This window comes from Pecten maximus, chromosome 8 (genome assembly GCF_902652985.1).
Source record: "Pecten maximus chromosome 8, xPecMax1.1, whole genome shotgun sequence".
Taxonomy (NCBI): Eukaryota; Metazoa; Mollusca; class Bivalvia; order Pectinida; family Pectinidae; genus Pecten; species Pecten maximus.
Genome location: NC_047022.1, coordinates 23040390 through 23162285, shown reverse-complemented (window position 1 = coordinate 23162285; position 121896 = coordinate 23040390). Strand labels below are relative to the sequence as shown.

The following is a 121896-nucleotide window of genomic DNA, read 5'->3' as shown; positions in this document are numbered from 1 at the left end:
TATATGAGTTTTGCAATATAATTGCCCACCCTCAATCAAGATACACAAGACACATTAAATCTCAGAGGAATATTTTCATATAAAAATTTAACACATACACTGTATTTGAAATAATAATATTTTAATATACCAGGCAATATAAGGATACAGTTAGGTAGATAAAGATGAAATATTTGACATGCATCACATTTATCTGTGTCTAATGTATTAACATTACCACATGTGTGACCTGCCTCCTTACACTGCAGGGAAGGATTCAGCTGACCTTTTCTGGGGGAAGATGACCTGAGGTAATTGACACCTAAAGGCTATGGCGTGAAACATCTCCAATAGCTACATCAACAAAAAAATTGCTTCGCAAATTTTTCACTCACTTTCTCCCTCATTTCTGGTGTAGAAAAATGAGGGAGATCTCCCTCATTGAATGTTTCAGAGGTTGACATGTCTGTATCAGTACTAGTTAGCTTAAGGCTTTAGAATACATAAGGAAGGGTTTTCCTTTCTAGGTTGCCTGTTGTATAAAATGTATAAAAAATAGTTCATCAATAAAAATGAACGTGTAATAACATCATTATTAGTTGTAAATTTGTATTGTACATAAGCCATTTGTAAATATTTGTTTACGGTTACAGTTAATTAATCACCAAGCGTTTGATTAAGAATGTCCATCACTGAACTTGCAATCCTTTGATCAAATATGTACTCTGACAATAGGTCCTCTATACTACCTATATATTGAACATTGTTCGTAATGGAGTCAATCAATGAAACACTGAGTCCAGTTGAAATATCTGTGTTCAATAGAGATGGAACACTGTTCTCCTCTACCAGCATTTGTCTATATTCGTGTAGGTTGACGGAAATTTCTTTTTGTTGAGATTCCGACACAACATGACACACCACTGTTGAAGCTGCTGCACACAAATCATTATCTTCTTCTAAGTCTGAAAGAAGGGCAGTATGTAAATCTGGACAATTTGAGCACTTACAGTTTCTGTAGCAATTATCACAACATAAATGTTGTGGATGAATTTGCATATTAATGCTGACATCTGGAGTAAAGTGTTCTTGTAACAAAACACGCCGACAGGTATCTGCAGTTGCATATGACCTCATCTTGTCATCTGTTGAAGTTTTGCTAATGTCCATTCCATGATAATACAAAACAGACATAGCACTTCCTCCATCCCGACCACTCCTTCCGAATTCCTGCATAAACCCTTCAATAGACATTGAAGCCCCCCAGTGAATAACCATATTGATGTTGGGCACATTGACTCCTAAGCCGAAAGCTGAGGTGCAAATTACAATCCTACAAGTACTGTCAGGATTTGGAAAGTTATCCATGGTGATCTTCTTACATTTTGTTGAGGTTGAATGGTGATACATGGCAAATAACCGGTTTTTTGCACATTTAGTTCCACAATATGCAAGGTCTCCCATAATATCTGTAAACAGTTTAAATAAAAGTGAACATGATTTTATGCTGCGACAATATATGACAGTCTTTGGATACTGCTGCTTTTCTGTCCTAAGGCGTTCAACTAACCACAGGAATGCTGCTTTAGGATCATATGGTGCTTTAACACAATTTAGGGTAATGTTTTGTCTGTTACAGTTTCCGACAATCACACTTGCTTGTTCCATACAGAGCTTTTTCTTTATTAACATTCGGGAATTTGGTGAAGCCGTGGCTGTCAAAGCCAGCATACCAGCTTTTGGTAAAATGCTTCTCAGCTCTGCTAATCTTCCATAATCCGTTCGGAATTCATCTCCCCTGAAAATAATCAAGATAAAGCTCAACAGTGTTATCATTACAACAGCATTTATACCACAATTTGGAAGAATTATATAGAACAGGAGTTCATTTCACTTAGAAATTTAGAGAATTCTTAGAATAACAAGCATTGTGTGAGTATTGCTAAACCAATACATGTCCCCTACCGGCACACATATATATATATATATATATATATACCTTTAGCCAAATTTCAGTAAAAATGTTTACAAAACTGAAGCATGATCATTTTATGGAAATAAGTTCACTCCAAACAATGTGCAAATTCAACTTAATGTTTCCTGCCCCTAAAAGATACTCAGGTATTAAGTCTACTGTATAAAGAGTAAAAGAATCTAAAGTGAATTATTTCAATTTAAATTGAAATGTGTAATAACAGCCTTAGATTGAAATATAAACATGATTATGCATAGCACAGCATAGTAGTACACTGATTTTATTCCAAAAGAATCTCATATCAGTGAAGCATTCATTACAGAGCAAATTTAAGTTCATAATATGCCAAAATTTAAAAAAAATGAACATATTTTTTTTCAGTTTTAACTGTACAATGAATCAGCATCCTTATACCATTATTAAGTGAATGGTGTGCCATTATAAAACTTTAACCTAAAAAATACAGAGAAAAAAGTTTTAACCATACAAAAGTAATGCCACACACCGAAAGAATCTCTATGCAAATTAAAGAATCAGCATCCTTATACCATCATTATACCATCATTAAGTGAATGGTGTACATGTGCCATATAAAACTTTAACCAAGACTTTAACCGGACGGACGGACGCAGGCAAAACATATATAGTCCCCCAGGTTTCACCCGTAGGGGACTATAAAAATAAATGTTCTTTTTATTGGGCATGCTACTAGCAATGTTATGTAGAATTTCATATCACTTACCATTGTTCTACACAGTGTGCTTCATCAACAACAATGGCTGCAACTCTAGTCTGATATGTTTCGGAAGAAAACAGCTGTCTCCATTCCCCGTGGAAAAGGGCTTCTGGGCTCATCATCAAAATCGGGACTGTTCCATTTTTCAGCTCTGTATCAGTTTCTGAAGCAGAATGGGTAAATTTACTAAATGTGGTTTTATAAAATTTATTTAAAAGTAGATCTATTACTGTATAGTTTGACGTTCTATCAACAATAACAATGCATTAATCATACTGTATCTACTATAACAGGCATAACTTTTGAAATATCGGAAACTCATTCGAGCACAAGCACATGTAATGTAACTCACCTCTTGTTTGCTGTTTACTTGCGTATACACAGCGGATCCCACTAGCTTCAATATTGACAACCTGGTCTTCCATCAGAGCAACCAGTGGGGAAACAACGATAACAATACTGTCAGTTTTGCTTTCATATGCATCCACCAGAGTTGGTATAAGCGAATAGATGATAGTTTTCCCATATCCTGTCGGTAACACTGCTAAAACGTCTTTCTTACTCATAACGACATCCTTCAGAATAGCGAGCTGCAAATCTTTCAGTTGGAAATCGATGTTTCTTTGCACAAGCGTGAACTCCAGAGCTTCTTGAAACTTTCTCTCAATCGCCATTTTGTTTGTTTTCTTTATTTTGTGGGTGTGTAGCTGTCAGCCAATGAAAAACTTTACCGATTTTTCGGTAAGCCTCGTTTTGGTATCACAAAATTCAAATAGCAATCTGACCAGACTCTCGTTTGAGGCAGTCTCGAGCGAGGACGAGAGTCTGGGGAATGCGAGACTACCTGTCAAGTCGTTTTAACCGCATAAATTAAGGTGGGGTGAGGACAAAACCCGGAATGCACTCAGGCGTGAAGAGATTTTTCATAATATTTTGTATTTATTAGGACATAATTCCGTTATTACTGAATAGATTTTTGTTCGGACACCAGCAGTAAAAGGATTGATTTATCCCCTTTAAAATGGTATAAGTAATATTTAACAGTATCAAAAATTAGAAGTGAAAGTGGTGGCCGGAATGAACCCATATGGAATAAAAATGTCAATATTTACAACTGTTTTCGTTAAAATAAATACCCATATCTCAAATATTACTGAACAGATTTTTGTTCGGGAACCACACAAAAACGGAGAATTTAGTACTCTTTCATATGATATAAACTGTTTGAATACATGTTCGATATTACTTTCAAAAGTGGTGGCCGGAATGAATTGATGTGGTGTGAAAAAATAGCAAAATCGTCAAAGTTACATGTAAATTTCCATCTTTATTGGTCCATAACTCTTTTATTACTTAACCGATTTCTGTTCGGAACACACTCTGGACAAGATAATTTTATAGGCTTTAAGCTGATATAACTTTTACTAATATTCATTACAAATTCGGTGCAAAAGTGGTGGCCGGAATGAACCTAGTTGAAATTCACGGACGCCATTTTGAACAAAAGTTGAATGTAAAAACAACACAAGCTACATGCTAGTTCTTTAGTACAAGGGAAGTAACTCGAGCAAGGAAAAATTACCTGTAGAACTTTTAGCCATTCTGTTAGAATGTTACCAGGCTCTGCGACGTGGACGCAGTTCTACTTAAGAGCCCATTTTTTTTTTTTTTTTTTAATTTTTTTTTTATTCTTTTATTTTCATAGAGTCAGTTTATTTTTGCTTTATTGTTTTATTTAAATGAATTTAATTTTTTTATTGTAATCTTTTTATTCTATTTTTGTTTCATTGTTCTTCAGACTCTGTAAGATTTGCACACTCTTTATGTTTCCACGTTTTGCAATGTACCCTACCTGTTCTCCAGTCACAGCCAATCATTTCATCCATCCAATCTGGAAACCCACAAGAACAACTACAATTTATTGTGATACTGTTATTACTTGCCTTTTTTAGTTGTGATGCTATTTTAACGAACTGTGGAAACGGCATGAAATAACCTTTATCTAAACACCAAATTAAGTGATCCCGCATTTGATTTTCAATGAAATTAGTTTTTTGTTTGAATGAATTACCTTTAAAACAAAATTCTACCATATTAGCTATTGCAAAAAGCCCACAATCGTAGCCATTATTTTGATCCTGTACATCTAAAATTTTGACTGGGATACTACTTTTATTATTACCGTAAATACTACAAAGCTGAAGTTCGATTGACGGAGTATTAACTGTATGATTTTCTTTTGATGCTAAACTGTCTAGAATGGATATATCCCCATTACTTTTTTGAAAACTTGTAACCCAGTGGTCTCTTCCATTATGGTGAATTTGAACAGAAGGTGAAACTACAGATTGAAAAGCTATTTGGTTTTTCCATTTGCATTTATTTGAATCATATACTGGAGCTAAGTTTGTCAACTGAAAACCATTCAAACCAGGAAATTGTTTAGACATTATTGATTGTACTTCATTTATAATATCAGAACAAATCCATTCTTTATTGGAAATTTTAGGTTGATGGCTTTCATTTAAGTTATTTACCCATGGGTTTTGTGGCGACTCTGTGCTATCAGCGACTTTACGTTTTTTAACAAGTTGTACATTATCTTCGCTAATATTACATGTATCAGAATCTTCTAACTGAAATCTTAATTTCTTTTTGGAACACGTGGTTTCCTTTTTTACAGGACTTAAAGTTTCCTTTTTAATAGATTGATTTGTAGGAGTCTTTATTTGTTGAATAGGAGTTTTTGATGGACCTAGATTTTTCGTAGATTTTGGCGTTTTAGGTGGCGTACTATCTACCATTATTGTATCATTATCTTGATTAAGAGTAACCGAATCAGGTGCCGCAATTACATCCCTATCATAATCGTTACATCTTGGTTTTTTTCTGCCTGATTTTTTATCGTTTCTTTTTAAACTGTTTTTAGATAACTGTTTTAAACTAACGGTTCTTTTACTGTCTACAATTTCATCCCCCATTTTCATTCTAGCAGCCATGATATGGTAACAAGTTCCAGTAGACGGACATTGACAAGTTTCCTTTGGATATAATGTAACTGCATATTTAGAATTGTTGTTCCCACATACAACGAACGCTTTTTGATTTTCAACAAAAGTGACACCATTATTTTCTAAAACTAATCTAGCTAAACATACCTGAGACAGATTTTTATTTGATGGTTGACTTTTATTTTCTAAACCTTCTTGAATATTATCAGTTATTTGTTGTTTGTCGGTTTTGAGATCGTTTGATATGTCTACTTCTTTAGATTCACTAACTTTACTAACATTAGGTTCTTGAACTGATTCACTGTCTTGGACTGGATTATCTTATAAGTAGTATATAATTGGCTTCCTAGTTAACAGTCATCGGCCAGCGTAAGCTCATCTAAAGATTATTTTATATTCATCAAGGTGTGAACGAGCCGCCCGTTACCTGGTCATGGTGACCGGTGTAACGTATAGGCCTATATATAGTATGTTGTTTTAGTATAGACGTAGTGTGGTATCGGCTTGGACATACTCGTAAAATGGCGTCCGTGAATTTCAACTAGGTTCATTCCGGCCACCACTTTTGCACCGAATTTGTAATGAATATTAATAAAAGTTATATCAGCTTAAAGCCTATAAAATTATCTTGTCCAGAGTGTGTTCCGAACAGAAATCGGTTAAGTAATAAAAGAGTTATTGACCAATAAAGATGGAAATTTACATGTAACTTTGACGATTTTGCTATTTTTTCACACCACATCAATTCATTCCGGCCACCACTTTTGAAAGTAATATCGAACACGTATTCAAACAGTTTATAACATGTGAAAGAGTACTAAATTCTCCGTTTTTGTGTGGTTCCCGAACAAAAATCTGTTCAGTAATATTTGAGATATGGGTATTTATTATAACGAAAACAGTTGTAAATATTGACATTTTTATTCCATATGGGTTCATTCCGGCCACCACTTTCACTTCTAATTTTTGATACTGTTAAATATAACTTATACCATTTTAAAGGGGATAAATCAACCCTTTTACTGCTGGTATCCGAACAAAACTCCATTCAGTAATAACGGAATTATGACCTAATAAACACAATAAATCAACAAAAATCTCTTCACGCCTGAGTGCATTCCGGGTTTTGTACTCGCCCATTAAGGTGCGCCTCCGTAAAGAGCGAAATCGAAACTGAAAGGGGTGTTGTTACGTCTAGGCCTATATAAGATGGCGAGTGATAAAGTGCTTGTTCCTGTGAGACAACCTGGTCAAACTTCATGTGTCCATCACCCGGAGAGGACTGTGACTCTGTTTTGTGAATTATGTGAAGATCTGGCTTGTTTGACATGCTTGTCAACTGTACATAAGGGCCACGAGATGTGTGCATTGAGCGAGCTGACTGCCGCCACACGAACGCAGATGGAGAAGTATATCAACAATACCGAGAAACAGCGATGTGTGCAACTTCAACTGTTGATAAACTGGGCTGAGAACGATCTCTTGCAGACGTCTGTCAAATATAATCAGCTGACAGAAAACATTGAGCGTCAAGGAAAACTATTAAAACTGCAGATTGACGTTTTCACTTGCATGTTCAAAGGTTTGTACAAACAATTGGAGGAGGAAAACAAAAGAAATATGGAGTCTTACATCACGGAATTGCGGAGTCGCCTAGATGCACTGAATGACAATTTACAGAATTGTAAACATATTCTTGCGAATGGAACTGATATTCAGATGTATGATACTGGACATAAACTAATAACCGAACCAGAAGAGACTCATCCAGCACAGCCAAAATGTCACTGCTACTCTTTTATTCCCAATAAATCCCCAAGAAATTATCTGGAACAGGCATTTGGTAAATTGACAACATCGGCTGAACAGAAGCCCAAGATTCACACGAAAAAACTGTCCGAGTTCAACTCCTCAGATTTCATCAGTTCAATATGCCCTAATGGTGATGGTTGAGCGTGGGTTTGTAACCATGGTAACACAGTGACGCTGCTGGATAAACGAGGAAAAAAGGAAATAGTGTTGAGCTACAAATTCCCAATCAGAGTGGTACAAATATCGCCTACAACTCGTAACCTCTGGATGTGTGCCGACAACAGCTTTAAGATCATGGAATGTGACGCAACATCAAAAGAAACATCCGTCAGGTTCCTCTTGGATTCTGAGTGCTACAGCCTGTGTGTTACAGCAGATGAAAACATCCTTGTTGGGATGTCGAAAAAGATGACAAAATTCACCACATGTGGCACTGCTCTGCTCACTTCTGGCATCGCGGAAAAGACCAGCTTCTTCCAGCGTAGTGTGCCGTTAGTCCGATCACCATACAGGATTACTGAGTGTCGTGTCACAAGGCATGTCGCAGTGATTGACATGAATAGGGAAGAGGATGGTGGTCATTACGAAAAACAAGTGTTGGTCACGGATAAGGATTTCAGACAGATCCTTTTGTACAGAGGCACTCTCCCCCAATCAGAAGTGGGCTGTAAGCTGGAGAATCCGTTCAGTCCTTGTGATGTCAAGTTTGATACTCTTGGTCACCTCCTCATCAGTGACAAGTCAAATGGCTGTATCCGCCTCCTCACAGGTGAAGGACAGTTTATACGATTAATCTATGTAAGCATTAATGATGCAGGAGTCATTGGTATGGATCACCAAAATGTTTTGTGGGCAGTGTTTGATCGCTCCAAAGTGAAGATTCTCAAGTACATTGAGTAATCCAACAGTTTCAGCCTGTACTGTTGGTTTTTCACCCACATGCCATCGAGGACACCAAACCTAGATAACGTATATACTAGTCTCAACTGGCATTAGATTAAGGACTTTTTGGAATAAACTTAAGGCTTGAACACACCTAAAATTACAGTCTGGGCATTTTTAAGGTTCAGTCTATTGTGACCCTGGTATCTAATGGACAGCCTGGGCATTTTTAAGGTTCGGTCTATTGTGACCCTGATATCTAATGGACAGCCTGGGCATTATAATGGTCAGTCTATTGTGACCCTGGTATCTAATGGACAGCCTGGGCATTTTTAAGATTCGGTCTATTGTGACCCTGGTATCTAATGGACAGCCTGGACATTTTTAAGGTTCAGTCTATTGTGACCCTGGTATCTAATGGACAGTCTGGGCATTTGTAAGATTCGGTCTATTGTGACCCTGGTATCTAATGGACAGCCTGGACATTTTTAAGGTTCAGTCTATTGTGACCCTGGTATCTAATGGACAGTCTGGGCATTTTTAAGGTTCAGTCTATTGTGACCCTGATATCTAATGGACAGCCTGGGCATTATAATGGTCAGTCTATTGTGACCCTGGTATCTAATGGACAGCCTGGGCATTATAATGGTCAGTCTATTGTGACCCTGGTATCTAATGGACAGCCTGGATATTTTTAATGCTCAGTCTATTGTGACCCTGGTATCTAATGGACAGACTGGGCATTTTTAATTGTCAGTCTATTGTGACCCTGGTATCTAATGGACAGCCTGGGCATTTTAAAGATTCGGTCTATTGTGACCCTGGTATCTAATGGACAGCCTGGGCATTATAATGGTCAGTCTATTGTGACCTTGGTATCTAATGGACAGCCTGGGCATTATAATGGTCAGTCTATTGTGACCCTGATATCTAATGGACAGCCTGGGCATTATAATGGTCAGTCTATTGTGACCTTAGTATCTAATGGACAGCCTGGACATTTTTAATGTTCAGTCTATTGTGACCCTGGTATCTAATGGACAGACTGGGCATTTTTAATGCTCAGTCTATTGTGACCCTGGTATCTAATGGACAGCCTGGACATTTTTAATGTTCAGTCTATTGTGACCCTGGTATCTAATGGACAGCCTGGACATTTTTAATGGTCGGTCTATTGTGACCCTGGTATCAAATGGTCAGCCTGGACATTATAATGGTCAGTCTATTGTGAACCTGGTATCTAATGGACAGCCTGGACATTTTTAATGGTCGGTCTATTGTGACCCTGGTATCTAATGGACAGACTGGACATTTTTATTGGTCGGTCTATTGTGACCCTGGTATCTAATGGACAGACTGGGCATTTTTAATGTTCAATCTATTGTGACCCTGATATCTAATGGACAGCCTGGACATTATAATGGTCAGTCTATTGTGACCCTGGTATATAATGGACAGCCTGGACATTTTAAATGTTCAGTCTATTGTGACCCTGGTATCTAATGGACAGCCTGGACATTTTAAATGTTCAGTCTATTGTGACTCTGATATCTAATAGACAGACTGGGCATTAATTTTTAATGGTCGGTCTATTTTGTATCTGTTAGCCCTGGGATGAATCTGGCTAAGAGAAGTTGTATGATAGTTATATTTAGACTTTGATCAACTTTTGACATCAATTATTAGAAGGAGATATTACAATATATACATAAACTTCACGAAGGGTAGATTACATACATGTATCTTTAAATTGTGTTTTAGGTGTATGAAGAGTCAGACTCTCATGATTGACCCTTTGAGAGGGTCTGTGTTAGAATGTTTAGCTAACAATATGTGTTCCTATTTGCATATTATGTTTTTTGTGTTTTTTTAATATTTTGACCACAGGTAGAAGTTTTGATGAGTAACAATAGCATGTTTTTTCCTCAGTAGGGAGAAAATAGCTTCAGTGATTTTAGTGCATATTATGTACATGTGTCATGTACTATCTATACACTAGACAAACAGTCAATACTTTTAAATCTTGTCCATAAGGTCCATCAAGAGAACAGACATTGAACAGTGTTTTCTATAGACAGGGTGGCATTAATAGACAAATGATGTTTATAGACAGATGACCTATAAAAAGACAGGTGACCTTTAGAAAGGGGACCCTAAGGCAGATGACCTTTATTTATAGACAGATAGATGACTTTAATAGGCAGATGGTCTTTATAGACAGGTAAACTTTATGGCCCAACATGGTGTCAGGGCCAGAGGGAAACTTGGGCTAACAGGTGAACTGTATAGACAAATGACCTTTATAGACAGATAACATTTAAAGACAGGTGACCTTTATGGACAATTGGCCTTAATAGAAAAGTTACCTTCATAGACAGACAGGTGACCTTTATGGACAAGTGGCCTTTATAGAAAAGTTACCTTCATAGACAGACAGGTGACCTTTATACTCAGATGACCTTTATATACAGGTGTTCTTTTTAGTCAGATAGCCTTTATAGAAAGGTGGCCTTTATAAAAAGATTATCTTAAGACACAGTTAACCTATATAGATGGACACTTTACCTTTATAGACAGACAGTTGACCTATATAGACAGACAGATGGCCTTAGTAGACAGACAGTTGACCTATATAGACAGAGAGACGACCTTCGTAGTCAGACAGTTGACCTATATAGACAGACAGATGGCCTAAGTATACAGACAGTTGACCTATATAGACAGACAGATGACCTTTGTAGAGAAAATTGACCTATATAGACAGACAGATGACCTTTGTAGACAGACAGTTGACCTATATAGACAGACAGATGACCTTTGTAGACAGACAGTTAACCTATATAGACAGACAGATGACCTTTGTAGAGACAGTTGACCTATATAGACAGAGAGATAACCTTTGTAGAGAGACAGTTGACCTATATAGACAGACAGATGACCTTTGTAGAGAAAGTTGACCTATATAGACAGACAGATGACCTTTGTAGACAGACAGTTGACCTTTATAGTCAGACAGATAATCTTTGTAGACAGAGATTTGATCTATATAAACAGACAGATGACCTCTGTATACAGACAGGTGACCTTTATAGATAGAGGTTCAATAACTTGATATTAACTTCAGAACAAAGAGAGGTAGCCTTATAGGTATTTGTTATCAGAGTTTGTTGTTACTGTTATATTGATAATTAGTTGATTCCTCTACCTGATTTGGCCGTACATGGTTAATTGTACCCCAAACCTTGGCTTGTACAATTGCTATGTAGTAAACATCATCTTTCCCTGCTTTGTGTGGTTATACAACTGATACATTCATAACATACCAATGATACACAATGACATGTCATCAGACTTCAGATTTCAAAAATATATTTAAATAAAGCTAGCCCATATCTCTATCATTATCATTAGCACATATTCCCACCCCTGTATAATGCTAGGATGTGTAAAATTATCTGTTAAAGCCCATCAGTAGCTTGTCATACACTACAGAGCTTTCAAATCCAAGTACATGTATGAAGCTGCAGCCCTCTGGTACATATTTGCCCTTGCTTTTGTTTGCCATTAGGATTTTTTTTCTTTCTTTTTTTCACAGAAATGAAATGAAATCATTGGCATGCAGTATAATATTAAAAAGTCAAAGTGATTGTCTGGTGAATAGCTTTGAACTCACTGAAGGTAATTCGTTTAAGAAGACAAAGCAGTGTCCAGTACTCCATTTCATTGGTTAGTACGTCAAGGTCACCATCGGGTCAAAGTTCAACTTCTTTAGGTGTCCAGACAGTAAATTTCACCAGCTAAAGGAATTTCAATAATAATATGTCAAGGTTGTGTATCGCATATACCGGTACTGCCGAGGTAAATGTTATATTGAGTTTAAAGGTCGAATTCTGGACCTAAACTGCTTTTTTATTTTAGAGTGTCACATCCATTGTATGGTCTGGTCATCTACAGCGAAGGTCTCATTGAGATAAAAAGTTAAATTGTTAATTCTGATTTTGTCTAGCTACTATAGACTTACATGGTCATAGAAGTTCAATGATAGATTATTTAGGATAACAAAGCTGATTATATATCACTGTGAATAAGATATTTGCGCTTTTAACTGACCACCTTAAGTATAGACCCGCATTCGTGTGATAATTTTAACAATCACTTTACAACCTTGTTAATGCAGTTTTGAATGTATAATTCACTTTAGCTTGTGTGGTGTCTGTTGCTCTTGCTGTGTAAACTTCATAATGACATTTATTTTTGGCACCTGCCTCAGTATTCATAATCCACTGCATAATCAATCAAGCTGTACATGTATACAAATACTTCTAGTCATTAGTTTTAGGCTTTTATCAGTAAAGCATCATATTTTTGTTTGCATGAAAATGTTGTTTTCGTTTTTTAAGAAAAGGTCATAATGTGTTAAACATGCAAAGTTTTTCATGATGTTAATATGTTTTTGTTTCTTTTTCTATTTAGTTGTCACATTGATATACAACGATTTAGTTGGTTAAATTCAAAGAGAAGTTTCTATTAGAGTTTATAATTACCTGGTATGCTTTAATTCTTAATCATTTTTTTTTTATTATTTTGACTGTGATTTGGAAAATCTGGATACACTATTGAAATACATGAACAGCAAGTTATGTCCATGTTCAATTAAAGCGAATTCGACTAATTGATATAAACGTTCACTATGTTTTATTATGGAAAAAGAAGTAAAATTTCTGAAAGCTGAACGATAAAAATTAGCAAGGGACACAACTCCTACATGCCCCAAACCATTTAGACTCTGTCGAGGTTATCGTTCTTAGCACTGGTCAGATTGTTAGAATCAAATTCTGATAAGAAAGTCGTTTTTGTTTGTTACATAATACAGTTGAAGCAGAGACGTATGTGATATAGATATGTTTTATATCTTGATATTTCTTAATGAAAACATTAATAACAAAACAATGAAGGTCTGTGATTTTAATCATGCATGCACGCTTAATATACGTTTCTCTTTTATACGCTTGTATTATGATTTCTTATTAGAAAAATAAAGCATTTTCTTTGATTCATTTATCTTTATGATTATTTCTATTATTTAGTCGCTTTTAATTTCAAAGACAATGTATTTGTACGGACGCCTGTAAGGACAGTGTATGTAAGGGCAGTGTATGTAAGGGCAGTGTATGTACGGACAGTGTATGTAAGGACAGTGTATGTAAGGACAGTGTATGTACGGACGCCTGTAAGGACAGTGTATGTACGGACGCCTGTAAGGACAGTGTATGTAAGGGCAGTGTATGTACGGACGCCTGTAAGGACAGTGTATGTAAGGACAGTGTATGTAAGGACAGTGTATGTAAGGGCAGTGTATGTAAGGGCAGTGTATGTCATGACGTCTGTAAGGAAAGTGTATGTAATAACAGTGTATATAAGGGCAGTGTATGTACGGACGTCTGTAAGGACAGTGTATGTACGAACGCCTGTAAGGACAGTGTATGTAATGACGTCTGTAAGGAAAGTGTATGTAAGGACAGTGTATGTAAGGGCAGTGTATGTACGGACGCCTGTAAGGACAGTGTATGTACGGACGCCTGTAAGGACAGTGTATGTACGGACGCCTGTAAGGACAGTGTATGTACGGACGCCTGTAAGGACAGTGTATGTACGGACGTCTATAAGGACAGTGTATGTACGGACGCCTGTAAGGACAGTGTATGTAAGGATAGTGTATGTACGGACGTCTGTAAGGACAGTGTATGTACGGACGCCTGTAAGGACAGTGTATGTACGGACGCCTGTAAGGACAGTGTATGTACGGACGCCTGTAAGGACGGTGTATGTACGGACGCCTGTAAGGACGGTGTATGTACGGACGCCTGTAAGGACGGTGTATGTACGGACGCCTGTAAGGACAGTGTATGTACGGACGCCTGTAAGGACAGTGTATGTACGGACGCCTTTAAGGACAGTGTATGTACGGACGCCTGTAAGGACAGTGTATGTACGGACGGCCTGTAGGACGGTAGGACGGTGTATGTACGGACGCCTGTAAGGACGGTGTATGTACGGACGCCTGTAAGGACAGTGTATGTACGGACGCCTGTAAGGACAGTGTATGTACGGACGCCTTTAAGGACAGTGTATGTACGCAAGCCTGTAAGGACAGTGTATGTACGGACGCCTGTAAGGATACAGTGTTATGTCAGACGCCTGTAATGACAGAGTATGTACGGAACGCCCTATAAGGACAGTGTATGTACGGACGTCTGTAAGGACAGTGTATGTACGGACGCCTGTAAGGATAGTGTATGTCAGACGCCTGTAATGACAGTGTATGTACGGACTCCTGTAAGGACAGTGTATGTACGGACGCCTGTAAGGACAGGGTATGTACGGACGCCTGTAAGGACAGTGTATGTACAGACTCCTGTAAGGACAGTGTATGTACGGACGCCTGTAAGGACAGTGTATGTAAGGATAGTGTATGTACGGACGTCTGTAAGGACAGTGTATGTACGGACGCCTGTAAGGACAGTGTATGTACGGACGCCTGTAAGGACAGTGTATGTACGGACGTCTATAAGGACAGTGTATATACGGACGCCTATAAGGACAGTGTACATGTATGTACGGACGCCTGTAAGGACAGTGTATGTATGGACGCCTGTAAGGACAGTGTATGTACGGACGCCTGTAAGGACGGTGTATGTGCGGACGCCTGTAAGGACGGTGTATGTACGGACGCCTGTAAGGACGGTGTATGTACGGACGCCTGTAAGGACAGTGTATGTACGGACGCCTGTAAGGACAGGGTATGTACGGACGCCTGTAAGGGCAGTGTATGTACGGACGCCTTTAAGGACAGTGTATGTACGGAAGCCTGTAAGGACAGTGTATGTACGGACGCCTGTAAGGACAGTGTATGTCAGACGCCTGTAATGACAGAGTAAGTACGGACGCCTATAAGGACAGTGTATGTACGGACGTCTGTAAGGACAGTGTATGTACGGACGCCTGTAATGACAGTGTATGTACGGACTCCTGTAAGGACAGTGTATGTACGGACGTCTATAAGGACAGTGTATGTACGGACGCCTGTAAGGACAGTGTATGTATGGACGCCTGTAAGGACAGTGTATGTACGGACTCCTGTAAGGACAGTGTATGTACGGACGCCTGTAAGGACAGCGTATGTACGGACTCCTGTAAGGACATTTTAGGTGCGGACGCCTGAAGGACAGTGTATTTACGGACGCTTGTAAGGATAGTGTATGTCAGACGCCTGTAATGACAGTGTATGTACGGACGTCTGTAAGGACAGTGTATGTACGGACGCCTATAAGGACAGTATATGTACGGACGTTTGTAAGGACAGTGTATGTCAGACGCCTGTAATGACAGTGTATGTACGGACGCTTGTAAGGACAGTGTATGTCAGACGCCTGTAATGACAGTGTATGTACGGACGTCTGTAAGGACAGTGTATGTAAGGACGGTGTATGTACGGACGCCTGTAAGGACAGTGTATGTACGGACGCCTATAAGGACAGTGTATGTACGGACGCCTGTAAGGACAGTGTATGTACGGACGCCTTTAAGGACAGTGTATGTACGGAAGCCTGTAAGGACAGTGTATGTACGGACGCCTGTAAGGACAGTGTATGTCAGACGCCTGTAATGACAGAGTATGTACGGACGCCTATAAGGACAGTGTATGTACGGACGTCTGTAAGGACAGTGTATGTACGGACGCCTGTAAGGACAGTGTATGTCAGACGCCTGTAATGACAGTGTATGTACGGACTCCTGTAAGGACAGTGTATGTACGGATGCCTGTAAGGACAGTGTATGTACGGACGCCTGTAAGGACAGTGTATGTAAAGACAGTGTATGTACGGACGCTTGTAAGGACAGTGTATGTACGGACGACTGTAAGGACAGTGTATGTACGGACGTCTGTAAGGACAGTGTATGTACGGACGCCTAAGAACATTCTATGTACAGATGTGTGTGTGTGTGTGTCAACTTCCAAGTGAACTCATCTTTTTGCAAAGTAAGTAAGTCACAATCTATTTGAAATTGTGCAAACGTTAACATTTTAGATATTTATTGGTGTTTGGTTAAATCCTGCTAAATTAAATCCCTCGATTATGATTGGTTTGATGTTTGATCACAAGTATCGGATGTGATGAATTGCTATTCAGTTTTCATTCCAAGAAAAAAAAACGTCCGGTTAATGAGCCACAAACATCCGGGTGAGTAGTGTTCATTGCAATTTCCTATGTATTGTATGGAGTTTTAGTCATTCAAGGAAGTTAAAACGTGCTGATCTTTTGGTATTGAATTGAGCGTTTTTAAAGGCGTTAAGTTCTCACAAATATGGAAACATGTTTTCTCAGATGTCGTATATTTTATTAAGGAATGTCATCAAAACGTTCAGTTTAGTTTTCACCTGAAAAACTAGCCCGAGTTTTCTCTGGCCCTGTCACCATGTAGCCCGAGTTTTCTCTGGCCCTGTCACCATGTCTGGTGTAGGGCCCCTACACCAGACATGGTGAGAGGGCCAGAGAAAACTCGGGCTACTGAAAAACCAAATCTTTTTTACCCTGCTTCTTCTGCCCCTATTACAACCACAGGGACCTGAGAATTTGTGACAGTCTACACAGAGCCTGGTTATAATGAACGCCGGGATGTCATTTCTAGCCCCCAAAACCGCCTGAAAATGAACCTACAAAAAATGTATACGCCCGCAGGGATCCGAGAATTTTTTTTGACCTTCTCCAATCGGAACACCTCGCCTCCGTCTGCGAACGTAGGCTAGTTTCGAAGAAAATGACGAGGGGTTCCGATTGGAGAAGGTCCAAACATTCTCGGATCCCTGTGATTACGACACCTTGGACCGCCATCTGTCCTGTTCTCTCGGACCTCTTTCTGTACGGCGGCGTCAGCATTGTCATCTAACTACAAGTATGACATTAGCTGAAGAAGGGACTTTTGAGGATTTTATTTGTTTGAATGGGGGTTTGGGGGTTGGAAGGGATAGATGCGGGGGTCTAGTACCAATTAGTTGCCTCTTACAACTCTTACAAAATGCAATAGGATACCTCCTCAGGCTTATTCGTTCCTCGTATGTACATAGGGATTATCAAAAGTAAAACATGTCTATATATATATATATATATATATATTAAAACAAAGAAGCACATAATTATTAATTGTAAAGAAAAAAAAATCATTATTTTTCTTTGATCTACATTGTAACACGTCTCTCGAACATGAAATATCTTCTCAACAAACTGCACAGAAGAAAATGATTCCCCGATCAAGTTCTGATGACATAACATCAATGAATACATAAGGACTGTTCCGTGAGAATAAGTCACCGGGAAAACTTTATCTGTTAATACAAACAATATTTTGATTCGGAGAAAAATACTCAAGATATATGAACATTAAGTGGTGAGATCCGTCCCATTCATTCAGTTGACGCCTCGGATTAGTTCATGAGGACAGCTTAAAGACACATGATTTACTTATTGATACACCTAATGTAAGGGGACGCAAGTCCGACGCCCTCCAATTCCGTTAAGCTTCTTTTAAAGAAACCGTATTCGATTTTTATCTTCTTTTATGTATGCATGGTTAAAAAGAATACTATTTAAAGCGATTATGCCAGAAATGAGCCCGGCTTAGCTGCCATTTCCTAAACACTGCACGTGATCAAATAACGGAAGCGGATACGAACATCCGGACATCCGGACATCCGGGTACTTTGAACATGAAATACTGAGATTATTCGAAACCGATATACACACTTCATTACTTTGGAACAGGCAGAAATGGTTTTAGGGATTCACGTGAGACCGAAAACATTCATGGCATCTATTGATGCCATTGGGCTGGGGGTTTTTTCGGGTTTTTTTTTCTTTAATGCATGTATTCGATGATTTTGTAATATCTTTTTGGCTAATTGAGAGATACGCCATTTTTAATAGTTTGACTTGGTAAACGTATTGAAATATTTAGTATTTTTAGTTCAGCAAATATTTTCAGTCATTTCGAACATATGGTCTATGACCTCGAGGGTGGGCAAAACCCTGTCCGTACTCGCTCAACATTCAGCGATTTTGTTTTCTACCCATAATTCATCATTAAATCTCACTGCTCATGTCTTTTTTAGCGATGAATTGGACGGAAACTAGAACTGATTTTGAAATTCAGATCGACTTGTGAGTTGCACCCCACAAGTTCACAGACACCTACACCCTGCAAGCTGATCTCGTCTGTTCATCCGTCCGTCCGTCCGTCTGCCTGTCTGACAGTACAACACTTCAACTGCTTACATATGGTCAAAGTGATCTATTGGGATATACTCAGTACCCCCCCCCCCCCCCCCCCCCCCCCCCCCCCCCCCCCCCCCTTGTTTTAGGTAAAATTGTAATATTTTCAAACCCGACTTTTCACCGTCAAAAACGTTCTCGTGACTTTGGAATAAATCAAACGTGCATGGTTATTTGACTGAGAAATTCGGACACTTCATTGTACAGTTGTGAAATAATTATTACCATCATGACTGTATTTGTATGTTTGGTTTGATTATACGGGCAACACGGCTGCTATTGCCATACGTGTATACCATCAATCGGATTGTCCCAGATCGGCGATTATCAAAACGAGGGACATTAATTCAGAGTTTATTATGACCAGACAAATCTAATTACATGTTGTGATGATATCGATCGATACAAGATTGATTAGTTCAGAGTATCGGTCATGTAGTGATGATCTGGAGATTTCCTTCTTGGTACTAACTATGTAATTACAAAATGACCTCATGCATGTAGAATGTACATATTACTGCGTGGATTCATCTCCTCATTTACAAAATATTTATCTGATACTTGTACACTGTATGTACCTATCACTAGCGGATCCAGGGTGTGGAGGGTGGGGGGTCCTGGGGGTCAGGACCCCACCCCCCTCCTTTTTCGGATGAGGACAATTTTTTTAAAGCCTTAAAAAACGCTTATGCCAACCCCCACCCCCCGCCCCCCCATCCAAAATCTTATCCCCGAAAGATTGCAAATTTTGCTATATTCATTTCATTTTCCGAAATTTTGGCCCCCAGACCCCTCGCCAAAAAAACCCCACTAATTAACCGGACCCCCCGCCCCCTTTTCAAATTCCTGGGTCCGCGCCTGCCTATGGCCTTTGAACTATCGAGCCTTCGGATACAAGACTATGAAACTCCTCTTGTCTCATATAGCGTTATTGTGGTTAGAATGACGTCACACTTCTTTGGAGTTCACAATGCAGAAACATCGCAAATAGCTACTATATTTGAAGAGAATGATTGGATTCGGATACCTGATAACTATATTACTTTAAGTGTAAATACATGTATTTACAATATGGATACATTTGAAGACTCATGTCAGTCGATCCCAGTTTAGAAGTAACGGGAACAAAGGCACCACGGACAATCCTATAATTGTGAGTGTTTCCCGACAGCTGGTAGTAGTGGTGTATTACTGTGTGGTCGGTTATCATCAACCAAACCTATCATATGTTATATATATATATGATATATACAGATACCGCCTGCTGCTTCCTAAGCAGGTGTGGAACAATACATGTTGAGCACCTCTGGATACCATGCACGTGCTTTTCCTGAACATGTTCTTCTGTTGTACATTTCCTGTGTTAATTACAGTTTGTTTCATTAGGTAGATACGTGTACCAGATATTTCTTATAGTGTTTGTGTTAAAGTAGGCCAAGCACTATTTTATTGTCTACAATAATATAAACCCGGGCATTCAACTAGTAACGATTTGACACCCAAGTGCACTTTGTACTCTGAGATAACGAGATATGTATTCCGGCTCAGTTCCTCCATTGACCGGCTGGATGTTGACCTAACTGGTACACACAATCAGGCTCTCATCGATCTCGGAGTCGATCGAGGCAAAACTGGTTTCGTGTTTCAATGTTTTGGCCCAGGGGTTTTTGATCATAACGGTTTGTTTGACAACCCACATCCTGATGCTCAGACGACATCTTTCCTTCCAATCGGAAATGTAATATTTTATGAATCTTTTTTTTTTTTTATCTCGGACATAGTTATCATAAAATCTTTCAGACAAAACCTTCTGCTACAGTATGACACACAGGGGCTTGGCACGTATACCCAGTGCATATATTTGTTCATGTATATTGTTGTAGTGTAATTTCCTTGTTATTCTGTATTTTCTCTACAGTATACCACTCGGATTTTACACTGTATAGGATGCACGTTACATTACAGTGTTCTGTTTGCTGGGTTTATCGCCACGTGAACAGCCAGGGTCATTTTGAGGCGGGGTCTTCTTGTAGTAGTTGGTGACTACCTCACTGGGAAACGAGGGAGGTCCGTCGCATGCCATCCAGAAAAGATACAATCACGACAACATACATCGGTCCGTTTACCGGCGTTCTCACCAACTCATCTATCACAGTACTATCTATCACCATTTGCAGCCGTTTACCAATTACATCATAAGTTTGTTTTATTTTGGCGGGAAAAACCACAACAAAGATAATATTTATCAAATTAAGTTTATTTAGTTTCCAAGTGACAAAAACATTAAATAAATACAATTGTGTGAAGGAAAATATAGAACATTTCGTTCTCTTCATAGAAATGTACAGACGTATATTGGATATCATTTTTGTATAAAGAATCTCCATGGTAACGATCACATGGTGTTGTATTTTCACTCCGAAAGTCTTATGTCATCAAAAGAAAATTATACAAAGTATCATTGTTCAGTTGGGTTTAAAAATAAAACACGATTTTTTGTTTAAATCCCAAACATATCTCAATATTCGTAATTACATCATGCATTCATCTCTTCCAAAATTAATAAATACACATAAAGGATATTTATTCTTTAAAACCTTTTCATAAAGACTTTCCAAAGATATTTTGCCCCTTCATAAAAGCTTTTAATTCAAACCGTTTAAAGCAAATGCGTAAAAAAAAATGTTGATTTAAAAAATCTAAACACCAAATGTAAACATATGCGTTTTGATAATGAGAAAGAGCTGTCCCTTAGTAGTCGATTAGCACTGTTGAATCCTACTCTTAAAGGAAATAATCAAAACTAGCTATTAATTACTTTTTATTTCTAAATTTTGTTTTAATTTGATCTGTACCATTCAACATTCATCCAAATCACCAATTAAATGATAATAATAATAAAAAATAGCTATGCCATGAAGTTCAAGCTTAAAGTATTACACATATGGAACAAGGCCAGCTTGAAAACAAATAGACTCGTTATAAATGATGAATATAGAGTTTCGAGATCTAAATAAAATATATGTAAATACATGTATCACCAATTTTAATTAAGTAGCTATGTTATTTAGTAAGTGGGTTTTCCCAATGAGCATTCCTAATCTGAAAAAAAAAATCCAAATCATTTTCTGTTTTGCGACATTTTTATCGAATCACCGGTTGATTAATAATTAATATCTGTGTATTTTGTACAAGTTAAGTGTCTAACGAAAGTATCATTATCTTCTTCATCTAAATATAAACAAGTCGAACTTGCAACTAAATAGGAGTTGCAGAGTATTGGATCACATTTACTGAGTATTAAAATGGGTTCTTTTAAAATATAACATATATTTATCATAAGCAAATGTATATATACGCAAAACAAAACAGATTCCTCATCAGGTTATAAATTATGCAAATGACAAAATATGCAAATGACAAAATATGCAAATGACAAAATATACACGACGACAGTCTCCTGAGACACCACTTTGTCAAACAACGGTATTGTAGATTTAAAAAAGAGCTTTTAATCATAAACTTCTGGAATATTTTGTTAAATACCCGAAATGATAATACCGTTTGGCTAGTATAGAGATTTTGTCTTTATAAACAATACCAAAATGATTTTAAGTTTTTAAACGCGATCGAAAATTTGCAACAAATTTTCATTTTTACCGAAAATGTAATTCTATTTAAAATATATTTTTTTATAGAGATTATAATCAAAATGACAGCAAAAATATGTACACACGTTCGGAGAATAATTTTAGCATCAATCAAAGATTATCAACATCTAAAGATTAAATATTGCACTATACATGTATATCACCAGCACACACCATAACACTTTACACTCGCCAGACTTTCGCTGAATTACACGGATTTACAATGGCGAAGTGTAAACTGTTTTCCGTTTACGTACACACACAGAACTCTCACTGAATTACACGATTTACACTGGCGAAGTGTAAACTGTTTTCCGTTTAAGTACACACACAGAACTCTCGCTGAATTACACGGATTTACACTAGCGCAATGTAAACTGTTTTTCGTTTACGTACACACACAGAACTCTCGCTGAATTACACGCATTTACACTAGCGAAGTGTAAACTGTTTTTCGTTTACGTACACACACACAACTCTCACTGAATTTCGTGTAAGTATAAACACACAGAGATTTTTACACTGGCGCAATGCAAACTGTTTCTGTAGAAGTACATAGGCGCAGTGTAAATGTTTCTCTTGCGAATACGTACATCGGCCTCTTGCACGCGATGCAAATCGTCCTCTCACACACACACACACACACAATATTCACACACTCCCTCACACACACACACACACACATGCAACTGACGTGAATGAGCATGCACTATGATTTGACTCAAACAAAATATAATTGAAAAGCATTTAACGGGATTCTCAAGAAGAAGCAAACGCTACCGTTTTGCAGCAGAAATAAATGTTCATATATATTTGTAAATTTGTTTTATTTTTTTGGATGATCAATAAAATTTAAATATAAAGGATGCACTTCATCATTACATATAGTTGCCTTGATAACGTTTAAAAACCGATCAAGTAGGTCCTACTCCCTCTACTTATGATACCAAAAGTCAAAAACTCACTTCCGTTTTATTACCGGAAGAGGAATTGATTTCCATAAGAAAATGAACGTTAAACAGCATATCATAGCTTTTCATTAGTGAAATATTTTTTAAACTATTGAAATCAAAGTTCAGTAGTCAATGACCTCATACATGCGCTTACATCCAACGACAATATCACAGTTACAAATAACATAAACCAGAGTTGTCTTTCCTTGGTTTCCCCGTATGTGTGCTCACAAATGGCACAAATGTGATTTGTGTCATACGACAACATCTCAAACACCGACTGAAAAGCTAATTGGCACCAAACGAAATCAACATCATCAATAAATATAATAATGTATAATGCAAAAAAAAAATATATGAGTATTGAAATTGGGTAACAATGCTACTAATATTTGCGAGTAAGGCAACCGAAAACATGGCGTCGGTAGCAATATTAAACGCTACTTCTCCGTCTTCTATGAACTTTTCTGATCAGATACTAAACACTGAGACATGTAATTACTCGTTTATGATGTGATTTTATCGAAGGCTTCTTACATAGTATGAAATACTTTTAAAATCCGAATCGGAGTTTGCTTTATTTGAGCCTAGTTTCAAAATAGAGAGTAAAGGCTTGAAAATAATGCGAAATAGTTTTGCAATGACAATTAATGTAAATTAAATAATAATTTGCGATTTATATCTTTTAAAAGCGAATTAATCTACATAAGCTACATATTGTTACAGATGCATGAACTTCTATCCTACAGGAGTGACATGAAACTTGTACAAGGAAAAGCATGCAGACAAAGTAAATACAACATAGAAATCACAACCGTCTTCGTGTTTATGAAAATAATGATTATCATGACAATGGCACTCAGTTAAGGGATTTTATTTCAACAAAATGGCAAGAGAGAAAGGTAGGGCGTGTATCAAATATAGAGTACACTCAGGTGGGGCTATATTAGGGCAATCGGAACATCTCGGGAATTTTCTGAAGACGAGAGAGTTCGAGGTTTGACGGATAGACCCGATGGATGTCCGATTTTTTAATAGGGATGGGACTAAGAAGGAGGGGACTGTGTTAGAAGGCATGGTTTGGGACTTGTGTGTATGTACAGAGCGTTAAAAAGCTGACTGTATGATAGTGGTGTGGATTGTGACGTGAAAGGTGAAAAGGTCACCCTTGTAGATTTCGGGAGGTGACTGGAATGAAAGACACGTGTACACGCAAGTGACGTCGAGACGTGTATGAAACGATATCAGGAAATGCTGAGTCACGTGTTATCGATATCAGTAGTCGTAAGGATATAAATCCGCGCGTGCAATAATAGTGGAGGTGTAACCCTGCATGTGTATGGAAGGTGGTGCTTAGACTGTCAGTATCAGGTACTCTTGACAACATTGCATAGTGCCATAAGCATGGTGTAATATTGCTTAGCATATCTCCAGGATGAATAACGGTACCTACTAAGTGGGAAATATTTTGTCAGCATGACAAAGATTCGTATTACTAGACTAGATTTTGCTTAAAGAACACCAGCGACTGTCCAAAATGGTGGACAAACTGACATCTGTCCAAACTGGTGGACAAACTTCTGTCCAAACTGCTGGACAAACTGACATCTGTCCAAACTGGTGGACAAGCTGACATCTGTCCAAAATGGTGGACAAACTGACATCTGTCCAAACTGGTGGACAAACTTCTGTCCAAACTGCTGGACAAACTGACATCTGTCCAAACTGGTGGACAAGCTGACATCTGTCCAAAATGATGGTCAATCTTACACCTGTCCAAAATGGTGGACGGGGACAAACTGACATTTGTCCAAACTGGCGGAGAAAGTGGCACCTGTCCAAACTGGTGGACAAACTGACATCTGTCCAAAATGGACGCATCGACATTTGTCCATTCTAAACTGATACCTGTCTACCGCACACCAACACCTTTCTATAGCGGACATACAGACACGTGTTCATAAACTGGATACCCAGTGCACATGAGCGTAAATCAGAAAGTTGGTCGTCACATGTATTGTTAAGATAGAAATAATTTGTTATGATAATGTTTTTTCACGGAGTTCAGTCAAAGGTGATTACCTAAATTGGTTGTCTGTTTGATGGACACATTTTATATAATAGAGCACTGTTACATTTACATGTATTTGCTTATACAATCGACCTAAATATAAACATATATGAAAGATTTTCATTGAAAACAATTGAATTTATTACGAAAGGTAAAATAATCTGAAGATGAAACACCATATTTGACGGTTAATTCTCCTTTATTCTATGGAATCACCTTTGACTGACCATCTCTGTGACGTCACTTGACACCGTCATACGATAATTATTTAAGCTCTTAATCAAAGAATGACGTAACGCGTTCACTATACAGACATTTCAAACTTGGAACCAGAAATCCAGCCCCCTGCTGTAGGCCTACACAACCAGTGTTCATAGCAAATATGAATCAATCTCATACAAAAATATTTGTATACAAACAATTTGATACTACGTATCGATATACTTAAACCCTGGATGTCCACTTACATCTAATGTAAGGTCGAATCTTAATCAAACCAGTTTCCTGGAGTCAAATGAATGCTAAACAGAGTTGTTTATCGCCCAATGAATGTTAAACAGAGTTGTCTATCGACCAATGAATGCTAAACATACACATATCACAGTGGTTAGTAGTCCGGTGGTGGCGCTGCTGGCTTTATTTCCGGTGTATTCCTCAGGATTTCCGTATTTGGAGATTTCCGCCACGCGCCTTTTGCATCCCCACCAGTCTTCGTTTACTTTCTTTGGGTAGCCTTTTTTCACGCGCATCTTGTCGTCATAGAATAAATAAAATTGATCGTCCTTGAAGAAATAGGTTCTGCCCTTGTCTTTTGGACCTACAAAGGAAAAGTGTTCAAAGTTTTGTTGTGAAAAAAACCCAACTGAATTTTGATAAAGTTATCAGATAATGGAATAAAAGAAAGGAAATCCCAAATGAAATATCGGATACAGGCAGTTAAAAGGAAAGAAATTATCGAGATACTAATCCTTTAATATATTTTATAAATCTTTAAAAAAAACTACACAACAAGATTAACAAAACAAACTTAAACATCCACTGTAAGAAACATGAATCGACTACTAAAACACTATTACAAATATTTCAATCCAATAAAATACAGATCATCGTCATACACTACGTTATGGGGATCTACTGGTGTCCGGTAAGAGGTCATATTCAGATGACCTTAACTTCTAAGCAACCAATCAAAATACAAATGGCAAAATCTTGCCGAGTCTGGATCCCTCGGCTCCAGCCATGGTTAGACTTTAATGAATTTTAAATATCCGAAGTGTTCCAAATTTTAACCAAACTAAGATGGCCGCGTCGATCACAAACCCCTTCATGTCCAAAAACGGTGTAATTATCGGACAAAGTAGGCAGTTTTTGGATTTTCCTGTGTTATGGACGCTACCCCGTACGGAGATGAAGTAAAAAACGGACAGATCACAGGCCATGTCCTTCAAATTGTACAAACTGTCAAACAGACATATAAAACGCGTTTTGATTTAATGAAAAAAAATCACTTCGTATGATTATCATTGAGGTCATCTGGACATGACCCCTTAACGTCATAACGGTGTGTATAATGATGATAAGTATTCTAAATAGAGTTGGGGATACTGACGTACCGGTTTTGTACTGGAAAGCGGTACTGACAGGAACCTGGACGTTCCGCCATATACTCATGTCCCTGGGGTAGTCCATCTCGATGTGGTTATTCTCGGTGTTGAGCTTCCAGTACATATCGCCGCTAATAAGGTAGGTTCTGGAGTTGTAGCTCCATACGAAAGCCGCATCAATTTTCTTCACATCCGAAGGAATTCCAAACTCCGTGATCGGGCGTCCTTCCGGTGGGAAACGGGACACCGGGGAGTTACTGTTGTACACCCAGTAACGGTCACCTAGGATAGAAGGTGGGTCACGTGGTCAGTAAAAGTTATTTAATAACGGAAAATATCATTTACACGTAAGGGACAAGTTATGGGACTTTTTGAATCCAAAACTAACAATCTATTTACGACACATGCTTGATTTCACTATGCCCATTGTATATATAGGCATCGCACGAAATACTAGTAAGTCTTTGAGAAATTTATACAAACGATCTCACATAGCTTGTTTATCTCAAGACAGATGTTTGAAAAAAAGGTTGGAAACAATCAACAGTCACACCCAATGATAGTGGAAGTAAAACCCGGATGTTGTAATCTCCACTCACCGATAAAGAAGATGATTTTCTGATCGTTAAGTCGCTCAAACACAGCATCTATGTGGTCCACCTCGTGCGGTAGACCCATCCAGAATGAGTGAAGACTGATTTTCTCTTGGCTGATAAGTCCTTGGTCGGTCTGTCGCCAGAAGAACTGTAACAAATCAAGCAATCCCTAGAAAGATTGTCGAATTTTGTTCCATGGAATATATATATGTCCCAGGTATTGTAACACTGTTGTCATAGAGACCCAGTCAAAAGCAAGGTCAATATGGCCGGTTAGGCAACAATATGAACTCAGTGTCCACAAAAAAATGAACGAGTTGTTGCTGTGTGTTGCCAATGAAAGCAAACTATTGAACAGTATGGTTAGATCGGCTTAAGGTACATACATTATGTGTTTACGTGATATTTCGCTGTTTTGATCATTACAATGTGATTAAACGGTGCGAACGTGTTTATAAACCTCAAGGTCTGATGATAAATTCTATAAGATTTTACTGATGGCAGAACGTTGCCGTTTTGCATTGTCAATCTACAAGAAACGAAGTGGAATAATTATCTTGCTAAGAGTCATCCGGAACTCCGATCGTTTTTTTTTCTTCAAAAATACATTTTTTTTTATATTTTTGAAGAAAAAAACCCGCGAAGTTCCGGATGGCCGTGGTGGTCGACTGGTTAAGATGTCCCGACACTTTATCACTAGCCCTCCACCTCTGGGTTGCGAGTTCGAAACCTACGTGGGGCAGTTGCCAGGTACTGACCGTAGGCCGGTGTTTTTTCTCTGGGTACTCCGGCTTTCCTCCACCCCCTAAACCTGGCACGTCCTTAAATGACCTTGGCTGTTAATAGGACGTTAAACAAACAAACCAAACATCCGGATGGCTAAGGGTTCTTTTAGATTTTAACTTACCTCCCCGATAAACAGAAAGAGCTCTCCACGTAGGACGGCGATAGCGTCAAATGGAGTGGTGCAAGGATCAATCTCCTCTCCCTTGTAAGGAGGACGTGGGGTCATGGGGTCACGCGGAGGCGGTCTGGTTCGAGGGCGAGGCATACGAGGAGTCACTCGTCCCGGGGGCCGGGGTGTTGGATTTCGATCTTTGGTGGGAGGAAGACGACGTCGCGCACCTTTGTAACAAAATACAAAACGAACTAGTACAACCTCAATCTAAATCCGGAATACAGTCATCATGTGTAGGAACGATGCTTTCCCTCCAAATCCGATTAGTCAGTGTGAAAATTTATGAAAATACTAACCTAGACCCATTATCAAAAAAAAAATGTCTGAAGTTGGTTCCTAGATCCTAGTTCCCAGTTCCGTTTGGTTCCCAGTTGAAAAACGGAACTTGGAACCAGGAACTGGAAACCAACTTCAGACTCCCTAATAAATAATATAAAGACAACATATGTTTTAAATTATTTTCGATATTATTGTCGAAAAAAAAAACAAAGAAAAAATGCCACATATTCTCGCTGTTCTCAGTTTAATCTCGTGTTTTGTTGAGACTTACCATAAAGTGTCTGAATTCCGATGACGTCATCAGGAGGTAGTCGAAAGTTGGCCTGATAGCCTTGGTACCAAGGATACATAAGCGCCCCCGGCTCGTTACTGTGGCCCAGACCAAGGGCGTGGCCGAATTCATGAGCCGCTACCATAAACAGATCTACTCCTACAAACACAATCACACATCAAACATATCATTTTTATTTGCAAAACAATATGTAAAACATTAAAGATGTCTATATAAAGAATATTGAGATGCAGCGAATGAAACGGCGCACGAGCTAAACTTTTAGTACAGATTTTATTTACGTTCAGACGCGTTACCATGTAAACATGCGTGAACAAACGTCTAAATATTTTAGGAAAATGCGATATTATTCTTTACGAGACAGCATGACATAATGCGCAATTTATTACAATTCTTTATTAAAACATATTCTGTAAATGTCGATCATGTAAAGCATATCGCCGGCTGTTTATTGTTAGGATGATCTAGTAAGGATTTAAAGGCAGACTGTTAGTCAAAACGTCTGCACCATGTTACGTCATATGGATTACAAAGGAATATATTTAGATATTGGGCGAGACAAGGCCTGGCTCGTTATAACTGTTGTATATATTTCACTCTGACGAATATTGAATGGTATTCCCTAAAATAAATACATTTTATAGTATTTGATTTAAGTACTCTGTCCAATCGTGAGAGGAGAAATTCAATTTTATCATTAATTAGATATTTGAGAATGACGCTGTTTGTGCCACAATACCCCTATACATTTGTCAAGCACCATTTAAATGTCACAATACCATCATAGAGCGTCCTACCAACCCAGATCCTTCATCTCATATATTATCCTACTGCCAACTATTACTCACTTACCCTATCACCACCAACCCATAATGTCACCATTACTAGTAACCGCTATTTCAACCACTATCCAACCCACCAGTAACGTCATCGACACCCCTACCCAATACCCCACCAGTAACCACTAGGCTCCCATCGACACCGCTACCCAATAGCCCACCAGTAACCACTAGGTTCCCATCGACACCGCTACCCAATACCCCACCAGTAACCACTAGGTTCCCATCGACACCGCTACCCAATACCCCACCAGTAACCACTAATTCCTATCGACACCCCTACCCAATAGCCCACCAGTAACCACTAGGTTCCCATCGACACCGCTACCCAATACCCCACCAGTAACCACTAACTCCCATCGACACCCCTACCCAATACCCCACCAGTAACCACTAACTCCCATCGACACCCCTACCCAATAGCCCACCAGTAACCACTAGACTCCTAGCGACATCGCTACCTTATAACCCATTTCGCAAACGCTTCCTACTCACCGATAAACAATACAACACCCTGTTATTCCTGTCATTTCTAATATACTAACGTACAACACCGTGTAGAAGTTAGTAACAACCATCAATGTATACACTCCTTACCCCCTCCCCCACCGTGTAGTAGTTAGTAACAACCATCAATGTATACACTCCTTACCCCCTCCCCCACCGTGTAGTAGTTAGTAACAACCATCAATGTATACACTCCTTACCCCCTCCCCCACCGTGTAGTAGTTAGTAACAACCATCAATGTATACACTCCTTACCCACCCACCCCCACCCCCACTGTGTAGTAGTTAGTAACAACCATCAATATATACACTCCTTACCCCCTCCCCCACCGTGTAGTAGTTAGTAACAACCATCAATATATACATTCCTTACCCTCCTCCTCTGAGTTATACGTCCAATACTCGTCATCATCAAAATGGGTGTCACCTCCTTTGTCGGCCCCTGGGTAGAACGCATGAGCCAGTATCAACCCTACAAAAGACCGTACTTTTTATTTACAAAGTGATGATGAAGCAATTGTTAGTGGTTTGGGATTTATTTGCCCACAAATGTACAAGAACCATTTGTTTCCAGTATGAATAAAATGGAACACACTGACAATGCTAATAAGTTTTGTTGTTTTTTTGTTTTGTTTTTAATGTTCACGTTAAACGGGATCCGTGCCGATAATATAACATTTATTTCTTCATTTGATCGATAACAATCAGATGAAATAGGACGTATATTGTTTTACTCGTCTTGTGCTTCAATAATAAAACTGTGATCTTTAGGAGCATGATAAAGTGGATATAGCCTGTTAGAAAGACGCCAAAACGAGGATGGCGGCACGCCAGCTGCTGACTCTGAATTACACTGAGGTCAAGGTCGTCTCCCCCGTGTCGCTTAGATTCTTATGAAACTGTTGTCCCCAACTACGGTAGCACGTGTCACAGAAGATAAAACATTTTATTAAATTTGATTATATATTTTTTGTAAAGATTTTACGGATGGCGTTTGCACACATGATGCCTTATAAACAGCTGTGGATACAAAGACGATTATAAATTGAAAAAGAAAACGGATTATATCCATGTAATAACGTTCGTAAACATTTGGCAGAGTAAAATGCACGCGAGCGTTCTGTATAGCGAAAAATATATAGAGTGATATATAAAGGATTTGGGATCTCCCGAGCTGCTGCCATTCAATCAACGCCCGATCTGTACTAGTGTAATACTCGTCCAAGTCTCCCTCCCCCAAATGCTGTATCGGGCGCCTCCCTGGCACAAATCCAAGTCCCTGTCATGTTAATTCCCAATAAAACCTTATAGTACTATTTCCTCTTGCATGCTCGTTTCAATCCTTACATCCGAAGCCGACACTTTCTTTAGCGTTTTTAAATCAAACATCAAAAGAAATGCTTCTTACAGATACTTTTCAGACATGGATTACATTCCGAGTTCAGATCGAATATTTTCAGAAACAGACGCAAGAAAAAAAGAAGAAAGTTAATGAAGTTTGAATAAAACGTTACAAATGTGTATCGGTTGGTTTCCGGTGTTGCTTCGTTACCCATTACTGCGAGTATTATCTTAGACAATGTCTCTAGACCGTCGAGGTTCTGCACTTTTAAAAAATTATCACGTTACCATGGCGATGCATGATGTCTGGACATGCACATCGTATAAAGAGTGGGAGGTAGGTAAGGAAATCCATGACCCCAAGTCATTTATCAGGCTATGAATGTCAGTAAGTCGTGTACACACAATATGTTCTCTTACTAAAAAAGAAACACCGCCTACTTTTGGAAAAAATGTTAAACAGGAAGTCAGTGATTCGGCTGTACTAATGTACGACCACAGGAAGTCAGTGATTCGGCTGTACTAATGTACGGTCACAGGAAGTCAGTGATTCGGCTGTACTAATGTACGGTCACAGGAAGTCAGTGATTCGGCTGTACTAATGTACGACCACAGGAAGTCAGTGATTCGGCTGTACTAATGTACGGTCACAGGAAGTCAGTGATTCGGCTGTACTAATGTACGGTAACAGGAAGTCAGTGATTCGGCTGTACTAATGTACGGCCATTAGAGTCCAGCGTGATTGTCTTGTAGTATACTGAGTTATGATCTATAAGCCTCTAAAAACGCATTGGCCCCAAGAATATTTTCTATCAGCATGTAAATATGTTTGGAAGGGGATGGTTTCGAACACTTATCAAACACAAACAAGTACCTTTTCCATCAAAAGGGTAGCCATCTTTATGGTACCCGTTCGCGAACTTAATCATGATGTCTGCGTTGCCGCTCGGAACCTCGCTGAACGTTAGGTCTGTGACGTCACTCCATACTTGGAACCCCTCGAAGATCGCTTGTCGGACATCTTTCATGGCCATGTCAGGTGTATAATTAAGTATTCTGCAAAATAAGTAAAGAATTTAACAAAATATAATAACAAAATATAATAACAAAACACAAAAACCCCGGAAAGTACGACCCGGAACGTCCAGGAAGTCATTTAAAATACCGATGTTTTCAGACACAAAACTAAATAAAAACACAAAACAAAAGAAAATAAATTGGTATATTGAGTATGACCTCAAAAAACTATTGGTGACGTCAATAATATATGGGTAGGTCAACTTGGTAAAAAAAAATAAAACCTATATCAGGCCCAATGATGTTTTAAATAATATATAAAAATAGAAGATCGATTGAAGCATCGACTTCACTTTTTCGGTAAGAAAATATGTTCTGGTCCACATTTATTTATTTATAACGAGAGTAGCATCCTTTATCCCAGCACATCAATGTTTTACACGTGTACTGGTCTCGGGAGCCCTTGTTTGACAGAACACACTAGACAACGCTCGTTAAATCTTCTTGGCATAGTTTCAAACGTTATGAAATATATGTCACTCGGATCCGTAAAACATTACTCTGTAGCCGTTCCGTTTCCGCATTAAAACATCAAATCGAGTGTTCCACTCGGCTGGGCTATGCAATGTGCTGATTTGACAGAAAATAATGTGGCGATATTTCAATTAACATTTTAAAACTGACATCTGTTTATTACAGAGGAATGCTCAGCTCACTGTGTCAATGGGACCAACTTAGTGAAGTTGTAGAGTACGGTAAGGCACACTATATAATGACTGATCTGAAAATATGGCTCGTAAAAATAGCAAAAATTTTTTATAAATCTCTTCTTCTGTTGCTGAGCACGCCATTGACATAAACTTCGACATGGAAACTGACGTTAAATCGACATAATTTTGTTTTAGTATGACCACAAATAGCATGTTCAACAACTGGATGAGTGACGAACTCGTCAAAGGTTAATTTTTACCAAAGAACAATCCGAACAATAGGCTACCAAAAGTCCTAGAAATAGGCTAACTAACTGTCCGAGAAATAGGCTAACTAACTGTCCAAGTTAGGCTAACTAACTGCCCGAACAATAGGCTAATTAACTGTCCAAGAAATAGGCTAACTAACTGTCCGAACAATAGGCTAACTAACTGTCCGAACAATAGGCTAATTAACTGTCCGAGAAATAGGCTAACTAACTGTCCAAACAATAGGCTAATTAACTGTCCGAGAAATAGGTTAACCAACTGTACGAGAAATAGGCTAACTAACTGTCCGAGAAAAAGGCTAACTAACTGTCCGAACAATAGGCTAACTAACTGTCCGAGAAATAGGCTGACTAACTGTCCGAGAAAAAGGCTGACTAACTGTCCGAGAAATAGGCTAACTAACTGTCCGAGAAATAGGCTGACTAACTGTCCGAGAAATAGGCTGACTAACTGTCCGAGAAAAAGGCTAACTAACTGTCCGAGAAACAGGCTAACTAACTGTCCGAGAAAAAGTCTAACTAACTGTCCGAACAATAGGCTAACTAACTGTCCGAGAAATAGGCTAACTAACTGTCCGAGAAATAGGCTGACTAACTGTCCGAACAATAGGCTAACTAACTGTCCGAGAAAAAGGTTGACTTACTGTCCGGGAAATAGTTAAATTTTAACGACATATTTAACCGTTTTGGAGATTGACTAAATAAATATATAGTATTAAATTATAGTTCAGAAAATTGATCCAATGTTAAATTAATTAACAATCCGGAAAAATAGACTTTAAAACTTTACAATAGCAGTTTAGGAAAGCTAAATCTAATATGATGATACTGATAGGCTAATTTAAAGACGGATGACGACCCGGATTTAAGTAAATCGCAAGGGAAACAACTCTCGTAATTAACGACAGACTAATCACATCGACGTATTTATGTCACGTGTGGCTCTATGGATTGTCCTTGACCCCAGTCTCACAAAACTTGCCTTTAGACATCATTAGATGTACTTCTTCCAAACTACGTGTTTTATATACCTTCTCCAAATCAACTGAATTTGGAGCTAGGTTTCTTTTAAGTGACGACACGGGTACCATGATATTACACATTGCTAACTCAAATTTCTTGTCGTATATAATACTGAGGCGGGGTTGATTTATAATCATTTATATAAATTGCTTATCTGGACAGGCCTCCCCCCTCCCTTACCATGGAAAAACCCAGCCCCTCCCTTACTGAAGAATATAGTTATGTCTAATTTGTCCTCATTCAAATGACATTTTTTTGTCAGGGCTCTTATGGTGATAAGCTGTTCTTGATTCGCAAACACGTGCGACAATTTCACCATAACATATAAGTGGTTCCAAATTATTCAGTTAAGTACTCACTAAAAATGCCTGCATTCCTCAGTATTCACACTTTTTACATAAATTGGTGGAAGAAGAGCGAAGGCAAAAACCTCCAGAAAATATGTAAAGAGTTAAGCATACAGTATAAACACAATCCCAACCCTACATATCGGTTCACATGCAACGCACATGAGTCATGAACAGTAAAAAGTACGTATGACTAAACCCCGCCACGTCGATAGTATAATGTCCGCTACCTCCAGCTTCATCAGCCGTCGTCAGGGTAATCACAGAGTTGTCCAATCACATTTGAGGAAAACTACGTCACCGCCACCTGGTCATAAAAGGCTTACAAAAAAGACGTGAAATTCAAACACATGTCACCACTATCCTAATAACTGATCATGCTGCGATATTCATACCACCGTGCCTCTATTAGTGGCGGTCGTAGTCAATGAGTGATTGAATTAATTTGATTATAAAGATTTCGGGTGTGTACGTGAAAAAATTGTGAAAAGAGGATTGACACCATTGCGGGACCGGAATCTTAACACTTGATAGAGAGAAGGTGACAGAGTGCGAAATTGTTCAGTGTTGAATAAAAAAAATGGTTAAACCACAAATATTTCCAAACGTCTGTGGTTTGTCTCGCGCAACGTAACCTACATGTTTTGGTTATACCGCCTAGTTTCTTATATATTTTACATAAAATGTCCATTATGTCTCTCCTCAAATACCGGAAATAGTGTCCAGAATGTTGGTGACAACGCCCTCTAGTGGCAAAACCAATAGCTGACCCTCACTCTATTAGATTAATGTCCCTCTACTGTCTATTGTTACAGACAATAAGTATATATTCAACAAACAATTCTTTAATTAATCAAACAAAAGGTATATTCAACAAACAAGTAGTATATAAAAAAAACTTTTAGCCTTGAAGATCAATTCGCATTACATTAAGATTCCTGGAAAGATAAATCTAACAAATGAACATTAATGTTCGTTTAAAAACCGAAATTATTTTGTTCCAGATTGTATCGTCATAAAACTGTCATTGTGGTACGTGTAACGTGCTAGGGAGTGCCTAACGCGAAATCCGAAGTGTATACATTGTGTATCTGATTACTCAAAGAAAAAGAGCACAGGACAATGAGTCGGCTTATTTCCATAAAGACCACCAAGTCTCGTCAGAGACATTTTAACCGAAGACATGTGATTGAATAAAGACGAATATTAAATTATCTTCTAAATGTGATACATTGAATCGGTACCACTGAATACAACGACAGCCCCGTTGTAGGATATTTAAGGAAACCCTAGAACTCGAAAATTAACCTGAAAACTGGACGATAGAGACCGGATTAGTCTTAATAACTTTAGAACAACTAACCATAAATTTATAAACAGGAAGGTGGAATAAGGTTGCACGAGAAGATAAAATTTACACATATTGCAATAACAGAAAGGTTTGAGACGAATTTCACAATTTGTTAGAATAACGAGATTAACCAGTAAAAGAAAGATTTATTTCGGATATTACATAATGTATTTCTGTTCGAGAAGATATGTCATTTAATTCCAATCCTGAATGAATACTAATGATACTGACTTGCTAAAAATTATGTAAATTTATCCGATTTATATTTTCACTGTTTGTCCTCCATAGCAGATTATAAATGTATGTAGTTCATCAACTGTGAACACCATAATTATATATATATAAGAATGTAAATTTCTTTGATCCTTGATAGTCGCCATCAATCTTGAGCTCTCTGAAGACCTCGACTAGTTAACAGACACTTACTTTTGGTGAAGAATATTTTCAGGCTAAATGTTTAATCTAAAATCACATATATCCAAAAGACCAAAATTATAAAGCTCGATCTTATTTACTTATAATTTGAATATTCTAGAGACTGTGACTAATCATGTGTAAACCGATAAAATAAACATGGTTTAGGTGTCATCAGGATAAACATACGGATTACCCCGGATAGGTCCGGAACCTACATGTAGTTGATAACCCCAGCTGTCTTTTGTAGCAACGAGCCATTATACTGTTTGTAGACGATTAACTTCGACTTATCTCGTCCGCAGATTTACACGTAGCCGAGGAGATCGATAAAGATCTAACATTTTCTGGCTCCGAATCACCGAGATGACGACTTAGGAAAAACCAAACAAACAAAAAAAAAATCAGCAAACGTCTGTTTGAGATAAAACGTTTGGCAAAATCTGAGTGTGTCTGTGATTCAGTGATCAAAAGTGGGATAAACTGACCTCGATAGTGTGATTCTAATTGGTGAGATCCCGCTTGACTGAAGACACCACAATTATATGGGTCACGTGCTCAAGCATGTATCACCTTACAAAAACTTACGTATTATATGTATTGGGCTGGGATTTGTGTATAAATGTACACCTTTCCTTTTTGTGCATTCAGACTCATAGTCCGAAGGCAATAAACATCATCAATATTGGATGAAACGCTATAATTTTGAAATCAATTAGTTGAATTGGCTTGAAACAATAGTGTCTTGAACACACACGGCCATTCTTTCCAATCAAGCCCGGGTAAAGATAATCTTTAGCTGATTCAACGGGTGAGTCAGAGGCTGGGTGCTCTGTCTCTGGGGTACCAGGGGAGGGGGTAAGGGGCGAGGAGGATGGTGACTGATGAGGCACACAGGGCGATTAGCAGACAAAGGCGATGTCAGTAACCGCTGATGATCCATCTCGTTCTGGCTGAAGACCGATGATGTATGGTTCTGACGGTAGAGGTCCAACACTATTTATTTACAAAACTGAAACACGGACGTATATCACTTGCAGGCCTTGGCACTTATTAATTATCTCCTTATTATATAATTTGTTGCTACGGTGTATCCATATGAGAAGGTCCCGAGAGATGTCCCTAAATCTGTGATACTGCTTTCGTTAATGACTCATACCGGTGCCCCAGATTTTACCAGAAATATATTATATAGGTCCCTGATTCATATAAAGGGGCCCCAAGGCCTGTCTCGTTGTAAATGTAGGTCCCTGGTCTCGCCATGGAATGGCTGGGTCCCTTATTTTGTCGGACCATATAAAAAGACCCCTGGTCAGGTCAGGACCGTATTGATGCTAGAGGGAAAATTTAACGGCGCACTAGGCAAATAGTTTATATAAATAAATGAATAGATAAATAATGTGTTTTGTGGCATCCATCTTATTTCCTCCCACTGAGTAGAAAGTGATTATCTTACTATATATTTGCTAATATCTCTGTAATAAGCTTTTCTGAGTCTGAAAACTAAATCTTTCATTTCAATGACCTGCGCTGCCGGGTCCGGGTTTATAACCGGAGTTGGTTCCTATACTCTGTTATTACCATATTATCATATTATCCAGACAAAAATAGCATTTACATGTAATAAATTGTTCGTGATCTGGTCCCTTTGTGATGTATCGTAAACGGAGAGTCAGCCAATTTTCTCTCGTGCGTATTGTTAAACAATCTGACACAAAACATCTGGTCTAATGCTAGGCCTTTAGCTCATACATACGCTATTTGTATATTATGTATATATTTTACTTATAACGTATTTTAGATCTTGCCATAAAACAGGCAATTCGTATATATTGAGTTTTGAAATTGGATGGCGCCATCGATTCCCCTGAAGCGTCTGAAGGTCAAATGCTTGACCTGGAACTAGAGTTTATTACACCTACCGGCGGAAGGCCACGTGTGTGGGTGTGCTCTGTGATATGTCACAGACGATGATGACATAGTGTGTGTTCCTCCGCCAATTGTGATTTTTAGTCCAACCTGCATAGACATTTGGCAAGACCTAATACGACAGAAAGTCAAACTTGTACAACGATGACAGGACAGCGGTTGATATCTAAATGTTTCATCGACCGGAAGTGCCAGGTGCTGTTGACCTCTATCGGCTGTTTTTTATGACAACGCCGTACATCAGACCGAGGCTGACAGCTCAATTAAACTTACGTTGTCTGTAATTTGCCATGTTAATTGTGACGACAGCTCTAGATAAGTACAACTTACGACCGTTGACTAACTTGAGTATTTGAGCTATAAATAACATACTCAGGTTAATTCCTTAGACGAATATAAATGATTTTTCTAGACGAAATAAAACCTCAAGGACACGTTTAGTACTGACGCACGTGCTTTGTTTCTCATCACATAAAATGGCGGCGTGATTCTTTTGTTCTGTCAATAGCGACGTACTTTATCGGTAACATCAGATACGGCGCGATAGTTATCAGGGATATTGTCACGTAGCGTACAATATATCTCGTGGAAAATATAGCACCGGTGCCTTATACATGTCTAGTTGGGAATCGTTTATTCTCCTCATGGCTAACGTCTTGTGAAGTTCATGGTATCATGGACAACACTGGCTCGGTTCTCTGTTCATTGCTACCAGCTAAAATTAGACGACTAAAAGCAACAGCCTTCTAGACGATTCATAAAACTGTTGGTAAGTACACATTAGTAAACCTGATCTCAATGAGCCTCTCGCCCTCTTGAACGCACTTGGCGGGTCATGGGAAAGTGCAGGGGCGAATATAGCATGGATTAATAAACAGCAGCCGATGCCTAACTTTTTAGAACAAAAATTACGTATCCATCGTTGGCGAGCATAGCTAAACTCAATATGACAACGGCATTTTCATATTCAAATTAAAGTATGTTTAGGAAATGTCAAAACAGTAATACTCGACATATACACCATTGAACATGTTATTTATGGACGAACCTTGTTTAACCTGACGTAGTCCAAAATCGTTTGTTGTATCTATCTCATAGACATGGAATGTTATTGTAGAACGTAAAGCATCAGGATATTCTCAACATGTAGCACGTGTCACTGTTCCAGGGCGCATGCATGTATTCTTATTCTAAGCCAATCAAAGTGACAGTACAGAGTGGTATTCATTTTCATCTCAACTTCAAGACTAATGTTATAAATCTTCAAAGCTCATTCGTACATGTTGATATCTGAAGAATTCTGAGAAAATCACGGAGTAAGAAAGCAGTCGTAAGCAAATTTATATATAGAAGAAATTTCGTGGGTAAATTTTGTACTTTTTTCGGCTGCACAGAAACACCAGCAAGTAGACCGGAAGTGTGGTGATGCACTAGTAGGATTTCAACGGAAGTCACGCCTCCATTGAAACAGGATCGAGAAACTCTACAGAGGCGTTTGAACGGAAGTAACGCAGACACGTATCGATTTTCGATTAATCTGTTTTCCTTTTAAACCGCTCCATATAACAACCGTACTTTATCATCACAAAGTAAACCAGAAACAGAGATTAATCAATGGCACATGTCCTCGCCGGGATATCCGTCATCCCCAGAGATGTCCTACCCGGGATACCCGTCATCCTCAGAGATGGCCTAGCCGGGATACCCGTCATCCCCATAGATAGTTAGTCGCGCCACCTATCAGAGCGAATCCCAACTACCTGTTGTACATAGTTCGGCAGGTAGAGTTAGTTTCCCGACTTCCCTATCGTTCAAATCCAATTGAAGAATGACCTTATATTGTATAGTATGTTCCATACCAATGTACCTTTTGAATTGTTTCCCTTATACATGTACGTTTCTCCATTTAAATACATTTTCTGTTTTGAATTTAATGAATTTTAATTTCATGAATTTTAGTGTCACATATGGATGGGTATATTTTATGTAAATGACTGTTTCATGTAAAATATGTGTGACAGTCCAATAAAATGTTTTATTAATATCATTTTTATCATTTTTTTTATAATTATCATCATATTATCGTGTTCCGCAGTCATACATGCGAACAAGGTCGTATAGTACGCCAAAAGTCCTGTTATATATGCACGTATAAAAGTTCGTACAGTATTCAGATGTGATATTCAGACTCTCTGACGTCTGAGAATTGATAAAATACTTAGATGTTATGTTGTTTTAGTTAGCAATACTCTGTAATAGGCTTTCGAAAACACACACAAAACCCAAGTTGCCTTTCGTTATGTACAACCATTGCCTGTGATGAAACATGTATGGAAACTATGAAATACTGTAGGCCTTTGTTGTTTGGCTGTGGTACTATTGGACGAGAAGTTAACTGGTTCACGAGCCTTTAACAACACCCTAACAGCTTTATCAGAGTGGTTGTTACAACTAATGATAAGGAATAGAAGGATTATTTCCTTTCAACACTTCTGTATATATATAATTGAGTTTTGGTTATTATCAATGTTTTAAGATCTACACAAGAAATGCCAGATTTCTGAGTTGTAAAATATATGGGGAAATATATAATAGCATTTTGAGATAAAAAGAATATTTTTTTAGAAAAGAAACAGTTTCTTTATTACATGCTATTGTTGTTTTGGTCAATATTACCATTATTAAGATCAAAACTACTTCATTTCATGATGTCGGAATGAATGCAGTGTGTAAAGGCAAATCTACATGTACATATATATATATACGCTGTATATGTGACAGGCTTGCTTTTCATTGTCATATGATCTGTTTGTAAGGAGTACGTTTTGATGTGAGCGATACATGCTAATATTTTGAACATCATCTTAGAAATCGGAACTCGATTTTGACACATTGACTACCATAATGTTTGGCTAATGCAAAATATGTGTCAACTCAGTGGTTTGATCTGCGTCGCCAAAACGTTTGAATAATATCTGTAAATGATTTCGATGTCATTATCGCCCTGTTCAGATACCGTGAGCCACACGTTTAAACTCCCAAGGAACATCACTTAACCTGCTGGATAGAGACGGATGTAGGTGAATAGACTGGCCATCTGTCTCAAGAATATTAAAATTGTAAATTGAATTGATGTTTATGATTTTGGTCTCGAGAATATGTCTGGTTCAAACTAGGGGGGAAGTTATCTAGTATTAGAACTTAAGTGGAGCAATTATAACAAACAAAAATAGGGGCTAGTGTCCAGTCTAGAAGGGAAGAGCGTGAAGTTTGTTTGGGTTTAAACCAATCGGACATTACGTAATGTGAAATTTGAATCAGCGACACATGATCTGGACCACGTGACCTCGCTGTGACGATAAGTACTTCCTTAGATCATTTGCTGTAAGATGTGAGATTAGATCGCGCGCGCGTGTATCGCGTTACGCAGACGAGGAATAAGGAGGTTAGGGCAACTTGCATATTGACCTAGATTTAGGTAAAGACGATTAAAACCAAGTCACAATAAGACCTTTGTGTAGAATAACAAATATAGACCAATATTTATCTAACAAGCTTTCACTCGGCAAAAATGTCATTTTAAACAGTTTTATATAATGAATGAAACAGATTCATATTAAAATTTTGGAAGGCTGCGCGCTGTATTAACGTCAGTCATACACAGGGCTTTCTGAAGTCCTATAATTGGACCATTATTTCAAACAACAACATTGCACTGTTGCAGCAAAATATATCAAAATACCATAAATTACAATCAGGTATTTAAACTTATCTAACCGCCATAATGGTAAACGCGTGTTCGTCCTTGTCTTAGTCGTTACATCACCAGCCCCATACCGACCACGGCCAAACACAAATAGCATCAACTCAATAACTGCCACTCCGTCTGTAAGGCTATACCTTTCTCTTGTAAAATTTGAACCACATGGTTCCCGTTAAAGGCTAATGGTTTAGATTTCCAGCAGGTTTAAACCTTCCTATCGTACTCTAACATGCTTTCGTAGCAACATCCGTCCATCACGAAGGAAATTCTAAAATGCAAAACATAAACCTACTCCCGGGTACCTAGTTATATATGAGTAGATTGTCCAATTTATGAAATATGCAACATGTAATGGTTATAACAGTATGTTCTCTTATCCTTATCATAGACAATTAATGCTAAAATATATATATATAATATAAAATCCGTCTGTAAAACTCGAACATGTCTGGAATGACACCCCATGGGCATTTGGTACGTGTGGTAAACACCAGTACTGACATTACAGTTGGTAAGTTTAATATTACCAGACAGATTGCTACCAAAGGACACTTTTGGAGAACTAATACGATATCAGTGACGTTTGTCGACATTATACAAGTAATGACGCTAGAATACATGTTAGCAGCGAACAGAGCCCAAGGTATTACTGTTACGACGAACACAACCGTGCCATTCTCCACAGAAACGTAATGTATACACACAAAACATAACTACAACCTTTGCCAAAATAAATTACACAGACATAACTCCTACATTGTTTGCCAACCTTAGCTACTCTACAAACCAGAGGCCAGTACACGAGGTTACCAGTATTGTACAGCCATTTGTCATACGCCAAGCACAATTTGGGCGCCCCTCGAGACCCTCTCAATAAGGTTACATGGTACATACACATGCACCTTAGTGATAAAGTATTGTCGGAGTAGAATGCCTTCGTGTTATGTCCATACATATATCACAAACACTACCACGTGGTCATAATAAAACCATCAAAAGAACCGCCAAGAACTGAAGCACGTGCGTATATTCCATTAAACAAAACCAAAAATCCAAGCACGCATGACAATGCTTCAATGACGTAACTATATTGCATGGTCACAGAGTCTGACAACATACTAGATCTTCCCATGACGAGATAAATGAACGATACATTCCGAGCACGTGCTAATGGCCGCCAAATCCGGTCGTCTGCCCTCATTCATGCAGGTTGTGATGACTACACACTACACCACAACCAAACAGAACAAGGGCCGACGATCCCGGTAATCTTTCTGCTCGTCCGATGTCCGTTCATCCACAGAATAAAGCCATTCTAAAACGACAGGCTAAACTGGCATGGTCACGGCCCTCCAGTCGCTCCAGAGGAACTAAAGGAAAGAGGCATGGCAACAAACTGCACGTAGCCAGATGTACATATCAAAGTATGAAACCCAACACCAACAGTGGCACCGTAACATAGCCGTCACTGCGGGACTGCAATGCGAACAAAACTTCAAAACTTTCTCATACTACCACCACCGCCCGTGTCCCCGATTCAGCCAGATTTGGACCAGCTGTTTGACGGGCTGGATTTAGCTGGTACGACTTCCGCTTTCTAACCACCTCGTTAACGGGCGGAATGTATGTCAAAGAACAGTAGGAGAGGAAAACGACTCTTGTGTCACGGGAGTCCATCAAGGGCTTTGGCCGACCTCTAATTGGAGTGGCATCATTTAACACAGTAGTAACGAGCCATATAAAACCATACAGGGCATGGTACAATAAAGGGAGACAAGTTTAGGGGGTACTGAAACCTTTGTTAGGTAATTCACAAAGAAAAGAGACAACCGGAAGTGAAAAATATTAAGCCGGGAATGCCGGAACTTTACGCAAAATAGTGCACTTTAAGCAAAATAGTGCATTTTAATATAAGTTTGAATAATTATTCTTTCGTTTAAAAACCAATACCTAATGCCATTTCATTATTTCAAAAACAAATTGTTTAGTACAGTTGCTAAGCCATCCTATATATGAAACTAGTCTGCAAATGTATCTGTACATGTGACCTAAATAAAACCGTTATCGATGTTATCTCAAAAACTTAAGCAAAAATAAAAAGCGAGAGGTATCTTTCAGTTTTACCACGAAATACAGACAACGAGGAGACGTGATAATAGTGTTTGTATGGCATGTCTGACGAAACTAATCATAAAATAGGCATCCTGCTTAACGGAGCTTTTTTTTTTTTAAATCATTCTTTACCGAACTAATATAAATGAGGTCTCACACTAACAATTACCAACCCGACAGAACGTTATTCTACCTACTAACTGGCGTACGATATCCAACATTATCTAAAACTATTATAACATTAATTTGGTACATAAACAGCTAAATGGACCTACCATGCTAACTGTGTTATTTACAAACACACTTCAGAAGAACATCTTGGCAAGTATTATGGGCGTTGTCGGGGAAAAAGGTAAGGTAATGTACGCCATGACCAGAAATTTTAGTCCTGGCTTAGTTAGCACTGGCGGGAAGACAAGACGTAAAACGTTTGTTTCATATGAAATATATATCGAACATTTTACAAACATTTTACAACAAAGTATATTTTTATATATACATTACAACAGACACCCTCTGACCCTCGCCCGACACCAAACCGTTAAACAATTCATCATTAAGGCTTTAGACCACACATACAACCTACACCTTCTTGGACCATATCCCAGTGTTGGCGAGCTGTCCAATAACCTTCCAGAGAATACAATCATGTACGTGGGAGGCTTCAGGTTACAACCAACACTTCCGTAATTCTTTATTATATTCAATTCGATTTTATTAGCTCTGGTGTAATTTGATGGCTAAACAAGGAAGACATGGAAGTAACAAGATAATGTTTATATAATATTAAATCAAACTGGATACAGGCCTGTCTTCCTCAGGTCTAATACCTGTTTAATTTCCGAAGGGATCTTCATTTTGGATGACGACTAAACTTGCGCGATCATTTAAAGTTTGGTTTTTCCCAAGATTTCCGCAATCTGGAGATAGCTTTAGAACCTAACTGATAAGTTATTGGAGCAATGGGGAAAGATGCAATTTATCATCAAGTGAATTACAGGTTGAACGTATTCTTTGTATTCAAAAAAGATTTTTGATATACCTTTATCAATTTCGAGGTCATGGTCACATAAGCTAACATAGTAAAAAGTCTTCTAAGATAAAAAAAAAATTGGCAGATGAAGGTATACTTCTCTCCTGTAGTCTAATAGGTTGTCATACAATGTGTTTATTACGTTATAGCGAACACCATTTCCCAATCTGTACGTTATAGCGAACACCATTTCCCTATCTTTACGTTATAGCGAACACCATTTCACAATCTTTACGTTATAGCGAGCACCATTTCCCCATCTTTACGTTATAGCGAACACCATTTCCCAATCTTTACGTTATAGCGAACACCATTTCCCCATCTTTACGTTATAGCGAACACCATTTCCCAATCTTTACGTTATAGCGAACACCATTTTCCAATCTTTACGTTATAGCGAGCACCATTTCCACATTTAAACGTTATTAAGAGCACCACCTCCCCATCTGTACGTTATAGCAAGCACCATGTCCCCATAATTACGTTATATAGCGAGCATCATTTCCACATCTTTACGTTACAGCGAACATCATTTCCTAATATTTACGTTATAGCGAACATCATTTCCCAATCTTTACGTTATAGCGAGCACCATTTCCCAATCTGTACGTTATAGCGAGCACCATTTCCCCATCTTTACGTTATAGCGAGCACCATTTCCCAATCTGTACGTTATAGCGAGCACCATTTCCCAATCTGTACGTTATAGCGAGCACCATTTCCCAATCTGTACGTTATAGCGAGCACCATTTCCAAATCTTTACGTTATAGCGAGCACCATTTCCACATTTAAACGTTATTAAGAGCACCACCTCCCCATCTGTACGTTATAGCAAGCACCATGTCCCCATAATTACGTTATATAGCGGGCATCATTTTCACATCTTTACGTTACAGCGAACATCATTTCCTAATATTTACGTTATAGCGAACATCATTTCCCATAATTACGTTATAGCGAACATAATTTCCCATCTTTACGTTATAGCGAGCATCATTTCCCATCTTTACGTTATGGCGAACATCGTTTTACCAACTTTACGGTATTGCATGCGAGTACCACCTCCCCATCTGTACGTTAAAGCGAGCACCATGTCCCCATAATTACGTTATAGCGAGCACCATTTCCCATCTTTACGTTATAGCGAGCACCATTTCCCATCTTTACGTTATAGCGAGCATCATTTCCCATCTTTACGTTATAGCAAGCATCATTCCCCCTTCATTACGTCTTGCATATCGTTCAAGAACCACATTTGGTTCTGTAGATACAACATTGTTAATACGCACGTTGTACAATGCCAAATGACAATGCCAAGAGAGCAAATATCTGTAGCTACAGGAAAACAGACAATATGTATAAGATATTAGCACCTTCCATACAAATTGATAATTAGATAAAATCGAGCCAAAAATGAATTAAAACTGAATCACACAGCTGTTTGGTCCTTTTAGGACTCGCCAGTGAGGCCTAGGGCCTAAAATCAACTAATCTGAACGGAGCCTTACTCCACCCGGTGTTTTTATATAACTAAACAGATAATCAATATGTCGGTCCAATAATTGTATCTGCTAATAACACAGTGAAACCATGATTCTAGTTGAAAATTGATAAAATCAGTCAAGGTGTTGAACAAAACACATTTACAAAGACCATTGGGGAAAAACACTATGAGAAGACCCAAGTGTTTCGGAAGAATAAGCGCTCTTTGTTCCATTGACCATACCTCTTGTACAAACCTAAATCAATGTGACATCGAGCCACAGAAACATCTATTGACAGTTCTTTTGTACGCCAAAAATACTTTCCTTGTCATAATCCGCGGATATAAACTTAAATAATAGATAGGCAAGACTGCCTCCTGCGAGATGAAACAAACAAGCAACACATGATATCAGGTTCGGGGTTTTGACCTTTGAGATGACCTTCACTGTCCAATCAAAGCGCTCCTTACCTGTACGTGAGGTCCTTTTTATCCCAAGAAGAATGTGACAGCACGTAACGTTTCCGGCGGCGTCCGAACTCCTCGCTAAACTCATCCTCATCCGGTACACCACATCGCTTCCGGTTCATCAGGGCGATCGTCCGCTGGTCGACGATTCCTGTTGGGCTGAGATTGCCTTTCCTCTGTAACCTCTTGATGGCGTCCGTGAGATCTTCCTGTGACATCAGGTTTTGCGTCATTTCTGTGTTGGCGCCCTTGAGATATCTATAGCGCTTGAGGTAACTCTAGAAACAAATCAAATGGCAAACTGTTATAACTAGTTTATTTAGTTAAAAAACTCTGGAAACAAATCGAATGGCAACCTGTTATAACTAGTTTATTTAGTTAACAAACTCTGGAAACAAATCGAATGGCAACCTGTTATAACAAATTTATTTAGTTAACAAATATAAGTAAATCGGTCTGATTTGAAACTTTTTAACTAGAAATACACAGATCAATATATCAATATCTGTCAGGCATAATATACACTGCTAAACATTGTCTACGTCAGGCCAGTGCCTCGAGCTACCCCACCGGTTTACTGTTTTTATGCATCGTAAAACTAATCCATGATATCAAAACCTCCAGTGCTGTGGAGTAATCGATCCAGGGGGTTAAACTATTAGCGATATTTAAATGCTTCACTTGTTCGAATATCAATAACAGTTTGTCTCACATAATAAATACACGTAGTTTTAAGAATGAGTGAAATATCGTTTCATTTTATCCCTACTTCAAGGTCACAATCAGCGCCATCTCACCCCAACCCCCCTCCACCCACCCCTCCTCTACATTGACATTACATATTAGCCCGGTCAGTGTGTCTAGTTGTCTGGTCACATACATGTACTGGGCTAATCTGAATTATCTCTCTTTGACGGATCAACGCTGACTATTCCAAATTACCAGCTCATCAAAATACCTCGTGAATGTTATTTTGTAATTAACGCAGAAATAACGAATGCAAATGGGGCTACATTTTCTTACTGAAATAACGCTTACTTAGGTAAATGTATTACCACGTTATTATTACACGAATATTCCTCCAACACTACCAAATTACAACCAGTACATAGCTGACACGTGTATGTACAACTGTGCTGGGCTTCGTTTGTTTAAATTACCATCCTAAGTGTTAAGTCTGGAATAGCTGCGGATGATAAGAGATACAGGGTTGTTACAAGTAAGACTGATAGAAATCCTTGGGCTGACAGGATAGTATCAGGGACGGAATACAGAAACCCAAGATCTGTCAAAAGATCTGGGCGAGAATGTGATGTAATGGATCCAAAACTCCCCCGCAGACACCAAGTAAGAATTAAAATGGCGGGAGCTCTCTCATCTGAATCTCGGAACGCCTCTGACGATATGTTCAGGCCGCGTTGTTCGGAATACCACGATAGATAATTGTTTTATTCGTTTGGTACAAGTATAGATCAGAACATCTACTAAAAAAAGAAAGAAAAAGAAGTCTGAAGAGAGCCAAGAGAGAAAAAAGCAAACCTGTTTTTAGAACACAAGCTAGAATTCTATATAGAAATAGGAAAGTATTAAAAATGAAAAGCGTACAAATAAAAATCTGAAAGCAATGCCAAAACAGATGGAATACGATAGCGCCGTCAGTTTGATGATAAACATGCGTTATATCTGAAGTGACTTATCAACAAACTCGAGGAACATTTCAACTTTAGGTCAGCAGGAGGCCGTGCCACCAGTGGAATCGGTCTTGCAAATCAGCGAATTCCATTCAAAAGTAATATAAGATATTTACAAATAGTATAATTTGGTCATTTTCAAAGAGACACTTGGCGGAGAAGTTTAAAACTTCTAGACACTATACATACAATATGTTTTAGGATAGTTAGCTGCTAATTACTGAGGTCTGGGGATATCTTCGTCTTCATTCTCAACTAATCACGTGGAGAATTTGTTTACCAAATCGTATAACCGTATCACCACTCATACAACTTACACTACTAACAAACTATATTATGTATTTGTAGAAAAACATGATAACGAATAACACTTATTGTCGGAAATTTTGTGAGCAAGTACATCATTGTTCAAATACCAGACTGGCTTTTAAAGCAGTACATGTACATCATTGTACAAATACCATGCTGTCTTTTAAAATGAATATATTTGTACAAATTCTCATTCATATACAGCTGGTGTTACCTGAAGATCTGTTCTCCTTCCTCCGTTTTTTTATTGTGTTTATTATGAGTAAACGACTAAAAGTTTGGTGTTCCCCATGAGTCTGTGTTTGGGCCTCCGTTATTTCCTGTTATACATATTACTAAAACAAATGTACTTTTGTTTATAGATGATGTTGCTAATTATTTGGCACGTCTCTCTCGGCTGTAGATCATACACTGGTCTTTGGTTTACAGGATGCGTCTGATTTTAAACTAGGGGATATGATATGGTATTAGAATTCTGTTGAACAGTTGTTTAAACACTTAGGAGTTGGTTGCCAGTTTTTTTTATACGAATGCGATACATCATACACATTATAGACACTGATATTTATCCAATCTATTATAAATAGTTAACAAGCAAAAACTACATGTATATAAAATGTATAAAACACGTAAATTGAAACCATTTTCAATTATTCCTGGCGACTTTTAACGTCATCAACATAATACGTATTGAGCCGTCACTCACTCGTATGGTCTATATAAACCATTCTGATAATCCATGTTTTAATGTCACAGCGACAAACCCATTATCGAATTGACATCACATGACCTGGATATACTGACATTCCACAATCAATTAAAGTGTATGTTCGACTGGTCTAATTCAGAAATCCATATAACTACCCTGACTCAGAAACTGTCTGACAAACTGAGGGCTCACAGCTCAGTCCAATTTACCGAACGCATTTCCCTATGGACCGGTCAAACGGTCATCTCACTTGGTCATTAGTCTGGTCCGACCATTACTAATTATCACCGGCTGGACACTAGAATAATTACTTATGTCTGAATAGACAGTCCGAAATGTATTCCAGTCAGTCTTTGATCACCTGACCAAGTCCAGATCTCTAAACGATAGGTCACAACCGGATGTGGCAGGATTACCACGGTCAGTCTTGACCATCGATACTGATATGAGTGTAAGTTAGATGCAGATTGGCTGGATTGTCCGAATAACCCATTTATGTACATGTACACGTGTGTATACTAATAAGATGGTCATGATGGTCAAGATGGACATTAGCGGTCAATTAAAGGCCAGTCATTGTATACTAATAATACCGTGTCTCGTGGTCATTATGTAAAATATGCGGGTTCTTATAATTGATGAGTTGAATTACGCAGGCACTTAACTATTAACCTCTGTTAGAGTAGTGATTGGTACCCACATATTCCACTATTCTCTGACATACTCCAACCCCATTTCCTGAATAGATTCCCTTGTTGCCTTTTTTAAGATACCAATTGTATGACGTCATGTCAATAATGCAATGACGTCACGTCATCTTTTAATCATACTATGTCAACAATGCCATAAATTCGTCATTATATACATAAGAGAGCTATCGGGCAAACTTGGTAAGAGAAAGCATGTCTTCCTCCGGTTAGGATCTCCTTTTCTCACTATGGGGGAGGAATGAAGAGGTTGGGGTTTGGGTAAAATGAGCCCTAAACGTAGTTATGTGATACCGTGATAGATTCTATAGACAAAACACAAAGCAGAAGGCAGACCACGATGTACGTTGTATATTTATGTAGTTTGTTGTCTCTTATAATGGCAAGGTCCGCTAGGACATAGGATATCGTGTATATGTGATATACACAACGGGAAGGACAAAGTCCGGAAAACATGTCCTTAGTACTGGATTAAAGGTCAAATGAATGTCAAGGTCGGTCAATTCAAAGTGCCGCGTGCACGTCAAGCTACAATGACTGCATAATGTGAATGCAGAAATCTGATACAAGTTATCAGCTCATTATAGAGAATTGAATTTATTTTAACTTAATTAACACATTTTCTCTTGTCTAATTGACATATTCTTTTTTCCGAAAAGGGGTGAAAAACAGTAATGATGATAATACTCCCAGACTTTCTGATAATGCTCCATAAGGAAACTGAAGATGTCTTGGCGCCGATTGGTTATCCATTAACTTTGAGCCCGTGTCGTTTTATCTGTTTGTATTTTAACCGTATCGACAAAGAATATCATTAAAATGTATCTACAAAGACAATTTGTTCGTGCACCCGCGGAAGCTCGCGAGGCTAAGTTAGTGTTTGCCCTATCTGTGTGTTTGAGTACATAAAGAAAGATAAAACGGGTACAATTAGCCATGACTTTTGAAGTACAAAATGCAGACTATTTTTGTACGGATGAAGCCTTGTGGTGTCGCCACGGTCACGACAGGACCAGTAATTGGAGTACTAATCGTGCCCACAGAATTAAGAAATAGGCCAGATGTTGACGCTCGTTAAAGACAAATCCTCGTGTAACACTGCTTTTTAATCAGTCCAGTTATTCAAAGCCTGGAGTAGAGAACCTTGCTGGTCGTCACATTGGTTAATGAGGGGGGAAATCACAAATATTTTTTTTCAGATTTATTTCGCCTTATCGCTATCACTTATTATTGCCAAATTACAAAAGCAACGTTTAAAACTGGTAAACGTGTTTGTTTGGTGAAGAAAGGGCAGACTTTCCAATATTCATTCTGTATCTGTAAAATGTTAGATGTCGTAAATGTACGTGTAGAATCACGACATAAATCATGACGTCACAATATCGTGTACATGTAGAATAGGTTACACGCGAATAAGAACTTAGATATCCAAGTCCCTGACACGACATAGTCATGACGTCACAGATTGTATATATATGACGTCACAGATAATGTCCTGTAGAATAAGTCGCGTGATTAATGTTGACGTCACAGGGATCCAATAGTTATACATTTTCTCCATGTTGTTGCGCGGTATATCAACAGCCATTACACCCGATAGCATCAAATTATCATTGAGCATACTCATCATACGATTCTATCTCAGTCTCCATCGACAGGCGAATAGTGTCAATACGCGATGTTTGATTTCCTAGCCTGGAGACTGGTCACGACGTTGCTAATTGGTGCGTCCGCGGACTTGTTCGCACAAGATCAAAGAGCATAAAGTGTTGACCTAATTATGTGTGTGTATTTTGTGTTGGGTGAGTGACAGAGAACTCGATATATCACTGCCACAGTGACACATAGCCAGCACTGTTTGTCTCCCGCATCATTTATCTCGTACCAACGCGTTATCAGTAGTCGACTGTATGGAAGCTGTTTCTACACAATTTGACCTGTTTAACCATTTATCCGGTATGACAGAAATCAGAGACATATCTACTGTATATATGTCTCTGCAGAAATCCGCCAGAGAATTATGATTTGGAAATATCAGCAATTTTCATACGAGACATTTTATAATAGACAGGGTAAATACAAGGTATACAACATTCTGGTACAATTTATCCATGTTATAGTGGTTCCCATTTTACTGATGATTAAACTGCAACATTGGCAAATCAATTTAGCACGTAGACCATTTCTCGGATCGGTTATCGCTAAACGTTGCAGAAAAAAACCTTCGCATCAACAGCCCGTGGTTTGTACACTCTATCATTCTGATATATCAGAGTTACTTCCCTTCGTTTCACTCTATCAGGACATTGTTACAAAAAGCGATAGTTTGACAGCCGATTGGGGTCGAGAATGACACCCTTTACTGATTTCCTGTTAGGAACTGCCACTAGTGATGAAGCGTCTGGTTGAACGGGACTACACAATATGTCTGCAACAATGCAAATATATATCAATGTTATGTTCTGAGGTTGCGTTGGAACAAAATCGCGAAACTGACACATTATTTAAATAAATGTTAAGTGCCAATATCTAATATAGAGTTATTTTTATGACAATGACACGTGCGCTATCGAAAATCGTATTGTAGAACGTGCCGCGGAGGCCGATAACGAGTTTATCGTGACGCTCGGCAGCATGTGGGTAAGTTTACTAAAGATACACACCTCTTACTGACGATATATATACAGTCTGATTTACAGATGCCATTTAGCTGTGGATCGGAATCACAACTGAATTATCGTACAGTAAGTGAGGGTGTGTGGGGTGGGGGTAGGTCCTTCATATAAGTGAGGGTGTGTGGTGTGTGTGTGGGGGGGGGGGGGGGGGGTAGGTCATTCATATAAGTGAGGGTGTGTGGGGGTGGGGGAAGGTCATTCATATTAGTGAGGTGTGTTGGGGGTGGGGGTAGGTCATGTATTGATATAAGTGAGGTGTGTTGGGGGTGGGGGTAGGTCATTCATATAAGTGAGGGTGTGTGGGGTAGGTCATTCATATAAGTGAGGGTGTTGTGGGGGTGGGGTAGGTCATTCATATTAGTGAGGTGTGTTGGGGGTGGGGGTAGGTCATGTATTCATATAAGTGAGGGTGTGTTGGGGTGGGGATAGGTCATTCATATAAGTGAGGGTGTGTTGGGGGATGAGGGTAGGTCATTCATATAAGTGAGGTGTGTTGGGGGAGGGGGTAGGTCATTCATATAAGTGAGGTGTGTTGGGGTGGGGTAGGTCATTCATATAAGTGAGGTGTGTTGGGGGTGGGGGTAGGTCATTCATATAAGTGAGGGTGTGTGGGTGTGGGGGTAGGTCATTCATATAAGTGAGGGTGTGTTGGGGGGGGGTAGGTCATTCATATAAGTGAGGGTGTGTTGGGGGTGGGGTAGGTCATTCATATAAGTGGGGGGGGGTGTGGGGGTGGGGGTAGGTCATTCAATATAAGTGAGGTGGTGGGGTGGAGGGGAGTAGGTCATTATATACGTGAAGGGTTCTGTGGGGGTGGTGGGTCGGCATTCAATGATGCTGAGTGAGGGCGTGATGTGGGGTGGGGGTAGGAGGGTGTGTAGGGGTGGGGGATGGGGGAATGTCATTCATATAAGTGAGAGTGTGGGGGTAGGTCATTCATATAAGTGAGGGTGTGTGGGGGTTGGGGGTAGGTCATGATTGCACTTCACCAGAATCGCTATAGACATCACACGTAATCTGGCATTTGCCTATGTATATCCATTATACTGCTACAAATAGCATTATATGGAAATGTTACACGCAATGATTGGAAAATGTATAAATGCCCAAAAACAAATACAAAACACAGCTATTTTCGATAGCGAAAACATCAAAATACTTACATAACATCTCTGTATGTAAATTTGATACAAAAATACGTTAACGATGTTTAAAAACGACCCGTTCAACACCAAGGACCTAATATTCCCCTTCGTCTTCTCAAGCTACGTTCGAAACGTATCTTCTGATACAGGATAAGTGATCCACTGTCATCCTTTGTATCTTCTGATACAGGATAAGTGATCCACTGTCATGGATAAGTGATCCACTGTCATCCTTTGTATCTTCTGATACAGGATAAGTGATCCACTGTCATGGATAAGTGATCCACTGTCATGGATAAGTGATCCACTGTCATCCTTTGTATCTTCTGATACAGGATAAGTGATCCACTGTCATCCTTTGTATCTTCTGATACAGGATAAGTGATCCACTGTCATGGATAAGTGATCCACTGTCATGGATAAGTGATCCACTGTCATGGATAAGTGATCCACTGTCATCCTTTGAGCTGAGTTCTTGATTTCTTTTGATAGCGGAGTAAATAAATTAAACTTATAAATTACAGTTCTCCAAAGACAATGTATCAGGAACCCTTGGACTTCGAACATATGGCTAAGCTAGAATGTAGAATGTTTTGCGTTAGGCTATACACTAACTTGGTGTCAAAAGTGAGGAAAAAAGTACATGGTCTCATAATTATTATTAGTCTGAAACAAATTCAATTATTTTCATTTGTTTGTGAAGAGTATGTCTTATTTGTGTTTTATTTTATTTTTTTGTGCAAAAACTTATTTAATTAATATACATGTATACAAATATATTTTTAATATTTTATTCTGAATGTGGATAAGGAGTCTGGTAACCACACAGCCGGTACATACAATACACAACACCATTGTACCGGAACATAAAGTATATCCCACTCTGCAGTCATTTTAGAGCGAAAGTGTCACAGATTGTGTCAGATCTACGTTCATATCGATATTAGTTAGGCTATCTACGACACTAAGAGTAGTAATTTAAGTCTCAGACACCCAGCTGTTCCCCATAAATCTCTCACGTCTCGTCCATTCATGCAAATAAAACTCTGTATGTAACATTCGAAACATGATGAGTCAAAACACACACACACACTTCATGGTATGACAGTCATTTTAAATTAATATATACAAATATGATTTTCTTAAATCTCCTGAATGGTGGACCAAGTTCGAACAGCAGACGTTAGACATTTTAGATAGTTTTCAGAGCTAATGAATATTACTAATATCAAACCTTACGTAATCTGTACAAGTTTATACAAAAATCATTTAAAAAGAATTACAATTTGTCCCCCTGATTGATAAACCTGGAATGTTGTCTATTTTTTTCTCTATACATCATTAACAATAGAGTGGTCGGGAGGCGACGTGGTTATCGCCCCTGTCTCTCACCAAGGCGACCTTGGCTCGATCCATATACGTTATAAAAACGTGTTTCCTTGTAGTTTTAATCAAGACATTCTGTCAGACAGATATGTGGGTCATCAATATTTCAAATATCATAAAAGAAAGAAGAAATAAATCTAAAAATGACGGGTAATAACATTGGCCATTGCGTTACAAATGAGATCACGTGGTTCGCTTTATCCGCCATCTTTGTTTCAGTGCGGTATACAGAAATTTGAACAGAACATTGTTAATATTCGTTTGTCTTTTTTGAATATCGGATGACGTTTACATTTAACCGTTAAAATACAATTTATACGAAATACAGACATAATGTTATTTTGTCATGTCTTTACGTGTCGCGATATCAGACGTTTCTAACATCTGTGTCGGAAGCCAAGAAGACACAGTTCTACCTTTCCATCGGGAGCAAGTCTATGCAGTGCGCTGTTACACGATATTTTTCTTACATCAAAGTTTACATTTTATACCCAGTATCAAAGTTTCATTCTCCTGTTGTCTTTTCCAATGTTTCCATTAAAAAAGATAATAAAACAGTTATGTATGGAGACCTTGTATCTGAAGGAGACCGATGCCATGTTTTGATGACATTAAGGGACCGGCAGTATCAGGCGCTAGTGGTAGTTATAAATCTATAAAACTATATAATGGTATCATAGCACAATATAATTCAGCGTTGTCAGGACAATTACACCAACACTGGATGATTCATGAATTAGTTAAATGTTATACGCTAAGAGCAATAAGTATTAAGATATGATTTTGAGATTCTCTTGTAAAAGTTTCATTTCCAGCTTCATTATCGGGGTTGGGTGGGGTGGGGTGGGATGGGGTCGGGGTTGGGTGGGGATCCGGGTGAGGTGGGCTTGGGTCGGGGTTGGGTGGGGTGGGATGGGGTCGGGGTTGGGTTTGGGTGGGATGGGGTCGGGGTTGGGTTGGGTTGGGTGGGGTGGGATGGGGTGGGGTGGGATGGGGTCGGGGTTGGGTGGGGTGGGGTGGGATGGGGTCGGGGATGGGGTCGGGGTTGGGTGGGGTGGAGATGGGGTGAGATTCGAGGTTTCTTGTTGATTGATGGGACAACGTCCTTGTTCCGGTTATAACCGAGCCTAGGACCCTTGTTCCGGTTATAACCGAGCCTAGGACCCTTGTTCCGGTTATACCCGAGCCTAGGACCCTTGTTCCGGTTATACCCGAGCCTAGGACCCTTGTTCCGGTTATAACCGAGCCTAGGACCCTTGTTCCGGTTATACCCGAGCCTAGGACCCTTGTTCCGGTTATAACCGAGCCTAGGACCCTTGCTTCAAAGTTTCCCTGTAGACACAAGGACTTAAAAGCGGATCTTCTAATTACTGTATCAGTTTATACCTACAATGTATACAATGCTGTTATTAGGACAGACCTGCGATCTACTGCATGGACTGATACACATGGACGTACACTGTACATTAGTTATAATCCAATTCGTTCATGTAATAGATTATGTATTATACGAGTTCACAAACAGCAACTGGGATTGGCTTTCAAATCATACTGGTCTTAAAATAGATAAAAAATATTAAACAAGAAATATCTTTAAAAAAGATAAACGGCATAGTTTTAATGCTGGTGGTTATAATGTAAAACTGCTAGTGAAATAAATTAACAAACTAATGCGTTTCAGCACGAATAACAAAATTATACCAGTTTGAATCATTTTTGGTGATAATAAGACTGCATTTGAATCAGGAATATAATTTTATTGATGTGTCATTTGAAAAGATACATCCACTTATTCAGCTTGCATTGAATCTTAACTTTGTTTCGTTTTTAACTGCATATCTGCATTTTGCATTTACCGCTACATTGACCAATCACATACTTCATCTTGACCAGTAACGCCACCTTTCGCGTCATATCCGGGGCCAAACGAATATTATACGGCTATGCCGGGGGGGAAAAGTTGGACCTTCGTACTGCAATTTATATCAATTTCTTTATTGACTGTGGGCCATATTGCCCATTAGCACATATTTTAATATACAAAGTCATAATATACGTGAACAGCAATAGAAATTACAAAGTGGAGCAATTAACAACAGGTAAAGACATAATTACACACCTGTCATTTCACGTACAATACTACTGGGTAAATCGACAGAAGTATTGTCTATAATGGCTACATGTGTGACCGCTATTCCACCACAACTTACTTTCTACACGACACACTAACAAGTGTTTCTGGAATATTGGTAACACAGTTCCATTTAATTAAGGATCAGTGTCCACTCTTGGGAAACATATTAAGCTTACACGTCTTCGCCTCAACTTAAGTAGCGGTGTGGGAATCTTTAAGACTGGCGGCCATTTTTAATTAGGTAGTTGTGTATTGTCCCCGTAATCGCTGATGATACGGTCGCGTGTCACGTCAGCTGTCACCTCTTAGGACGCATGCCGAGACATAATTGATACAGGTGTGAAGATGACCCCGTGTGTTAAAAGGTGATAAATACTTATATCAAAGGTCAGGTCCTTGGGTTTTTAATCAATGTATATGTCACGTGTTGTTGTAATCTGACCTGCGATGTGTACTTGTTATATCGAGGTAAAAAGATGCTGACACGGGTAGCTATACAGGTAATTTAAGTACAGGTAACTTAATTGTACACGAAGCTACCAGACTTCACACCTGCCCGCCCTAACAGCACGTGTTTGCCGCCACAGAGGAGCAATAAACCGCACAACAACAGCACAACAACAGTACCCGGCTGGCTCCATCGCTTCTAGTAACTTATAAATAACAAATAACGGTGATATATTGTTGAACTTCTACACATGTTTTTCAGTTATTTCATAAATGTGGGCTGCAATAATTGGTCAAAGAAACTTGAAACAACTTCGAGCTAATAGTCCATGATATATTATAATTCGTGTACATATATTATCATACTGATTGTTGTTTATGACTGTACGCCCAGTCCCTGTGACGTGATCATGAGTAACCTATTTCTTTTTAACCGAGATGTTTGTTTGTCATTATGACTGAGGGTATCTGTACCCTTCACGGCTTCATCTGACAGAGACATGGATAAATATATCAAAGACCTCTGACTCGAGGTAATTTTCAATATCTCCCATTTTTAAGATTTTGTATCAATTGTTGTGATGAATTAAGAAACCGTTTATGAAGATAATATAATGGACATATTGACATTACAAGATACTAAATCAGCCATCTAATCGGAAATGAAATGTTCTAAGGAAGCCGAAAATTGAACAACAAGAAATAAACAATATATTTTAACGGAAAATACATCTTTGTTTTTGTAATTTTATTATTGTATGTGATGATTTAAAAAGTATCGCTTAACAGTCACGCACGCGATTTTGAGCATGGTATTAGGTCATTTTATTCCAATATCAGTTCATCCCAATACGTGTTTGCAGAACGGCACGACTTTTACAGAGACATAACGAGATCTGAGTGACAGGCACTGTTTTCAGAGAATGCATATCGAAGTGCACGCGAAGTCTGTTTACACGTGATTCTATTGATATATGCACAGCAGGTTTAATTAAAGCTCGCACGAGACATACCGTTATCTGTTAACAATGACAGACTCGCTTTCACATACTCATCAGATTAACAAGGAAATGTTTGTAGCCGAAATCATTTTCATGCTTAAAAACACATCCGTGGCTGTTGAATAATGTCATTCTTTAATATTCTTGAAAGTCTCACTGCAGAGAGTTATCAAGTATATCGAGTGATAACACCAATACAGATAACGCTTGACAGACGAGGTTTGAAGCTAAATTTTATGCAACATAGCAGACAAAAAGAATTTCAAGAATTTGAAATATTTCCTTGTTGATTCATTGTATGCCATGAGACGATAGTTTGTTTTAGTTTTACAACTGATAAATAAAGACGTGATATCCAGAAAAAGTATTTGCATAAAACACAAAATCTTTTAAACTTCCAACATACCAATTGTATAACACGTTATCGTGCTATATACCTCCCAGATACCAGCTGTATAACAAGTTATCAGATGTTTTATACCCCAGATACCAAATGTATAACAAGTTATCATGTTATATATCTCCCAGACACCAACTGTATAACCAGTTATCATGTTATATATCTCCCAGATACCAGCTGTACACCAAGTTATCAAATGATATATACCTGTCACATATCAACTGTATAACAAGTTATCAAATGATATATACCTGTCACATACCAACTGTATAACAAGTTATCAAATGACTATACAATGTGTATTATGTAATTATATACCCCTCAGATACCGGCTGTGTAACAAGTTATCAAATGTTATATACCTGTCACAAACCAGCTGTATAACAAGTTATCAAATGTTTTATACCTGTCACAAACCAGCTACATATAACAAGTTATCAAATGTAATATACCTGTCACAAACCAGCTGTATAACAAGTTATCAAATGATATATACCTGTCACATACAAGCTGTATAACAAGTTATCAAATGACTATATTATGTTATATACCTCTCAGATACCGGCGGTATAACAAGTTATCAAATGTTTTATACCTGCAACCTACAAACTGTATAACAAATTATCAAATGTTATATACCTGTCACATACCAGCTGTATAACAAGTTATCAAATGTTATATACCTGTCACCTACAAGCTGTATAACAAGTTATCAAATGATATATACCTGTCACATACCAGCTGTATAACAAGTTATCAAATGATATATACCAGCCACCTACAAGCTGTATAACAAGTTATCAAACTTACAAGCTGTGTAACAAGTTATCAAATATTATATACCTGTCACATACCAACTGTGTAACAAGTTATCAAGTGATATATACCTGTCACCTACCAGCTGTATAACAAGTTATCAAATGTTATATACCTGCCACCTACCAGCTATATAACAAGTTATCAAGTGATATATACCTGTCACAAATCAGCTATATAACAAGTTATCAAATGATATATACCTGTCACATACCAGCTGTATAACAGGGTATTATTAGATGCTATAAAAAGTTGTCACATAATTATATTTTAACATACACAATGGATATACTATAGTGTGTATGGCTGGATTTAATTGACTTTGTTAATCAGAAATCGATTGTTACCGTATAATACGGCCAATGACCTGACGTCATGAATTGAATGAACATGATGGATAAAATGGCTGCGTTTGAAATTTACCCTCAAAATTCGGACATTGTAACTTGTAAAAACGTAATTTTCCAGAGTTATATGAAATTTTATGAAATGAGAACTCATTTGAGATCCAATATCTATGTCATCAACATATCACCGATGTGTAATTGGATACCGAGGCCTTGTCTAATTACATACAGCCTTGTTTACGCTTGTAGACTACAATGTTATTATATAAGTATATACATGTATATATCAAATACAGCTAAACCTAAGTTACCAACTCATATGGGCTTCACAGATATTTCTGAAGCCGATTAGAACAAAACTCCCGTCATAGGTTGTAAATACCGACATTTGCTATTTTGAAGACCTCCCCGAAAACGTTCTGGAGGAGGGGGAGAGAGGAGCGGGCCTGTTGTTAGGATAAACCGATCTGACATTGGAGTTCAACAGCTGGCATAAAGTTCTCACAGAGTCAAGACGTGACCTTGATGGATGACATTGACACACACGCAAAATGCGGTTTCCATAGTAACCAAGACAGATAACTCTATCTGCTAACCCGAACATTCGTGTCGGTAGGAGTTGTATGGTGTGGGAAAGTAAAGTTCATTCAATTATTTGGACCACTGACCTCGTATAAAATGAAGCAATGACCTCATTCCTTCTGATTTATAAGAGTTACATCGCGTATGTAGCAGACAAAAAGTCCAGGTCCAGAAAACTATTCAGCTTTTCATGTCCATTTTTGTATAAACTAGTCCTGTTTAGATGATAGTTCAGCAAACGTGCAGCACAAGTCATTAATAGTTTTATAAAGATTAGTTCAAGACGGGTTAGAAATAAGAAGTTATAACGGGGGACACTTTTTCTCAATCATGGAAACTTGTAGCAAATATGAAGTTATCAACCCTACTCTGATATCTACAATTGTATGGCGAATATCAGAGGTATAATCGGGGCCATCATTCCGAATGATTTCAAACTAGCCAGCAAATAAAATAATGTCACGAAATTCGTATCTATAACATCCAGCCCCCCAGTGTTGTCGGTCACGGCATGTTACAGGTTCCAATTACCTATATATTTGAATAGTAACTGAATTATTCATTCCGTCTGGAATCGTGGTCTCCGAGACGTGCCGTGAGGCCGAAAATGGCACGCGGGCAGAGCCTCGTTTGGAGAATATATTCCTGCGAATGTATATATATTTATGCCATGCATCCGGTCAGCGTTCTGAAGTAGATAAACGGTATATATATTGTATAATTGGTTTCTTATCGCCCGTCTAAGTGGTATATCGTGTTTTAGCTTGTTTATATTTTTCAGTTTCCGATTCCTCTCGGAATCCCAGATATAATAAGTACTGGTAGGTTCCCTCGAGGGATTAGATATACAATATCAAGGATTGGTCTCTCTCATTCCCATGATGCCACAGGGAGTATGTCTGTCGATAAAAAAATCTCAATTCATGGTATTGCCATGACTAAAAAATATGAATGCGTTTATCTTTATTACATTAAAAACCCGAAATCGAAGGGATTCTCGAAAGTACGTTTATTTTCCAGATAGCATCAATTGAAATGTAACCGAACAGAATCCTAAAGAAATGAGTTTCCACGTCCTTATTGAATTTTAATTACCTTTCGAACGGTATTGAGTTTAGCTATTTGATTCAGTCCTGGCGGGTTTGGCAGATATCTGCTTGATGGTAGTGGATTCGGTGGGGAAGTTGGCCTGGGAGGAGGGTTTCTTTTCTTCGAGTTGCGAGTTAAAAAGTGCGAGTTGTGAGTTACAAAATGCGAGTTGTGAGTTACAAAATGCGAGTTGCGAGTTAAAAAGTGCGAGTTGCGAGTTGCAAAGTGCGAACCTGGGATTGGAGTGGGGTTCCAATGTCGGACTAGATGGGATTCGGGTTTGAGCTGGATGGGGATTGGGGAAAAGTGTGGATAGGGAGAGAGCAGTGAAATGGAGAGAGATAGAAAATTCAATGTTAGCTGTACCAAGATTACTGTATATAGATCATAGTTAGCTCTCACAACAGAAAATACTACACGAACTGTAACAGAAATGTATGTTGTAACCGTGGTAATTTGTTAACTCTAGCAGAAATATATTGACTGAGTGTATTTACACAACTGGGAATATTGTAGCAACATTTCAACACACTAACTACAGTTCCGTAACTGACACTAAAATATAACAGATATGAGATTTGAAGATGTGAGATCTGAGGTATTGTGGCGAGAGTACGGAATGAGAGAGGAGGAGGAGGAGGAGGAGGAGGAGGTTGGGTAGTAGAAAGGGAGTGGGGGGGGGGGGGGGGGGGGGGGGGGGTAGTATATGTGTTATCGGCACCATCAATACCCATCTGTTTATGTTTGGGTTAAAGCAGCCTCGGGGAGTTTTAATTCAATAAATGAGGCAGGAAGTTGTATGTTTCTCATTAGTTTAATGACTAGGAGTACAAATCTCGATACGTGTTTCTCGTCAGCCCTGAAGGCCATGACCACATTCCCCTCAAAATCATATTATCATAGGTACTCTATATATATGAGGAACAAATGTCAAAGTTTAACAGATCAAAGTACATTTAGACGGAATACAAGAACCTTTCAATGCATGACTCATAAAAAAATCTAATGACACGTTCCAAAGATATGTTCTGAATTAAGTGATCAACGATTTTTTTTTCTTCTAATTTTGAAAAAAAAAAATCACGTTTCGCGTTTGTTTTCTTTTGTAACGTTGCCTGGCCTTGAAATGAAACCAATTTAAAAGGTTGATAACTGTTTGGCAAAGACGGGTCTATAGTTGGCCAATATCCTTGTATTGTTCTATACAGTACGACTGTATCTGGGTTACAACTGGTAAAGTCTTCACATCATTCGGCCTAGTATCGCATGATGATATTCAAATACACTAAACTAATTATTTTATCTCCAATTAACTCCCTTATCTCGGCCGGCCGTCACTCGATATCACAGCTGTGACGATGTGTTTTTTGTATGTATGTGTAGAATTTTATAGACAGTCTGTTGTTTTATACATGGCCAGATGTACACTGTATACATTCGAAGTTTGTTTATTGTTTTAACATTAATTACGTCTTGGTGCCATAGATTGTCCCTTTTCTCAAAACCCCGAAACAATGTTTCTTCAGTTGCGATTACAAACTGAAAAAATACGATCCGTTATATTGTCTGAGAATAGCTTGGGAGAATTAAAATTTAATTACAAAACTTCAAACGCAGAAACGGCAGACGGAGAAAGCGCAAACATGCCGTTCACAAACACGTAAAAAGCCTTTTCCGGATTAATTTCTATAGATGTAATTTGTCTAATACTACCTATCCTTGTCTAAGAAACATCATAATCATTAACTACCCTCACAGAAATTAAGACATTGTTTTTAATTTCGATAGGGAATCAAACCAGCAGGAAACTTTCCGACGGCGAAATGCCACATTAGGAAGACAATTCGCATTTGTGCCTTTTTTTCAAAATATTTTACCACAAACTATTCCCATAATGTCTTAAAATTTGATTAAGTTAAGTATTGTGAGAAATGAATTAATCATGAATTTAGAGAAACACTCTGATTATGTCATTAAAGTAAAGTGTGAGGACACATATCCAGTATTGATGGCCTCTCATCTAGACCCCTATTGTAATTTTACCTCTCATAATAATAACAACTGATATTAGGTATAGTTATAGGTACAGTATATATGCCAAGTACATTAGAAACGTTCATTTTGCTGTGGCAAGGATGAACTTGACCGATCTCTATGTTTCAATTCTGAATACATTGCGTCCACATGATACGCTTGTCGCTATACGGATGCAGCATTTCCTTTGTCAAGTTTTAAAACACGATACTTATATCAGATATACATCTTGAGTCATATGTATCTATTTTCTAATCAACCAAACTGAAATGTTCTCGTACATTCATTCCTCAGGGGACTGCTTTAAATCTTTAAAGATATATAAAACTTTCAGAAGTTCAGCTCACTAAGTTGAATGACATTTTGAGGTTTCGGCTCTAGGCAATAGCAAATAGAGAATAGTTGATGTGTATTAGGTTTTACAGGTGCACGAAATCTAATTAAAAAACGTTATGAAGGAAGGGATGCCAGAACAGGTGTACAGTCTGCATCAGTATCAGTCTGTGACGTTTATACCGTTATGATCTATGGTTATGATCTATCCCCAGTACTGCTGTAAATACTATAATGAGATTAGTCTATGTCACTAGGTTAAATTCGAGCTCCATATGTTGGCCGGCCCCAATAGTGATAATGTAGCTAATCCTATTATATACGTACGATGTTTATTAAGATTTCCAATTAATTCCAAAATCAATGACCATAGAAATCAGATCGTCATTATAAAGTATAAATGTCCGCCATGTCTGACTGACATCGCTTTGTTCAGTAAAACCATACGGATTCAGAAGATACTTTGTCCTCGGTTATCAAGAAAAGGGCATCGTGAATTTCAAATCAAAATTGATCATTTTATACGCCACTGGAGTGGGATCTGGTCACAAATCCCAAACGAACAAATAATTAGAAACAATTGAGGACGAAAAAAAGATATTCTAGAAACGCTTAGGAAAAGACAAAGATGGTTTATGTACGTTTAATGAAAATCGTGTTTTACTATTTCCTTCCAGCATCACATCAGATTGAATGCAATATGAAAATGCTGAAACCTTGAGAACAAACTGTACGTAAACCAGACACACGTGTGCCGAGACTAAACTCAGTTTCTTATTTTGAAAGATAGATCAAACTACAGGCATGAATGGACCTGAACAGAACCTGAATTGGCCGGACACTTATTTATAAATACATTTCTGTAATATTCCAATGATTCAATCATGTAGAGGTTTATTACTCCGAATAAAAACACAAATTTTAATTGTAATAACACAAATTATTTTGAAATCGATATATTACGATCTTAAAGCATTAAATTAGCTTAAACCCAATCATGTTCTCGCAAATAACAATTTCGGGTACATTCATGTCTTTAGTGGGACCAGATAAAGATGCTTACCACAGCCGTAGCTTCATTGTCTTGATAGGTGCTCGCTGAACATTCCAATAAAGTCAGGAAAAACACTACACACCACAAATATACACAATATTGTCTATGTAATCTACTTAGTAGAGATGTCATATCACCACGGGTTATCGTATCACAGTCTTCCTCTCGCGTCCGGGAGGTCGCCCGACCTCTAGGTAATCCCTGAACAGTGGGTGCGGCCAGTGACCCCGGGGGGTCGAGCTGGGAGTTCGGTTCACCATGTATCTCCATAGCGACTGATTCACCCCAACTGAAGATAGTTTTCCACTGAACTTATATCTCGTCAGGTCTAACTACGGCGCGTTATCCCTGCCGCTGTAAATAAAGGCAGCACGGCTCAGTGATAACTTCAAATGTAGAATATCAGCAGAAACTGCTATATAATCAAATTATATTCCTCTTATCTTACACACTTCTGAGATTTCAAAACATAGTTGAAATTAATTAATTTATGTTATAATTTAATCAATATATCATACGTATTTCTAAAATGTAGGATATCATTAAGAATTTGTAGTCTATCTAACTCCCTATCATTTGTTGAAATGGACATCCCTGTATAGGTCACTGGCTATAATACTATTATATAGTCCTATATTAGTCATAGACGTAAGAGGAGTGTATGCAAGCTCCTATAGAAACTAGCGTCACTCAACCGGGACCTACAGCGCTGTGTATTGACAGTCCGACCGGGATGTCCTGTGACACCGGTGATCATTATTTTGACATCTTTATATCAAATTTTGTTTAGGCTAATTTTTATCAATATATAATCTATAAAACACGTGCTGTAAAGATATGATATCAATCATCGCGTCCATTAACCCGTCTCTTTGACTCCTCTCTCTATGTTTATGTTTAACTTTTGTTGGCCGAAATTGGTTGATAAAGAAGATGAACCTATAATTATGAATCATGTCTTTAACAGTATATGTTAACTATATCTACGAAAAGTTACGTTTGTATGTACACTCCTTGTATTTATGAATGAAAATTGCATACATTATCATAAAGTTTGCTTGTTATGCTAATGTATTAAATACCTGGTATTAGAGACTAGTGTATATAATATACCTATCTGTGTTTACCTATATCAGGTGTAAATTCTTCCCTCTCGAATCCTCGAATCTCTAAACAGGTATAATCTTTACCTGAACGTTTTCGATCACTTATATCGATCCCGATCACTCGTCAATCGATCTGCAAGAGATCGATAACAGCTGTTCTCGGCGACTGGAATCTGTCTCCGGTATATGATTTGGGATCCCAGTAAACACACAATGTTGACAGGTGTCCAGTCGGGCTATCGAATTCTTCACACCTTTCAGTGAAACTAACCATGTATGTCCTGTCTTACTGATAATCCTATTTTGTTAATCATAGTCGTAATAACGGTGTTAATTATAAAGCGGAAGCCTCTCCTCTACAGCGGTAGTGACATATCCACACATGTTTACAATCCACAAACGTAAACACTACAACAGTGTACATATGTACACATCACACGTCCGTAGCCTGCTCACAACTTACACCAACAATCGCTTGTGACCTTAGTCGGCCATATGCAAAGCCGTTACGGTTTGTGCTTCCATCAGAATCACCACCAATCGCAGACTACGTGACTCAGCTTCTCGGTTTTGGACCGGTACAGTGGCTGACTACCCGCTCTCCTGTACACGCACACCAGCCTCCACTGATGTCTCGGACGAACGGGCCATATGGCTGCTAGTACTAATTTGCTGTATACAATGTACATACAACCGCTTTTTCCCTTCAGCGGAAAGAGAGAGCTGTTTTCCTTTACTGTGTATAGATATATTTATTTTGTATGTTTCTAGAGATTTTCACGCACCAAAACATCAGCATTTCTTTATCCTTTTCAATGCCTTATTCAAATGATTGTACCGGGTGCGTGCCACCTATTGATTTTTATTAAGCCCGAACAATGTATTCTAGGGTAGTTTAAAAGGAGAAGTGATTCAATCGACACATCTGTTGGATCTTACTTAAGATTAATTCACTCCCAACAGTCATCCTCTCTGTCACACCCACAACTTCACGTAACCCATTACAGTGTTTGGATTGGCGACTCCTCATTCCGGTTTACATGGCGACCTGTGGTGTTTAATTTCCGATGAATCAATTAAAAAATAATATTGTTTGTCGATTTTGTTTTGTTATTTGATGAAATCGATAGAAAAAAGTTTTAATATAATCGAGTCTTCATCCATCTCGGCGACAGTAAGGTCACCTGATACCTGTCTGTTATTACAGGTAAACAGAGTGTATACGTTTGTTTAGTCTCTTTATCATACCAGATCTAATATATATGTAAATGACACTGTGTGTAATACCACACAAGTTAAACATTCGTATACACCGCGAAGGGCACCGTTTCACGGTAACATTCATCACTAACTGCACCCACCTATACAAGCTAGTGCGGCGACACAATTGGCAGTGTCGCTCTTGGTGGACAACAACACGAACTTATAAACGTTAAAGTGTGAACGATGCTACCTGTGAATGTTCACCTATTGTATCGTACAATATACAACTAAATACAAATTATTATAATAAAGGGAGAGAAGAAAAGAAAATCGGGAGAAAAATGTTTTCATAATACTCTTCTTCAAAACACATTTAACTGTCAACTTATATTTAGATCAAACAACTATTTCATTCTACTCGAAAAATACGAACTTTTCCCATTCATCCTTTAGGATAGTGACAACGGGCAAAACGAATGTCTTCAAACTGTAATTACTTTTATTGAAGCATCACAGCGCTTGACAGAACTGTAAGAGTTATGTCCCTTCCGTCCTGCTCAAGCATCTTACAAGTCACATGGTTTTTGGTTACAGCGATTACGACAGAAATTTAAAAACTCGCTGTTTTATCAAGCGATAAGTGAAATGTACGTTATGCACGCGCACACGTTCTAATCCGCTGTAAGAACACGCCCAGTATGGTTTCCCGCACTAATGAATGGTCTGGTGTATAGGTTTCTCCAGAGTACAAGTAGGCTTCCGAGCGAGTAAGAGGGCTTCCTCTTTGTTCTTTGAACTCCCCTTGTTATCATTTCAGTCTTGTTTTTTAGGTAACCGCTGTCGAGCATTAAATACTCGCTTATAACATCACAAAAGAATCTCGCTACTAATACCACAAAAGGATTATTTCCTTAAATGATAGGTGGAGTGCTTTGTGTTTTCTAGTCCACATCGAGTTTTCCGGTTTTGGCCTATCAACACATGCATCTTCAAATTATGCCATTTCCAATTCCATTTGATTGAAAGCTGATATGAATCGTATTTTTTTCTCTCCGAATTTGATTCTTTGATGTCAAATCCACCTAATTATATTACAGAGGTGATTTTAAAGTACATGTCGATTGTAGAAAATTGTTTTTCTAATAAGAACGACTTATGAAGGAAAGTGATCATCGCGCAGTGAATGCATACAAAAATCTTTTGATAATGTCCTAAAAACTCACACGTCCTAAAAACTCAGGCACAAGGGTAGTTAATTCGCACGTCCTAAAAACTCAGGCACAAGGGTAGTTAATTCACACGTCCTAACATCACAGACACAGGGGTAGTTAATTCACACGTCTTAACATCACAGACACAAGGGTAGTTAATTCACACGTCCTAACATCACATACACAAGGGTAGTTAATTCACACGTCCTAACATCACACACACAAGGGTAGTTAATTCACACGTCCTAACATCACACACACAAGGGTAGTTAATTCACACGTCCTAACATCACAAACACAAGGGTAGTTAATTCACACGTCCTAACATCACAGACACATGGGTAGTTAGTTCACACGTCCTAACATCACAGACACATGGGTAGTTAATTCACACGTCCTAACATCACACACACAAGGGTAGTTAATTCACACGTCCTAACATCACACACACAAGGGTAGTTAATTCACACGTCCTAATATCACAGACACAAGGGTAGTTAATTCACACGTCCTAACATCACAGACACAGGGGTAGTTAATTCACTCGTCCTAACATCACAAACACAAGGGTAGTTAATTCACACGTCCTAACATCACACACACAAGGGTAGTTAGTTCACACGTCCTAACATCACACACACAAGGGTAGTTAATTCACACGTCCTAACATCACAAACACAAGGGTAGTTAATTCTCACGTCCTAACATGACAGACACAAGGGTAATTAATTCACACGTCCTAATATCACACACACAAGGGTAGTTAATTCACACGTCCTAACATCACACACACAAGGGTAGTTAATTCACACGTCCTAACATGACACACACAAGGGTAGTTAATTCACATGTCCTAATATCACACACACAAGGGTAGTTAATTCACACGTCCTAACATCACACACACAAGGGTAGTTAATTCACACGTCCTAATATCACACACATAGGGGTAGTTAATTCACACGTCCTAACATCACACACACAGGGTAGTTAATTCACACGTCCTAACATCACACACACAGGGGTAGTTAATTCACACGTCCTAACATCACACACACAAGGGTAGTTAATTCACACGTCCTAACATCACACACACAGGGGTAGTTAATTCACACGTCCTAACATCACACACATAGGGGTAGTTAATTCACACGTCCTAACATCACACACATAGGGGTAGTTAATTCACACGTCCTAACATCACACACACAAGGGTAGTTAATTCACACGTCCTAACATCACAGACACAAGGGTAATTAATTCACACGTCCTAATATCACACACACAAGGGTAGTTAATTCACACGTCCTAACATCACACACACAAGGGTAGTTAATTCACACGTCCTAACATCACACACACAGGGGTAGTTAATTCACACGTCCTTACATCACACACACAAGGGTAGTTAATTCACACGTCCTAACATCACACACACAAGGGTAGTTAATTCACACGTCCTAACATCACACACACAGGGGTAGTTAATTCACACGTCCTAACATCACAGACACAGGGGTAGTTAATTCACACGTCTGCCATGCACTTTATTCACTTCACCTTTGATACCTATATGTTGGTCTTGATTTCAAGTTATTCAGTTTTGTTTTCTAGAATATCTGCACACGCAGTGTACTTTGTTGAATACTGAAATGATTAATTTTCTCTATACATCTAATTTTTGTAAAGAGAATTGAACAAATGAACATAAAAGTTGAAAGTTAAACATTTTTCTCATCGTTTTCCTTTTATTTAGGTGTATTTGCATTGTCCCTTTGAATAAACAATAAAGTTTAAATTGATTATTATCACTGGTGATAAAATAATACATCAAAGTGAAAATAAGTTTGATGATTTGATTTATGGAACGTGGACTTGGCACAAACCATTGTCAATATGTAAATACATGTACATTGTATTATATCTATCATAAATACATCTATTTTGCCTGTGGTTTGTGCCAACCCTTTATGCAAGGTTTATGTAAATGTCTTTAACATTATACTTCATTGCCGATTTCGCTGTAAGCATATCTCAGGCGGAAGGAGCTAGTTTCTAATTAGTACTTTCTATATTTTGCGGACTCGACATATTAATGTGATTGTGGGGTGGCTTCTCCCTCTAAACACTTACAACTCCCATCCTTCTATATTCCAGACATAATATACAAGACGTTACTACAATTCAAGTACCCTTGTTGGCCGACTGTAAGTATGTAACCTAATTTTATTACCCCACCACATTATCCGGTCAATTTTAATCCCGTGTCTTTAATGTAAACAAATGTCCTGTCAATTGGTCCAATTTCCTCTCAATGTCACGTGACAAGAAGTGAACTGAGTCATTCCCCCAACCATCCTCTCCCTAACACACTACTGACTATCCCTTACCGGGCTTACAACTTATAACATCGCATTACGTTTTGTGGTTTAAGTAAGAATTTTTATGGTATGAAATTTTTATCATCAATCTATTTGAAACTTAATTCAGCTATGCTCTCTGACTTTTTTTATGTATATTAAACATTCAAAGGAATGCCTTTCCAAATAAAATAAAATATAGGTAGGCTTCAGTCTACAATGGAGTAGACTATAGGATTTCCTGTACTTTTATTATAATTAGATCTGACACGAAATTTTATATCCTCACCACAAAACACAGACCGCAATTTAGCTGAATTTACAATTGGTGGTTTTGAAGTGAAACATCTATAATTGTTATCCTTTTAGTTTATATGCTTACGTCAAAAGCTTACGCATAAAATTCACCGCCTGATAATTCCCGGTAGTTCGTAAGGCATACTGATTAAAGGCACAATTTGAACTTTAATTTGAAGATTTAATCGGGTAGAACAATCACTAGAATTGTCTATATTTTCAATATCTCGCCGTCGTTTTAATAAGGCAAATCATACTATTTATTAAGGGACTTCTGTCAAGTAAGAAGGTTCAGGGATTTGTTCCGAGTCCCAGAATATTTCAATTTCTTTATTAACTGTGGGCCATATTGCCCATTAGCACATGTTATAATATACAAAGTCGTAATATACGTGAACAGCAATAGAAATTACAAAGTGGAGAACGAGTTCAGAGTTTGTACATATAGCCAGGATCTTATTGGCTTCGAAAATAAGATTTGCATGATACAATTCACTGACATAAGTTATATTAAATATAAAAGTCTATGCTTAGTCAAATCATGTACTATTGGTTACATATAATATTGATATAATAACAGTATATTAAAAGCTATGTATTTGAATAAGACTTACACTTTACAGTACTGACTGCCCCCTCCGAGTGTAGGACAAAAGCCCCCCCGGACATTAGCCAAATACCAAATATATTTCACGAGTGGGGCTAATATTTTGATATTTTTCACGAGTGCGCAGCACGAGTGAAAAATATCAAAATATTAGCCACACGAGTGAAATATATTTGGTATTACTGAAGACACTGTTAGATATTCTGTTTATTACATTTTTTATCAACGAAAAACCTACCCCGTATGCTAACTAGGCCTAATATAAACAAAAAAAGTAGTTCCCCCTGTCCAGGTGCTGACATATATGTCGGGATTTCTGATTGGTCAATTATTTTGGTATTTTCTAATCATTAATTTGATTGGTCAAATCAGCAAAAGTGATATTTTTCACTAGTGAAAAATATCACTTTTATAGAATGAATAATTTTTGATATTTCACTGGTAAAAATGTAATAAAGCCCCTTCTTTATAAATTTAGCTGGTATACTTTATATAAATCTGTACTTTTGAAAAACAGAAACTATATATATATATTGTTGTTTTTATCTATGAAATTTGGAGAATAATTGTGTGGAAAATGAAGGTCCTTGGTTCAATGTCAGTGTAGCATTATATGTCTGTGGTTAAACATCATAATTCATTTTTTCAAACTTTAAATTATTAAGTAAGCTAAAAATTTCAGGAAAGCTCTTCATTATGAACAAATTGTTACTGATTACACATAATTTTTGACTTCTTAATATACTGCAAATATTGATAATCAAAGAAATGCCTACAAAAGCAATAAACATTTGATCCCTATTTGCAGTGTCTCAAATTATAATGTAATAAGTACCTAACCAAACATGTTGCTCTGCGTTGTAATAAGTTTAATTTTAGGAATGATTAAAATCAAAGAAACAATGAAGCCATCAATGATATATTTTTGTCCGTACCTCGCCCCCTCCACAGGTCTTTGAACTTTGAAGAGGTGTAAGACCGGTAGCATTGTGTCGGTATATAATACTGTTCATAGTTCATAGCTCTTTATTCAGTCTTGAACTTTTCATCTTAAGGCTTAATGAGCTAAATAAATATATATCTGTACAATCCTTACGATTGATATTGTTGTATTCTAATTTTTGTCATATTGTATGTTCGTGTAGTTTATTTAGATTAATTATCCTGTTTACTTTTGTAACTATGTAATTCTATTTATAAAATGTTCTTTAAGGAGGAAATAAAGACAATAATGACTCTGTATCCTAACAAGTTCCGCCATCTTAAAAGCAGATGGCCTAATCCAATAACACTTGTTATTTACGTCAGTGTGACCAGGTGGAGTGATATGGGTCAAGTCCTTACCTATCCCGTGCCAATTTTGTTTTATAGGAATTATTGACTGCGAGGTTGGAAATGTGACAAGGTCCTGTGTAAGTTTCCGTGGCGTTTCAGTGTGACAGCACTTTTTTGACTGGCCTCCTTTGCTGTTGCGACAACCGAAAATTTGCAAGTATGTAGAAGCGAAAAAAAACAACTAGCTAACAATTCATCGAAGTAATATCCATCTATATCAGTAATTGTTAAAATCACAATTTTCTTCAATGTTGAAAAAGTCATACTTTGATTTGTTAATTGGTTTCCAGTTGACACCTTAAGTGTAATGTAAGTGATTTCTTAATCCTAACTTTCATTACGTCTGCCATTGTTCATACGTTTTTACACAAAGATAACCCTTCAGCTCTCTAACATTCACGCGGCCATTTTCCAATTATATAATACATGCTCAGCTTTCTTCTCTACATTTTCAATGGATAATATTTACATTTGTCTGGCATTGTCACTATATAGTCTGTTTGAGAGCTCTGGCATTGATGTACGTTTAAATGCCATCCATCACGTGCTACACTTATCAGCGTATTAATACAACACAACCCGGAACTACAATATCCAGGATAATTAAGTTTAACGACTAATTATTTTGTTTACATTATTTGTTATCAAAAATATGCCTTTGCGCATTACGTTGATAATAGAATGATTAAAAAATTCATTTTTTTTTTAATTTTCCATGTACTATTTTGTTTGCCAAAAAGCACGCGACCATGTTCCGGCTGTTCCAAAATAAAACAAAGTAAATATAGATTATATCTAGTAAATATAGATTATATATAGTAAATATAGATTATATATATAGACTTATATGAAGTTATTATTGTCATTCAATATAACAAAATGAATGCCTGAGTGATAGTATTCTAAAAAGGCTGAGACAATGGTTAAATTATAGACCTCGCAGGACCACGTGATTGATTCAGATCGCGGCTGGACAGAAGATCGATAGAAGTTCTACCCCCAGGGTGACATTAGAGACCAGCCCGTCCGGACGAGCTCTGATTTCAGGGTCTGGATCGAAATATACGCATATCATATTTCATATAACATCAATATTCTGTCTGCTGTATATATTACGACTGTGGTATTCAGTTATGTGGCTCTGTCGCAGTTGTACACGCACTTTGATTTGTCAATGATAGTGGTGGGTATGCACGCGCTTCGATTATTTCACTCCAAGAGTTGCTCAGTGATATTGGTGATGATTTGGGAAACCGATCCCAGAATGCATTTCAGACCCATGTATGCATATCTATAAAAACTGGACACTAGTTAATGTTTTGTAAAGATAAGTTTAGCTGCATTCAGTTATTGAATTATAATAAAATATTCCAGTTCTAACCATTCCTACATCTTGTGTATTTCATCATGATGGCGATATTATTTTTATCGATAAATTACACTGGATTTGTTTTGCAGTTTCCGTGCATTTTGTTGCCTACAAAATATAGTCTACATCACAACAAAAGTTTTAAAATTGATAAATTAGCTGTTTTAGACAGTTTTTTCCAATCCAATAGTAGGAAAGCGATTTCCTGTTGATTGGATGCCGATCACAGTTTACCATGTTCTCCCCTGAATACTCGGAAGTGACGTACACCGATGTGCTTGTTTTGATAGTCATTCACAAAGATTGTCTACAACGTAGACTGTAAGTTTTCAAGAACAGAAATATCTTTTTTTTTTACAATTAGGGACACCGCCGTCTGAAATGATTGAACAGAGAACCGGCTGTCCAACCGTCATATAATTTGTTAGTCACAAGAAAGATAGGAATCCACAGACTTCTGTAAACTCAGTAAAATCATTTGGTCCATATAATGGTTCTGTATATAAATTTAATAATTTAATGTAGAAAACAAAAAACTATATTACTTGTTTTTATTCCTTTATCATTCTTTGACAATATTGTATCAAAAACTGTAATTTGTATGTGTATATGATCCAAGTAATTCAGGCGTATCATCCATGCCATTGGACACCGTTTTATTTGTTTTCTGTTTTCAAAAGAAAAACTAAATTTCTGATTCATATCATATTAACAATTAGGGGTCATCTGGTTCCAATCTGTTCTCTACAACAAGAATGACACACATACGTATATAAATTCCTGTGATCTTTTTGAAATATTGCACTAGAACTTAAATTAAATAATCAACTTACTTTTTCTGTAATTTGTCATCTCATGCCCTTTGACCCCTGTCGAGCAAACCATTTTCCGTATCCGGCTGCACGTCATCTGGCCCGGCTGACGATGACGCCAAACATCATCCATTTCGACCCAATACCGACACCAAACTGTTGCTGGCATTCTCAAAACAGTTCTGTAAAACATAAAAAAAACCATAACGATATAACTCGATTGGACTGTATGATGATTTATCTTCGCTGTAATTGACGATACCGATACCACTGGCCGGCGGCTGCCCATCGCACCGCGGACATTTGAATAATGAAAACGGCTTCAAGAAAATTGGAAAATGTCATAATATGATGTGATATGATTACAGTGGAAAACAAAAATCAATGGAGCCGGACAAGTTCCCAAGCATCAGTTATCTAAGGTTATCTTCCTAGTTTATTTTGTGAAATTTTACATCAATCCCAGCCCACCGATAGGACAGCGGGATCAATGCTAACTCTTGTTCAATTAACGGCCGCCAGTTCCCGTCGCAACGGCCCTAATTTGAAACGAAAAAACAAACATGAAATGCTACTGCGGATGGGCAAATCTGATTAATAAACACTAGATATAACCAATGTTTACGTTTATAGTTTGTATTCCGTATGATGGCACTGCCTAAGGACCATGCAGGATTTATTAGCCATGATATTACTGACGGGACGTTTCAAAGCGAAGAATGCCGGGATAAGTCACGTGGCTTGCATCACGCCATGTCTATGTGCATTACAGAAATCAATGTGAAAGGAAACATATTTCCTAGAAAGCTTGTTGCTTCCCTTTCGGTTTTACGACTTAATATTTATCTTGAACAGATAATTATAGACATAGGAAGTTGATATTAGATTCGGAATACCATCGAAATATACACGTCGGGATGAATTGTCGTTTTTATGGAGCATATTTATAAAACAGATACATGCAATGGTCAATTTCGAAAAATTCTGTCTGCTAAAAAATAAAATTGATCACCATATTTCATACAGTCTTGTAGCGAGGGGCTTGAAAGCAGTGATCATCCTTTAAACAACAACATAACAGGCCTTTTCGGGATTATTAACGCAACATATAAGTAGTATAAAAAGATAGACATGAAAATAAAAAGGGCCGCGATTGCTTAGTCGGTGAAAGCGCCGTACACGTAACGCGGTGACGGTTTGGTTTGAATTAGTCTTGATATCCTATCAACAACTTAGGTCTCTCCAGTGTGCGGAATGTATGCGTAAGGTGTATGCGTGTCTCAGATGATGAGGTGCTTGGTACGACTCTCCCTACCCGTGTCGGTTTGTGTTTCTCGGGAAACTGAGGAACTGGCCGATCAGTGTTATCGTGGTTGTTTCCTTGGGTCAGACACTTTACTTTATTGCTCAGGATGGCATGCGACGGGCCTTCCGTATGTTTTTCAGTGAGGTAGTCACTGACTACTACAAGTTCACCAGTCGATAAACTCAGCAAACAAACAAATATTCATAGTTAAGGCGTGATTACCCTACACTGAAATTGAGTTGAAATGGATTGAATTTTAATCCTTGACCATGTGATATTTAATATTATCGACTGTTCTGTTGTAAAGATATGAAGTTTAATGGTAAAATGTGTTTTAACTGTATATATTCATTGTATGAAAACATGATACACCAACAAAAAGCTATTATGCGTACCTTACCAACATACTACAAAAAGACAGTATGTTATTTCGTCACAGAACTTCATAAGTTATTTGATTTCATGTACATAGACAATTTCAAAGTAAACCCTATATGTTTTCAAATGATGCAGGCATTGTTTGTGTGTGGGATCATGTAGGGACTCGGTGCAAGTTCCAAACTCCATACACACGTATGGTGGACTCGGACAGTTTAAACCAAGTTTCTGTTAAATATAGCATTCATTTTGACCAGTTTCACGTGATTTTAAATAGCTTCTCTACAACACAGATCCGAGTCCTCTCCGTTTCTTGTCGTCTATTTTGCCGTTTCTAAATTTGAATAAAAATGTAAAAAATAATTTAGAATTCTAAAGGCATGGAACATGGAACCTTCACTACATTGATTAAACTTTATAAGTGCGTTCAGGGAGAGTATCTCAAATTCAACACCTCTCGGTCATTTCCGTCACGGCTCGCTTTCATTGACGGAATTAGCCGATCTTAAACCCAAAATATTCAAACGCTTTACTTTTAAACTGATTTAAGCAGACAGGCAATGCACTGTACTAAACCTATTTTTCTTTCAATATTCTCAGGGGTAGTTGTAAGACAAAATATTATTGAACTATAAGACAGCTCATTCCTTTTGTTGGCAAGAAAACAAACTTTAGTAGTTCACTAGGTACGTCTCTTTAGTTTTTTTAAGCCACATTTGCAAATTATCAATCCATAGTTGTGTTTTTGTGTTTCTAGCCAAACTTTACAATGAATACATAAATGACTAATACATAAATAAATGACTAATACATAAATAAATGACTAATACATAAATAAATTATTAATACATAAATAAATGATTAATACATAAATAAATGACTAATACATAAATAAATGACTGATACATAAATAAATGAATAATACATATAAATGAATAAATAAAAATAGATAATAAACGAAACAAAACAAAATGTTGGAATGAATGCAAATGATGAATGAAACTAAAGAACTGTGATAATTTAATAGAAGATCCGTAGATCATTATTCACCAGCGGATCCCCCCTCCCCTCCTTTTTTCGGAGGAGGACATTTTTTTCATAGCCTTAAAATGCCTTGTCGGCCCCCAGACACCTCGCCAACAAATTCGGCTCGCGCCTGCGGCGCTCGCATTATCACTAAATTTCCGAAATCCTGGATCCGCGCCTGGGAAACATGGTTTTGCCATATTTCTTGAGGATATCTCTGCGGCTGCCTATACAAGAAAAAAAAAATGAAAATGAAAATGGATGCTGTTCATATATTAATTTCACAGAAAGTAATGAAATTAATTTTCTCTAACGTATGCTCGCGATGATACCATGTTGTGGTTGTCATTTGTGGATAGATCTAAAAACATATATATAATTGAGAAATGGCTTCATATAAGTTTGAAAGCCTTTGCCCAATCCTTTTATATATATTGATGCAAATAAAACATGTTTTAATCAAATCGAAAAAAATATGGCCGAAAGTTGAAGCTTAATACAATGTATATATAAACGGTCACGCACGCGTAACACACTGCGATCTCCGATTTCTGATCCGTTAGCAAAACAAATGTTTTAAAAGTCTTTTATTTTTGTTTTAGTTCATGTTGACTTTATAAATATGCTGTATTAACGAAAAGTCAATAACTTTCTCTACACGAGCAAGTTACAAACTTTCGATATTATTCTCGCACATGAAAGTCACGTCAGATATAACTTTGAATGCATACATGAATTCGTGCAACTTACTCCCTAGACAACGATCCCGAATGATTGCAAATTTGCTATATTTATTTTCCGCCTGCCCTGGACCCGCTGGGGCCCCCCCAGACCCCTCGCAAAAAAAAAAAAAATCGTCTCGCGCCTTCGGCGCTCGCATTATCACTTAATTACTGGACCCCCCCCCCCCCCCCCCCTTTCGAAAATCCTGGATCCACGCCTGTTATTATAAGTTTATTTATATGAAATACGGTAATTATTATGTTGAGAAGAACATTAATGACTTGCTGTTACATGTATTGGGTTCGAGAGTCCAGAATTTGTTGGTTATAACAAATGGTGGCCCGCACCTGTTTTTGTCTCGAGCACGCTGTAATTAATAAAAGCAAGAGCTCTTCCCCTACACCTATGACGCAACATGTGCGCACTTGTAAATTCAATTAAAACGGCCCGACTCTGCCTGGCGTGCACGTGCTTGCATATTATACCGAGAACACTTACAAATCCAAATGATATTGTATATGAAATACTGTGACAAAAACAGAAAATACTGTGACAAATACTGTGACATACACAGAAAATACTGTGACACACAGAGAAAATACTGTGACATACACAGACAATACTGTGAGATATGACACACACAGAAAATACTGTGACAAATACTGTGACATACACAGAAAATACTGTGACATACACAGAAAATACTGTGACAAATACTGTGACATACACAGAAAATACTGTGACATACACAGAAAATACTGTGACAAATACTGTGACATACACAGAAAATACTGTGACAAATACTGTGACATACACAGAAAATACTGTGACAAATACTGTGACATACACAGAAAATACTGTGACACACACATTTGCACATCATATATACAAAAAATAAAATAAAATGTTCACCCGTATTATTAAATGATTATTCAGATATCATTCATTAGAAGATGACCAATACTATATATATGACCATGGATAATTAACACCAGCTGACCCTAAATGAAAAATACAATACATGTACATAGTTTAATTTTCAACCCAATCAGTTTGTTCCGAAAACGTGTATTATTTTTACATGTACTTATTATTTTCCTTCGTGAACATGTGATATGGTTATGTTTTAGTTTGTTTGTTTTTTAACATTTTATTTGATGTTGTTTCGACTGAATCAGCTATACGTTTGACACCAAATTGACCTTCCGTTCCGTCATCGCTTTGAAGAGTTGTGTGAACAATGACGAGTCACCCCTCCAGGTCACCCGTATGTTACGTCATTATGACACATGAATGCGGTGGCAGAACTGTTGAGTGATAAGTCCGGAAAATGAGGGTCGGCAAGTGATCTGAAGTAATCGGAGATCATATCAATGATGTTCCAACCTAGGATGGGAACAAACCCGGACGTGTAAAGGGGAATAACTGTGATGATTTATGAAAACTTCTCATTTCCGTCCGACTTTTTAAACGATGTTGGGTTACAAGTGCTTTTGAGATTTTCTGATGTAATAGGTTCAGACATGACTCAAAACCAATTGATCGAGCTGTCATCCTGTCTGAATAAGACAATTTGATGTCCACAATTTACATGCAATAAATTATTATATATTTCTACATATGGAAATTCGGTGGGTAATGTGAAGCGTATTGAGTCATTGTGATAAACCACCGGTGACACGGTCCAAGAAGATGTGTATTAATATACATATTATACATTTGTCAATTTCAGCAATGGTAAAAAAATCTTTCATTTAAAAAATTGTTGATTTGAAATTGTGAATACATGTAATTAAGTCACGCGGTCATTGTTTATTAAAGTTTCTTTTTAGTGCAATAGGCGAGGCATGTTATGTCTTAGCATAGATGTTATGATCTTTGTATTTGTACCAAAATTATTTTAAAATCTAAAATATTTCCTAGAATGTTTAACTGTGGGTCACGTGCATCTAAATATATTTATATATATATATTTCTCTCGGTACAACTACGACAGGAAATTCAAATCTATATCTTCGGACCACCAACACATAGTGTATATGATACATTGTGCTAATGAATAGATGTATAACATAGTAACACAAATGACGAAGAAAGACAACTTTTTGACTCGTGCCCTGACCGGGCCTCGAACTCACGATCTACGGCACCCAATCGCCTAGCCAGAAATACCTCCAGCTTATACCGCTGCGCCACATCGGCGTTCTTAAAAAAGAACGTTTCAATGATCCGAAGATATAGATTTGAATTTCCTGTCGTAGTTGTACCGAGAGAAATATTTATAACATATGTACAATTCGTATCCATGTATGAAAATACATTGCGATCCAGGTATTCATATAATCTAATAGACGACGTACGTCAGGACAACAATTGTTCTCGTCGTACGACAGAACACAAATTGTTCTCGTACCTCAGGACAGCAATTGTTCTCGTCGTACCTCAGGACAGCAATTGTTCTCGTCGTACGTCAGGACACAAATTGTTCTCGTACCTCAGGGCACCAATTGTTCTCGTCGTACGTCAGGACACAAATTGCTCTCGTCGTACGCCAGGACAGCAATTGTTCTCGTCGTACGTCAGGACAGCAATTGTTCTCGTCGTACGTCAGGACAACAATTGTTCTCGTCGTACGTCAGGACAGCAATTGTTCTCGTCGTACGTCAGGACAGCAATTGTTCTACTCGTACGTCAGGACAGCAATTGTTCTACTCGTACGCCAGAACACCAATTGTTCTCGTCGTACGTCAGGACAGCAATTGTTCTACTCGTACGTCAGGACAGCAATTGTTCTCGTCGTACGTCAGGACAGCAATTGTTCTACTCGTCCGTCAGGACAGCAATTGTTCTCGTCGTACGTCAGGACAGCAATTGTTCTCGTTGCACGTCAGAACACCAATTGTTCTCGTACGTCAGGACACCAATTGTTCTCGTCGTACGTTAGGACAGCAATTGTTCTCGTCGTACGTCAGAACACCAATTGTTCTCGTCGTACGTCAGGACACCAATTGTTCTCGTCGTACGTCAAGACAGCAATTGTTCTCGTCGTACGTCAGGACAGCAATTGTTCTCGTCGTACGTCAGGACACCAATTGTTCTCGTCGTACGTCAGGACACCAATTGTTCTCGTCGTACGTCAGGACAGAATTGTTCTCATCGTACGTCAGGACAACAATTGTTCTCGTCGTACGTCAGGACAGCAATTGTTCTCGTCGTACGTCAGGACAGCAATTGTTCTCGTCGTACGTCAGGACAGCAATTGTTCTCGTCGTACGTCAGGACAGCAATTGTTCTCGTCGTACGTCAGGACACCAATTGTTCTACTCGTACGTCAGGACAGCAATTGTTCTCGTCGTACGTCAGGACAACAATTGTTCTACTCGTAAGTCAGGACAGCAATTGTTCTCGTCGTACGTCAGGACAGCAATTGTTCTACTCGTACGTCAGGACACCAATTGTTCTCGTCGTACGTCAGGACAACAATTGTTCTACTCGTACGTCAGGACAGCAATTGTTCTCATCGTACGTCAGGACAGCAATTGTTCTCGTCGTACGTCAGGACAGCAATTGTTCTCGTCGTACGTCAGGACAGCAATTGTTCTCGTCGTACGTCAGGACAGCAATTGTTCTACTCGTACGTCAGGACACCAATTGTTCTACTCGTACGTCAGGACAACAATTGTTCTACTCGTACGTCAGGACAGCAATTGTTCTCGTCGTACGTCAGGACACCAATTGTTCTCGTCGTACGTCAAGACACCAATTGTTCTCGTCGTACGTCAGAACACCAATTTTTCTCGTCGAACGTCAGGACAGCAGTTGTTCTCGTCGTACGTCAGGACACAAATTGTTATCGTACGTCAGGACAACAATTGTTCTACTCGTACGTCAGGACAGCAATTGTTCTCGTCGTACGTCAGGACAGCAATTGTTCTACTCGTACGTCAGAACACAAATTGTTCTACTCGTACGTCAGGACAGCAATTGTTCTACTCGTACGTCAGGACAGCAATTGTTCTCGTCGTACGTCAGGACACCAAATGTACGAGTGTAGTTTCCTATTTACTTTTTGATAAAAAAAGTTATTAGGACATGAAAAGGGAAATAAGTTTGTTGATAAAGATCGATTATTTATATGTGTATTACTTGGACAGTAAAAACACTACACAATAGTGACATGTCAACGTTTTGCAACTCTACAACCTTAATATGGTCGTCCTTGGATGTGCAGTATGCATTGGTTAATGTTGGTATTGTTACATGTTTATCATTGTAACTAGGCATATTCTACACACGACATGCATATTTTTGTTTTTGTTTTTAAGGGTTGAACGTCCTCGCAACAGCCAGGGTCATATGCCGACGGATGTCAAAGAGACACCTAGAGTATGAAAACAAAGTACGGCAGACAGACTACTGAAGAAAGAAAGGAATGATTTAAGATTGACATGCAGATAAACAGAAGCTAGCGATAAAGGAAAAACATATAACGCCTTTCTGGTCCAAACAATCGGAGAAGATTATACTGTTTTCCTGCGTGACATAAATTGTAACATTTGAGCACTCCTAATTTTAACGTGTAAAACGAATCGTACTGTCGAACGGAATGCATCATGGCTTGGGAAATCGAAGGACTCGTATCTTCTCGCATGATATTATATACCAAGGGGAGCCTTTGGAATTGGAAGATGAAGGCTGTGATTTTATATGGCATCGAAATAATGTACAGGGTTGCTATTGATATTACTGCGGGGGAACGGAAACGCATTGTGTTCCTTCACGAGAGTTCATCGCTATTGTGCGAGAAGTATTTTCTGAATCTAAGATCCGTTTTTCTTTTCTTGTTTTTTCATGTTTTAATTATCATTATTATTCTCTTTTCTCGAACTTTAAATTGTGGCTTCGAATTCTAACAATGATGAACCGCTAAAGTCAGAAGATCCCCATAAACAGCTCACACTGGCACGGCCCAGCTCAGTGTTTAACTTTGAAACTTGAATGATAAGGTAACAAAGTGGCGACACATTTGCCTTTCACCTAGGCGGCCATGTTTCGATTTTCCGATCAGACGTGAAAAGGTATGGGGTCACCTGCCCGACCACGTGGTTTTCTCCGGAAGTTCTGGTTTCCTCCCACATTAACACCCCCGGGCGATTCTTTTTGGGCCAACATGAGTGATTTATGTAAGCTGGTACAGTCTGTTTCGCAATTGTTGTGAAATATATATAAATAAATTTTAAATTATCATTCAAACGGCACAAGGAGCTGAAGGTTTACTTCACAGTATTGTGCCATTAACTTATAATAGAAGTTATTACGTCTACGACGAAGTAATGTTCTCTCATTTCTACATGCGTATTTCTGATATCTCTTTCAGTTTTCTTCCTAATGTGACCTTGATACGTTCGTACTAATTCCCAAACCAGCATAACGGAATATGCAAATTAGCCGAACGACCTGGATATTGACACTATTTGCGTATTGTACAGTTGATGTTATACGATATGGTATTCCCCATGTATTTTAGCATCTTCTTACCGCTTCCGGTTACGAGCCCGTTTTTGTATGTCGACCGCGCCAATTTGTTAGCCGGCTACATCAAGTGTTGCTTACGTAGAAGGAAGATGATGTTACAACATACGGGCGCCACTCTGACGCCAACATACGTATTGGCGGGAAAATCCTATCTCATTCCACAGTCATCCATCACAGACTGGAGAAGTGATCGCTGTTGTTGTGTGATGTTTGAGTGTTAGATTGGCTGGCTAGAGCCGGTATTTACATGATATATGACATACATGTACACGAGATGTCCATTTCTCCGGATACACATTGCAGAAATTAATTAATCTCGGTGATGTATAGCTATCTATTGACAAAGGGTCTCGTGGAATTGGCTCTACCGGTCCGTATTGATCAAATGTTCATCTTCCGAACGTCCCTCGCTATTGGCTTTGCCGGTCCGTATTGATCAAATGTTCATCTTCCGAACTTCTCTCACTTTCCATTAAGAAAGTTATGATACTTCATATCAAAATATTATATGCGGAGGGAATTTAATCTATAAATTTGACATCGCATATTGACGTCGGATATTGTACTCTAACATTGATATCTAACGTTGGGATCATATCGGTATCAAAATAGAGATGTCTTACGATACAAAGAGTTCGTATAAATCTTACCGTCGCGACATTTTATCTATTAGGTATCAGAATTGCGGTTTTATTTCCCCATTGATATCTGATGTGTTTATATGAATTATGGAAATCAAACAATCGACTTCTACTGACGGCGTGATTGATTCTGAACAAATAAATAATGCAGTTATAATCTTTAGAACAGGAAAATCACACGGTTCGGAGAATTCTGGCTTCAAATCCTTATTCCTCCCGATATCATTGTTTTGTTGGGCAGAGAAGGGCAATTACATTCATGCTACCAACTCAGATTCATATTTTGCTGGGCAGGGAAAAGGTAACTACATTCATGCTACCAACTCAGATTTTGCTGTTTTAGCTTTGTCATGACATTTTGATTATTGCATTGCTGTATTATATATGCATTGAAACATTGAAACATGACATCGCAACTGGAATCTACATAACTTCAACATTGGTATTTAGAATGATAACATAAAGTTGAATCGTCCTTTTGTTTGGCAATAAACCATAATCAAAGTTGCCATGGCGTATCTTTTTCTCGGTTTTATTCAGTAATTTTACAAATTCAGTCTCTTGAAACGTTTTCATTTCCATTTAACCCAAAACTGTTTGCCATAACACGTGTTTAGACAATAAAAATGGACACGCGTAATAAACAGAAATATTGAACTTAAGACTCACCCAACCGTCACATGACTATACCTCTAACCGGAAGTGACGTATGCCATCCAATCCGCGACGAACTCCACAAAGAATGATTGGTTTGGGGTATTCGCAGGTTTACTATTTCTAACGTTTATTTTTTGTCTTCTTGGACATAAATAATGATATAAACCCGTTGAAATGTGCCATTAAAACTTGTTGTTTTGACGATTGATAGAATTTTGAAATTGATAGTTTCCTTCACACGTAACGCAGTCTACCCGCCATGTAGCGATGTTACATATTGTATTTCCTTGTCGACACTTTACAGACACTGCCCATCTCTCCCAGAGTACATTGTTCTACCAAGAAGCTGTTGTGTGATCTTTAAGCTTGTATGTTCGTGTTGATCAGCTTTATATAACATTAATTCCATTTAATTAAATAACCGTTTTAAATGTCATACTGCAAAGTTAAACACTAAAACAGACTACAGACTAAGCTGACTGTACATATTTCTAATGGCCAAAGCCAGAGTCATGCAGTCTTAGATGTTCTTTTTCTAGCATTCGTGTTCTAAGGACAAAAGCTCAATTTTTCAAGTCACATATCGTCAGTAGGTGAAAACAAATAATAAGAATGTTAAAACATTGACGCAAAAATTGGAGAAATGTTGTCTTCAATACCACAGTCTCCTTGTCGTACTGAAATATACAATAAAACGATAACATCTAAACAAAGCTCAGGGAGAAAAGTCTATGGACTGGGAATTAAGATGCCATGAATATGGAAATACGGACCGTCCGGAGCACAAGACACAGCATCTCTCATTGTATCTCAAAGTTATGTTAGCTAAATAGTCGTCGAATTAAGACCGATCTACAATTTATTTTTATCAATCAGCAAATCATTTATGAACACATTTATAAACATATTTTAGGTGTAATTTGTCTTATATGTGATTCAAATTGTTACAGTTTTGCTAAGTTAAACGTGGTTCTGAAATCATTCATGAGTATCACTATTTGAAGCTGATGATGTTGTGACAATGCCGGGCGTATTTTGACGACATGACATGTACAAAGCCATATTTTCAGTGCTGAACAACTTTCACGCGCGTTCGATTGAAAGGGATATGTAAAATGTATGTAAATCACGCTCCTGGCTATTTCTATCTCCTGGTAAAAGTGTATAGAATCCACAAGAACATACTTTTCACATTTCACACAATAACCATTACGACCAGAACATCGTCAATATTATAATATGTAGAATTGTATTGGAGATAACTCTATCCCTCTTAGCGAGGCTATATGATAATAATAAAACGAAGGGCGATTCTATGTAAATCCCTCGGGATCTATAGAAATCGATTCTCCATGGTAACAGATGACCTTGATCCTTAATATGCATATAGTCAAATAGGCTCGTAAACTTTTAGTAGGTTTGACGAATACAAAGACTGTGATGAGAGAAACATGACTATAAAATGCAGAGATGGCGTTTTACGGGATCAATAGGGAAGAGACGCCTGGCTGTAGAAACGTACAAACGATTGTCGGTAAAATCAAAAGTAACTAGTACTAACGATTGTCGGTGAAATTAACGTAAACGATTGTCGGTGAAATTAACGTAAACGATTGTCGGTGAAATTAACGTAAACGATTGTCGATGAAACTACGTAAACGATTGTCGATGATATTAACGTAAACGATTGTCGATGATATTAACGTAAACGATTGTCGATAAAATTTACGTAAACAATTGTCGATGAAATTAACGTAAACGATTGTCGATGAAACTACGTAAACGATTGTCGATGATATTAACGTAAACGATTGTCGATGATATTAACGTAAACGATTGTCGATGAAACTACGTAAACGATTGTCGATGATATTAACGTAAACGATTGTCGATGAAATTAACGTAAACGATTGTCGATTAAATTAACGTAAACGATTGTCGATGTAATTAACGTAAACGAATTGTCGATGAAATTAACGTAAACGACTGTCGATGTAATTAACGTAAACGAATTGTCGATGAAATTAACGTAAACGATTGTTGATGAAACTACGTAACCAATAATCGATGAAATTAACATAAACGATTGTCGACGAATTAAAAAAACACACGCTTGTATGCGAAAATCAAACTAGATACGTTTTCGGTGAAAAAAAACAAAACAAAACTTTTTAACTATAAGCGTCTGCGATGAAAATAAACCTAGAAACCTCTGTCGGTGAAATCAGAGTAGAAACGAGAGTTGGTGAAAGGAAAGCCGTAATACATGTAGAGAATACTTTCAAATTACACGACAACTTCAATGTCCACACATTAAATTTGTGATATAGTATAATAATACCGTTATTTACACAAATTATTCTGACAGTTTTCTTACACCTTTATTCGGAGGTCAACGTTTTGTTTTTCATCTTACAACTTTATTCTGATGTTATTGGTTATTTTTCATCTTACACCTTTATTCGGAGGTCAACGTTTTATTTTTCATCTTACAGCTTTATTCTGATGTTAATTGTTTATTTTTCATCTTACACCTTTATTCGGATGTCAACGTTTTGTTTTTCATCTTACGATTGTTTCGCTATATATATAAAAGCAATATCCCAAAATGGTGTGCACAAGATATGGGATCTTAAGATTCCATATTCTGTGTAAAAGACGATATATTATGTATTTGGAATTCATTTAAAATGATCCCGTGTAATGGCATGAAGAAGATTCTTTTTAATGTCCCTAAGCATAAGACATGGGATATATATAAGATCCCCACCCCTTCCTCCTCTGTTTCTGTTAGGAGGGACGGGAGTTTAACCTATTTTGGCAATTTCCTGTACATGTACTATGTATATGAAAAAGCATCCCGATTTACTGTGATTGTCCTCAATACTTGTACTGTGTGGGTTTGATAGAACGACAGCATCAAGTTAATTTTATACTCTAAGAAATGTCACAAAAGTGAACTTATATATATAACGTAGAAACACCAATGACGAAGAAAGATAGGTTTATGACTCTTTCCCTAACCGGGCCACGTACTATCTACGACACCTAATCGCCTAGCCAGAAATACCCACATCTTATACCACTCCACTACATCCACGTTCTTATACAAACAATTATTTGTAAAAGCTCCCAATTAGCTGGACTTTTGATGTAATTTTTGATTTTGTATTCTTCATTATCTTAGAATGATCTACATTACAAACTCTCCTGTGTAAAAAGGCAACACATTTGGCTTAGCATTGTTCACGAGGTAGGACATGTCTAAATGCACGTGTATGTATACATATTCCCCGATCACTGTATCGTTATGTTCAAACGTTTCGGAATCCAAATTCTCATTAAGTGTGTTCGTATCAAAATTACATTTGTTGTAACACTATGTCCCGCATGATTGTCGTTACAGATCGGGTCAATCACCAGCTTCTCATCGCCTCTTAGACGTATTTAGTCAATTTACCAATTTCCTGAGATTTGCTGTAATGAATTGAACAAGCCAGGGTTTAATTTGGCCGAGGAGTTCCACATCGATCCCGGGACATCGGGCACAATGTTATCAGATTGTCTACGCTCATTTTCCGCATCAAACACCTTCATTATGCATCCGTCTTTTCAAATGCGTAAGCGGCCTAATTTACCGTGCCCACAAACTCCCTCCGGACGCCGGAGAGTTCCGATACTACAATGGACGTACGACTGACATGATCGTATTGACAAAACGCGGTAATATGTTACGACTGAGAGGAGTTAGAAACAGCCATTAATCCAATTTGTTGATATTTGGCCTTTTTGGATGAGCGCGAGTCTTTCAGACTGCAAACTAGCATGATTGGAAGGCATTATATTTGAAAGTGGATAGCCTGGAATGTGAGTCACGCGCAAGTAGAAAATGGCCGCCATTCATCACCAGAATGCGCGACTTAGTCGCGTACTTCAATGGTAATTGAATGTTTGGATTGGGACCTGATGTCACCTTCCTCATCTATCTAGATATTTATTCTACTTCCACGATAAAGTGTAACATTCGTCTTCACCATGACATCAAAGAAGGGTATCGATACATAATATTGAAAAATGTTTTCTCTTTTTCTTCAAATCTGAAGTTAAAATCTGTCCTTGCATGACACGGGAGACCACTACATATTAGAATAATGTTGTGTGTATTGTTTAATGTAACACCAAAACAAAATAGCCATTTTGATGGTCAGCTTAACGCGATTTAGTTTCTCTTAACATCACAACATATCTCTCGTAATTCATCGGTAGTCATCATCCGTGCTAACCTTGTTTGAAAAGGTGTTCCGATGTTTGCAGAAAACCATCCATTCTAATCCATCAATATTTGGGGATTTAAATCTTTAACTTGACAAATCCCATCTCTATTAGTCGACGTGTGATAGGCCGATTGGGTTACATATCCCTGTGGATTAAGCGAGGAAGAAGTGGTGTCGATAGAAACGTCTTGATGTCAGATTAACAATTGATTTGTCAATAAGTGATTAAACATCGGCAGCATTAAGGCGGTATGCTACTGTCCAATTTGATTATAATTGAAAACACGCCAAGTAGGCTGTGTGTTGTCCTTATTGCCCCTGTTTGTTCTAATTTCAGGGGTGTATTTTACTTGCTTTCGATTGAAGTCCTATCTCGCCCATCCTCGCACAGAAAGACCGGATATACATCTATCGGGAAAATCGAAAGTCGTCATAATAGGGATATACGGAAAACACATTGCAATGATATGATCTTATATTTTGGCGTGCCTAGACCACTTGTCTGGAATGTGAAGATGTTTTGGCAGTTCGTTGTGATCTCCGTCCCCTAATGGGACCCCCAGGGACCCTGGTTATAAACCCACGTGCTAATTTAGACTAAGCATGTATGGTTCAGTCCATAGTACTTCCTGAGGCCAAATAGTAACCGTCCTGGCCGATTTCTGGTTAGGAAATTATATATATATTCTGCTCTCAGATAGACATTTGATATTTTTTTGGCATGGAACTCAAACTCTTGTTCAAATGTTAAAGAACGTTTATACATCAGAATATTTAATTTTTTTCTGCAAAAATTATAGATTTATTACAAACACGTCTTCGAAGTTTTCTTCGGACTGGAAGTTCGACGTTTAGCCATTATGTATATATAAACTTTGTTACGATATTTAGTCAATCTCTAGTAGATGCCCACCAGATATACAAAATTAGCTATGAACACTTGATTGTAACCTCAGGTAATGATCCGAGGAGCGTGGTTCGACACTCCCTACCCGTGTCGGTTTGTGTTTTACGGGAAGCTGAGAAACAATTCAATTTATTTCCAAATATAGGATTCCAAGGTACATATAAATCATATATCAATTCATGCATACAAAATGGCAAATAGATCTGTGTTGTCATGATTGTGTCCTTGGTCAAGACTCGTTACCCTAATTGCTCTTGATTGCATGCGACGGGCCTTCCGAATGTTGTTCAGTGAGGTAATCACCAACTACTACAACTGTTAACGGGGCGATAGACCCAGCTAACAACATACTTCTATATCGTAAACGGATAATAAGGGTAGTATTATGGTCGAATGCATGTATCCATTACGGTAAAAATATGTACAAATTTACTGGCGTACAGGGACGTCAATGTTATCCCTGTTCCACGGATAAAATAAAAATAAAATCATCATTTTATATTGGCGTTATATACTATGTTAAATTAAACGACATAACGAAAAAAAAGTGATTTCAATTGAATGTCCATGTTTCACTTATACCCTTGTATTTGCAGTCGAATCCAGCTCGGTCCTCGACTTTATTCGGACGAACTTCTGAGGACAACCCCTGGAACATAAACGACATTTGGCAGGCTGTTAAGATCCGTTCCGATAGTAGCGTTCTTTGTAGGAGAAATTTTTAGATATCTGATAACAGGCGCCTAGTCTACTCCATGAAAAGTCCATACTTTTCTGGCTATTATTGCATTTAATACGGTTTCGAATAGTCTGTCTTCTGTCAGTGTGAGCAATACACTTTTAGCTGAGAATATAAATATACATTATTTTCGTCTATTCTTGTATAGTTATTATTTCAAATAGCGATACATACAAAATATAATGAGCATACACACTGTTATTTGAAATAAAAAGACAAAATGAAAACACTCTTTGGGCTGTTTTTTACCCCCAAAATAAGCACGAGCAACGTTTCAATTCACAGGTAAATCCATCTAAAAATTGGTTTACAATATCCGTGCGTCAGAAAAAAAGACCTCCACTTATTGTGAAATAAGCCAGTCGTTTTCACCAATTTAAATTTTCAAATGCACTAAATATTTGGCTCATGACGAAAAAAATAGATATTTAAGGTACATTCCGTAGAAACGCTTGCCATTTTCGTTTGCGTCTTTTTTTTATCATTATCATTACCATGATATTAAAAACAAACTACATGTAACAGTAAAAGTTGATATTTTGACTTTGTAAAATGGAATTTGAACACGACAAGAATAAAAAAAAAAGCGGCTTAGATTTCTATTCTGTAAAGAACAAAGAAAAAGTCAAAACGCAACAGTTTTACTTAAATCTATTTTTCAAAAGACATCAAAGTCACCACAGATAAACACTTGTTCACCCGACAAACAATCATCAAAGGATTGCGGCCTTTCTGTCGCCGGCCATATTGTCTCTTCGTACTATACACATGGTGCCAGTGGAATCACGTGCACACATTTCAATACACGGTAGTTAATTTGAAATGTTGAGATAATTACTCGATATTTCGAGAAGCTTATTCGAAAGTTTGAAGTTAGTACTCGACTTTGCGGCAATACGCTCCCATAGGACAAGTTTTATCACTGATTTATAATTAGTATACACCTTTTTCTTATTTAGAAAATTCGGAAAGTATGATAACATTTTTTTTTAATCTGTGCTGATAACATATTTTCTAATAACCATCATATATGTATTAAGTCCTTTTCCTGATTTTTATTGCCATAAATCAAAGCAAACATTAATGATTGGGCCCTTTCCTAAAGAATTACAAAGGTTCAATCAACATTTAGCACTTTTCTTCCTCTGAATAAGCAAAAAAGATTTTGGAATTTTTTTATTAGGTACACGGATAACATTTCTTTTACTAGTTAATATTTTTCGAACATTGATCCTGTATAAATCGTTCAGACTTTAACCTTGATAATTCTTTGAAGGAGATTAGGTGCCGAGAACGGAATCTGGTAATACAGTGAATGGCAGAGATTCAGAGATTTTGATTTAAACATATTTTATTTGTAATTTACAATTTGTTACAAAGGGATTGGGCACAAGTTTTCCAACTTATATTAAGCCCTCTCCCGATACAATTTTACATTGAGAGAAAATTCACATGATGGCAGTTTTATTTACATATTTACAATCTAATTTTATAAGAAATAGAGAGAAAGAGAGAGAGAGAGACAGAAGGAGAGGGAGACGGAGAGAGTGGCGGAGAGAAAGGGGAAGAGAGGGGGAGCTGGAGGGGGGAAAGAAGAGAGAGAGACAGAAAGAGATTTTATAAGATATTGATACAAATAATCTTATATATATGGGATATACATGTATATCTAAATACTTCATAAAGACAAATAGTTTTGTGGTAGACCTAAGCGGACTCGGGCAACAATCACTTTGGTACACAATTCGACTTTCCTTTCGTTCAAACTTGTCTAATGTCACAATGATTCAGAGATTTTGTTATCACTCAGGCGGTAGTAAATTTAGAGATGACCAAATTAATTACAAAATTACCATATTAGACAGAATCAAGAAATCTCCCAATTTATGCAAGTGTCATTCATCGCCGCCGTGATCGTCATCAATAACCAGTGGTTTGTTAAACCTGCGACACGTGATATCTATCTTCTGTAACAATCTGCTCCCAATTTTAAGAGTTGTCAATTTACGACGAGATATTAATCATATAATTACATTTTTTTTATTATCTCGCACGATTTTAATCATCTTTCTTTGTTCAATGTTAAATTTAGTCTGTTTTTCTCTTTGCTATATCTACCTCGTTGATACATAACCATGTTATTATTTTACATCTACATGAAACACAAAATTATTAAAACGGAATGATAAAATTAATATCGGGTGTACACAATGTTTTAATAATCATTTCTATTAAAAAAAAGTAATTTTGTGATTGTTATTTTCCCAAATTATTTCTCAGAAGATTTACAAACATATATATTTAGATTTGAGTGTCAAAACGTTTTGTTTGTTTGTTAATTCGAATGCGGTATGTCGTTACCTGGCTAAATGAAATAACCGGATAAACTTCAGGTCGCTCAATATTAAATTTAATGTATTTTCTATGCTTCTACCCCGGGACGTTCTGTTATGTCTCCCGAGTAAACGGACAAGCCGAGTTTAGCTATTAAATCAAATTTGTTTTCCTTATACATGTAGTTAAACCAGTTTCGTTTAATAGCTTAACGGTTTCAGAAGTAGAATCCTGACCAAAATACCATTAACAATTAGTTTTCCGTTAACGTTACTTTGAATTATCTGTAATGATAGCAATATCGAATGCGTACATACTAAATTACATATGCGCGGGGAAAATATCAAAGTAAAAAAAATATTTTGAAGTAGTTTTGTCTTTATAAGTTCGCGAACTGAAATTACAATTATACAGTGCATATATACAGTATAAATATTTGAAAAAATATCAGAATGTCATTTCTAAAATCTATAATGTTTTATGTATTTATTACGTTTTTCCTGTGTTTAAGGAATAATTTGTTGCTAATGAAACAGGCACGGATGACACGGCGACGAGAGACATTTCCCTTGTACATCTACATATGTACGTGTATTCTCAGAGGAGGAATTGAACATTAGCAGTTATCGGCTTACTGCAACCGAGCGAGGACAGTTAGTACGTGGCCGGACATGGTTAAAGAAGGAAGGTCATACGGCCTAGCTCTAGTACTGACTCTCTATATTACTCTGGTAATCACACGGACATAGAGTGACCAAGAGACATATTCAATAAAGGTCAATTTTTCGGCATAGCCGTATAATTTTCTTTTTGACCCGGATATGACGCGACAGGTGGCGTTACTGGTCAAGATGAAGTACATTATATGTGATTGGTCAATATAGCCGTAAATGCAAAATGCAGATATGCAGTTAAAAATGAAACAAAGTTAAGATTGAATGCAAGCTGAATAAGTGGATGAATCTTTTCAAATGACATATTAATAAAATTACATTCCTGATTCAAAACTAATTCAAACTGATATAATTTTGTTATCCGTGCTGAAACGCATTAGATCGTTAATTTATTTCACCAGCAGTTTTACATTATAACCACCAGCATTAAAACAATGCCGTTTATCTTTTTTAAAGCTATTTCTTGTGTAGAATGATCTTGGCTTTGTCAATTAATAACAGATGGAAAATTCAACTCAAGTTGTTAGTCATATATTTCTTTTAACAACTCACGTATTCACGCCGCATTAAACTGGTGTAGATTGTAAATATTTATAAAGATTGTACTTAACTTATATATCGACTGGTATAACAACAACCATAACTTAACATAACCGATATAACTAGACATAACCGATATAACTAGACATAACCGATGTAACTAAACATAACCGATAATACAACACGTTCAATCATTTACCTCCGTTTAACATTATGAATATATTTTAGCTTAAATGATAGACTGTGTGATTTGATTGAAGAGTTAAGTCCCGGCAATCGTATCTTGTATCGCTACAGGTCTAGTCCTAGATATACAATGCACACAACAAATCGCATGCATGGGCGGAGCTTGGTAACAATGCATATTGTGGTTTTAAGAAATCATAAATAATTGATAACTGTCGCCAGGAGTTTCAGTATTGATATTGTACTTACAATAACTCGAGGTCAAGGATGAATCCAGTCAGGACAGCTTTTTCTGATGTCCATCTTGAGCCGCAACTCATCCCGTCCGGGTTTGCCGTCCGACTCCGATCCGTGGACTAAGCGCGCCGCTACGGGTCCTGATGCTGCAACAAGCCTTTCCAAGCCGTGAAGATGCACAAGCGTTGCTATGCAATAAGAGAGCGCGCCTGGAGGGTTTCGTGCATTGGTGAACCATCGCCACTCGCTCATTATCGATATGACAAATCAGGATATCTCCTGAAATTCCGTCCTCCTTTTTTTACTTCCCGAAAAGCTCGTTTAATACTTATTAATCAACTTATATAATATGTCGTTTTCTTAGATAAAAGCTTATCTATACCTAGCATCAGAAAACATTGACTGCAAAGTGCCGCTTTTCATCGACAGTGAAATCCGTGTAGATTTATGTTATTTATCTTGTAGCTGCCGGGGGGATTTCATGTGAATATTCGCGATATCACTGGGAAATATTAAAACAAGATTAAGATAAAAATCTATTTATAGGTTATAGATAAGAGTATTTCTATAATGGAGCTGTACATGCATATAGATATCGCAAAATAAAAAGTCTGCATCATACGAATCTTTGTTGATTATATGTTATATTTCAGCAGAGTCACTAAGCGATCCAGACTTTTAATGTGAATATATGGTTTAGATGGTTTAATTATAAACATTTAAATGCCCTGCATGATAAATAAGTGTGATCGTGAAATTTAAACTTAAAAGAGTCGGCATTTTTATTTGCGAATACATAATTATGTAACACACATACAACTGCCGAAGGGAGACAGATTTTTACTTAGCCTAGAACTCACGATATTCAAAAACGTATACATACAGTTGTATATGATTTATATACATGTACTTTATATCTTCATTATACAGGGTTTAAAATGTCCCCACTAAATATTTCTCGGTTATCAACTCTTTTTTTTCGAGTAAGTATTGGAACTATATGAGTTTATTTTTAATAAATTTTAATTAATTGTATTTAAAGATATATATTGTGCACATCGTAAATGAACCCTACTTTGTTGTATATCCTTATGTAGCAACATTTATCTCACTCTTAAATATCTAGATCTGTCTTTCTTCTTGTCATTCTTCTTTGCTCTTCTTTCTTTATAATAATTATACGTATACCGTGTCGCTATCACAATCTTTGTAATATACATTTGTGGAGAGGGCTTTTATATGTTGGTAAAAACTTGTGCCCAATCCAATTATGTCTAAACAATAAACTACGTTCAACTCAACTACATGTATATGAGTGTTTCCCACGTGTCACCACACCTCAGAAACCCGTTCCAACTTTTTTGTTTAATTAACTATTGTTATGAAGTGATGACTGTTCACTTACTACATCATGTTACTGGCATATCATCGATATCCATATTGATCTCAAAGTTTGATGGTTTTATTTATTTAAAACTGTAAAACCGTAAGGGAAAAACACTTACTCTTAACTCTATGGACATGAATCTGTAAAATTCCGGAACGGTAGAAAAGCCAAGCTTGCTGTACTTAATAAACTGATATGAATCTTATCACTTAAAAAAATAATTGTAATGTTCAGTTTTCTCAATAATGTTACGGCAGCTTTAATATTTCGCCTTAAAAATCAATATTAAGGATAATACCATACACAATCTGGTTTGGCCATTTGTGTGTGTGTTTTTTCTTTCAAATAACATTCAAAATTCTTATTGAAACATAATAGTGATGCAAGTTATAAAAAAACTTCCCCCGTAAATTCATGCACAAATATAAGATTCCCTGCTGAACATCTAAAATTGCATGGCATGTAAGTGGTAAACTTTGGTCTCGACAAACACTTCTTTTTAAAGTACGTTTTTCTTTCAAATATTTGTATCGACATGTCGGTTAAATCCATTATTCTTTCTTGTTATATATTGTAATTATTTATATTTATTTATCAACTAAATATTTCGAGTGAACAAAGACATAATAGTAAGAAAAGAAAATCTGTGAAAAATGTTCAATGTTTGATATTTTATCGAGACAGAAACCACACTCCATACTAGCAGATAGATCGACCCCGGGGGCCCGTGTGTACCGCTGTCGGTGTTGTATGGCTTCGGGGTGATCCCGGCCCTACTACGTTGCGGGTTGCGTCCCTTTGATATGCCCTAATCCCGGACGATATGGTTTCCTTGAGGTTCCATAAGTCTGGTGGTGGAACGGCTTAGTATGGATGACGTCATCAGTTCAGCTCATGTAGGACTTCTCTTCAAAGTCAACTTGAAAGACATGTATGAGGAGATCTAACGATTAACGGATGGGTTTCTACCTATGTTTTTATCTACCTGGCGATGCCCTAAATTTTGGTATAAAAGTGGCAAGTGATCTTAGCCATTACACCATTTACAAAGTAAACTTCGACAAGACAACATATCAAGATGGAGATGACTCTGACCCGCAGCGATGCCGAGAAGCTGAGGAAACGACTGACAACCTCCAACATCCACTTCCGCCGCGCATGCCAACAGTTGATCCAACTGAATACACGCCTCCGCTCTTTGACCAACCGGTACCAGCGAGCAAAGGATGAGAACCGTCGCGCCTTCCGGTACAGTCTCCGACTCCGCCTTGCTCTGTTTGAGGGTACACGAAACATGTATTACGACTTCGCCATGACCAAGCTCGCCGCCATTAATGAAATCACGGGTATTCTCAACGGAATGACGGGCGACAACTCTGACGACGAATATGCCAACTACTACACAGAGAGTGATGACGTCAACGACAGCGGTTTTATGGAGGCCTGAGACCACAACCTATCCAGCATTCTGCTAAAACGGCCCTTTTTAGGGCCGCACACATTTACCCGAAAAGCCCCACTTGATGCTCGATATATACGCACATCTCAAATGCATGAAAAAGCATGCCCTTTTTAGCCTTCGATTTAAAATAATTGATAATTAGCCTTAATAAGCAGCACCGCTGATAGCTAAACCAACATTTCACCTCTACCCATTATATAATTACTAGCTAGTCAGTAGCGAAATCAACACGTGTTTTTGTTTGTGTAGAACGATACCAGGTAGTGTTGTTTTAACTCACTAGGGTCATTTTAATTAAAATACATGTACATTTTGTACCCATAAAATCAACGCTAAATATTAAAATAGTCTGTTTATAAGACAACAGAATAAAAGGAAAGCGAGATGTTCTTTCTCTTCCCACAGAATAAATATGATCTTTTAATTATTTTCTATTTAATCATATAATCATCGTACTTTATCCATACATTGTAGAAAGTGTACACGTAGGGATTTAAATAAGTGTGTTGGATATATTTCTATATCGTGGGTGTCATTTGTTGGTGTTAATTAGATATATTTCTATATCGTGGGTGTCATTTGTTGGTGTTAATTATATATTTCTATACCGTGGGTGTCATTTGTTGGTGTTAATTAGATATATTTCTATACCGTGGGTGTCATTTGTTGGTGTTAATTATATATTTCTATACCGTGGGTGTCATTTGTTGGTGTTAATTATAGATATATTTCTATACAGTGGATGTCATTTGTTGGTGTTAATTAGATATATTTCAATATAGTGGGTGTCATTTGTTGGTGTTAATTATAGATATATTTCTATACAGTGGGTGTCATTTGTTGGTGTTAATTAGATATATTTCTATATCGTGGGTGTCATTTGTTGGTGTTAATTAGATATATTTCTATACAGTGGATGTCATTTGTTGGTGTTAATTATAGATATATTTCTATATAGTGGGTGTCATTTGTTGGTGTTAATTATAGATATATTTCTATATAGTGGGTGTCATTTGTTGGTGTTAATTATAGATATATTTCTATACAATGGGTGTCATTTGTTGGTGTTAATTATAGATATATTTCTATATAGTGGGTGTCATTTGTTGGTGTTAATTATAGATATATTTCTATATAGTGGGTGTCATTTGTTGGTGTTAATTATAGATATATTTCTATATAGTGGATGTCATTTGTTGGTGTTAATTATAGATATATTTCTATACAGTGGGTGTCATTTGTTGGTGTTAATTAGATATATTTCTATAAAGTGGATGTCATTTGTTGGTGTTAATTATAGATATATTTCTATACAGTGGGTGTCATTTGTTGGTGTTAATTAGATATATTTCTATAAAGTGGATGTCATTTGTTGGTGTTAATTAGATATATTTCTATACAGTGGGTGTCATTTGTTGGTGTTAATTATAGATATATTTCTATATCGTGGGTGTCATTTGTTGGTGTTAATTAGATATATTTCTATATAGTGGGTGTCATTTGTTGGTGTTAATTAGATATATTGCAGTGGGTGTCATTTGTTGGTGTTAATTATAGATATATTTATATACAGTGGTGTCATTTGTTGGTGTTAATTAGATATATTTTTATACGGTGGGTGTCATTTGTTGGTGTTAATTATAGATATATTTCTATAAAGTGGGTGTCATTTGTTGGTGTTAATTATAGATATATTTCTATATCGTGGATGTCATTTGTTGGTGTTAATTAGATATATTTTTATATAGCTGGTGTACTTTTATTCATTTCTTTGACAAACAGTGTATATTGTATACAAAGGCTTTCGTTTCTGATATAAACAAGGAATCTTGATATGTAATACTGACATAGTGTAACGTTGTAGGGCATACTTGTTTATCCAATTTAAATTTAAATTCAATTTCAATTTCTTTATTGCCAAATGCAACAGATATGTTATAGGAATTACACTATCAGACAAGTAAATATTACGATCCATTTTTGTTAGATGGCGAAGAACATCGAATGAAATACAAAAGGACAAAATAGCAATATTGTCAACATTCAAAAGAAAGTATACAAGTATTGTTGGTGGCTCAAAGCTGGGACATACACGATTGATCATATATCAAGTATAGACATTCGTTTAGAAGTAGACTGAATAAAATCTGACTTACTAAGGTTTCTCTTTTTCTAACCATTTTTGCAGGCGAATAATTGTATTGATTTATGGACGGACTGAGGACGAAAATAATAGGGTTTAATGAATTTGGCGTTAAACTCTGAATAAACTGAACACAACAAAATAAAATGGGGTTCATCCTCGACATTTGTGGTAAATCGGATATCGCTGTTGAGCTCTAGGTAACCGTTATACCTCCCTGTCTCTATACCAATGTGTGAGATAGTAACCGTTATACCTCCCTGTCTCTATACTAATGTGTGATATAGTAACCTATACCAATGTGTGATATAGTAACCTATACTGAGGATATGTTTACAATTATAAATTAGTGACATGGTCAGATAGACCTGTACATCGTAATTATCAACGATATATACATACAACAAACATTACATGAGTGTTCGTAATTGTTTTTTTTTTTAATTTTTCCTTTTTTTTTTCTTTAAATTTTTTTTTTCTTTTTTTTTTCTAAGAATTGGCTGTTACGTTATTTTTTTTATTTTCTCTTACTTTTTAACAAACATAATATTGTATCTAAATTGTGTCATGCTAATTATCGTTTGTAGGTGGTGTAGGGTCTACATAACAATCTATATGTTTGTAATGACAAAATGACACTATACATAGTAGTATGGTGCTCCTAACACCGAGCCATTACACCAGGGAGAGGCCGCGGTGGCCGAGTGGTTAAGGTGTCCCGACACTTTAACACTACCCTCCACCTCTGGGTTGCGAGTTCGAAACCTACGTGGGGCAGTTGCCAGGTGTACTGATCGTATAGTAGGTCGGTGTTTTTTCTCCGGGTACTCCGGCTTTCCTCCACCTCCAAAACCTGGCACGTACTTAAATGACCCTGGCTGTTAATAGGACGTTAAACAAAAACAAACCAAAACCGTTACACCATATTGTACTGTTTATCGTTCCTATCGATTCCATTCTTTGTTTTTTGTTGTTATTTACCCCACTCACAAATTGGCTCTCACTTCTTGGATACAATTATCTTACACACATTAATAATTGGGTGTATACAAATACAAAGAGTTTTTTTTTCGTTAGAACACACTGACCAAGCATCATGATAACCAGTTCTTCCTAATTCACGCTTGACATGATATACAAGTTAGTTTTAAATGTTTTGTTATTGAAAGATTTAGTTTAAACTGTGTTTTATTTGTTAATTACCATTTAAAAATATATATGCAACATATAAATGTTACAAAAGGAGTCAGAAACAAGTGTCAAAACATTAATATAAATCTGACACCTATATATAGGTTGACGTTACATAACAGCATAGACATGATAAAACACGACATCGTATCATAATGACAATAGAGTCTAATGTGAAAACATCAGTTGGAATTTGATCAAATAATTAAATACATTCTAGTTAATAAAAAGGGGGAAAACGTTAAAGTGGGATTTGTTGCTTCCATCTGGTTGCAGATATATATTTAATATGGTATTAATCTAAAATAATAAGCGTGCAAAATATCATTTTGACAAGTTCATCGTAAGAAGATCTCGGTCAGTCTTCAATAATTTTAACCAGTACTTTGTAATATTTGGTTTGGTTTGGTTTGTTTTTGTTTAACGTCAGATTAACAGCCAGGGTCATTTAAGGACGTGCCAGGTTTTGGAGGTGGAGGAAAGCCGGAGTACCCGGAGAAAACCACCGGCCTACGGTCAGTACCTGGCAACTGCCCCACTCGGCCACCGCGGCCCCACTTTGTAATAAATATTTAACGCATATCTGTAAAGGAAACCAACCGAACTCAAAGTAAACCGTGGACTTATTTACCGACATTTTAATTCTAAGAACTTCTCTCAGGTAATGCAAATGGACTTTTCATGTAAACAAGTGTTAGAAATGTGGTATAATGACAACTTAGTCTCGCAGTTTAACGTCAACTTCCTTAATTTCCTATTCAATTAAAAACAAACTTTTCTACCATTGACGGCAATTTTATCAAACGCTACATGAATCTGCCATTATAATTGAAATATAGCCCAAAATAACAAAAAATGTCTACTATTTAAATGGGCCTGCCGTCGTATGTCCATTTCTCATTAAAAAAAACCATGTTTGGTTTTCCTGAATATTAGTACTTAAGTTTTATCTTTATTTACATTAAAATTCATATTTATATAAAACAAACGAACGCCTGTCGGGGATGTAGAATCTTTAATGAAATCACAATCTAAGGCGATACCTCGGTACCATCTGTGTAAAACCTGCAACACATTTAAAGATGTACATTATATATACACAGTGTATATATATAGTATCTTTTAATTGTAGACTCAAAAGTGCTTTTAGAAAACTATGAAATCTACAAAATATACAAATGATAGTCGTATTATAATCTAAAGATTCACGACTCTTCCTTTAAAATTACTCTTTGAGCCGAGGAAGGTCAACATTCAAAGTGCTTAGTGTTTTCAATGATTCAAAAGTAGGTAAAAGAATATTACATGTGTATTTGATCTCTGTACATATACATTTTTATCCATACCAGTATTTAGTTTGGGGGTGAAATGCAGTATAAAGTTGATTTGAATCGGTATACACGGCGCTGATGAAACAATGTCGTATTTTGTATGACAAAGACATACATGTACAAACTATTCATGATAAAGGACAAATCGATAATGACCTCAATAAAATTACTTAGTATTACATCTACATGAATAGATAGTACATTAAGGAGTTATTATCTCACATTTATCTCACTAGAGGGCGCTAACTGTAGATTAATTCGATCATGATTAATCCAACAAGGGAGTTGTGTGTATATGAGTGAATTAAAGGCGAACAAAGCCTGAATGGTAAAACAATGTTGGATGATATTTTTTATCTTTTTAACCTCAGAGACTTGACACAAATTACCAATTCAAGGCCTATATATATATTGTTTGATCAATACAACCCTTATACTTTTTTTATTAACTTCAGTGTATCTAATTATTTGAATTCCAACTAATGTTGATGGAAGCAACAAATCCCACTTTCACGTTTTCCCCCTTTTTATTAACTAGAATGTATTTAATTATTTGATCAAATTCCAACGTAATTTTTCACATTAGACTCTATAGTCATTATGATACGATGTTGTGTTTTATCATGTCTATGCTGTTATGTAACGTCAATCTATAGACATAGGTGTCAGATTTATATAAGTGTCTTGACACTTGTTTCTGATTCCAATGTATCGTTAAAGAGGCTTGCCCGCAGAGAGATCAGAAAAATTGGCTAATAGAAAAAGATTTTTTACACATGACAGATTGTTGGAATTGTTGAATTTTTCATTTTATTTTCCTTATAAAACGCTGAAAAGTGATATTAAAACCTCATTTTTAAATATTATTTATTTAATCGCAACCCGCAATAAGTCTAATTTGATTGACACATCAAAGAAACAAGCACGTGCACAGTGCCGCACAGTGATAACTTCAAAGGCAGCGGCGATTTACAAAGAAGATTTGCCGTTATATTCCATACATTTCCCCCTCAGGTTGAGTTTTAAAACGTCGTTTAAATACATATTCTGTAATTGTTTTCAAGAAATAAAGTCGGAAAGCCTCTAATTTTGTCACATAGAAACGTGAACTGAAGTTTATTTAGTGATCGGAGATGTGCCGTTTACCGGTCCGTCTGCGGGTAAGCCTCTTTAAATGGAAATTGTCAAATGAAACACAGTTTAAACTTGCACTTTCTCGGACAATGTGGACTTTTAAACGGACATATTTCAAGAATAATTCGTATCTTGTACTTTATCGTAATCAAACTTTTATCGGGAAACATTTTAAATAAACAAACACAAATAACAACATACAGCTACACATATGTTCAAGTTCAAACATGCATTAAATATACTTGTAGTTCTCATTTGATTAAGTTCATAATTCAATACTAGGACGGACTGATAATTGTCTATCTGGTATCCTTAATGCATGTAATGTACTCTTACTTGAAACTCGCATATTTCTTTTTGCGTAAACGTCAATACAGTGACATGTCAGCGCATTTCTCTCTTCCCTCCTTCATCGTGGATCATTAAAACACGCAATGAAACGGCAATTTTTAACATTTCAATTCAATCCAGGTACTAACTCGTGATAACGAGATACCAAGTCGTTATAACGAGATACCAAGGCGTTATAACGAGATACCAAGTCGTTATAACGAGATACCAAGGCGTTATAACGAGATACCAAGGCGTTATAACGATATACCAAGGCGTTATAACGATATACCATATCATTATAACGATATACCATGTCATTATAACGATATGCCAAGTCATTATAACGAGATACCAAGTAGTTATAACGAAATACCAAGTCATTATAACGATATACCAAGTCATTATAACGATATACCAAGTCATTATAACAAGATACCAAGTCGTTATAACGATATACCATATCATTATAACGATATACCATGCCATTATAACGAGATACCAAGTCGTTAAAACGAGATACCAAGTCGTTATAACGAGATACTAAGCCATTATAAAGATATACAAAGTCGTTATAACGAGATACCAAGTCGTAATAACGATATACCAAGTCGTTATAACGATATACCAAGTCGTTATAACGATATACTAAGTCGTTATAACGATATACCAAGTCATTATAACGAGATACCAAGTCGTTATAACGAGATACCAAATCATTATAACGAGATACCAAGTCGTTATAACGATATACCATGTCGTTATAACGAGATACCAAGGCGTTATAACTATATACCAAGTCGCTATAACTATATACCAAGTCGTTATAACGAGATACTAAGTCATTATAACGAGATACCAAGTCGTTATAACGAGATACCAAGGCGTTATAACTATATACCAAGTCATTATAACGAGGTACCAAGTCGTTATGACGATATACAAAGTCATTATAACGAGATACCAAGTCGTTATATCTATATACCAAGTCATTATAACGAGATACCAAGTCATTATAATGATATACCAAGTCGTTATAACGAGATACCAAGTCGGTATAACGATATACCATGTCATTATAACGATATACCAAGTCGTTATAACGGGATACCAAGTCGTTATAACGATATACCATGTCATTATAACGATATACCAAGTCATTATAACTATATACCAAGTCAGTATAACGATATACCAATTCGTCATAACGAGATACCAAGTCGTTATAACGAGATACCAAATCATTATAACGATATACCAAGTCATTATAACGATATACCAAGTCGTTATAACGAGATACCAAGTCATTATAACGAGATACCAAGTCGTTATAACGAGATACCAAGTCGTTATAACGAGATACCAAGTCGTTATAACGATATACCAAGTCGTTATAACGATATACCAAGTCGTTATAACGAGATACCAAGTCGTTATAACTATATACCAAGTCGTTATAACGATATACCAAGTCGTTATAACGAGATATCATGTCATTATAACGATATACCAAGTCATTATAACTATATACCAAGTAATAATAACGAGATACCATGTCATTATAACTATATACCAAGTCATTATAACGATATACCGAGTCGTTATAACGAGATACCAAGTCGTTATAACGATATACCATGTCATTATAGCGATATACCAAGTCATTATAACGATATACCAAGTCGTTATGAGATACCGAATCATTATAACGAGATACCAAGCAATTATGACGATATACCAAGTCATTATAACGAGACACCAATCGTCACAGCGAGAAGAATTTAATTACATTATATGTATTTGAGTGTATTCCATAATCAGCCACCGTAGAATTGAAACTGATTCTACATGACAATCAAAAAGCTTCGCTATCTTCAAAATTTGATTTTGTTCAGCATGATAATATCTAAGTTAATAGAAACAGTTTGTCTCCTGAACTTTACCAGTCACGTTTACAATTATTTGTTCATGAAAGACGCATTCTGTAATCTCACAGTTGTAAGTTTTTCCGTATACCGTTCTTTATTTTATGTCTAATAGTAATAAATGTCTAATGGATAATTTGCGATATCCAAGGGTGTATCACTCTCCACAATGTCACTATCACTCTCCACAATGTCACTATCACTCTCCACAATGTCACTTGATGTATATATATATGTATGCTGTAAAAATCTTATTGGCCTTAAGGCAAAAGGAATAAATGAATTTAATTTAATCTAATTTATTGAAATGTTGAGTGGAGAGACGAGAGGGAGCACAATAACCATTGTCCTATTCAGTTCATGCTTATTTCACGCTTAGACGATAAACGATGGCTATGGTTTATTTACACAGCCCTCTCACGGAAACGTCATATTTGATTAGCGATCTATGGTAGGTAGAAATATTATCATTATTAAATTTTCTTCCTTTTAGAATTTAGAACTTAAATGATGCGTGCTATTGAATTTCCTCCAAGAATCGCACGAAGCGAAGCAGATAATGTTTATTTCAAAAGTTAATTTCCCGTCATTTCCCACCAGACCCGCGGATCAATGGTTTGTTTAACTTTTATAAATCGAAAGTTACTTGAAAGAAAATAACATATTATCAACCTTAAAGTCATACGATGGGAACTTTCCAGATACACAATTATTGTAGCACTCGGTAATTCAATTATTCCAAAAGTACATAGCGGACTGTGGCCAATAGACAGAACATATCACAAAGCTCGGTATTTCGGGAAAATATCGGAACTGATCTGTAAAACCCAGGATTGACGAGGAAAAACCACGACAATGGGTTTCTTTGAAAACGGCAAGAATACAGTTAGTAGTTAAAGTAATTTACAGACTGGGATAAAATCCGAAGTCTCCTGACGGGATATTTGGTAAATGATACATGTAACATTGGATTTAATCGCTTCCATCAAGTTTCAAATGGAAAAGGCCATGAAAATATAATGGTGTCCAATTCTATTTTTTAGAAATCATGGGACATCCAAAATTAAATATAAAGAAGAAAATTTAATGTTCAATGAAACCCTTCTGATTTTATTGAACACTAAATTACCTTCTGTATACTTTATTATGACTGTATCACCATGCAAGGACACAGTCTTAATATTGAATCTGGGCGCTACAATGAAATACCTAAAAGTCAAGGACTATGCACAGTTTGTGACAAAAATGACGTCGAACACGAAGTACATTTTGTGCTTCTTTGTCCTGCATATTTTGAATCAAGAAAAACATACATCAAAAAGTATTATTATTGTCGTCCACGTGTTTATAAACTGATAGAATTGTTTTCCAGTAAAAGTGTTACAAATTTGAATAGATTGGGTAAATTTTTGTTACATGCCACTGCAGAAAGAAAATGTCTCTTCGTAAGTAATTAAATTAAATATGTTTTGGAAATTAATATCACAGTTTTCATGTAAAGTGTTCGTGTGTATATTTAGAAATTAGTTCCTTATATTGAATAGCATATGTTTAAATTATGATGTCATACTGTCATGACGTCATAGGTATGCATTACGTAAATGCTGAATTGTTATGCATCAGTCACAAGTTTTCAAAGTCAATATGTAATTCATTATTGATTGTGTGTCGTAATTATATTGCTTGTGTCCTCCGCCATCTTGTCCTTCAATTTGCAATATGTATACATAAATATGAATATTTTGTTATCCTATATTGAATTAAATTGGATTGAATTATTTCCCCATTTTTTTATAAACCTAGGTAGAGTAATACAGATAGAAGAATTATAGTCGATTTCTGACGAGTTTACATGTATATTGTATTTACCTGTATTTACATTATTAACAAGTATTTACTTATGTTTACCTGTTTTACATATATTGACCTGTTACCTTTATTTACATGTATTTACCTGTTACATGTATTTACATGTATTTACCTGTTACCTGTATTTACATGTATTTACCTTGACCTGTATTGACCTGTTACCTGTATTGACCTGTTACATGTATTTACCTGTTACATGTATTTACCTGTATGTACATGTTTTATCTGTTTTACCTGTATTTACCTGTATGTACATGTTTTATCTGTTTTACATGTGTTTACCTGTTACCTGTAATTATCTGTATTTACCTGTTACCAAGATTTTCAAGATTTCTTTATTCACTCTGACACACAGCGTGTGTAACAAGAGGTCAAACATGTTTTTCGTGTTACAAGCATGACAGGCAATATTAATACATGTAGTTTTCTTACAATATTGGAATCATTTAAAATATTATATATATAGAACTGGTGAAAATACTGAATGCAAAATAGGAAAACAGTACCACTAATTATTGTGATGTCATCATAACATATTACATAGTTTTTGGACATATATGCTTACGTTTATTAACAGGTTTTTTTTATTAAATATTGTAAACATTCCTTTCATTTTATAATGATTGGTTTTTTTTTGTAAAAGTAGGCAGGAATATATTTGCGTCTTAACTGTATTACGTTATAGTTATTACAAATAAATAAAAAATGGAGTTCATCTCCTATACCCGTATAACAAAGTAGACATATTCTGTCTTGTCGTTGAATACATGTCCATCTTCCTGTTTCGACCGGAAGCTTTATCTTGGAAGTTCTAAATTTACAAAGTACCTTTCTGTCCTTTATGTTTAATCGTTTAAGGTAATCTTCCATGCCAAAGTTGTCTTTAAATATACTATAAGTTTGTCCTCGTGACGAGTTTTCCAGCTGATCAAACCAAGTCTGAATGAACTGATCGTGTATTTTTTGTGCAATTATTCTTTTTAAGTGATTAATATCAGGTAAACATATTTTCTGTTGCATCCACACAAAACTTACTCCGACATTGTCTAAGATATCTTTAACATAATCAATCCATTTAAATTTAATTTGACCAGATTCATGGAGAGAATACATCAATTTGTACATACGGTTAGACAGTTTATTTTCACTTTTGATAAGTGTATACCAGAATTTAATTATTCTCAATCTAATATCAACTGTAATTGGATACCTTCCTGTCTCACCATATATCATAAAATTAGATGTATTTTTTTCTGAAACCGAGAATTCTTTTGCAAAATTGTAGATGTATTTTTTCAAGTTGACTTACATTCTCATACCCCCATATTTCAAACGAGTATAACAAAATTGGAGCAACTAATGAATCGAATAATTTAAATTGTAGGTCAACTGGTAGATTTATATTTCTTATTTTTCGATACACAGCAAAAAGTGCTTTTTTGGCTTGATCAGATAAATGTTTTTTAGCCGTCGTAAACTTTCCATTATAGTTGAAAAATACCCCTAAGTATGAAAAAGTGTCTTGGATGTCTAATTGTTGATTATAGAATAAGAAATTATGTATTGTCTTTGTCCTTCTTTTAGAAAATATAACAATTTTTGATTTCTTAGCATTAACTTTAAGCTTCCATTTTTGACAGTATTCGTTGAACTTATTTAACATTGTTTGTAAACCTTCTGCTGTTTCCGACATTAAACCTGTATGTACATGTTTCATCTGTTTTACCTGGTTTTTATCCGTGGTTATCTGTGTTATATTGAGTTAAATTTTAATAAATACCTTTTAACATATAGTTTGTAATATAGAAATATTCGAGAATAAAATCTTATGAGCAAACTTTGATAGATATATCTAAAACTGATTTGTTTATTTACGTGAAGAAGAGTACATCATATGATAACAAGAAAAGTTTGACGACGGATTAAAAGCTACATTCAACTTCTGACTTATTTTAGATTTACAGACAAATACTCTATGGAATATTTATTGAACAATATTTTTCGCATGTTAAAAACAAATCGTTTATTTTGTTATAAGATTAGAGAAAAGTACTTCACAGTATATAGCATTTTACATCCGTATTGCGATTTGAAGGATACAGCATCTAGATTATGACATTTTATAAAGCGTATGGAATCTCATTTATAGCATATATAACATTCAATATACCCTTTATGTCATTACCTTAACATCTCTATACACGTGTTATTATATGAATTTTAATCCCATGTGCCACCAACCGTTTTTGCATTCCATATACCTCTGCTCAGTATCGTTTGGGCCAAAATGACCATAGAGCTCTGTTGACAGGCCGTTAAACATAATTAATCCACATATACAAAATTACATGTACATTGCTCAACACAGAAACGCAGAAAGTGACAACTTCGGTTTAGAAACATATCTTCCTTACACCAACGGATGAATACAAAAGCAACAACGTCCTAATCATGATCAGATGAAAGTTATACACAAAATAAATAATAGTGGTAATAGTGTAAAGTATGTATGGGTGGTAATACTGTAGATAAGATGATTTTGAAAAACTAAATTCAGATCAATATCACATTTTTTTCTTAAAACAATATAAGAATATTTAGAACTTGAACATTGCAGATATTCATAAAAATATATTCAAGTTAATCCTTATAATTTAATCTATATCCTGCAACAATTCACTTTATTGATGGACTTTTTTCTTTTACATATCATTACGCTGCTCCATCCGCCAATCAAAAGCGACGTTATAAACGGCGACGTCATCTTTTACGTTATGTACTGATAACATAAATTTCTAAGCCAATGAGAATTCTTGTTACAAGATTAAATTATTCTTAAACAAAAAGGATTGGAATGAGAATATCGCCATTTTAGATTTCACATTAGTGATTAGTGACACATATGCGATAAGCTTAATCATATGTTATCTATTGCATATAAAGTGTTTTATGTTAAATCTCCTCTGTCTGCATATATACATGAATATTTAATTTCAAACAAACTTGAAAACTTTAAAGTAAAATATCTAATAAACTATTATAGGCTAGCAAGTTGTTAGACAGTGCTTCTAAATCTGGCAGGATAATTTGATACATCCAGCACGTGTCCCGGGACAGAGTCCGTTAATACGATCCCGTAACACTTCCATAACGGGCCAATGTCGGACTGTATCCAAGGGTAATATGGGAATCTGGAAACCGTTACCATAATACAGCTAGACAGCTTATCCCTAGAGTTTAAAATGATGAATTTATTCAATAGAAGAAAATGTAATAAAAGAAACTATCTGATCAAGCCAAGTTTGTCTATTGATTCAGAGCCGCTCATAAATCGTGCAAATTTCTGTGAATTAGCTGTCACGGGCTTCTATACGATCTCGAGGTATTCGATATTACTGTTCGTTAGAACATTCCATAACTCACCACAATTAGGCGATATGGCTACAGTGCCAAGAAAATGCAGCCTACTCGCAACGACTGACAGATCATATCTTGGCGGAACGGTCGATACTGGTTTCGGGGGAAATTTCAATACATGCAAAACCATCTTATGATTAATGGATGTACTGCCCACAAAGAATCAAACACCAAGTTGGGAAAAGGTCAACATCGGCGGAGGAATATGTCCTCTCCGTGACGGTGATCGTCAGAAACTGATAACTGACCCGTCTCGGCTCGACTTCCTTTCCTACTTGTCAAGTCACTCTGTGTTTTATGTATAACGGGACTATGAAGTGTAAACTATAGTGTGTAGTTTACACAACTCTGACATAACTTGTAAGAGAACAGAAACAGTTGAAAGATACTCAGACGTAGCGGTAGTCTCCAAACACCACCAATTATCAAAATAAAAAGTACAGGAAATGGAACTCTTCAATGATTGTAACCATGACGACATAAAAGGAATATCGACACTGACGTCGTTCGGGTTAGAAAGGTTAATATTTTATGTTCGATTATTCCGAACAACAAGGGACGTTGTCAGAGATAACATTGAGTCATGCTCAAATGATGGCCGGCCGACCAACATAAACAGTAATGGCTGCCTCAGTGGAGAGTATAGAAATTAGATTTAACGGGACAGGCCAATTATGAAACATGAAACATAACTGAATTTTAGAAGTGTTACTCAGTGCATGTGAGTTTAACATAAAATATCAAATGTTGGCCATACGAACATATTGATAGGGTTCTTTCTGATCAATATTTCTTTCTACAAGCAATTTTTCTTTTATCTGAACGAAAATAAGAGTTTTTGAAAACATAAAATACACACACTAATTATTTTTACGACTAGTGTGTCTTTCCTTCTACAGTCTAACAATCTTAGACTGATTATACACAAGTTTGACTCCAAACATCCCAGAAGAGGAAACAACTGTACACTGTATTTTATTAATTATTCATAATACTAATGATAAATCCACATTTAATGGCCGGACTTTTGTGTAAACCTTTCATTCATTTAAATTAATGTTTCTCTTCATCTTAACTATCATTGTAGTATTTATAAACATTTTCTTCAACCTGGAAGGTATGGTGTATGTAAGGGTTTTATTTACATAGCCAATTGACGATTTACATCTTTGCGTACCTATGGTGCCCTAGTCATTAGTCTGATGAATGAGACAGTATACACGCCGTACTGACGAATATCATTATTTATTTAAATGTGAACGTGCAACTGTTTAGCAGATAAGATAACTTAATTTATTCCAAATTAATATTGTATTAATCCTAGTCTTATGAAAATGCAAGGACTATTTACCATATATGTGATATGATGGTTTTATCAAATGTCAGCAATTGTTTTACACAACCTTGATAAGCTGTTGGATGTATGTCATTAATTTATCATTGTAGCATTTGTTCTTTCTATCCGCCACGTGTACATACATTTGATGTATAGTGTCTTGTCACATACTCTGTATGTCTGAGAGAAATAAAATCTGAGATCTGAAATCTATAATCATCGAAACCTCAAACGTTCATTGTTGTATAACAGAAATCCATGACGTATCCTATTGTAGTATTCCTAACACAAAACAGCCCGGCCATTTAAAAGTGATTTCTGACTCGGCCGTCAATGGTAGTGGCGGTTTTCATTAATGCAGTTCAACTATTTATCTGTTTCTGATCTAGAATCTTAACAGGATTTCCGAGAGATAAACACAATCCATTAATTCAGAATGTTTTCTGGCCGATCAACACTGATACAAGGAAACACAAATAAAGTTACGTATACATGTATATATTATTGTTCGCAATGTTAGTATTTCAGATATATTCTTCAGTAAATGCGTAGTTTATTATTTTGTTAGTTGAAGACTGTTGTCTATCAGGAGACATATATATGTTGTGGGGTCGCTATAGTTATACGAGTTGGCGAGCCCAGGAAATCACCCACAGTAGACAGGATCGTACAAGAGGATCACAAGTAAATACAACAGTTTGAAGAACAGCTATATCGGCCTCCTAGGAATGTTCAGTGATTCTATGGAACAAAAGTGTGGAAATCCAGGTGGCCTCGATGAAAAATAAAAAGGGACCTAGGCCAGGCTTAAAAAAGAGGTCGAATATAAGAAAGGAAAATATCCTTTTTTATTTGAGTACATATAGTCCAATCATAAAAAATAAATATGTATATTTCGTTGTTTTTTTGACAATTCCGTCTCACAGGATACAAGCAATTTCGTACTCGACTTTACACATCCTTTTTCAAAATAACGATTAGAAAACCACCAAAATACCGATATTAATAATATTTACCCCGCGCCATAGTTTAAAACAAGAAATGTCTTTAAAAAAGATAAACGGCATAGTTTTTACTGCTGGTGGTTTTAATGTAAAACTGCTGGTGAAATAAATCAACAAACTATTGCGTTTCAGCCCGAATAACACAATTAGATCAGCTTGAATCATTTTTGGTGATAATAAGACTACATTTGAATCAGGAATATAATTTTATTAATGCATCATTTGAAAAGATACATCCACTTATTCAGCTTGCATTCAATCTTAACTTTGTTTCGTTTTTAACTGCATTTCTGCATTTTGCATTTACCGCTACATTGACCAATCACATACTTCATCTTGACCAGTAACGCCACCTGTCGCGTCATATCCGGGGCCAAAAGAATATTATACGGCTATGCCGAAACATATATAAAAACTCAAAGACCTTCAAATCAAGTCATTTTGTCACAAACGTGTTTTCCTGATGTAATTAGCTTCTATTCAATAAGGCCATCACTGGGGTAACTGACCCAAAACTCAATAGACAAGTGAGTGCGTTTCTAAATTATCAGATAATTAATCGCTCGCCTTCTCTTTGCTAACTACATCACCATAAATAGAGTGGCATTAGTACATGGATGCTCTATGGCGTGAAAAATAAATTTTGCTCTGGAGTCAAACTAATAAAGCTTACGACTTTTCCCATCAGATGAACAGAATAGCCATTACGTTGAGACGTTATTTCGGTATATTTGACAAAAAAGAATTCACAGGATTGTCCAACACACGTAATAAAGTTATATATATAGAGTCTTCCCATTTGATCTTATTTCCAACTTCTGAAACGGCGTCGGGATCCGGAACATAAAAATTGTGATTGGAACGCCCCATGGGAACGGAAACATGATAAGGGAGCTTTGTGGTCAGACAACTACTAGCTTTTCTCTGTTAGATACCAGCCCAGTGTATTGATATTTCATTATCGTTTGTCGTTCTAGATTGCATAAATGAAGTTGATTGTTTTTAACACCACGTGACAGGCAATAAGACGTATTAGAAATGGATGCCCTTGGATAACGACAATTCCCAAATGACAGAAACAGACTGGCAGAAAATCCATGAGGAGGTAACAAGGAAGACTTACACCATCATGGCACGCTAAAGATCAACTGGACAACCAAGGAGAATGGTGGCTCTCTTGGGCACAAGTGTGGAGTATCTCTTCCATTTGGTTGGTAAAGGGAGGTTGGCTGGGATTTGGGTGGAGGTTTGGGATTGGGTTGTGTTTGGGAACAGGAATAAATTTTCAGTTCATGTGAGCATGATATACCAACAAGTAAAAAGGAAAGCTAACAGAACGAGAAATCCGACGTGTAACGAAATCGTAATTCTCAATTCTAACTCAAGATAAATAAAACGAGTGCAAAAATATGGCCATTAAAATCCATAGATAAAAAATAGATTGACACGGTAACCCTTGAAAAAGCTAAACGAGAATAGACCAGGAAGGGCGGTGGTCTTCTGTTTCAACATACAAAGCTAGGCAAACGTAGTTAACTTCAGGTCCTCGAAATGATGGATGGTGACATTATTTTGCAATTTTTTGAGGGTTTAGGGGAATAAATGTGACGCAGAAAACGAAGAGAAATCATAGACGATTTGTGGCTCCAATACCCCGACCAGATAGACAAACTGTGGCTCCAATACCCCGACCAGATAGACAAACTGTGGCTCCAATACCCCGACCAGATAGACAAACTGTGGCTCCAATACCCCGACCAGATAGACAAACTGTGACTCCACTACCCCGACCAGATAGACAAACTGTGGCTCCACTACCCCGACCAGATAGACAAACTGTGGCTCCAATACCCCGACCAGATAGACAAACTGTGGCTCCAATACCCCGACCAGATAGACAAACTGTGGCTCCACTACCCCGACCAGATAGACAAACTGTGGCTCCACTACCCCGACCAGATAGACAAACTGTGGCTCCACTACCCCGACCAGATAGACAAACTGTGGCTCCACTACCCCGACCAGATAGACAAACTGTGGCTCCAATACCCCGACCAGATAGACAAACTGTGACTCCACTACCCCGACCAGATAGACAACTGTAGCTCCACTACCCCGACCAGATAGACAAACTGTGGCTCCAATACCCCGACCAGATAGACAAACTGTGGCTCCACTACCCCGACCAGATAGACAAACTGTGGCTCCACTACCCCGACCAGATAGACAAACTGTGGCTCCAATACCCCGACCAGATAGACAAACTGTGGCTCCACTACCCCGACCACATAGACAAACTGTGGCTCCACTACCCCGACCAGATAGACAAACTGTGGCTCCACTACCCCGACCAGATAGACAAACTGTGGCTCCACTACCCCGACCAGATAGACAAACTGTGGCTCCAATACCCCGACCAGATAGACAAACTGTGGCTCCACTACCCCGACCAGATAGACAAACTGTGGCTCCACTACCCCGACCAGATAGACAAACTGTGGCTCCAATACCCCGACCAGATAGACAAACTGTGGCTCCACTACCCCGACCAGATAGACAAACTGTGGCTCCACTACCCCGACCAGCATAGACAAACTGTGGCTCCACTACCCCGACCAGATAGACAAACTGTGGCTCCACTACCCCGACCAGATAGACAAACTGTGGCTCCACTACCCCGACCAGATAGACAAACTGTGGCTCCACTACCCCGACCAGATAGACAAACTGTGGCTCCACTACCCCGACCAGATAGACAAACTGTGGCTCCAATACCCCGACCAGATAGACAAACTGTGGCTCCACTACCCCGACCAGATAGACAAACTGTGGCTCCAATACCCCGACCAGATAGACAAACTGTGGCTCCAATACCCCGACCAGATAGACAAACTGTGGCTCCAATACCCCGACCAGATAGACAAACTGTGGCTCCAATACCCCGACCAGATAGACAAACTGTGGCTCCAATACCCCGACCAGATAGACAAACTGTGGCTCCAATACCCCGACCAGATAGACAAACTGTGGCTCCAATACCCCGACCAGATAGACAAACTGTGGCTCCAATACCCCGACCAGATAGACAAACTGTGGCTCCACTACCCCGACCAGATAGACAAACTGTGGCTCCAATACCCCGACCAGATAGACAAACTGTGACTCCAATACCCCGACCAGATAGACAAACTGTGGCTCCACTACCCCGACCAGATAGACAAACTGTGGCTCCAATACCCCGACCAGATAGACAAACTGTGGCTCCAATACCCCGACCAGATAGACAAACTGTGGCTCCAATACCCCGACCAGATAGACAAACTGTGGCTCCACTACCCCGACCAGATAGACAAACTGTGGCTCCACTACCCCGACCAGATAGACGAACTGTGGCTCCACTACCCCGACCAGATAGACAAACTGTAGCTCCAATACCCCGACCAGATAGACAAACTGTGGCTCCACTACCCCGACCAGATAGACAAACTGTGGCTCCACTACCCCGACCAGATAGACAAACTGTGGCTCCAATACCCCGACCAGATAGACAAACTGTGGCTCCACTACCCCGACCAGATAGACAAACTGTGGCTCCACTACCCCGACCAGATAGACAAACTGTGGCTCCACTACCCCGACCAGATAGACAAACTGTGGCTCCAATACCCCGACCAGATAGACAAACTGTGGCTCCACTACCCCGACCAGATAGACAAACTGTGGCTCCACTACCCCGACCAGATAGACAAACTGTGGCTCCAATACCCCGACCAGATAGACAAACTGTGGCTCCACTACCCCGACCAGATAGACAAACTGTGACTCCAATACCCCGACCAGATAGACAAACTGTGGCTCCAATACCCCGACCAGATAGACAAACTGTGGCTCCACTACCCCGACCAGATAGACAAACTGTGGCTCCACTACCCCGACCAGATAGACAAACTGTGGCTCCACTACCCCGACCAGATAGACAAACTGTGGCTCCACTACCCCGACCAGATAGACAAACTGTGGCTCCACTACCCGACCAGATAGACAAACTGTGGCTCCACTACCCCGACCAGATAGACAAACTGTGGCTCCACTACCCCGACCAGATAGACAAACTGTGGCTCCAATACCCCGACCAGATAGACAAACTGTGGCTCCAATACCCCGACCAGATAGACAAACTGTGGCTCCACTACCCCGACCAGATAGACAAACTGTGGCTCCACTACCCCGACCAGATAGACAAACTGTGGCTCCACTACCCCGACCAGATAGACAAACTGTGGCTCCACTACCCCGACCAGATAGACAAACTGTGGCTCCACTACCCCGACCAGATAGACAAACTGTGGCTCCACTACCCCGACCAGATAGACAAACTGTGGCTCCAATACCCCGACCAGATAGACAAACTGTGGCTCCACTACCCCGACCAGATAGACAAACTGTGGCTCCAATACCCCGACCAGATAGACAAACTGTGGCTCCACTACCCCGACCAGATAGACAAACTGTGGCTCCAATACCCCGACCAGATAGACAAACTGTGGCTCCAATACCCCGACCAGATAGACAAACTGTGGCTCCACTACCCCGACCAGATAGACAAACTGTGGCTCCAATACCCCGACCAGATAGACAAACTGTGGCTCCACTACCCCGACCAGATAGACAAACTGTGGCTCCAATACCCCGACCAGATAGACAAACTGTGGCTCCACTACCCCGACCAGATAGACAAACTGTGGCTCCAATACCCCGACCAGATAGACAAACTGTGGCTCCAATACCCCGACCAGATAGACAAACTGTGGCTCCAATACCCCGACCAGATAGACAAACTGTGGCTCCAATACCCCGACCAGATAGACAAACTGTGGCTCCAATACCCCGATACCCCGACCTAGTAGACAAACTGTGGCTCCACTACCCCCCGACCAGATAGGACCAAACAGTGGCTCCATACCCCGACCAGATAGACGATACTGTTGAACTCCATACCCGACCAGGATAGACAAACTGTGGCTCCAATACCCCGCCCCAGATAGACAAACTATGGCTCCAATTACCCCGACCAGATAGACAAACTGTTGGCTCCAATACCCCGACCAGATAGACAAACTGTGGCTCCACTACCCCGACCAGTATAGACAAACTGTGGCTCCAATACCCCGACCAGATAGACAAAACTGTGGCTCCACTAACCCCGACCAGATAGACAAAACTGTGACTCCAATACCCCCGACCAGATGAGACAAACTAGTGGGCTCCAATACCCGCCCAGATAGACAAACTGTGGCTCCACTATCCCCGACCAGATAGACAAACTGTGGCTCCAATACCCCGACCAGATAGACAAACTGTGGCTCCACTACCCCGACCAGATAGACAAACTGTGGCTCCAATACCCCGACCAGATGACAAACTGTGGCTTCCAATACCCCGACCAGATAGACAAACTGTGTCTCCACTACCCGACCAGATAGACAAACTGTGGCTCCACTACCCCGACCAGGATAGACAAACTGTGGCTCCAATACCCCGACCAGATAGACAAACTGTGGCTCCAATACCCGCCGACCAGATAGACAAACTGTGGCTCCAATACCCCGACCAGATAGACAAACTGTGGCTCCACTACCCCGACCAGATAGACAAAACTGTGGCTCCAATACCCCGACCAGATAGACAAACTGTGGCTCCAATACCCCGACCAGATAGACAAACTGTGGCTCCACTACCCCGACCAGATAGACAAACTGTGGCTCCAATACCCCGACCAGATAGACAAACTGTGGCTCCAATACCCCGACCAGATAGACAAACTGTGGCTCCACTACCCCGACCAGATAGACAAACTGTGGCTCCAATACCCCGACCAGATAGACAAACTGTGGCTCCACTACCCCGACCAGATAGACAAACTGTGGCTCCACTACCCCGACCAGATAGACAAACTGTGGCTCCACTACCCCGACCAGATAGACAAACTGTGGCTCCACTACCCCGACCAGATAGACAAACTGTGGCTCCACTACCCCGACCAGATAGACAAACTGTGGCTCCACTACCCCGACCAGATAGACAAACTGTGGCTCCACTACCCCGACCAGATAGACAAACTGTGGCTCCACTACCCCGACCAGATAGACAAACTGTGGCTCCACTACCCCGACCAGATAGACAAACTGTGGCTCCACTACCCCGACCAGATAGACAAACTGTGGCTCCACTACCCCGACCAGATAGACAAACTGTGGCTCCAATACCCCGACCAGATAGACAAACTGTGGCTCCAATACCCCGACCAGATAGACAAAC

The 121896-nt window shown here is 37.7% G+C and overlaps 3 protein-coding genes and 1 long non-coding RNA gene across 6 annotated transcripts; 2 read left to right on the top strand and 2 right to left on the bottom strand.

The window, feature by feature from the left end:
- Window positions 1-439: 439 nt before the first annotated feature.
- LOC117332826 (Werner syndrome ATP-dependent helicase homolog) lies at window positions 440-3368 on the bottom strand. Its single transcript, XM_033891872.1, has 3 exons — window positions 3043-3368; window positions 2697-2853; window positions 440-1777 (listed from the first exon to the last, which is right to left on the bottom strand). The coding sequence occupies exons 1-3, from the start codon at window positions 3362-3364 to the stop codon at window positions 637-639; spliced, it is 1620 nt and encodes a 539-aa protein (XP_033747763.1). The 5' UTR covers window positions 3365-3368; the 3' UTR covers window positions 440-636.
- A 3542-nt stretch (window positions 3369-6910) lies between these two features.
- Window positions 6911-7654, top strand: LOC117332216 (E3 ubiquitin-protein ligase TRIM71-like). The gene has a single exon (XM_033891101.1). The coding sequence runs from the start codon at window positions 6911-6913 to the stop codon at window positions 7652-7654; it is 744 nt and encodes a 247-aa protein (XP_033746992.1).
- Window positions 7655-20962: 13308 nt separating this feature from the next.
- On the bottom strand, window positions 20963-97167 carry LOC117332824 (matrix metalloproteinase-2-like). Of its 3 annotated transcripts, none has more exons than XM_033891871.1 (10): window positions 97062-97167; window positions 76914-77074; window positions 47737-48011; window positions 32688-32869; window positions 30846-30944; window positions 29106-29264; window positions 28505-28722; window positions 27601-27745; window positions 27011-27283; window positions 20963-26214 (listed from the first exon to the last, which is right to left on the bottom strand). In XM_033891871.1, the coding sequence occupies exons 3-10, from the start codon at window positions 47964-47966 to the stop codon at window positions 25964-25966; spliced, it is 1557 nt and encodes a 518-aa protein (XP_033747762.1). In that variant the 5' UTR covers window positions 47967-48011; window positions 76914-77074; window positions 97062-97167; the 3' UTR covers window positions 20963-25963. The 3 variants fall into 3 exon arrangements, with proteins under 3 accessions (XP_033747762.1, XP_033747759.1, XP_033747760.1); XM_033891868.1 differs by lacking the exons at window positions 76914-77074; window positions 97062-97167 and adding exons at window positions 66602-66946; window positions 67720-68324; XM_033891869.1 differs by lacking the exons at window positions 76914-77074; window positions 97062-97167 and adding exons at window positions 66602-66946; window positions 67783-68324.
- On the top strand, window positions 39530-40915 carry LOC117332825. The gene is made up of 2 exons (XR_004533790.1): window positions 39530-39642; window positions 40268-40915. It is a non-coding gene; the product is annotated as an uncharacterized LOC117332825 (long non-coding RNA).
- Window positions 97168-121896: the final 24729 nt, after the last annotated feature.

What these genes read in the sequence shown, in the direction of transcription:
- LOC117332826 (XM_033891872.1), bottom strand. Translation starts at nt 3,364, where the DNA reads ATGGCGATTGAGAGAAAGTTTCAAGAAGCTCTGGAGTTCACGCTTGTG. An exon ending in AAGTAAACAGCAAACAAGAG is followed by an intron (nt 2,854 to 3,042) that starts GTGAGTTACATT and finishes ATTCTGCTTCAG; the next exon opens with AAACTGATACAGAGCTGAAA. An exon ending in GCACACTGTGTAGAACAATG is followed by an intron (nt 1,778 to 2,696) that starts GTAAGTGATATG and finishes GATTATTTTCAG; the next exon opens with GGGAGATGAATTCCGAACGG.
- LOC117332216 (XM_033891101.1), top strand. Translation starts at nt 6,911, where the DNA reads ATGGCGAGTGATAAAGTGCTTGTTCCTGTGAGACAACCTGGTCAAACT.
- LOC117332824 (XM_033891868.1), bottom strand. Translation starts at nt 66,862, where the DNA reads ATGGAGATACATGGTGAACCGAACTCCCAGCTCGACCCCCCGGGGTCA. An exon ending in ACAATGAAGCTACGGCTGTG is followed by an intron (nt 48,012 to 66,601) that starts GTAAGCATCTTT and finishes ATTTGTTTCTAG; the next exon opens with AGTTACCTCAAGCGCTATAG. An exon ending in AAAAAGGACCTCACGTACAG is followed by an intron (nt 32,870 to 47,736) that starts GTAAGGAGCGCT and finishes CTTATTTTGCAG; the next exon opens with AATACTTAATTATACACCTG.